This window comes from Xenopus laevis, chromosome 7L (genome assembly GCF_017654675.1).
Source record: "Xenopus laevis strain J_2021 chromosome 7L, Xenopus_laevis_v10.1, whole genome shotgun sequence".
Taxonomy (NCBI): domain Eukaryota; kingdom Metazoa; phylum Chordata; class Amphibia; order Anura; family Pipidae; genus Xenopus; species Xenopus laevis.
Window position 1 is genome coordinate 20,609,257 of NC_054383.1, and position 144,179 is coordinate 20,753,435.

The window sequence follows — 144,179 nt, forward strand, 5'->3', positions numbered from 1 at the left end:
CAAAAATGTAATGAACAATTGGGCAATAAAAAAAAATGAATGAAGCAAAAAAAAACAAAACATTCATTCTGAGCAGCATTTTCCTTGTTTTGATGGGTGTTCACGTGGTAATATTAGGAACGGTAACCTGTAACTGGGCTGTTCTGTAAATGCCCTTGGTTCTGCAATGTATTACATACGAGCTGGATAGGAAATTTTTGCACAAATTGTTCAATGTAAAAAAAATTTAAGAATAATTCTTTTACTAGTTTTTCAGATTTGGCTTTATGATACCGAAAAGTTAGGTTTTTATGGTTGAACTTAAGATCAGGTTACGTTAGGGGGCAGATTTATCGAGGGTCGAATTTCAAGGGTTGAAAAACCCTCGAATTCGACCCTGGAAGTAAAATCCTTCGAATTCAAATATCGAATTCGAAGGATTTTAGCGCAAAACGTTCGATCGAATAAAAATCGAACAATAAATTCCTTTGCATCGAACGATTTTATTTGATCGATCGAAAGATTTTTATTCAATAAAAAAAAAAAACGTAGAAAAAGTGCTCTGGAAAGTCCCCATAGGCTAACATTGTACTATCGAATGGTCGAATAGTCGAACGATTTTTACTTTGAATCGTTCGAATCATTCGATCGAATTTGACCAATTCAATGGTCAAAGTACCCAAAAAAATACTTCGAAATTCGAATTATTCACTTGAGCTTAATAAATCTGCCCCTAGATCTTCTGTAGAGTAGAAAAAAAATCTAGGAAATAGGTGAAGCCCCTTAAAGTGACGGTATACCCCCTTTTTCAACATGAACTCAATGAACAGGAATAGTGCTGAACATACTTTTTACCAATTGATTTATTATGAAATATCTGGGTTATTTTTTTTTTTTTGCTTTTTCTGGCACTAAACAAGAACGAGGAAGCACTTCCTGTCACTTCCTGTTCCACAGAGCAATGGAGGATTGAGGATCGCTGAGAAGTCTCTGATATTGAGCTGCTCAAAGGCTGTTCTTGATCTTTTTTTAAACAAACGCCTCCCATCTCTTTTAATAAGGGGTTAAGATGTTCAGATAAAAAAAAAATATTTTAAAATGGCAAAAAAAAAGGAAAATATGGATTTTTTTTTTTATAAAAAAATTTATTAAAAAAAAGCCTAGGCAGAATTGATTTTCAGCACGTCTTGTTTATGATGATGATATTTATCAAAGGTGTTTTGTGTATACTGTCCTTTTTAGAAGAGTTTTTATGACCGTGACTTGCCCAGGGTCTCCATAGAATTTTTTTTTTTTTTTGTATGACCATTTTAATCTGATAAAATGGCCACTGCATGAATAAAGTAAGACCCTGCTCTATCTATACACAGCGGACACAGTTTTCTCAGATCTTCCATTTCTCTGCGGGACAAAGTGAAACTGGCTTCCTCATTCTTATTTAGTGCCAGAAAACAGTTATTTAATAATATTTTCCCCAGGTCTAGTAACCCATGGCAACCAATCAGATGTCTGTTTTCAAGCAGCTGACTAGTATAATGCTGCTTTTTGATTCGTTGCTGTGGTTTATGATATATATATTGATTAAATATATGTGCCTTACGTCGATGGCTTCTTTTGTCACCCACCAATGCTCCAAAGGTGACCATGACAATGAAGACATGGACCAATGACTTACATCTTCTGTAAAATTTGCTCTAATGTAGATCAGATCCAAAATTCTGTCCATGTTCAGGTGTGAGAGATGGAGAGGAGACAAACTCTTAAAACTGACTGGATGAGAGACTTCCTACAAATGTCGGACTGGCCCAGGGGGATACCAGGAAAACTCCGGGTGGGCCCAGGTGTCAGTGGGCCTCTTGCTTCTAGCCATTTAGCCTATTTCATGGCCATTCTCTGTTTCTTTATGGGGGGAAATGCTTAATAATGGAAGAATATAGTAAGTAGAATATAAAAGACTAGGAGAATAAAGTGGTTGAGTGAGGAGAGGAGGAATAATAGTTGGAAAACTGGGCCTATGATCTAAAGGTTTTCTGGTGGGCGCCTGGCGTCCCAGTCTGACACTGCTTCCTATTAAACTCTGCAAAATTCCACCTGAGCCAGGTACAATCGTCTAAAGGTGGCCATACACGGGCCGATAAAAGCTGCTGACAGACCGTGTCAGCAGCTTATTGGCCTGTGTATGGGGCCCCCCGACGGGCTTCACCGATCGAGATCTGGCCGAAAGTTGGGCAGATCTCGATCAGATGGGACAAAAAATCCCGTTGGATCACGGCCGCATCTATTCGTTGATGCGGTCCCGTGATCCGACCGCACATTGGTATTCGTTAGGATCCGATCGTTGGGCCCTAGGGCTCACGATCGGATCAGCCCAATATTGCCCACCTCAAGGTAGGCATATTGGGGAGAGATCCGCTCGTTTGACAACATCGCCAAACGAGCGGATCTCTCAGTGTATGGCCACCATAATAGAAGAGGCCAATTGGAACAAACTCCCCTTTGGACCTTTGTACAAGATAACCTGTAATAAAGCCTCAATTAAAGAGGTTTGATCCGTTGCTGTTTAACATAATGTGACTGAAGGTCCATGTAGCTGCACAGCTAAGGGAAGTTTTAGGTGCGCTTGCCATTTATTTCAAATTCTAGGTGATATGGGCTGCTAGACCTGGGGCAAACTTTGAAGGTTATTTTACAATAATTGTGGATCAGAAGAAAATTCACTGGCACACAGTCATTACAAGGTGGGACGCCGATTCCACCATTGCTGTGCACCAGGGATTATCTTCAATTAAAGGCCAGGGTGTGCGAGTGCAACTCGCTATTTTACAATAATTCTCATATGGTTTTAACCAATAAACCGTAAAATCTACAACCTGTCTTGTGCTGAATGCATTTACCAACTTATCTTCACCGCAAGCAAGTTCTCAACACTTGCAAATTCCTACCACACCAGAAGACAAAATAAGCACTTTTCCAATTATAGTCCATTACCAAATATAAAATCTTTTCTTGATAATTAAATTTAAGGATTGTGCTTACCCAATGGCAGGGTGATCTGTCCGAAAATAGGTCACCAATCTCGAGTCTTCTGATATCTCTTTATGCAAAATCGAAATAAAACATTAGCCAAGTCATTCCTTTGGACCTGCCTTGTATAGAAGAACATTATACAGTTTCCTATGTGCCGTCAGTCTGTTTTTTCTCTCTCTTCTCACCACACATTTTGTATAAAGGTATTTGTCATGGGTAGACCTCAAGTCGGCAGCCATTCACTAGCGACCTGCCCGGCAACCCGAAATGTTTAGAAAATGCTATAAAATCACTTTTCTAAAACAATTTTAGAGTAAAACGGTTGTATTTTTTCCCAACATGCCTTTCCTATGCTCCTACTCCACTGTATCTCCTCCTTCCAGCTGGTATTTTCCATGTACTGTATGACATGCTCGATTTCTGCTCGCCCGCTCTCATACCAACATTTATTCTCTTCACTTGGACTAAATGTATGAAATTCCAGTACTGAGACTAAACCTGCTGATATTGCTCACAACTGCTTAAACTTTGTAGTCTGGACACGATTTATCTTTCTGTTATCAAACCACATTAAATCTAGTTGGATAAACCACTAACTTGTCTTCCTTTTGCCTGTACTGTGAGATCATGTGAGCTTGGGCACAGGCCCGGATTTACAAACTGGCCGCCCCTAGGCCAACTCTGCTCAAAGCCCCCCTCCCCCTGCCGGTGCGTCCCCTCACTTCCCCCGGTAGCCCCCCCCCTGCCACGTGCCGTCCCCTTCCTACTTGCCAAGAGCCGTCGCCCTCCTACTTGCTAGGAACCGCCCCCTTCCTTCTTAGCTGCGCGTTCCCTTCCTACTTGCCAGGCCCCGTCTGCTTCCTCTTCCTGTGCGTGTGTGCAGGCACATACGTGCAAGTTTTAACGGTCCAGAACAGCACTGGAGATTGACATGCATCTCCAGTGCTAGTAGCCTATTTTACTCTTTTTTGTAATTTATGGATTATTTGCCCCTAATGAAGACCACTCACGTGGTCGAAACGCGTTGGCCAATATTGGGCCAAATATGTAAGTGTCAATTGGGCCAAATATGTAAATTTTTGATGTAATAAACTTTTGTTTTTTTTAAAATTGGGTGTGCGATCCTTAAATTATATATGTGCATTCAGTTTTTGGAGGCTTCATTTGGGCGGTCTCCTTGGGATCTGCACCCCAGAAATAAAATTAATATAGGTTCTGCGCCTTCCAAATAATAATTTCCAGTGCTAGTCACGTTTCCTGATGCGGCTGGGCAACATGCCGCCCCTCAAATTCTGCCACCCTAGATCCGGGCTTTTGTGGCCTTGCCACAAATCTGGGCTGGTTGGGCAAATGTAAAGTGGCCTTTGATAAAGGAGAACAAAAAGTCGACCCATATCCTTCCCTAGCCCACCCCTTCACCACCTGCACCCAACCCTAACCCGGCACTCCTCAGTATTTATAAACCTGTGTGGCCCCGCCCCTTTTGTGACATCATAGCAGAGTGGGACAGAATCATTTTTAAAAAAATGTATTAGTTGGATATAAAGGAGTCTTTGGGAGATGGTCTTTCTTTTGAAATATTTTATTTTCATATTAAACAAATGAAATCAAAATGACAGCAAATATTATGCAGATAAAGCAAATATGTTGCATTTGACACAACAGCATGATATCAAAAATGTATACAAATCAATAAAGAAACATTGAAAACTTACAAGAACTAACTAAAATGAACTAAACGAGTGGATGCAATAAAAAGAAAGAAAAAGCCCATTCATCATCTGGAATGCCGGACTACCCCAATCTTTTTACAATGGAAGAAAGCAAATGATTTGATCACCAGTATTGGAGTTACAGATCTCAAAATAAGGAGACCAAATCAGCCTGAAATAATCTTTGGAAATACTTCCTTTAGTTTTACTTATTAAGACTTCTCGCCAGCTAAACTGGTTCATAGAAGAAATGATGTCCGATAACGAGGGGGGTTCTTTTTGTAACCAAAAATTAAATAAAGCTTTCCTAGAAGCAGCTAGAAATAAAGTAGTCAGTAACTTACTTTCATGGGAGATAAAATGTATCTTAGGAATTGAGGAAAGTTTATTAATATCTAGATGCAGTAAAGCAAAACATGGAGACAATCTCATTTTTATCTTCAGTCTAAGATTTAAAAAACGAGTGACCCCCCCCCCCCCCAAATAGAATAATCTTTGGACAAGTCCATAGATAATGGAAAAGTGACACATTCATCTCGTCACATTTAGGACAATATGATAGAGGAATATTAGAAGTACTTTTAGAAAAAAAAATGCCATAGCCAAGATGGATAAGCTTAAAATCTCAGCTAAAATGTATTTATTATAGTTATTAATAGATTTCACCAAATCTGAGGGGGACACTTGACATTGTAAAAACTCAGCCCATATGGTGAACGATTTTGATAACGGGTTTGAGTCTGACCCATGATCATTCCAAAATGTTTTAGATAAAGAGTTAATAGAAACCAAACAAGGGAGTTCCAAAAATTCTACCAAATCTTCAGCTAGGACCTGCTATTTTATATTTTTACAATTACTTATTTGCTTATCTAGATGCATTTGAATTGTTACAAATGTATCTTATCTTCTGTTGTGGCTGTTCTGGGCTCTTTTCTTATTCTGGCTGTTCAGTGCAGAGAAAAACGGGACTTTCCAGTACAATTGAGAGACTGCAGGTTTAGCTCTCAAAAGAGGGTGTCCCTGTAAAAATGGGACAGTTGGAGATATGAATTCAACCTGTAACTAAAAAAAACCCTATCCCCCTACCCTATGTAGACCCCCCCTCCCTCCTCCCCCCAGCCTAAGTGTTACCCCGGGCAAATGCCCCTCGATGCAGATTCAGGGATCACAGTTCACGGCAGTCTGCGCAACTGCGCATGCGTCGAAATGGACGGAATTTACTGAAGAGCCGGAAGAAGACGCGGAAGATAACTGCCATGAATTCCCATCCCTGAATCTGCACAGAGGGGTAAGTATAAAGTTAGCTGCCCCCCCCAGACATTTGTCTGGGGGGGGCAGCTAGGCTGGGGGGGGAGGGGGTCTATGTTGGGTAGGGGGTAGGGTTTTTTAGTTACCGGTTGAATTCTCCTTTAAAGGGATTGTAAAGGCAAAAAAATAAAATCCCATTTTTACTTTCTTTAATGAAAAAGAAACCTATCTCCAATACACTTTAATTTAAAAAATGTGTACAGTTTTTATAAGAAACCTGACTGTATGCAGTGAAATTCTCCCTTCATTTACTGCTGTGGATAGGAATTGTCAGACGGTCCCTAACTGCTGAGCAGGGAAACAATCATACTTATGAACAGCAGGGGGAGCCCCCGCCTTACTTCCCAGCCATGCAGAACTCAAGCAGCTTTGTTTATGATGATCCCTAAGCAGCCCAGACCACACTGAGCATGTGCACAGTCTTAGTCTTGCAAAGATGTTTAACAAAGTTACAAGATGGTGGCCCCCTGTAGCCAACTTTGAAAGCATAAATCATTTGTTTGATTAGGCTTGTGGGGCAGTAAGTTCATGCTTATGTTTGGTATACAAAATACAGCATTTCTAGCCTTATTCTATTTTAGACTTTACATGCCCTTTAAGCACTGCAACTGGATCATTAGAAAATACCCCCTGTAACACTGGGACGCACCTTGGACATGAATAAGAAACGACAGGTGAGATTTATTAATGTGCCACGTACTGTACCAAGTGTATTTTTGGTGTAAAGAATTGGATGCAGACGTATCATATGTCTCTGGGTCTTGGCAGGGCCCTGGTTTCCGTTTAGGACTGGGTAAGACTCACTGGTAACTGATGAACTAATCAGGATACAGTTGCATTAGTGAAGTGGTTGTCATGCTCTGCAGGTTCCCTCACGACCGCTGGTTGGATATTTGTGGTGAATATGCTTTGAGCGGAGGACATGTCTCCCTGGTTCAGCACTTACATTCCATATAGAAGATCCTGCAGTCTTTGCTCTGCCGCATGGTAGTTTTCCCTCTCCGGCAACTTCACATTACAAACATTACTAGCCATTCCCTTGTTTACTGTTGCCAGTGGTGTGGCAAAGGTCGCAGGGGGATTATGGGATATCAACCTGGCCCCCCTCCAAAAATAAATCTTCATTCCCTCAATCCCACTTGAAATTAAGATACTGCTTAGATTGAATGCAAATGATTTACAACCCCGGCACCACTTGCATGGCCACCAATGCAGCCACGAGAGAAGGGACTTCCTTGTAGGCAGATGGGACGCCAGTGGAGATTGGAAGCCCTCAGCTTATTATACAGGGCGGCGATTCTAGTCTGGCTCTCACTTTGCTGTAGTGAAAGAGCTGCAGTGCCAGTTCCCATGTCACAAACACTAAGGCCCTGTGCTCTCCAAACTTATCCTCAGGCTGCCCAGCTTGTTGGCATCCTGGAAGAGAATAAGGGACCACTGAAGGATCAACGTGTTCTTGATACTCTAACGCCAGTGGCCAAGAGCAACTAACACCCAAACCCCCGTAACAGTTAAAGGAGAATGATCATGGACATAAATATATGTGAATTCACGGCTAAAGTTATTTGCTTAAAGGAACAGTAAAACCAAAAAATAAAAGTGCCCGAGGCACCAAAATATCATTTCCTATTAAAGGAACAGTAACACCAAAAAATGTAAAGTGTTTTCAAGGAATGATAATATAATGCAGTGTTGCCCTCTACTGGTAAAACTGGTGTGTGTGCTTCAGAAACACTACTATAGTTTATATAAATAAGCTGCTGTGTAGCCATGGGGGCAGCCATTTATAGAAGAAAAGGCTCCGGTTACACAGCAGATAACAGATAATCTCTGTAGTATACAATGGGATTCTTCAGTACGTACTGTATCTGTTATCTACTGTGTATCCTCTGCTTGAATGGCTGCCCCCATGGGTACACAGTAGCTTGTTTATATAAACTATAGTAGTGTTTCTGAAGCAAACACACCAGTTTTACCAGTGCAGGGCAACACTGCATTATATTGTCATTCCTTGAAAACACTTTTTTTTGGTGCTACTGTTCCTTTAATTGGAAATGAGAATTTGGTGCCTCAGTCTTACAGACATTGGTTTAACTTTGCATTTTGAAGACAGCTGTCATGTGATTCTGGGATCCACCAACACAGCTAGTTTGTAGAACATCATATTTTTAATTCCGTTGTTTTGTCTTTATTTTTTTTAATTATACATCTTCCTCTTCTGACCATTGTTACTGTTGTTACTTTGTATTGCTTGTTCTTCTATTCAGACTCTCCTATTCATCTTCCAGCCTCTCGTTCACACTGCTGCCTGGTTGCTAGAGAAAACTGCTGGAAATTTGAAGTGTTTAATATACATACTTTCTTCCCCTTTCAGACTAGAAACTGTAATATTCAGCAGAAAATGGTTCTTTTGTGGGGGGCGCGGATTATTCTAGTTTGGGATTTGTTCAAATCTTTTCATGAAGGATTTGGCTAAATAAATGTGAGCCTGACAATTTGCATATGTAAATGAAGATCAGGAAACCCTAAAAAGGACTGCACAAAAAGTCACATGATCGGGACTCCTATTCAATACTGCCGATTCTGGAACCAAATCCTGGACTCATTATATCAGAGTCATTATATCAGGGCAGGGAGATGTGAATGAGGCTCTGGCCGGCGAATCCTTCACAAACCTCCATGGACACGTTTCCTACAAATGGGCTCAATGTTAGTGAAGATTCTCATTCATCCAGGTCATGGAATATCTATAGAAATAAGTCAAATCAACTGGATTTGCTGTTTTTTTTTCTTGAGAGCAGTCATCCAACTGGCTTTCTCAATTCAGAATAACTTATATAAAACATACACATATATATATATATATATATGGCACTATATCCTCTGGAATGTTGCTCCAATCAACATAATCTGTTTATCATAATCCACAAGGATGTTATGAAGTTAGGTGTTGATTATATTAGCAAGATTGGAGCTATGATGATTTATTAAACCTTCCAGGGAGAGGGGCTAAAACAGAATTGTATGTGGCAGACAGATGTCGCACCCCTCGCGTCTCTATTCAGACTTGATTTTTCAGATAATACATATATGGCTTCTTTCACACCTCTTTTTGAACCAGTCGCTTTCCCGGTCTAGAATCTGGACTTGGCAGTCTTCAGTCCTTTTTCTTTTAGATGTAGGTACTCGGCTGAGTTCTGACCAGAGGAGCTGACTCTTCTGTGCCATACGCTGGTGTAACTGTCGTTTGGTATCTCTCCCACATACAAATCAGAACACTCCTCACTGCACTCACAATGTTACTCTTCTTGTGCTTTGGAGTTGGGTCTTTTGGGTGAACCAGTTGCTGCCTCAGTGTGTTGCTGGGTTTAAAGCAGATAGGGATGTGGTGTTTATTAAAAATCCTTCTAAGTTTTTCCGACACCCCAGCTACATATGGGAGGACCAGACCATATACTGATAGGAGTAACATTCCAGAGGATAAATTGCAGAAGTAAGATCCTATTTACAAGTTATTCTGAATTGAGAAGGGTTCAATGTTCTTCCCCATTAAAGGACAAGGAAAGGCAAAATAATAAAATCCCATTTTTACTTTCTTTAATGAAAAAGAAACCTATCTCCAATATACTTTAATTAAAAAATGTGTAACGTTTTTATAAGAAACCTGACTGTATGCAGTGAAATTCTCCCTTCATTTACTGATGTGGATAGGAATTGTCAGATGGTCCCTAACTGCTGAGCAGGGAAACAATCATACTTATGAACAGCAGGGGGAGCCCCCGCCTTACTTCCCAGCCATGCAGAACTCAAGCAGCTTTGTTTAGGACAATCCCTAAGCAGCCCAGACCACACTGAGCATGTGCACAGTCTTAGTCTTGCAAAGATGTATAACAAAGTTACAAGATGACAGCCCCCTGTGGCCAACTTTGAAAGCATAAATCATTTGTTTGATTAGGCTTGTGGTGCAGTAAGTTCATGTTTATATTTAGTATACAAAATACAGCATTTCTAGCCGTATTCTATTTTAGACTTTCCTTGTCCTTTAAGAAGAGGAATTCAGAGCTGGAGAACGAAGCTGCAGCAGCAGACAGACATGGAATTCGTCGAGTCTTCTGTGTAGTGTTGCCACCTGTCTGGTTTTTACACCTGCTGTCCGGTTCAAAAATACCTGCCCGGTTTTCAGAAGACTGAAAGCCGGGCAAGCCTATTCCCTGCTTCCTCAGCGATTTGGCCTATCATGAGCTGCCATGTCACTGGCCCAACCCCTTTGCGTCACTGGACTGCCCTATCGCATCATCAGCCCTGCCTCTGACATCAGTGGTACCGCCCCTGCCCGGATTCCTAAGGAAGAAAAGATGGCACCTTTACTTCCGTGTGTTTTGTACATATGAGATATGGAATTGTCACTGTATTTATCCTTTAGTAGGGATGTACGGAATACACTATTTTGGATTCGGCCGAACCCCTGAATCCTTCATGAAAGATTCGGCCAAATACCGAACCAAATTTGAATCTTAATTTGCATATGCAAATTAGGGGTGGGAAGGGAAAAACATTTTTTACTTCCTTGTTTTGTGACAAAAAGTCACGTGATTTCCCTCCCTGCCCCTAATTTCCATATACAAATTAGGATTCAGTTCGGCCAGGCAGAAGGATTCGGCCGCATCCGAATCCTGCTGAAAAAGCCCGAATACCGAACCGAATTCTGTGCATCCCTATCCTTTAGGTTAAAAAACACAGATTTCCGTATTATTGCAATTGGGAGAATTAAACTTCCTGTAATTCCACCTCTGGGGTCACAAAGCAAATCCCTTGCCAGAGTGACGTCACTTCCAGGTTTGATGCACAGGGGAAGGGACAGGGTCAGACTAGATTTTTAACTGCCGTCAACCCTGATTTTGCTGCCCTAGGCCCGGGCCTTGGTGGCCTTTCCACAAATCCAGGCCTGGATGAGCGCAGTGGTGGATTAAGAACATGTGAGGGCCCCTTCTAGGGCAGGGCTTTATTTCAGTGGGGTAGGCGCCATGTTTTTTTTAAATACGCTAGTGGTTTAAAGCTTAGGCAATGGCACATGACGCTAGCATATTTATGTGGTGTTCAGCTTTTTCAGAAACCGTGGTGTGGACACTGCCAAAAACACGGCGAAGATCTGCAAATAACATTCGAATTATTCGGCATAGATCTGCAATTAACTTTCGAATTATTGGGGCACCCCCACCTCTGCTCTAGCTAGCTGCCTGCCCCGGACGGAGTCTGAGAGAAAACAGTGTGCAGGTGCTTAAATTGTGCAGTAAGCTGCAAGCTAATAAAACAGGCAACTCTTGGGCTTGGGTGGCAAGAGTGGTGACGACTGAGTAAGACGATGAAGAATTCAGACAGAGTCAGACTGCATGTCTGCGTCTGACCGCATGTGTGCGAGAGCACACCGCGCTCAACTCTTAAGCCTTTGGTGCACACCTGGGGGAGGGGGGGCTACAGACCAGACCCAGGACCTGTTAGAAAACTCATGGGCCCCTACCACTAATGGGCCCCTAGGCTATAGCCTAGGATCTAATCGGTTCCTGTATGTGCAGCTTGAGTCTGAGCAGAGTCCATGGGTGACTGAGAGGGAACCATGCCTTGGGCTTCCTCACATGTAGGCCAAACCTTTGGACTTCCCTAGGACACAATTTCTTGGTAAGTGAGTGCAAGCTCTTGTGTTTGTTCTTTGCCAGCCCTACTCTAAATATAATTGAAAGAATAATGGTAACAAACACTTTACTGATCGCACGGACATTTAGTAAACCAGTCATTCTACATAGAGAGAAAAGGGCAGGGGGAGCAAATGAGCCTCTTATACAACTCCATTGTTTATTATTATTATTTCTCCAGGCGCTGCAATAAATGCTCTCAGTTCCTACGGCATAGAGTTATCTTGTCAATTAAAAAAAAAAAAAAAAAATCGACATTTTTAAAAACAGGTTAGGGCTTTTTATTGCCACATTGTTAATGGAATGGTAGTTCATTACAGCACAAAGCAACGTTATGACAACGAGCGTCTTCTTCATGGTTGTAGCTGCAGCGTTGTTTCCTAATATCTCATGTAATACAGATGAAGCGATTCCTATGGAACTCCCACCCATGGGCGGCCACTTTCCTTGCCCCCCCGCAAGTCACTCGGAGAAACCAGGAAGGCTACAGTGGATGCACCAACCGAATAACCAAACAGTAAAACTATATACAGAGGGGCGGGACTTGTGTCTGTTACACAAAGTGACACTGGATGTGCAAGAATATGTATACGGCTTCTATATACCGAGCTGCTTCTAGAGGGGCTCATAGTTCCGCATATAGTATTCGTGCATAGATCTATAGGCAACTCTCTCCCCTCACAGAAGAAATTGGTGTTTAGTAAACTGGACAGGAGGTGCTTGGGAAGTTCTATACCGAGGCTGAGTCGATCCACAACTGAACATGGGAAAAAAAGCTAATTCATTAAAAAACAGATTCTAGTAAAGCAACACTTACAAGGTTTTTGGGACAGAGAATCTAAAAAACATCTTTTACTGCTAAATATGAATTTGCTTTCTGCAGCTTTAGGGGCGAGCTCTTCTCTCTGCCAGCGATTGGGAGTGACACAAGTCACCCTTAAAATGTGCTGTAGCATTTCTATTGGATAAGCACAGATTAAAGGGCTCCTTTCATGGCTATCCGTCATCGTTGCCAGTTAGAAGCAGCAAACAGAAGTCTGAGCCCTGGTCCAGTGATGTGCGGACATGATTGGCTACGGCAGCAACTTATTGAAGTCCATGAGCCGCTCATCACTGACTGGTCACAGACTCTGGAAGCTGCGAGTAGCAATGAATAACATTTAAGGTATGAGGAGAAAGAAAAACAATCGATAGATAACTGCATCTTTTACAGGTCAAATAAAAACATTTCATTCGAAGAATTTGCCTCTAAGAATGCCAGTAATGTGAATGGTTCGGAATTACAGCTGGCAGTGCATAAAACCCTGCTATTTTATTTATATATATATATTAGTTCCAGCTGCAACTAATGCACCAGGATCATTTCAGATTCCATATTTAAGACTGAATAAGTTCAGGGCTGCTAGACCTACCACATGCCAGACTGGAGGGACCCCGCAGGTAGGACTACACTTACACCCGCCCCCCCCCCTACCCCCAATTCCTGACACTTCCCCCCCCAATTCCTGACACTTTCTCCCGTTGGCAATCTCTCTCACCTCACTTTCCTAGCCGAGTCTGCTTGATGCCACAAGCTAAAAAAAAAAAAGGTTCACGTTGCTGAATATCAGCAGAAGTGGAAGTGAGCGAGTGCAGCGGTGCGAGTTTTATTTCAGAGAATGCATGAATTTGTCGAGGCTGAATTCCGCGTCGTACTGCTCCTGATTCCACAGCTCTCCCAGGCTGTCCAGAATGGACTTCATGGAGGTCTTGCCGCTACTGTTGGCAGCATCAGCCTTTTCGCTTTTTCCGTCCTAAGAAGCCGGGCAGGAAAGGGTAAGAGGAAATGTCAATATTATGGAAAACAAATGAACGTAGAATATCTTTAGAGCACCAAAAACCACTTTGGCAATACACGTTTTCCCCCCTAGTTTTAGACATTAGCAGTTTATGAACTGCTAATATTTGTGAGATTGAAGCCCTGCCACTGCCAGACTGGCTGAAAATTAAATTAGTGAGAAAAGTAACATCAGGCGCTGTCGCTCAACATTTAGTGAGCAGAGAAAAGTCACCTGAGGTTTCTCTGGTCAGTTTTAAGCAAAGCCGCATCACACGAGCCCTAATTTTAAAAGGGGTGGTTCTTTAAAGGGGACCTGCCACCTTAAGAAATAATTCCAAATCCTAATTTATCATGTTAGCCAAGCAAAATATACTTTACTTTTACTATATGTTTTATTTAAATTTTGTTTCCCTCAGTCTGGTAATTCATAATACTAACAAGCAGGCAGGAGCCATTTTGTGGACACTTATTATTAAGACAAGCCTTCATCTCAGAATCTTGTTTGTGCACCACAATGGGGGACCTGATGTCCATCCCCATGTCCTGGTTACACAATTAAATGGTGAAGAGAACGGGGGAATGAGTGGAGAGCAGTGACATCTAGGAAGTGCTGAATGGAAAGTGAAAGTAATGGCTAATTCGAAACAACTTTTTAATTGGCCTTCATTTTTTCTTTTTTTATATATATTTTTTGAAATATTTGCTTCTCTCTTTTGACTCTTTCCAGCTTTCAAATGGGGGTCACTGACCCCATATAGAAGTAAAGGCTCTGTAAGGCTACAGATTGGTCATTGACACTTTTTATTTCTCATCTTTCTATTCAGCCCTCTCCTATTCATATTCCAGTCTCTTATGCAAGTCAATGGTTGCTATGGTAATCTGGACCCTAGCAACTGGATAGCTGAAATCGCAAACTGGAGAAAGTTACATTTAAAGGTGAACAACCCTTTTAAGTCAATTAGAATAGAATTTTTAATTTCCAGATAATTATTGTATGCTATACATAGACATGCCATCTGTCCGGGGTAAAACCAAAATTCGGAAATGCAGACTGGACCCTGAAGAGAATGACGTGGTGATCAGACAATGGGCAATCCCACCCACTAAATGTCAACTCCCAACATCATGCAAACCACCAATGACTTTGCTCCATGCCAGGACTTTGCCAATGTAAAAAGTGCAACCCCAGGTATTCCCAATTTCATTTGTAGCTGTTTTCTTAAACAATCATAAAAGATCTAGTAAAAACTGAAACTGCAAGTCAGGACTAGACAGAGATTCAATATAGGCCCTGGCATTTAATATAAAGAGTCTCATATGGCTCCAATAAATAGTGACTGTTGCATTTACAGCAGGTCCACTGATATTTGCCAGAATCTACGTATTACTAGTCTGGTTCTACTGTAAATTAAGACAATATCTATCATTGTATAAACAAATCCCTGCTGTTAATATGTTGTTGGCCTTCCTGCTCAAAATGGCTTGTCCACAGATTCTACTGAAAATGTTACCTTATCGAGTGTAAATAAGTCCAGGAGCTGGTCGGTGCCCATACTCTGCAAGCTGGCATTTTCCTGGCTTATCACCGTGTTGGCAATACTCATCTTGAACTTCTGCAGTCCCATAATCTTTTCTTCCAGGGTTCCTCTTGTTATAAGTCTGTACACATTGACCACACGTTTCTAGGGGAAGAAGGGAGGAAAAAAAAAAAAAAGCGCCTTTTTTTTAGCTATGCCTGCTTTTACATATGGATGCACCGAATCCAGAATTCTGCCTTTTTCAGCCTAACCAAATCCTAATATGCAAATTAGGGGCAGGGAGGGAAATCGTGTGACTTGTCACAAAACAAGGAAGTTAAAAAAAAAAAAAGTTACCACCCCTAACACTTGCATATGCAAATTAGGATTTGGATTGGTATTCGACCAAATCTTTGAGAAGGATTCAGGGTCTGGCCGAATCGAAAATAGTGGATTTGGTGCATCCCTACTTTTACATCTTAAACCAATTGTAATTTACATATTAGTGCACCAAGGTCTGACCCTGACTGGATTTGATGTAAGGCACATCCAAAATCTCATCCAAGTCATAATGTTCAATGTCACCAAGCAAAAACAGTTCAATGCACGTCCATCTTCTGAGTTATCGGTTAGCTGACTGCGAGATCGGCAATTTCCGTGTAATTCCGCGCACAAACCGGCAAACTGCTCCAACTGCCCATGCGCAGAAATACCGATCTTGCAATCAGCGATGATGGACGCATGGAACTTCCCTGGAAGGATCTGCGGCAAGGGGGTAAGTATGTAGTATGGGGGTTGGGGGTTACGTTTTTTTCAGAACAGGTTGATTTCTCCTTTAAAGCCCCATCATCAGCAGGGATGTTTTCTGTGGTGTATTTTTTTTTTTTTTTTTTTTTCAAAACACAGTCAATCGCGCTGCTCCAGCAGAATTCTGCACTGAAATCCAATTATGAAAAGAACAAACCGATTTTTTTTTATATTCAGTTTTGAAAGTCACATGACTGGGGGCAGCTGGGAAACTGACAATATGTCTAGCCCCATTTCAAAATTGAATATTGAAAAAAAAAAAAATTGTTGAAATGGATTTCAGTGCAGAATTCTGCTGGAGCAGCACTATTGACTGATGCGTTTTGAAAAACCATGTTTTCCCATGACAGTATCCCTTTAAGCAAAAATTTCATCCACTGGCAGCCCCAGCACTCTGCATGAACAAATGCAATGAAAATACAGCCTTACACACACCCGTGATCTAATCCTTTTACCAAATTCCTTTGCATAAATAATCATTTCTATCTTCATCTCTCATGCTGGACAGCAACATCCAACACCATATTGTCTCACTGGTCACTACTGGTTACCAATGACCATGCCCAAAACTTTCTGCAAACAAACCATGAGACAGACTTCCCATTTGTTACATAATATCACAATAAATCCCCGTTGGCGCAAGCAGTATGTACCTGTCCAATACGGTGGGCTCGATCCATAGCTTGAAGATCCCTCATTGGATTCCAGTCATGTTCCACAAAGACCACAGTATCAGCCCCAGTTAAGTTGAGACCCAGCCCGCCAACATGTGTGGTAAGCAGAAGAACATCAATAGATGGATCATTATTGAACCTAAAAATTTAAAATATGAAATGAGCATCCTAATCATTTTGGGGATGAGAAAGCAAGTTCATTTAAAAACACAGGGAAAAAGCCAATCACTGACTGGTTGCTATGGGTTACTGCCCACAGGCAAATTTGCCTGCTGTTGATCTGGAAGTCCCAGCAAGTCTTAAAGGAGAAGGATAGGCTAAAATGAAGTAAGCTTTATCAGAAAAGGTCTATATAAATATACCAGTAAACCCTCAAAAGTAATGCTGCTCTGAGTCAAAAGAAACACAGCATTTCTTTCCTATAGTGCACACATGGGCTTCTGCATCTGTTTTCAGCTTAAACCTCCAGGGCTTGGGCATGCTCAGTTGGCTCCTCTCTCCCTTATCCCTCCTCCCCTCCCTGCTGTAATCTGAGCCCAGAGCTATGAGTGAACAGGGAGAGACTCAGGCAGGACGCGATATCATAGCAAGCGAATATGGCAGAAACAGAGAAAGCTTCTAGAGCGGTTTACTCAGATATGGTAAAACATTCTGCAGAATAAATATAGTGTTACAGCTTGCACTATTGCGGCTAATCTATTGGCAATAAACTGCATCAGTGGCTTTACTTCTCCTTTAAAACAGTGCAGTGAATCAATGAATGTACCAAAGACGACGGGAGCTCATGCAGTAACTAGAAGACACATTATCAGAATTTGAGCACCAAAATTAAAACCCCCACCTTGACACTATGGAGTGCCTTTGCCCTGCCGGTATTGTTCCATCGAGCCGTAAATACGTGACCGAAGGTAAATGAGGTTTGAGAAGATCATGTTCCACAATATCCAGCATGCTTTTCAGCTGGCAGAAGATCAGTATTCTGTGCTGTGCCACAACTGCTTCTGTGCCGCTCTCTGCGGTGCCCCCGTTGCCCAAGCCACAGTCCAGTAGCAGCTACAACAGGAGGAATAAATAGTTCAGAGCATGAGAAAAATTCAATTGAGCTGGCAACAGAAACAAAATCAGCACTTTTGGGCATTTTTTTTTTTTTTTTTTTTTTTTTTTAACACCCTCTGGGTTTAATACGTTTTGAAAAATGTGTTTTTTTTCCCCCCACTAAAAATTTGGATTTTATAGTAAAAAGATTTTTGGCATACAGAATTTAATAAATAACCCCAAAATGTATAGAATATATCAAATGTATATATAGTGTAAAGCTCACACACCTGTTTCAGAGCAGAGAGCTTAGGGGCATGCTGAATGTCCCGGAGGGAGGAGCTCTGCACACCAAGCTGCTCGGATATTTTCTTGTACTCTGGATGCTGAGTCGTCAGGACCAGCGCTGGATGATTGCACAGTTTGCGTAAATACTGCAGAGCCTAAAAGGAGAAGGAAAGGTTAAAATTAAGTAAGATTTATCAGAAAGGTCTATATCAATACACCAGTAAACCCTTAACGCTGCTCTGAAACAGCATTTCTTTCCTACTATTGAGTACACATGGGCTTCTGTATTAGATTTCCTGTTTTTAGCTTAAACCTCCAGGGCTACGGCTTGAGCATGCTCAGTTTGCTCCTCTCCCCCTCCCAGAGCTTTGAGTGAGAAGGGAGAGACTAAGGCAGGAAGTGATGTCAGAGCAAGCCAATATGGCAGCTGCTATCCTAAACAAACAGCTTCTAGAGCGGTTTACTCAGGAATGGTAAAGCATTCTACAGAATAAATATTGTGTTATAGGTTACACTATTGTGGCTAATCTATTGGTAAAACTGCTTCAGTAGCTTTCTCCTTTAAAAAGGTTGATGAAACAGAATTTAGAATTTAAGAAATGTAGGTTTTTTTTTTTAAATGCTATAAAAGCAATAACCGGTTCCCACGCCAATCACAAGAATGGCATTTCCCTGCAATCTGATACTAAAAGCAGCAAAAGAACAAACATAGGCCCAAAGAAGCTGCAAAGTATATGATGTGGTTAGGCAGAAACATGGTTGACATTGGTTTATCTTACCTGGAATACATGTCCTGTAGCCTTCACCTTTGGCTTTTCATTCTCCTCTATCAATGAAGTTGTGGATACAGATTCATCAACATCAGTCTTGGCACGAGATTTTGCAAAATCTTCATAGAGCTGCACCTGAGAAGGGAGAAGAAATGTGGAGTTGGAATGTAGCCTTAAATGCAAAGTACCAGAGAGGAAGTACATTCAGCTCATCGCTTGCTGATCAAGCCAAATCATAATGGTGGAAGCAACGGATTGCCAGGAAAAACAGAAATCAACATACCTGCAATGGACTCAGAGAGCAGTAATAATCTTGTATTATTTTGGGTGGGAGATCTTGCAATACATCTTCTTTCATTCTGCGCAATAAAAATGGCAAAACCTGGCGATGCAGAGCTTCCATAGCAAGAACGCCTTAAAAAAAAAAATTAAATCAATGAGGGTACTCCCCCAAATGTATGCATTTTACAGTTTCATTTTTGCATCCTCTCAAAATCCAGTGTGGCTGTGAGACAGCTGGTATAGTAGGGGAGATGTTTGTCATGTTTATTTCAACTGTGGGATGATAGTCTCTGGGAAGGGAGTGTGACTGTGGGATAGCAGGTATAGTAGGGAGAGATGGTGCCTATAGTAACAGTGGGATAATAGTCTCTGGGAAGGGAGTGTGACTGTGAGATAGCAGGTATAGTAGGGAGAGATGGTGCCTATAGTAACAGTGGGATAATAGTCTCTGGGAAGGGACTGTGACTGTGGGATAGCAGGTATAGTAGGGAGAGATGGTGTCTATAGTAACAGTGAATAATAGTCTCTGGGAAGGGAGTGTGACTGTGGGATAGCAGGTATAGTAGGGAGAGATGGTGACTATAGTAACAGTGGATAATAGTCTCTGGGAAGGGAGTGTGACTGTGGGATATCAGGTATAGTAGGGAGAGATGGTGCCTATAGTAACAGTGGGATAATAGTCTCTGGGAAGGGAGTGTGACTGTGAGATAGCAGGTATAGTAGGGAGAGATGGTGTCTATAGTAACAGTGGGATAATAGTCTCTGGGAAGGGAGTGTGACTGTGGGATAGCAGGTATAGTAGGGAGAGATGGTGCCTATATTAACAGAGGGATAATAGTCTCTGGGAAGGGAGTGTGACTGTGGGATAGCAGGTATAGTAGGGAGAGATGGTGCCTATATTAACAGAGGGATAATAGTCTCGGGGAAGGGACTTTGGCATAGCAGGTAGAGAGATGGTACACAGACATAATGGATTCCACAAATTAAAACAATTATGTTAGTCACAGCGTATATGACCCCTCTCTCACTTTGCTCCATTGTGATGGATTCACAATTATATTCATTTTTTGAAGATCAGTTTTATGTACCTTTTCTACATAAACCCAAATGAAGCTGATCCCAAATAGAGGGAATATATTTTCCCTTTAAAGGAGAAGGAAAGGCTTGCAACACTTGCGGGTGGCAAACGTTAGGCACCCCCAAGTGATTGTATTTACTTAACTGAAACCCCCGGGCCGGTGCTCCTATCTACAGAAAACTGCACCGGCCCAGGGTTATACCAGTGAGCATGACGGATCTATCCTCTCAGTCTTTAAAATCTCCCAGGGCAAACGCATGAGCAGTTGAACGAAATAGCCGACTTTTTAGTTAAAGTTTGGCATTTCGTTCCACTGCACATGCACAGCCGCATAAAGGAGGAAGACTATCGCTCTGTGGTGCGTTTCAGGTAAGTAACTACAATCACTTGCAAGTGCCTAACATTTGGCACCCCCCCCAAGTGCTGCAAGCCTTTCCTTCTCCTTTAAGTGTGCCTAGGGTCTTTGCAAAACGAGTTAAAGGGGGAGAATAAAAAAAACCTTACCAGCTTCCTGTTCACGTGAGGAACTGCGAGCGTCTCTACTTGCTAAAATAGGTTTCCCATATCTTGCTGCAAATTGCCGTTCTGTTCCCAAAAATCCAGGCATAAGGAAGTCAAACAATGACCACAATTCTAAAACATTGTTCTTTAATGAAAGGGGGGTGGGAGAAGAAAACAAATTAGCAACAATATTCACCAAACTCTGTTCCACCATTTCTTTTCACCCTATAGGCAGCAATCCTCTCACACAGCCCATAGTCTTATAGAAATGCTAACAGACATTTTGGAAAGGAGGAGTAAAAATGAGAGGGACAAACAAAAATGAGTGAAGGGGACAATTTAGGGCAGTATTGATGACTCAAATGTAAAATCTAGGGATGCACTGAATCCAGGATTCGGCCTTTCAGCAGGATTCAGATTCGGCGAATCCTTCTGCTTGCCAACCGAATCCTAATTTGCATATGCAAATTAGGGGTGGAGAGGGAAATTGCACGACTTTTTGTCACAAAACATTTAAAAATGTTTCCCCTTCCCACTCTTAATTTGCACATGCAAATTAGTATTCAGATTCGGTTCCGTATTTGGCCGAATGTTTTGCGTAGGATTCAGGGGTTCGGCCAAATCTAAAATAGTGGATTCGGTGCATCCCTAGTAAAATCTGAAAAGAACCCACATTTTTTTTAGATGAAATTAAAGTCCATTTTAGCACCTTAGGTCTCCAGAGCCCAATTCTCTACAAGCTCTTGGCTGCAACAAGGAGCAGCCGTTTTTGGAAACAAATAAAAGTTCCTGGTTGGTTTCTTTGACACAAACTTAACATTTGATAGCTCCATTAAAAAATAAAAGGCATTTAAAATGAGAAAGAAACCCTTAATAAAAGAAAAACCCTACCCTACATAGACCCCCCTCCCTCCTCGCCTAGCTGCTAACCCAGGCAAATGCCCCTCTCTACTTACCCCTCTGTGCAGATTCTGTCCAGCAGAGTTCACGGCAGCCATCATCATTTCTTCGGTAAACTTTAGATTGAGACCGGCGCAGGTGCAGTTGGAGCAATTTTCTGTTACTTGACAACTGCGCATGAGCTTGATAACTGCGCTTTCCAAAGCGCCGGTCTCATTCTGAAGATTACTGAAGCGGCTGAAGATGGCGCCACTGAACTCCGCTGGACAGAATCTGCACCGAGGGGCAAGTAAAGAGTTAAGGGCATTTGCCGGGGAGAGGAGGGAGGGGGGGGTCTATGTAGGGTAGGTGGGAAGATTTTTTTTTTTAAGGATTGTTTCTCCTTTAAATACTTTAATAGCATTCATTTGAGTGCACAATAAATTCACATATGAATTGAAGTGATTTCCCCCTTTACTTTTTTTTCACACAATGAATTTCACACTGATTAATGGATTGTGTGACACGAATAACTTCTGGCAGTTCCTTTCTTTTGGGTATTTAAGAAGTGTTAATTCTGGATAGGGATGCACTGAATCTACTATTTGTGATTCGGCCGAATTCTTCGTGAAAGATTCGGTCAAATACCGAACCGAATCCAAAATGCATCCAAATGCAAATTAGAGGAGGGAAAGGTAAAAGAGGAAAAACAATGTTTTAATTCATTGTTTTGAGACAAAAAATCACGGGATTTCCCACATCTAATTTACACATGCAAATTAGGATTCGGTTTGGCCACACACAAATCCGAATCCTGCTGAAAAAGGCCGAATCCCGACCGGAATCTTGGATTCGGTGCATCCCTAATTCTGGAGTTGTCAGCAAATCTATAATAATTTTTGGACTTCCAATTAGCAGTGGTGATGTGGTTTTTTTTTGTTTTTTTTTTTTTAAACACAAAGCAAAAAGTGGCCTCCATTCTTTGTTATTTGTATTTGTTCCTGGACTGGTTCTAGAGCGGAAGTGCAGAAAGAGTCTCTGCGTTTGGGAAAGAGTATTTGTACCAGGGTCCCAGGTTTTCCTGAATTTTTCATGTCTGTCTGAGTATGCTAGTCAATTTTTCATTTTATCTTTAAAGTGAGAGATAGGAATAAACGTTTTTTTCCCCAAAACTTTGCAATTGTAATTTTGGCTGCCAGGAAGATGAAGGTTATCAAGGTTCTCTTGTTATTGTTGACATAAATTACAGTGCAGGAGCCTTTCTCTACAGAAACAGTATGTTGTGCAAGAATTCTAAACCAGAAAGTGTTTCACCTGCTAACCACATTACTTACCTTTCCACCCACCTGGGAGATTTGAAAAAAAGGTTTATAATCCAAATAAAACCACAATAAAAATGCTACTGCGTGGCTTGTGCTGCGGATGTAAATTGCTGCACAACGGTGGCTCCACAGGCCAAAAGCACCTACCTGAATTGGTGTTCCAGACAGGATTATTCTGTAATTGGCTGCCAGTTGCTTTACAGCTTTAGATAACTTTGTTTTCCCATTTTTGATCACATGGCCTTCGTCAAGAATACAATAATTAAACTTGATATTTCTGAAAATAGATAAACACACAATACTCCGTTTAAAACAAGCAAAGGAAAGTTCGGGGGTTAGAAAACAAAAGAAGAAACGTATACCTGAAGAAGTCTATGTCGTTCCTCACAACGTCGTAGGAAGCTACAACCAGATTGTGCTTTTTAACTTGGTGCTGTAAACTGGAAAGTAAATGAATGCAGATTTCATGAGGAGAGTGCAACATGTAAATGCTTTACACCACCATCCCTTGGTGCGGTCATATTCTAAATCTTAACGGGGATCAATTGCCAAAATTAAATTTTAAAATATAAGCTTCATCATACTGAAATAAGAAACTTTCTAATACATCTGCCAGGAAAGGGAGCCCCACTTATAAGATATTAGATCATTAATCTGACACCCAACTGCTGCATGAAGAGAGAATGAAGAGAAACAGATGCTGAGAGAGGAATAGTGAAGAGAAACTTGATTTCAGAAGCGATGCAGAATATTTAATTGATTGTATTTAGAAAGACTTAGTTCAGTATGAGGAAGCTTATTAAATTTTTATTTTGCAATAGTTCTCCTTTAAAGGAACATCAAAAAAATGAAGTTGTTTTAAAGTTATACAAATATAATGCAGTGTTGCCCTGCACTGGTAAAACTGCTGTGTTTGCGTCAGAAACACTACTATAGTTTATATAAATAAGCTGCTGTGTAGCAATGGGGGCAGCCATTCAAAGGAGAAAATACTCCGCTTACACAGCAGATAACTCATTATGTTCTACATACGGTAGTTCATATGCAGTTATCAACTATTTATCCTGTGCCATATAGCCTTTTTTCAATTTCCACCATTGCTCCACAGCAGCTTGTTAAAATAAACTATCAGTTTTACCAGTGAAGGGTAATACTACATGATATTTTCATTACTTTAAAACTCTTTTTTTTGGGTTACTGTTCCTTTAAGGCCCCCATACACAAACAGATATAAGCTGCAGACAGAGGTGACCATAAACCATCCCAAACAAACGGCTCTTAACCTGATATAACCACCAAAGGCAGGCCGATATTGAGTTAATTAGTCAAATAGAATTAAGTCTAAAGGACTGTTATCGGCAGCTTTAATCCGCAGTGTAGGACTACCCTAAGTCTGCAGCTAATTGGGTAGTGTATGGGGCCCTCAGATGGGCTTAATTGATCGATATCTGGCCGAAAGTTGGGCAGATGTCGATTGGACGGGTTTGAAAATCAAACTACATCAAGGTCTGCATCGGCCCAGTTGACGCGATCCTCGATCAGACCGCCAATATTCTCCTGGTTGTGATCTAAAGGTTGGTCCCTGGGGCCCTTGATCAGATCAATATTCCCCACCTCAAGGGTGGCATATCAGGGAGAGATACGCTTGTTTAGCAACCTCAATAATGAGTGCATCTCCTTATGTATGGCCAGGGCCGCCATCAGGGGGGCACAGCGGGTACAGCTGTACCGGGCCCGGCGGTCTTAGAAGTGTGAAGGGGGGCCCGGCCGCTCTACACTACCTGGATTGCAGGGCCCTCCTTAAGCGAATATTCAAAAGCAGCATCCGGAAAAGAGTTAACAGGCCCGGCTCAGCTGCCATCTCTGCAGCACAGGTCTCACAGCATTTCTGCCTGCCTGTGTCAGACCACACACTGACCAATAGCATCGGAGGTGTGTCACAAACCCAGCCTCTTCCCACTTGCTTACTCAACCAGGCGCTTATTGGATAGTTTCTCCGTTTGATCCCGTGCCTCCTCGTGTCCAATGATGGTCGAATGCTAGTGAGGGAACGTCAAAGCTCTGCTAGCAGTCATCTGAAAACAGGTTTTTTTTTTTTTGGTTTGTTTTTTAACCCCTAACCACCAATGTTTTTTATGTTACTTTTATGAGGCACCCTGGACACCAATGTTTTGTTTTTTTTTTTTAAGGGGGGCCCTGACCAGCAATGTTTTTTTTTTTTAACTTATAGGGGCGTCCTAACCACAAATGGCTTTTTATAACTTATTTTTATAACTTGTTGGGGGGGGGGGGTGATTTAGCAGGGTGAATGTTTTTTTTTGTGATGTGGGGTGGGCGGGATCTGGGGTGGGGACAAGGGGGCCCAGAAAATTGTTGTACGGAGCCCCGTGAATTCTGATGGCAGCCCTGTGTATGGCCAGCTTATGTGTCGTTCAGCAAAACCCTGGACACTCTGCAGCTACACCTCAATGGAAACAAGTCTAAATCCCTGAATCTCACTTGCCACCATGCATAGAAGTCTCCAACGTATTATTATCTAAAGCAAGGGCAGGCACTGGGTAGAAGTCTATATGGGTCGATAACTTGTTCATTCCAGTTTATTGGCTTGGGACCTCGATAAGTCTTATTCTGATGTGTGCGTATAATAGTAGGAATTTATAGCCTGACCAACCCCCAAACTAAAGGATAAATGCCAATTTCCATACTTTAAAGGATCTCCAAGCAGACGCAGGCAAATAATTGGGTTGGAAGAGTTGCACTTACCGCACTCTTTCAGTGGGAGGTCCGGTATAGTGCAAGGGATTGAGATACTCTTTAGAGCAGAACTTTCCTACTTCATCCACCCAGTGACCAGTCAAAGTCGGTGGACACACAACAAGCGACGGAAGAGGCATGCAATCTGCAGACTTTTTTTTGGAATATTCTTTAGACCTTCAACATAAAGAAAAATACCTGTCAGTAAATACATTAGAAGCTCAACTAATTGTGAGAAGTAAAGTATAACAATTTGTACCTCTGGCAGTGGTCCCCTGCTAGAATGCATATGGACTGCAGAGTCTTGCCCAGACCCATATCATCACAGAGAATTCCATGTAATTTGTATTTGTTAAGGAATGCCAACCAATTCACACCATCCTGAGTTGGAGAGAAAACAAAACAAGGTTTTTACTTGGATAAGCACAATTGGATGGTTTAGTAGGCAACATCGTTATGGGATACTGACTGTGTTCAAACTCTGTTATATTGTCATGAAATTCATCCATTATGAAATACATATGTTGTAGAACATCTTAAGTTTGCCATGCACAGGCCAATAGAAGCTATATCCCTCGGATCTATATTGGACAGGTCTGAAAATCATGTCTGGAGAAAACTACATTGCAAACATAGTCCCCCTCCATTAATTTAATTGCTGTAGCCAATTTTATAGATTGCAGCAGAGTCAAGAAACACATTTTCTAAATGTATTTCAGTAGAGCGTTGGATTCTGTATTATATTTTGGTGTTACTGTCCCTTTAAATGTATGACCAAAGGTAACAGTAAAGGCTAATAATAATAATAATAATAAACAACCATAATAAAATAATGATTATAACAATAAAAATAATGATTATAACAATAATGATTATAACAATAAATAATGAAATAATAATAAATAATAATAATAGAAATAATAATAATAGAAATAATAATCATTATTATTATTATTATTATTATTAAGAATGACAACAATAATAATTATAACAACAACCATAACAATAATAACAATACCCATAACAACAATATTAGAAATATAGAAATCGATTTAAAATGTTTTTTAATGGAATAAGTTTTTTATGCATTTGATCGATTCTCACCTTTATAATTATTTATTTAATTGTGTATTAATTCTTTATTGTGATTTTTAACCTATTTATTGTTAACCTATTTAAGGCATATAAATTTAACTGTTTTTAACCATAAGGTATTGTTACCAATTAGCTAATTGCCAATTAGGCTAATGTGTTGAAACCACTATTTATTCTGTGACGTGAAAATACACGTGTGATGCCCCTGAGGAAGTATCAGGAGATATGAAACGCGTTGGGCTTATATTAACTAAATAAAATCTATTTGAAACTGATCCTTAAACTATTGGTGAAAAGTTTTTCCCTAACATACTGGACCGTTAGCAAGGCAGAGAAATTCAAGATCGGCACGAACGCCAGCACAAGAGGTGAGCTGTAATTACCAGGCCTAGCAGCTGCTTCAAGTGGATGACACCGTTCCCTGTCTGCCGACAAGGGAGCGCACCCTAAGGAATACACGCAAGACTACATGCTTTCATTGCACTACGATCTGGTAAGTGTAAAATATAGCGCAGGGTGAAACCGGCGGTTCCGACGATATAACACCATTTGAAGCCTCTGTATTGCAGGATTACATTGGAGACAATATACACGCATTTGTACTTCAAATTTGTGAGTAGTTCCATGAAAAGTCTGTAAGGATTTTCTTTTGAGCGTACTACTCTATATATTGTCTCTCCACACAGGTCCCTGGAAATATTTTTTCTGCAATTATTAGCGCACTCTACCCCACAATATCCAAATATGAACACAGTGGACAGGTGGATCCACAAAAATCAGCGGTGCAGCTTTAGTATAATTTTAAGTGTTCGCGCAAACCTCAACCCCACACAGTACACAAAAAATAATAATAATAGATCCACTTTTGCAGAGTGTGCTTTTAATAAATAGGTTTGGCAAGGTTTTGAAAATGACAAAGACTCTGAAGATAAATTCTGTGCCATTTGTAGTTGGCTGCAGCGAAGGAAATGAACAAAGATGTTCAGAATATTACCTGCTGGTATTTCCTCAGCTCTGCTTTTATTGGAACAGGGATTGTATAATTTTCCAACTTCTTCCCGTCTAGGAGTTGTTCCAAGAAGCTACGTTCTCTGGCTTTTAATTTGATTAACTCCTCGGACATATTGGGTGGATCGGAGATCCCAGCCTAAAAAGAAAAAAGTGGAAGCAAGGTAATTAGCATGTAAAGCATCGGAGGAACTTCTTGTTCGGATTAAAATATAAAAAAAAAAAAAGGCAAAGATCAATAAGACTGAGATGGCTTCCAGAACTAAGAAAAAAAAAATTAATGGATTAAATAAAAGTATAAAAATTACTCACCTCTAACGGCATCAGTCTGATTAATGTTGCAAAGCACTGAGTTGCCATGAAGCGGACACTGTCTGTTTGGTCACTCATTCTTCCCAATACTGGCACCACAAGGAGCACAATGTATGGAACAATGCCAACATCAAGCTGCTCCATAATACCTTTATATGCCAAATTAAAGAATTTGAATATAAATGTTGAAAAAGCATATGTATCCTTCAAATAAGTGTATTGACATTTAAAAGGAAAAGGAAAGCTACGGAGGCATTTTATTGCCAATAGATTATATGCAATAGTGCAAGCTAGAATGCTATATTTATTCTGTAGAATGCTTTACCATACCCGAGTAAACAGCTCTAGGATAGCAGCTGCCATATTAGCTTAAAAGGATAGCAGCTGCCATATTAGCTTAGTGTAACATCCTTCCTGCCCGAGTCTCTTCCTACTCATAGCTCTGGGCAGAGGGGGAAGGGGAGCAAACTGGGCATGCGTGGGACAAGGATACAGAAGCCCATGTGTACACAATAAAAGGAAAGAAATGCTGTGTTTCTTTTGACAGAGGAGGAGAAAGGTGGATCTTTCTCATAAGGCTTACTTAATTTTAACCTTTAATTCTCTCTCTCTCTCTGAAAGCAAACAGCCATTCTCACTAAATCTTTGGCTATTTGCCCTTTAGGCTGGGAACCTCCAGGATGGCAGTTTGAAACCACTGCCCCAGCGCTAAAGGAATGAACAAAATGGTCATGGTTTGTCTTAGTAGTTACCTTAAAGTGATACTGACACCAATTACTTGAAGTTCCTAAACCGGACTGTTTTGCCAACCTGACTGTCCCATCTCAGTCTGTCAGTTATAGTTTCTATTGCGAACGGACTCCAGCCAGGGCCGCTTCTGCCATGAGGCAAGGTGAAACCCTTGCCTCAGGCGGCACCGAGCGGCCAGTAACAAGGGGCGGCAAAAAGCCGCCTCTTGTAAGTTTAAGAGCCGAACTTCCGGGTTTTAACCCGGAAATTCGGCTCCGCTAGTGCAAAGACCGATATTGCGCTCGATGCACTAGCGAGCGCGGAGCGGGAGAGGAGGGGGGCGGCATCTGGGCTGCTGCCTCAGGCGGCAGCAGCCCCAGAATCGGCGCCGACTCCACAAATATGGCAACCGCTCATAGATGAACATGGGGGTAAGAAAGGTAATGTAAAAGCATCAGAAAAAATTATAAATAGCATTCAAAGATAGCCTTTTTTATACCCATCATAAGATTATTTTCTGGGGTCAGTATCTTTAATATGCAGACTTTAAAAAAAAAAAAAACCTGGATTGAAATAACCATTTCAAAACTTAATATAGGAATGCTAGTATTTTCCACAAGAGCTGGCATTCTAAGAGAATTTTTTAAAAAAAAGTTAGTTTGACACTGCACTTGAAATCGGCTCTGCAGCATCAGCTTCTGTGACTGAAAAATGTAATTTTCTGCGCAAATGTCTGAATTATGATGCAATGTGCACAGTTTCCGATGTATTGTAATTTTAAATGAATTCAAATCCGCTTTGTACAACACTTTTTTTTTACAGTAAATGATGGTAACAGACAGCACCTAAAGAGCATTAATGAGACTTGGCCTCGGAGCGTAAAGGATACAGGCCAGAGCTTCCATGGCTCCCTCTTGTTTGGTGTTATCATTAATTGCTCCAAGCCAGGGCAGAACTTTTTCCATAAACTTGCTCATCGTTTCCATTGTAGCGATCTTGCTGAAAACGCCTACACACCGAGAAGCCATGTGTCTCACTGCAGTGTAAGGATGTTGCAGGCACATGAAGAGATGGGACAGGTGTTGTAACAGCTAGAGAGAGAGACCACTCATTAGATGTAGGTAAGAGTCAGTGTTAAATTAAACAAAGGCTTGTATACAAGATGTCTTATGAGCATTTCATACATATAGCTCAGCTTAGAGACAACAGAGAAATATAACCAGTGAATGCAGCTTTTCTATCCAGATTCTTTAAAAGAATCCCATGATTTTCAGTATTTCTAATTACCTTAAATTCAAGCAATTCAACTTCTATACCAATGAGCAGAGTAGTGCTTTGCAAGTCGGCTTACACAGAACCATGAAACTCCGTGCATACACTTCACTTGACATGAAGAACAGTAACATTTGCAGGTGTCTGTACAACATTTAGGGGGTGAATAAAACTATTTTGTGCTAGGTTAGGAATGTTGGAACGCACCTCGCTTTACTTGATATAAGTAAATATATCAGACCAGCAACATTACTTTGCAGATGTCTGTACAACTATTTGGGAGGATGGAGGGAATCCCTTCCTCGGATACTGGTTGTCCCCACCGAAACGTTTAGCAGAAAAGCAGGGGGCAGATTTATCAAGGGTCAAAACTATCAAATTCGACTAGGGAGTTATTGAAATTCGACTCAATTTTTTTAAAAAGTTTGAATTTTCGAGATTTAGGGCTCTTACAGACTAGCGTTTTTAGCTGCGCTCCCCTGCATTTCGTTTTCATGCGTTCAGCCGCAGGGGAATAAAGGAGTAGATGGACTGAATTATTTTCAATGGGGCTGTACTCACACAGGCGCATGTAAGCGACTAACATAGGTTGGGATGCAGCATGTTGAGTTTTTCCTGCGTACAGCGCTTACACGAGTCTGTGTGAGCACAGCCCCACTGAAAACAATTCAGTGTGTCTACTCCCGCGCTCCCCTGCTGCTGAACGCATGAAACTGGAACGCTCATCTGCAAGAGCCCTTAAGAATTAGAATATTTGCCACCTAAAACCTGCCGAATTGCTGTTTAAGCAAATGGGAGAGGTCAGGCTTTTGCTGGCGTTTTGGAGAAAACAACCTGTACTTGAGGAAGGGGTCCCCTCCAGAAAAGTTTTACAGACACCTGCAAAAAATTGTTGGTGTTATAATCTTTATATCAAGTAAAGTGTGTGCATTGAGTTCCAGCATTCCAAAACTAGCACATAATTCTAAGTTTTAATTAAGTAAAAGGAGAGGGGAAAAAAAGGGGACAGGGTTAACCAATACCAGTGGGTAAAGCCCAGGATTCATAGAAGCTGCTGTGATATCAAAAACTTGAAGACTGTTCACCAGTTCCTGAGCTGCCTCATCTCCTTTATCAAGTAGGAGCTTTCCATCTAAAATGTAAATACACAATTAGGTTTAACATGTTACACTGTAAAGTGTTTTTATGCATTATAATATTTTATAAGGACACTTACCAAAACTGTCAGGGTTAATGTTGTTCCTCAGAGGGCCTAACATGGCCTCCCAGAGATGTGGCAAACCAGAAGCCAAGTCTGAGGCAAAATGTTTAGCAATCGTAGATAATGTAAATTCAGCTCCTCTTCTCTGTATGTGGTGCTGTTTTTGACTCTAAGAAGTACAGAAGAAATAAATAGCAAGAACCCAAAGAAACAAGCAGAGCTAAAGAAATATTGCACAGGTTTGCGATCAGTTATCCAGAAAAGCTCAGAATTATGGCAAGGCCGTCTCCCATAGACCATTTTATCCAAAAAAAATTTTTAAATAAAACTTTTTCTGTATTAATAAAACCGTACCTTGTACTTGATCAAAACTAAGATATAAATAATCCTTATTGGTTTATTTAATGTTTAAATGATGTTCTAGTAGACTTAAAGGAGAAGGAGAGGCTAAAATTAAGTAAGCTTTATCAGAAAGGTCTATATAAATACACCAGTAAACCCTCAAAGTAATGCTGCTCCGAGTCCTCTGTCAAAAGAAACACAGCATTTCTTTCCTTCTATTGTGTACACATGGGATTTTGTATTAGACTTCCTGTTTTCAGCATAAACCTCCAGGGCTAGGGCTTGAGCATGCTCAGTTTGCTCCGCTCTCCCTACCTTTTTGCCCCTCCCTCCTCCCTGTTGTAATCTGAGCCCAAAGCTATGCACAAGCAGGGAGAGACTCAAGCAGGAAGTGATGTCACACAAGCTAAAATGACAGCTGCTATCCTAAACAAACAGAGCTTCTAGAGCAGTTTACTGAGGTATGGTTAAGCATTCTGCAGAATAAATATAGTATTATAGCTTGCACTATTGTGGCTAATCTATATATATATCTATATCTAGCAGCCTCTGTAGCTTTCCCTCTTCTTTAAAGGAGAATTCAACCGTAAATTTAAAAAAAAAAAAAAAAAAAAAAAAAACACCCACCCCCCTACCCTACATAGACGCCCCTCCCTTCTTCCCCCAAGCCTAGCCACTACTCCGGGCAAATGCCCCAGAGTCTTTACTTACCCCTATGTGCAGATTCTGTCCAGTGGACTGCACGGGTGCCATCTTCTGGCTCTTCGGTAATCTTCAGAATGAGAGCGGTGTATTGGCAATTTCCGTGACTTTCGGCGCATGCGCAGTTATCAAAAACCGAAGACTGCTCCAACTGCGCATGCACCGATATGGCACTTCCCGAAGAGAAGAAGTTGACTGCCGTGAACTCTGCTGGACAGAATCTGCACGGAGGGGTAAGTAAACACTTAGGGGCATTTGCCCAGGGTAGAAGCTAGGCTGGGGCGGGGAGGAGGGAGGGGTCTATGTAGAGTAGGGTTTTTATTTACTTTAGGGTTGAATTCTCCTTTAAGGTCTGAAGATCCAAATTACAGAAGGATCCGTTATCCGGCAAACGCCAGGTCCCGACCATTCTGGATAACAGGTACCATACCTGTAGTAATGATACATCCATGTAGAAACGTGCAACTGTTTTATTGAAGACTATAATAATTAATTGGCTGCCCTGACCCAAAAATAAGGATAAAGCTTCTCTATTGGACCAAACTACAAAATCAGCAGTAAGAATGTCAGGGCAGCAATATTGCTGCATTGGTTGCTGCAAGACATTTTGTACAAAATTAAAAATGTATTCCAGTCTGTAAGGATTCAGATTTAATGCTCAGCAGCCACAAATCCCTGTACAATAAAAGCCTTAATGCTCTTTCACTGAACCACAGGACAGAAAAGTCAATGGCTATGACCTAAACGGGTGCAGAAGAGAGGCTAAACCAGTACACAGATGTCAGAAAACTAAAGAGATAACCAAAACAGAGTGTTCCCTGTAGCTGCACTATATCTGCAGGGCAGGACGAGAGACTGCTATAAAATGAGTTAGCATGGCTTATACCCAGGCTGCCAACGTGAAGGCTTTTATTCTGAAATGATTTTCATTTCAGAGAATAATTTATAGCAAAATGTCCTAGCCAAGAATGCACTCAGATGAGTGGAAAATCCTGTAGAAGATACTGGTGTGTCTATAAATATTAAAAAATAAAACCCTATGAGTCACACTGCAGAAAAATGCTGTTGACAGAGGAAATAAAGTGAGTTTAAGGGCATTATTACACTGGGCTGCTTATGTCGCATTATGTACCACATTACATCAGCCAAATAGCCTGAAACAACCCCCCACAGACCAACACTGCAAATGCCTCACAAGCCATTAAGTCACAGTTTATCAGCCAAAAGTTGCCTAAATTAGCCTTTACTAACATTCTGCAGTAATTTACATTAAGGGGCAGAATTATCAAAGGTCAAGGTGAATTTTCTAATTTAAAAAATTCGACTTTTGAGCTATTTTTTGTGTACTTCAACTAGGGAATAGTCCAAATTTGATTCGAATTTGAAAAAAAAAAAACCTAAAATTCGAATATCGAAATTTATCATGTACTGTCTCTTTTCGAATTGCTGTTTAAGCCTATGGGGGACCTCCAAGACCCTATTTGGAGTCAATTGGTGGACTTTGAAAAATTAATTTTTTTTGTGGAAAAACTTCAATTCAAATTCGATCGCATGCGCTATTACTTCGATTTGTACAATTCTAATTCGGCCAAATACAGATCTATTCGATCGAAAATTGACCTATTTGGCCGAATAAAACAAACCTAAAACCTTTGACTTAATTCCGGTTGGTCTTTTTGAATTCGAATTTCGATGTTTTTCAAATTCAAAATTCGTCCCTCGATAAATATGCCCCTAAGTGAGTGTATCCAGACAAAGCTTACAATTGAATGATCTGTATTTTATATTTATTTTGAACTACATATTTAAAGGAAAACTATGGCCAAAATTAAAATTTAATATAAGCTTCAGCATACGGAAATAAGAAACCTTATAAATACTATCAGTTAAAAATTCTGTACTGTTACTATTCCTCTCTCAGCATTGTTTTTTTTTTCCCATTCTATCTTCAAGCAGCATTTGGGTGTCAGATAATCATTGACAGTTAGAGCCAATATATCTTATGGGGGGCTCCTTTTGCCTAGAATGTATTAGAGCTCACTATTAAAATCACCAGACATCATATGTCTCTCTACATGCAGGATTTGTGCAAAATGCAGTTATTTTGTTTGTACTGGAATCAGTTATTTGAGTGCGCTCTAATTCATCTGCTAGGAAAGGGAGCCCCCTTATAAGATATATTGGGTCATTCATCTGACACCCAGCTGCTGCACAAAGACAGAATGAAGAGACACAGATGCTGAGAGAGGGATATTGACCAAACTTGATAAACTTGAATATTTAATTGATTGTATTTAGAACGTTTCTTATATCAGTATGATGAAGCTTATATTAAATTTTCATTTTTGGGATAGTTCTCCTTTAAAGGTATAAATGTATGTAGTTAGTAGGACTAACCAGCACCTAGATCTGCGTTGCCATTTGAAACATTCAATATAATATGGGGAGACAGGTGTGAGAGCACTCTTTATGTCTGGTCACCTGTAGAGACTGCAAGCAGCTTATTCCGCATATGATATAGGAGTGAAACACAAATGACCTTCAGCACCTACACAAGAGCTAGAATGCTGCTCAAATAGTGATCAAAAATAAATTACTCATCCCTGAAATGAAACAACAGGTGAGTATGAATGCTGCGGCTATATGGGGTCGATTTTTAACACTGCCCAGATATGCCTGTGTGAACAGGATCAAAGACAAATGGCAATAGCTTTAAAGGGGGTTGTTCGCATTTAAATTCACTTTTAGTATGCTGTAGAGGGAGATATTCTGAGACAATTTCAATTTATTATTTGTGGTTTGAGTTATTTGGCTTTTTTTTCAGCAGCTCTCCAGTTTGCAAATTCCAGGAAACTGGTTGCTAGGGTCCAAATTACCCTAGCAACAATGCATTGCTTTGAATAAAAGACTGGAATATGAATAGGAGAGGCCTGGATAGTAAGATGAAAAATAAAATTTAGCAGTAACAATTTGTAGCCTTACAGAGCATCTGTTTAGATAGGGGTCACTGACCCCCCATATGAAATCTGCAAAGAGTCAGAAGAAGGCGGCAAATAATTCAAAAACTGTAAAAAATGAATGCCAGTTTAAAAGTTGCTTAGAAATAGCCATTCTAGAACATACTAAACGTTACTTTAAAGGTGAACCACCCGTTTAATAAATACTCCAGAGTATATGTGGAGTCTCTGATCACCTGCCACCTTCAAATGAAAGGAGAAAGCGTGTACAAGTTATTTTCTGTAAGCATCTGTGCATTAAAAGAGAAGTATGTATGTGTTGTAGAGACCTGTAATCATTACCAATACAGTTGGAAAATCCCTTACCAACTACGTAGAGGCTGCAGACTAACCATTTGGGATTGACAAGCTCATGTCAAACTCATTTAACAACATAGAGCAAGACATTTTTGTTGCATATTATGCATAGTAAAATGATTATTATCACCCTGTCAAATCAATAGGATAAAGCAACATCAGGCTTTCCAAGGCATACAGAAGGGGTAACCTACTTGCAAGCACTCCAGCTGCTCCAGTCTTTCAAATATGCGGCTAGCTGGAGGGAAGCAGTTGGATATCCCTTGCCTATGAGATAAATGATTTGGCTTACAAACCTCATCTGAATCTGCAACTGATCCACAGCTTCCACTTCCTGGTGGCAGGTCTCCCACGTGGGATTTGCTCGCTTTAGGAGCTGGCCCCCGTCTGCTGGTGATTGCAAAAGCAGCCTGCTGATGTCTGTACAAGGTAATAATTCCTCGGTGCCTGGTGTATACGTGATACATTCCATCTTTTTCAGAACTTGGTCCTAGCAGATACACAAAAATGTTATAGCCTTAAAACCAGAAAAATAGATCTTGCGTAATGATCACCGCTTAGTCAGCCAACTGCATGGCAAGGCTAAAAGGGATAACGACAGAATTAAAACAAGTGCATTTACACTTAGGGGATTATTTATCAAAGTCCGAATTTATTAGGGATGCACCGAATCCAGGATTTGGTTCGGGATTCGGCCAGGATACGGCTTTTTTCAGCCGGATTCCTTCTGCCCGGCCGAACCGAATTCTATTTTGCATATGCAAATTATGGGCGGGGAGGGAAATCGCGCGACTGTCACAAAACCAGAATTGTTTCGGCCGAATCTTTCACGAAGGAATTCGGGGGTTCGGCCGAATCCAAAATAGTGGATTCGGTGCATCCCTAGAATTTATCTAAATATTTTCTGCTACAAACGCCGATCAAATCCGCTCTGGTTTTTTACGCTTATTTATCATTACATTTTCCCGAAAATTTTCACCTGAAAACTTCAGGGTATTGCAAGAAAGACGCTGCAAAAGGCGATTTAGTATAAGTGTGGCACCTTATTTATTTGATTTGACTTCAGGGTATTGCAAGAAACCCAGCACACATCAAAAAATCATTGGGACTTCTCCCATTGACTTATATGCAACTTCGACAGGTCTGAAATGCTGGATTTTCAGATTGACTTTTCCATCCTCTGGGTTTAATAAATTCCAAACAAAAACAAAAAAAAAAAAAAAAAACTTTATTAAAAGTACAATTTAAATCACCTTTTTTTGTGATTTTTGCATTCAGAGTTTAGTAAATAACCCCCTTAAAGTGATAGACGCTAAAAAACTACGAATGTATATTAAAAGTTACCTATAGGTCATGTTGATTGTTTTTTTCCAGAGAGGTCTGTTTTTGTAAATCATTTTTAGTTGATGTTCCTAAACCTGACTGTTTTGCCAACCTGACTGTCCCATCTGAGCCTGTCAGAGTTTCTAATGCCAACGGACTCCTGCTGCACAAATATGGCAGCCCCCTCATAGAAGGGGAGTCAGATGGGTAATGTAAAAGCTTTGAGCAAATACTTTATGGCAAAATAATAAGTAGCAAACAAAGCCAATACTATGATAGATGTAAAAATGATCTAATTTCTGGTGTCAGTATCTCTTTAAACCAGTGGCCGAATTAACTGTGGAAGAGACTAAAAAGAGCAACGCAAATAAAACCAGCAAGCCTAAGGGTAGAGCTTCACGAGCGTTTTTTACCTGCTATAGCATCCGTTCCGACACACTGAGATGAATCGCAGGTCGGAAGCACCAAATCTAAGGTAATAGGAATGTTGGACGCTGTTGCTGCGTGCACCGACACGTTGGCTGAAGACGCAACATGTGGGGTTCGCATTAGACAGTCGTCTAATGCGGTCCCACCAATTTATAATGCATTTCAATGGGTGCATTTCCCTGATTTTAAGTAATGTTTTCCCAGATTTTACATCAAAATTGTGTCATGATGTTGCCAAAAATTGCGGTTTGTCCTCTGTAAATATTAATATTGGTGAAATAGAGGTTTAACATACTAACCAGATGTATATCTTGCCATGGTTCTGTCTGTAAATGGTCAATTCCAATTAGTCTGCCCCTTATACAGTCCTGCACCAATCACTAATTGCTTTAGGTTGTGTATGTGACCGATAGAAACATTGCACATGCCCCCCATAGTGTAACATTAAACCCTAAAAATGGCTAAAAATTCCATATTTTACATGCTGAACTTATTGCACCAGCCTAAAGTTTCAGCTTGTCAATAGCAGCAATGATCCAGGACTTCAAACTTCTCACCATCTTGGAAAGTGTCTGACACTCACATGCTCAGTGGGCTCTGAGCAGCTGTTGAGAAGCTAAGCTTAGGGGTCGTCACTAATTATCCAGCAGAAAACGAGGTTGGCCTGTAATATAAGCTGATGCTACAGGACTCATTATTAAATTCTAGTGCCAATTGCACTGGTTTCTATGCTGCCATTTAGTAATAATCTGTATTAATTACTAATCAGCCTTATATTGTGACATTTCTATTCTAGATGTACTGTATATTGTGAGTGGGTCCCTAAGCTCAGTAACGGACAGCTGCACTAAGCATGTGCAGTGAATCAGCTATAAGAACATGGGGAGCTACTGGGGCATCTTTGGAGACAAAGATCTTTACTGCTAAAGGGCTGTGGTTGCCTTGGGCTGGTGCAGAAATCCAAAACATAATGTACAACATTTCTAGCTACTTCTAGTTAGGCTTTAGTTCTCCTTTAACACTGCAATGTTTAACCCTTGTTATTAACACAGTAAATATTGTATCTCAAAGTACTCCTGTGCTTATATCCTTTCAGTACTTGAATAAACAGTTACTTTAACATTTCCCTGATTTTACATTTTTTCGGATTTTAAATAATTTTTTCCTGGATCCCTGAAAAACGTAAAGTGGGAGTTCTACTGTATTTACGGTTACAGTTTGAGGGCTATGGATTTGATGAATGTACCTTTGGAATTCTCCACGTTGTTCAAGGCAGGGGCTGGGCACACTACAGTGGGGGTGATGTTTGGGTCAATGCACAAGGAAGAGCAGAGATTCTTAATGATTTTGGGGTTGGGGCAAGGCGTCCTTGATGTGCATTGCTGGAGGAGCTTTGCTATGCACGTGGCTGCACAGTTCTGAACGACTGTGTTCTCCTCCCTTTTCACAGCCTCCATGAGAGGTTTGATGACGGGATTTAGTTTGTCGGGAAGCTGCTGGAGGTTCACAATAGCGCAGGCACCAAACGTGTGGACTCTCTGTTGCAGGACTTGCCATTCCTGACTAGTTTCCATGACAGTCATTTGAACCTGCTGTCGTTTGGCATCTAGCTGCTGAAATTGCTTGGAATTAACCAAAATGCCCGATGTAGCTTCACTGAAGACTGTGGTGACCTTTGTAATGGAAAGATTACAACAATCAAATGTTTTAAGACGCAAATTAATCTTACAGCATTATCCCATTACAAAGCTTAAATGGGTTGTTCACCTTTGAGATCTTTTAGTATGATGTAGAGAGTGATATTCGGAGTCAATTTGCAATTGGTTTTAATTTTTTATTATTTAAGGTTTTTGAGTTATTCAGTACCTCTCTAGTATGCAGTTTTCAGAAATCTGGTTGCTAGGGTCCAAATTACCCTAGCAACCATGCACTGATTTGAATAAGAGACTGGACTATGAATTGGACAGGGTCTAAATAGAAGGATCAGTAATAAAAAGTAACAATATATTTGTAGTCTTACAGAGCATTTGCTTTTTGGAAGGGGTCAGAGAGGCCCATTTGAAAACTGCAAAGAGTCAGAAGAAAAAGGCAAATAACGATAAAACCATAAAAAAATAATAAACCAATGAAAAGTTGCTTAGAACTGGCCATTCTATTACATACTAAAAGTTACCTTAAAGGTGAACAACCCCGTTAAGGCAATAAAACCCAAAATAGAACAGGCTCTATATTATAGGTGCCTGAGAGCAGAGTTTTCAGTAAACCAATTGGCTGTACTATGTATTTTCTATGAACTACATACTCTACAACTGGAAACATTGTTTGACATCAGGATAAAAGTGCACAGAGGAAACTCAATTCATATTAAAGGAACAGTAACACCGAAAAAAAGTAAGTGTTTTGAAGTAATAAAAATATAATGTACTGTTGCCCTGCACTGGTAAAACTGATGTGTTTGCTTCAGAAACACTACTATTGTTTATATAAACAAGCTGCTGTGTAGCAATGGCGGAAATTGAAAAAAGGCTATATGGCCCAGGTTAAATAGTGGATAACAGATAACACCATTATGTTCTATAGAGCTTACCTGCTGTGTAACCTGAGCCTTTTCTCCTTTGAATGGCTGCCCCCACTGCGACACAGCAGCTTATTTATATAAACAATTAGGGATGCACTGAATGCAGGATTCAGTCTTTCAGCAGGATTCGGACAAATCCTTCTGGCCGGCCGAACCCTAATCCTAATGTGCATATGCAAATTAGGGGCAGGGAGGGAAAAATGTCTTCGCCTTCCCACCCCTAATTCGCATATGCAAATTAGGATTAGGTTCGGTATTCATCTGAATCTTTCGCAAAGAATTCGGCCGAATCCAAAATAGTGGATTCGGTGCATCCCTATAAACAATAGTAGCGTTTCTGAAGCAAACAGCAGTTTTACCAGGGCAGGGCAACACTGCATCATATATTTATTACTTTAAAACAATTTCATTTTTTGATGTTACCGTTTCTTTGTTACTTTGTCAAGAAGTAATACAATGCAAGAAGGAAAGTCCTTATTTACAGTTCAATGAAATTAAACTCACCAGATCATTGGCTTGGTCTATCGTGAACACACTGCAGTTCACTTTATTTCTGATGTCAATTTGCGACTCAGCCAGTGTGGAAATGAGCTGTTTACACTCATTTTGCATCCGGGTAAAAGGAATCGCTATTTCATCATAATAGAGGTGCTCAGAAAGGACAGCAAGCAGCCGAGGCTGAACAGCAAGGGCCACAGTCCGGCATTCCTGGGGAAAAAAAAAGTAAAACAAACATTGGCATAAGAAATAGGTACAGAGCGAAATGTATAGGTGACAATTGTACTATTTAACCTTTGGACTCCTGGGTTCTACTTTTGGATGTTCCGGATCGGTGCCTGCCTACAACAAGCTCTTTCCAAGAGCTTTACAACACTGAATATTATTGCCACTATGGTGTTAGCATTCAATAACTGCCATCTCTGCTAACGTCCCTATAAAGGGACTGATGTACGGTGTTCACAGACAACAGGTTAAAAGACCAGTAACTTTTTTTTAAAAATTTGTTTCTACATAAGGAAAAAAAAAACCCACCAAGACATAATTTTAAATTTCGCAAAGTCTTCATTAAGAAATAACTTACCGATTCTCCATTGCGCTCCTCTGCAGAAAGGCGGCGATCAATTGTGATGCTCAATTTCTGCTCCCTGCCTTTTATATGAGATAGCCAGGGAAGAGAAATCGAGCGCCGCGCAATGGATCGCCGCCCTGTCGCCGTTTCTGAAGAGGAGCACAAGTGGAGAATCGGCAAGTTTTTTCTTAATAAAGACTTTAAATTTAAAGTTAAGTGTCTTGGTGTTTTTTTCTCGTTAAATAAAAACATTTTTTTTTTGGTTACTGGTCCTTTAATTAATAATGCTGGATCACTACAAACAAGAGAAGAGAAAATAATATATTTACCTTTTGTATTGCAGCCCACTCACTTATAACTAGGGCAACACTGATCCGCTGCAGGGCAGACTTGGAGTTCAAATGGAAAAGCAGAAGCTGTGCCAATGATTCCGCAGGTTTTATTTCTTGGGAGGCATTGTTTATACTTGGATCACAAATGCAGCAACATAATGAACCCAGTAACCTGAATGACAAAGAGTTGTGAAACGAATATGTGAAACATTTAAATAAATGTGGTGCAATAAAACAATATTACACTCTGAATCTAAAGATTTCGGTAAACAACTACAGATGACAAATAGGACAGACTGGATTGCCAATACCCATTACCATTTCCTTGGGCTAAAAACAGTGATTTAGAACTCCCTCTTGGCCTCACTGCTTTGCGATACAGAAAAGCTTATTACTGAACTTAAAGCCAAGTAAGAGCTTTCCTTAAAGGAATACTGTCATGATTTTTAGGATGTTGTTTCTAAATGACACGGTTTACACTTCAAATAATTCACTAACAATTCAATAAAACTTAATTCCTCAACCAGAAAGTGTATTTTTTTTTTAGTTATATTGGTGTGTAGGCAGCCATTTTAGGTCATTTTTCCTGGTCATGTGCTTTCAGAAAGAGCCAGCACTTTAGGATGGAACTGATTTCTGGCAGACTATGGTTTCTCCTACTCAATGTAACTGAAGAAGTCGCAGTGGGACCTGGATTTTACTATTGAGTGTTGTTCTTAGATCTACCAGGCAGCTGTTATCTTGGGTTAGGGAGCTGCTATCTGGTTACCTTCCCATCATTTTGTTAGGTTGCTGGGGGGAAAAGGGAGCAGGGATATCACTCCAACTTGCAGTACAGCAGTAAAAAGTGATTGAAGTTACATGATTAGGGGCAGCTGGGAAACTGACAATATGTCTAGCCCCATGTCTGATTTCAAAATTTAATATAAAGAAATCTGTTTGCTCTTGAGAAAATGAGAAATGGATTTCAGTGGAGCAGGACTATTAACTAATGCATTTGGGAAAAAAAAAAAAAAAACACATCCGTGGAGTTCTACTCTAACTAAGACTTGCTTTTTCTCCCTGCACATTGGCTTGAAAGGACCAAGGATAAGGAGAACTACAACCATCACAATTAATTCTAAAGTGCACAAGTATGTTTAGAAAAATTACACTAATTTTTTCTATAATTTACTTCTTCCCTACGGCCTGCATTTAGATTATTATACAGCTGAGACTTAAAAGATCGGTAGAGGGACATACTGACATTTCTCATACATTTCTATATTTTTTGTGCAGACAGACACCTTTGGTTTAAGCTGCCCTTTTGATTTACTTCAGAAGCAGTATATCATTAATAAAAAAAATGATACTAACTTTGCAGCTGCAACACGGGCTCTTATAACGACGTAGTCCCTTGTAGATGAATCCTCATTCACACTGTCAGATCCAGCAATATATTCCTGGGTAATCTCCTTTGTCTGACTTTGACACTGACGCAGTTTCCCACCTCCCTTTTCCTAAACAACAAAAACAGCAAGAGACGTGATCAATAATACATTAATAAGTGTTTGGTTGCAAGGGTAAATATGTAAATGTGACCAGTCTCTAACTTTCAGAAAAAATCCACAAGAAGAAATTTTGGAAAATGGGGCTAATGCAAAGCTTTTTTCTTACCATGAGCCAGCACAATAAATACAAGAAAAAATCCTACGACCAGTTTGTTAAACGCAACAATTGAAAAGACCAGCTGCCCCACTGACGTTAGTCAGAGGGTTGGGAGGGACAATAAATGATGGCAGCCTTTTTCCTTGGTGTGCAGGAGACCCACAGAGAGGAATTTCCCTAAAAAAGATGTAGCAGAATAATAGTGCAGTGGGGAAGAACTCCTGCAATGTGAGAATTGTGGTACCATGTCTTATCAATTGCTGATGTTGAGTCTGCTGTAAGATACAGATTTTTCCAAAAAGAGGCCTTGATTTCCAGCAGGAATTGTTAAAGGGGTTGTTCACCTTTAAATGAACTTTTAGTATGATATAGCGAGTGATATTCTGAGAGATTATTATTAGTGTTTGAGTTATTTAGCTTTTTATAAAGCAGCTCTCCGGTTTGTAATTTCGGCTGTCTGGTTGCTAGGGTCCATATGTCCATAGCAACCATGCCGGATTTGAATAAGAGACTAGACTATGAATAGGAGAGGCCAAAATAGAAAGAAGAGCAACAACAATAAACGTGTAGCCTTACAGAGCAAGGAAGCTGGAAAGAGTCAGAAGAAAAAGGCAAATTATTTAAAAACTATAAATTAAATAATGAAAACCAATTGAAAGGATGATTAGAATCTGCCGTTCTATAACATACTAAACTTTAACTTAAAGGTGAACAGCCCCTTTAAGAAGTCAAAGGATATTGTAAATCAGACAATTGTTTAACTCATGACATATCCCACACTGCGCCAACAACCTCTAGCAGAGCAATGACTTCTCAGCTTGGAGGTCAGGGTGATTTGGGAAACATAGTTCTTGAAGCGATGTTTCAAAGTCAGTTTAGGGCAAAGACACAAGGGAAGATTTAGGTGCCCAGCGGCTAATCGGCTCTTCTTCGTGCTTCCCGCTGGCTAAAATCCAAATAGCCAGCGGGATGGCACTCTGAGCGCTTTGTTTTCCAAAGTTGCCCGAAGTTTCCTTGTGAGGCAACTTACGAATCGCTCAGAGTGCCATCCCACCAGCGATTTGGATTCTAGCTGGCGGGAAGGCTTTTCCAGGAGATTAGTCGCCTGAAGAAGAGGCGATTTGTCACCGGGTGACAATCTCCCCGAATCTTAGCGTGTGCTCTTACCCTTAGGAGAGATTTGTGATGATCACTTACGTACACATCTAGAAAGTTCTGGATCTATGACTGAATGCAGCAGATAGAGCAAATTTAATATATTTGTACCCTTGCTATATACAAGGGAACAAAGTCCAAAAAAAACAGTTAAGGTAACTTCAGCTCAGTTCTGGAATGCAACACTTTTCTTTTAAGATGATTAAAAGGAAAACTCTCTGCTCAGAATTCATGCCTACCTTTGATTTTGCTTTCACCTCCAGCAGCATGTTTAAATCAATAGGTATATGGGAAGGCTGCATCATTAAACACAACCAGGCTCCCATCCAGGGACAAGCAGCTGCAACCACATACTGTACAGAGGCCTTGTTTAGCAATTCCTGCCATACCTGCAGAGAAAAACAAGACGTGAAAGAACAAACAAAAGTTTGAGAACGGGTGCAGTGTTTCAGTCAGCAGAAGAATGTACCTTGAGGATGAGGTCAATGATTTCTTGATTGCTTTCCAAAATACAGATTTGAAATATATGCCGCATCATATCTTGTAAGATGGGTGTCAGCCAGCCGGAACAGTTCTACATAACAAAAAAAATATGGCAGGGATTACAGGAGTATACAAACAAGAGCACAATTATTAAACATGATGCAAGATACAGAAGTGAACAAAAAAAGGATATAAGAAGTGCAAAAATTGGGTGCGGTCGGGTTAAGGATTGTATCTACATGAAGGGCACAATAGAAGTGGCCATCCATTGCAGTCAGCAGCTTATTGTACCCATGGGCCTCAAAATAATGCCTGGGGATTTGCATGATATTTGTACATGGGGACATTTTCAGAGTATGTAGCTAGGTTGCATAATGCGGACCTTAGCAACCAGATTGCTGAAACTGCAAATCTGCTGAATAAAGCTCTAAACTCAAAAAACACAAATAAAGAATGAACAAAAGAATTGCAAATTATCTCAGAATATCCCTCCCTACATCATACTAAAAGTTAATCTCAAAGGTGAACAATCCCTTAGCATCGTGATTCCAGAACAGAAAAAACCTCATCGTTTGTGCTTATTAACTTGCACTATTTTAAAGGGGACCCGTCAACCTGGCTACACAATTAAATGGTAAAGATTACAGGGGAATGTGGGGAGAGCAGTGACATCTAGGAAGTGCTGAATGGAAAGTAAAAGTAATTTCTGCCCCACCTCTATGACTAAGGCATAGAGGAGGGGCAGACAATATTTGATTAACAGCTGAGATTTTAAAATGATCTTACAACAACTATGAATGTTTTAATAAAAATAGAAATCTGATTTCAGGTTTAATTTAAAAAGGGCTTATACAGATTTGTGTGTCTGGATGACAGGTCCACTTTAATGACAACTCGACAAAAGCAACATACTGTTTCTGCAACTGTAGTTGCAAGTCCACTCATATAAGTTAAGATACCCAAGGAATGGAATCTATTAAAGAATGTTTGTGACTTGCAGTTTTCTAGATAAGAGAACTTTCTGGAACATGAAGTGCCATGCCTTGCTTCACCAAGAACAAGGTACAGCATTACAGAGAAAAAAAAAAACCCCACAATCGATCAAAAAAAAAACAAAAAAAAAAAACCTATTTGTTAACTTCTAACCCGACCCGCGACACCGGAAGCGTGGTCAGCATTCACTGGAAGTGACATCACTCCAGAGACTGATTGACCTGGGTACCCAGACAATCAAGTTATCAGGAATGTTCTGCCGAAAATCTGACTGCTTTGCAGGTATTCCAGACAGCAGACTATGCATACACTCAATTTTAATCAAATATTCCGATTTCTGATTTTTTTTTTAATTCTTTTTTTTTTTTTTTTAAAGATTTTATTTTGCATGTTTTAAAATTTACAAACCGTTGAGATAGTACTAAAGGAGAGAGAAAGGAAAGGAAGGAAAGAGGGATGCAATACAAAATGAGGCAAAGGCACCAAATTAGAAAATTCAAACAGACATTTTGCAGTTCAAGCCAAGTACCTCATAAACCCTTATATTTCTCAGGACAACCTCTTGCTAAGTAAGTCAATTTTTGACTTGTAAGGGAATCATTTAACTTTTGCCAAAATCGTAGGGGAGGAGGGTCAAGAGATTTCCAGTGTATTAGGATAGCCTTTTTGGCTTAATATAGCAACTGTAGTAAGACCGAAGTTGTAAGTCGCCTATTGAACATTTTATCTGTATATATCTCTCTCTCTGAGATTGATAAGTCAGGAAGCAATTTAAGGGTGTCCCTCCACATTTCATCATCTAGCAAGGGAATATCTCTGTCATTTAATTTTGTTTTTTTCCCCAGAGGAGAGAGACCTGCCGAAGATCATATAATGTAGAACCAAAACAGGGATTTCTGAGTTTTAAACATAATATCCTTTTATTCGGTAAAGAAACAGTATCTTGTACTTCATAACAGCACAAATCCTTTTAGTAAGCAAAACAATTCTATTGGTTTTAATTAATATTTACATGATTTTTTCTAGAAGACTTTGAATTTGAGAGCCAAATTAAGGGAAATTCTGGTTATTGTCATAATTAAGGGGATGCTAGGCTCTGGATAATAGATCCTATACCTGTAACTTTAACACAGATACTTAGGGGTACATCATAATGTGAGATTAGCCGTTACCACAGAAAAACTCACTCACTTTCTATTTATTTCTATGGGATGTTAAGAAATGTATTTATCAATGGGAGAAAGTTAGAGCTCACCATTTGATTAATCCGTTTCTAAAAATCCCATAGGAATGATTGAAAAGTGATCAAGTTTTTCGGTGGTAACCTCTAATCTAACATTTTGATGAATCTGTCCTAAGCGACCTTAACCTTACAAAAAAGAATTAAAAAAAATAAACCAAAGAAGAAAATACACAAAGTTTGTCTACAAAAGTGTCTGCATTTTATATAATGAAGTTACTGCATCAGCCTTGATGTTCAGCATCCTTGCAATATTAACAGTCAGGGCCTTCAGACTGCACCTCATAAAGTGAAGAGTGGAAAATACCTTATACACTTGAGAGCTTTTACAGATGTTTCACTACAATAATATGTACAATTGCTCCAGAATTCACTTTACTTAATGATGGACATGAAAGGAAGGATAGCAAAGGACCGGAATAATTTACCTGATCCTGCGTTGATAATAAAGTGCATAACGTTTCCAATGCTGCCTTTCGAACAGAAGATATTGTGTGGCGTAAAAAAGGCCATACTCTTGGAACCAAGACTGTAAGTGACTGCTGAACACTAAAAGGAAAATGAATAAAGATAACAAGTTTACATTCAAGGTCCCTCACTTTTAATCATCATTATGCAGTGCTTTCAGCTTATATGTCTTACAACCAAGTAGCTGCTAGCAAACACCAGTTGGATTATTTATATTAGGCATTTAGTTTTACGCCTTAAATTTTGAGTTAAATTAACCCATTGCAAGTTTGACCAGTTTAAAATCATTTCTAGTTGCCGCTCGTACATACATAACCTGTTATCCAGAATGCTTGCGACCTGGAGTTTTCCGGAATAATTTATTAAACCCAATACAATTGTTTTACCTCCAATAAGGATGTATCTATCTTAACCCATATCTTAGTTGGGTTCAAGTACAAGGTACTGTCATTATTATAGAGAAAAAGGGAATCATTTTTAAAAATGGTAAAGGATTAAAATGGTGCCTATGGGAGGCTACCTTCTTATACTTTGAAAATTTCTGGATAATGGATCCTATACCTGTAGGGATGCTTCCATTATCCACTCTCGTGCCAGCACTCTCAAAAAGAATAGTGTGCCTGGGTGCAGAATCAAGTAAATGTAACAAAAACTTTAGAGTCCGCACGCTCAGGACTTAAAAAGAAAAACTTTTTTTTTTTTCCAATACAAGCTACTGAATGATGTTTCGGCCGCCCTGAGGCCTTTCTCAAAGTTATATGTGCTTTAACCATGCAGTCTCTGTAGGAAGAAATAATTGATAGCAATACTCACTTGCATTGCTGAACCTGAGGATACATTAAAAGTGAGGAGAGTAGAGTCATGATGCTATTGGTAGATGCTGTCAGATCATCCAACTCCAGCAGAGCATCCCACAGTGTGCTTATTATGAATGGTACCTAAAAAAAAGACAAAAAAACAAAAAACTATAGTAGCCAAGTAACATCTTCTTGTTACAGAAGATGCTAAACTGGTTAAAATTGTAGCTTGAGTGTTTATACTAATTCACATTCCAGACCATTAAGAAGGACCGGTGAAAATGCCTCTTCCATTATTAGGCAATAGTCATTACCTGCTTAAACTGCAGTTTGACAAGGCTGTCCACGACAGGCACTAGGGATGCAGCAGCAACAGCACGTACATCATCATCAAGGTCCTGCAGACCTTCAACTATTGCTGGCAGCGCTTTAGGTAATAAAGTATTAATTAAATCCTGCAAGACAGTCATAAAGTAATAGTTCAGTACGGACATGACACTAGATATGCTGCAGTTATTAACTTATGTCATTAACTAAAAATAAAAAAAAAAAAAGTATTAAGCAATCTATATAATAGAAATTTTACAAAATTGAATAAAGTAAAAATTTTCTGGGAAACAAGTTTAAAGAATTAAGCTGTATTACTATTTACAAAGCACAGCAACAAAAAGTGACCAATACAAAGGGTAAAGAAGGCCCTGCTTGTTAGAACACAGTCTAAAGTACACATGCATTCCACTGAACCCTAGTACAGGTATGGGATCAGTTATCCGGAAACCAGTTATCCAGAGAGCTCTAAATTACGGAAATGCCATCTCCCATAGACCCCATTTTTTCCAAATCCAAATGTAAAAAAAAAAAAAAGGGATTCTTTTTCTCAGTAATAAGACAGTAGCTTGTACTTGTTCCAAACTAAGATATAATTATCTTTATTGGAGGCAAAACCAGCCTATTGGGTTTATTTAATGTTTAAATGGTTTCCTAATAGAATTAAGGATAAAGATCCAAATTACAGAAAGATCCATTATCTGAAAACCCCAGGTCCCAAACATTCTGGATAACGGGTCCCATACCTGTAATTCAGAGCAAGACATTATAGTCTATTCGCTTTCCTGAATAGCAAATCTGAGATTTGCTCTACAGCCCATTAACTGAAAATGAAAGTTATCTGAACTGCAGAAAGGCAAAACGGTTACTCACCTGCCGAATAGCTAAAGCATACTTAATTCCTAGCAATCCTCCGTGTCTCACTTCCCATTGCTCCTGATTTAGTAGCTTCAGCAGAATCTTAACAGTGTTGTGCACACCATTTTCATTCATGTGTTTAAGAACAACGCCCAGTGTCTGAGCACAAGTTTCCCGCACAGGGGCAACAACCTAAAGAAAGTAACAAACTTTAAGCAAAACAAACTTGGGGTTCTTTATTAGGCCAGCTGGAGAACGCAGAACTTTCTGGCAGAAAGGATTTCTACATTTGTTCCAGTGTGGAGAATGCATTTTAAATCTAAAAGCACAATTACATTAAAGGAGAAGGAAAGCTACCAAAGCAGTTTATTGCCAATAGCTTAGCCACAATAGTACACTATTTATTCTGTAGAATTCTGTACCATACCCATAAACTCTAGAAGCTTTTTGTTTGTTTAGGATAGCAGCTGCCATATTAGCTTGGTTTGACATCACTTCCTGCCAGAGTCTCTCCCTGCTCACTCATAGCTCTGGGCTCCGATTACAGCAGGGAGGGGAGAGGAACTGAGGAGCAAACTGAGCATGCTCAAGCCCTGGAGGTTCATGCTGAAACAGGAAGTCTGATACAGAAGCCCATGTGTACACAATAGAATGAAAGAAATGCTGACAGAGGACTCAGAGCAGCATTACTTTGAGGGTTTACTGGTGTATTTATATTGACCTTTCTGATAAAGCTTAGTTTTAAACTTTCGTTCTGCTTTAAGCAGTAAAACATTACCAGTGCAATGGTGAATTGGCTTCTGTATTGTACAAATGGGTAGTTCACTTTTAAGTCAACTTTTAGTACGTTATAGAAAGGCAAATTCTCTGCAACTTATAAATGGGTCTTCATTTGTTATAGATTATGAATTTACCCAAAACTATTGCTCTGCAAGGATACCATTTTATGAATTCTTTCTATTCAGGCCCTCTCCTATCCATATTCCAGTCTTATTCAACCACTACCTGGTTACCATGTTGAACTGAACCTTAGCAACCAGATAGCTTTCTGTTCCACGGCTCTTTATTTTTGGAAGTAATGGGAAAAAAAAAAAAAAAATCAAAGAAATGAAGACCAATTGCAATTTGCCTCAGAATCTCTCTACAGCATACTAAGTTAATTTAAAGGTAAACAACCTTTTTTAAACTGTATTTTCAAAATAAGAAGACTTAATAGCAGATGTTCTTGCAATTCCAGAGGAACTAAGGCACTTCTTCCTTTTAGAAATACAGTGGAATGTATAGAACGAAATCAAAACTCAATTTTTATTGACATAAACCGTGTTTTTCTGAGCACTTTAATATAGCAAGTTTTCTATTTTCAGCAATTTCTGAAAGATGTGCATTATTAGACTGCTAATACTCTGGTCTGGTATTAATCCTACGTCTAACTGAATACAGGAAAAGCATAGATAGGTTAAAGGGATACCGTCATGGGGAAAAAAAATGTTTTCAAAATCAATCATTTAATAGTCCTGCTCCAGCAGAATTCTGCACTGAAATCCATTTCTCAAAAGAACAAACAGATTTTTTTATATTCAATTTTAAAATCTGACATGGTGCTAGACATTTTGTCAATTTCCCAGCTGCCCCAGTCATGTGACTTGTGCCTGCACTTTAGGAGAGTAATGCTTTCTGGCAGGCTGCTGTTTTTCCTTCTCAATGTAACTGAATGTGTCTCAGTGGAACATGGGATTTTACTATTGAGTGCTGTTCTTAGATCTACCAGGGAGCCGTTATCTTGTGTTATGGAGCTGCTATCTGGTTACCTTCCCATTGTTCTTTTGTTTGGCTGCTGGGGGGAAAAAGGGAGGGGGTGATATCACTCTAACTTACGGTACAGCAGTAAAGAGTGATTTTAGTTTATCAGAGCACAAGTCACATGACTTGGGGCAGCTGGGAAATTGACAATATGTCTAGCCCCATGTCAGATTTCAAATTTGAATATAAAAAAAATCTGTTTGCTCTTTTGAGAAATGGATTTCAGTGCAGAATTCTGCTGGAGCAGCACTATTAACGGATTCATTTTGAAAAATTTTTTTTTTCCCATGACAGTATCCCTTTAAGGTCATTTACATTCTTTGCCCTTGGAGAGCTGCTGAGACATGCCTGCCTAACAGTAGAAAAGTGTCTAAAGTTAAAAATATCTCTGAAACCGCTTTTAAAAAAAAATAAATAAAGAGGACCATACAATTACAACTGTATAGGGGGCTAACGAAAATGATAAACTTTCTATGCTTAAGGGTTGAATCAGAACAACATTTTTGGCAAGTATACAAAGGCGAGAAAACCTGGTTAGTGCTTACTTCATCCGAGACAAAATCCCCAAATCGGTCTAATGCAAAGACACACAGGAGACGAATAGCTAAGTCCTCAAGCCAATCCTGATGTTGCTGCTCCATCTGTTGAGAAAGAGAAAGTAAAACTACATAATCTTTTTTTCCTGTCAAAACCAAACAGGAGACCCATTGCCTTTTTAAATTACATCTAAATTAAGTCTAAGATCTGAGGTCTACTAGCTCCAAAGTTCCATATAAATACAGACAAAATAATGTTTTGTTTATCAGAAAGTTGCAATTAACATTTAGAGCGCCAACATATTGCTACATACATAATACTGTACACGCCAGGGCAGATATGTATTAAGAGTCAACACTACCTTTTACATTTTTTAAGCCCAGTGGTATATATTTGATGGCAAGTAGTGATGGCACTGGAAACATCACCAAATTGGCCAATGGTTATCACCTATATTACCAGCATAATACTTTGAATCCCATTCATTTTGCCACAGGTCACTAGATACAGCAAAGCTAGAAAACTGCATTTAAAATCGCTATATCTGGGAACGTATAATAAATGTTCATTTTTGTTAACACGCTAGAAGTCCGTACAAGATATTTTTATATTTTTTTTATTTTAGAGCATTAAAAGTAGGAATGCACCAAATCCACTTTTTGGAATTCGGCCAAATCCATAGTGAAAAATCCTGCTGAATACCGAAGCGGAATCCTAATTTGCATATGCAAATTAGTGGTGGGAAAGGAAAAGGTGGGGAAAAATGTTTTTACTTCTTTTTGTGACATAGTCACGCAATTTCCCTTCCCACACCTAATTTACATATGCAAATTTGGATTTGGTTCGGCCATGCACAAGAATTTGGCCGAATCCTGCTGGAAAAGGCACAATCCTGGATTTGGTGCATCCCTAATTAAAAGAACTACCTCCATGAATTTAAAAGCCCCCCATTGATTGCACACTATGAACACAAGTTGTCATAACAGATAAGACCTTAAATTAAAGTCTATGGTGCACCTGGACAGATTGGGAGGCAAATATAACCAACGAAAGGCCACCAACAGTCCTGACAAATTAAAATATTCGGATTGGCAATTTACCTCTTCAAGTGTGCAATCTGAAATTTTACCTCCGCTTCTGCCATGAGCTTTGAGGATTTCCCTGACACCTGTGCCAGCACCATGGCGTACCTAAATAAAAACAAGCATATAGAAATAAATTAAATTTGTTAAAATTTTACTGCACTCCAAAGCCAGTGAACCAGTTCACCGATTCACAGTTCCGATCTGGTTCACTCGCTTTGGATTGCGGGCCCTTTTAAACTTTATACAAATGCTTTGACCCAGCACCCTCATCCACGTAAGACTGCTCAAAATTAACAAACAATCCTTAAAGGAACTGTAAAAACTGGTTAAATAGATAGGCTGTGCAAAATCAAAAATGTTTGTAATATAGTTAGTTGTAACTAATGTAATGTATAAAGGCTGGGGTGACTGGATGTCTAACAATAGAACACTACTTCCTGCTTGGCAACTCTTGTTTTCCACTGATTGGTTACCAGACAGTATTTAAATTTTTCATCCTATCAGCAATTACTGTGCCCCAGTACTCTTGGCAGCTCTATGAGACAAGACAAATATTATATTCTAACAAAGTCTTTAATAATACTGTAAATCCAGCACAAATCTCATGTACTTTAAATCCAGCCTTGCATTTAAGGAAAAGGCCACATGTGCGAGAGGAGCCAGAGAATATCGAATGTATAACCTAGTACAGGTATAGGACCAGTTATCCAGAATGCTTGGTTTTCCGGGTAACAGATCTTTCCGTAGTTTGGATCTTTGTGCCTTAAGTCTACTAGAAAATCATGTAAACATTAAATAAACCCAATAGGCTGTTTTTTCTTGCAATAAGGATTAATTATATCTTAGTTGGGATCAAGTACAAGATACTGTTTTATTACTACAGAGAAAAGGGAAATCATTTTTAAATACCGGTATTTGGATTATTTGGATAAAATAGAGTCTATGTGAGATGGCCTTTCTGTAATTCAGAGTTTTTTGAATAATGGGTTTCCAGATAACGGATCCTATACCTGTACTGCCCAGCAGCTAAGCAGGCCATTCCCTTAAAAAAAAAAAAAGCCCAACACGGTTTAGGTCACATTAAATTAAGCCCAAGCCAGCCACAGCCATTGACTGCATTTGTAACCAGAGGCTAAAATAGTATCCCCCCCAAGAGCAATAAAATAAATAATTTACTTACAAAAAAAAAAAAAAAAATGATAATATATATCTATTGCTTTAGAAGGCAAACTTACCTCCCAAGAAGGATTAAATAGATCATTACAAAGTTCTTCACAAAAACTTTCAAGGGGCCACTCATTTATCTAAACAAAGTAAAAAATGAAAGAAGCCGTCAGCCCATGGTTAATAATGCATCAATTTGCTTTTCTCCAGTAACGATCTTGTAACACAAGCAGCTTTTTAACAATGTCACGCTTATAACTTCTTGCGAGTCAAAGTTGAAGACAAGCTGTAAACCATTGAACAGGCAATACAAGTCCTATGTCCAAAGTTGATAATGCCATTTTTTTTTTGTATTCAATTTGCCATTGCTAAAATAAGAAGAGCAAGGCAGAAGGGATGAAATTGCATACATAGTTATTACAAAAGGAGCATCTTGAGGTATGCAAAATTGCTTTATCAAATTTGTCCAATCACGCTGAAGTGGAGAGTTAGGCAACTTTGGAAAACAAAGCACTCAGAGTGCCATTCCGTCTGCGATTTACATTTTAGCCGGCGGTAGGCAGTTTGGGGAGATTAGTCGCCCGAAGAAGAGGAGATTTGTCGCTAGGTGACTTATCTCCCCAAATCTGAGCGTGTGCCCCGATCCTTAGCAGGCACTTCCCAACATGCAAGGGTAGGTGGGACTGGGTAACTGAAGCAAACCCTGCCACCTTACAAATAGAAAAAGTAGCAGTTTTAAAAAGGATTAATTTGCTACACAGAATTAAATCCTTAAAGGGATACTGTCACGGGAAAACATGTTTTTTTCAAAATGCATCCAGCAAAATTCTGCACTGAAATCCATTTTTCAAAAGATCAGATTTTTTTCAATTTTGAAAAATTTTGAAATCTGACATGGGGCTAGACATATTGTCAATTTCCCAGCAGCCCCAAGTCATGTGACTTGAGCTCTGATAAACTTCAATCACTCTTTACTGCAAGTTGGAGTGATATCACCCCCTCCCTTCGCCCCCCCCCCCAGCAGCCAAACAGAACAGTGGGAAAGTAATGAGATAACAGCTGCCTAACACAAGATAACAGCTCCCTGGTAGATCTAAAAACAACACTCAATAGTAAAAGCCAAGTCCCACTGATTCAGTTACATTTAGTAGGAGAAATAACAGCCTGCCAGAAAGTAGTTCCATCTTAAAGTGCAGGCACAAGTCATATGACCGGGGCAGCTGGGAAACTGACAATATGTCTAGCCCCATGTCAGATTTCAAAATCGAGTATTGCTCTTTTGAGAATTGAATTTCAGCGCAGAAGTCTGCTGGAGCAGCATTAACTGATGTGTTTTGGAGAAAAAAAAAAAAAAATAATCATGTTTTCCCATGACAGTATTCCTTTAAAGACAAGTCAAGGTGGGGGGGGTGGAATTTAACATTTGCTATAAACAAACTTTCTTCCATAAAGTTTTCTACCTCTGCCCAAAATGTATCCATAATGGGACAAGCATTGAATACAAAGGTATTTCCCTGGGGCTGTCCAATATTTGAATTAAAGGTTATCTGGGATAATGACCATAGAGTGGAGATCTGATGTAGGCTTTCCATAGATTCCATGGATCATGAGATATTGTATGAGGGTGCAATTGCTGCTGATCACAGACAACTATAGACAAGTATGAATGAGCAAAACAATTCCAGTACTATGTATATCTGAGCCCAGCCCAAATCGAAGGAGGATGTGGAAATGGACTAGTAAGAAAATGTTTAAACAGCATATATCAAAACAAAAAAATAAATAAATAAAAAATAGTTCTTGGGTAGCTATATTGTGCTCACAGGATTTAAATATCGGGTTCTTGTATAACTGACACACAGCACCACACACACAGAAATAATCCACACCAACACTGTACCTCATCATAAGGTGAAGAATTGTCAGGTACGTTATCAATCAACACTTTGGAGTCGGTTGCTGGCTGGTTGATTACGACATTTGTTACTTTTCGCCGTTTTTCTTCTGGCTCCCCATCTGTACTGTCACTGCTATAAATTAAAAATTCAAAGATAACGAGGGGGAGAACAGTGATGATGGTGGGGATAGTACATTAATTTCAAATAATGTTAGTGTATTTATAACAGTCAACCATAAAATGTATAGTGTCCCCACTCCACCAAAGCTATATTCTCTCCAGTCTATTCTTAAGTTCTTTTTCTTGCTCTTTTCTTTATTCTCTCATTCCACCCCTTTGACCTTTCATGTGCTCCTCTAACCTCCCATTGCACCTTGTTTCAGGGTCTCCACTAAACCAGAAGTTAAAGGGATCCTGTCATCGGAAAACATGTTTTTTTCAAAACACTATCAGTTAATAGTGCTACTGCAGCAGAATTCTGCACTGAAATCCATTTCTCAAAAGAGCAAACAGATTTATTTTTTTTTAATTCAGTTTTGAAATCTGAGATGGGGCTGGACATTTTGTCAATTTCCCAGCTGCCCCAGTCATGTGACTTGTGCCTGCACTTTAGGAGAGAAATGCTTTCTGGCAGGCTGCTGTTTTTCCTTCTCAATGTAACTGAATGTGTCTCAGTGGGACATGGGTTTTTACTATTGAGTATTGTTCTTAGATCTACCAGGCAGCTGTTATCTTGTGTTAGGGAGCTGCTATCTGGTTACCTTCCCACTGTTCTTTTGTTTGGCTGCTGGGGGAAAAAGGGGAGGGGTGGTATCACTAACTTGCAGTACAGCAGTAAAGAGTGATTGGAGTTTATCAGAGCACAAGTCACATGACTTGGGGCAGCTGGGAAATTGACAATATGTCTAGCCCCATGTCAGATTTCAAAATTTAATATAAAAACATCTGTTTGCTCTTTTGAGAAATGGATTTCAGTGCAGAATTTTGCTGGAGCAGCACTATTAACTGATTCATTTTGAAAAAAAATATTTTTTCCGCATGACATTATCCCTTTAAGCAGGGGAATTTTGAAACCGGAACATAAAGCCTTAAGTTACAGATCCCCAGTCTGGATGCAGGTAAAGGAAAATGACTGCTGCCCAGGCTGCGATAATAAACTCACACAAAGCAGTAGGAACATAGATATTGCACAATGACAACAATAGAAGTAGGATGCCTTTTGTATAGACATTTTTACCTGTGGCTTGTGCACGTGGATCCCAAGTTTACTACAGTGTGCTGAATACCATAATGTTACTACAAAGCTTTAAATAGTTTTGTTTGGATGATTAATATAAAAAAACAATAAAAAAACCCCAAAAAACAAAAAAACAAAAAACAAACTTGCCTTTTTTCGTTGGTCTCAATGGTATCTCTAGATCTTTGCTTTGCAATCAATTTTGCCATTCGTTTAGCCTTATTTTTTTGCCGGTTACTCATTCCCGGAAGAAATTCTGAATCTATGAACTCTGCTGCCTGTATTAAAAATAAAACAAACACAATTAATGTATTTATACAGCCTGTTTTACAAGCATTGTGAATGCATTGGTTGACAGTTGTACAAGTATATGATCAGTTATCCTATAACCTCTGTATTACAGGAAGGCCATATCCCATAGATTCTATTTTGAGCAAAAAAACTTGAACTTGATCCTGAGGTAGAGTCCAATAGAATTTGATTATAGGAGGCAATCAATAATTCGGTTTGAAGTTAAAAGGATTCATTGGAAGACTTAAATTAAGAAGATCCAAATTTCATAAAAATCCCTTATCTGGAAAACTCCAGGTCCTGAGCATTGTAGAGAACACGCCCCAATATCTGTATATAGCTAGAGTGAATTATTTTATGTGTAAGTGTAATTTAGAAAAAAAAAACAGCACACTTCCCCCCCCCCCCCCCCCCCCCCAAATTCCTTGTTGATGATTTTGGAGAGAATACTACTGTAGACAAAAAAAAATGCAACCATCTAACATGATAAACCATTTATAAATGCAACTGGCTCATAAAAATAAATTCTTTAACACATTATTTATTAAGCTATAGATCAGGACTAAATAATGTATCCCTCTCATCTGCTTAGGACGGGTCTCCATGATCTTGCATACAGTGAAGTCTATTTCTAACATAGACAACACCACTTAACATGAGGGGGGAGATGTAACGGGTCGAATAGTAAATTAGAATTTTCCAGTGTCAAAATACACACAAGAAATTTAATTCTCTTACTCAAATGTAAATTCAAATGCACATTTATCACATCTCGACCATGGAAACAGTCCTAATTTGAATATTTGCCACCTAACACCTGCCAAGTTCCTGTACAAGTCAATGGCAGAGGTCAGTTGAGGAATTTGGAGAGGTTTATAGCCTTCCTGACATTCAAGTTTCTTTTTGGGAGAAAAAAAAAGGATTCGTACGAATTGAATATGGTTCGGAACCATTCGATCGAATATTAGCCGTTCAAATTTTTTCGAATTGTGAGTATATCCGAATTTAAAAAAAGACACATGAATTTGAAATTAGACCTCTGATAAATGGGCCTCGAAGTGTGTAACCGACCACAAGGTAGTTCTTGGGTTGCAAAACTAGTTGCCAGACTAATTCCCAAAAAAGTTAAGAAGCCCTCCTTTAATAGTAGGTTTAGTTGTTGAAAAAGTCTTTAGATTAGAGAAAAATTATAAATATTATGAAAGTACTGATGACAGTCTCCGCTTTAATATTTTATTTCTATCATGTATTTGCTACCCAAGGTCTTTCTATGCAAGTTGTGATTTAAGCAAATTTAAATTTTACTAGAGCATCTGACTGGCTATGTTATAGTCTGTAACCACAACAGGACTGTTTACATTTCTAATTAAAGTACACAAAAACAAGGAAATAGAACTCTAGTACTAAAGCTCATGTCAATACAACTCCACATAAATAAATATTTTTTCATGCACAAACTAGCGTCTCTTTTTGCATCTATAATGCTTGCAGGGCTTACTTACAGGTTTACTTAGAAGTGCAGTAGTTGGCATATAATCCAAGTCTTCGTCATTAAAAAGTTCTTCAGTACTCATGCCTATTGCAGCTCCCATATCAAGGCCAAGTTTTCTCTGTAACAGCTTTCTTTGTCGAGCTATCCTTTCTTTAGGATCAACCTCCCCTTTAAAAGAGAAAAAAAATTGTATTACGCTTTGTAAAAAAATAAACAAAACAAAGTGCTGGATACCACAGCCAATTATCAATGTGTGCAGCCAGCAAGTTAGGTACAGGTATGGGACCGGTTATCTAGAATGCTCGGGACCTGGGGTTTTCTGCATAACAAAGCTTTCCATAATTTGGATCTTCATACCTTAAATGTACTAGAAAATCATGTAAACATTAAAGGGGTTGCCCACCTTTGAGCAATATTTTGAGACAGTTTGCAATTAGTTTTCATTTTTTTTATTTAAAGGGGTTGTTCTATACCTTCAAACAACTAGTTGTTTTCCCAATAGATTACCAGAAATAGCTTTTTCCAATTACTTTTTATTTTCTATGTGTCACCGTTTATCGAATATTAAACTGTAAAGTGCCTTTTTACCTTCAGCTCTGGGAGGGGGGGGTCGCCGACCCTTTAAACCAGGGGTGTCCAAACTTTTTGCAATGAGGGTCAGATTTGGCGAGGTGAAAATGTGTGGGGGCCAACCATTCTTTGAACCATTAACATTATTTAACTCGTTTAAATATTTGGGCACATTAGTGAAATGATCTGCCACTTGGTCTATACTGCTGCCTGTGTGCTGAAGCACACATACTGGCACGTAGTGATGCACTGCTATCTTTAGTTCACTGTACAGTCACGTCAGTATGTCTATTGACACCTTCAGCCATAAAGTAGTATGCGAGAGCGGTGCGTCCCTACATTCCAGTACGTGTCGATTGCTCACACCTTCAGCACACAGGCAGCAGCATAGACCAAGTGGCAGCTCAAACACCAGAGACAGGAACATTCAAAATTAAACAGATTTTGCAAAAACAGTAAAAAATAAATAATGGAAAGTATTTGAAAAAAGTCTATTTCTGGGGAACAATCTGAAAACATTTTTGGAAGGTGAACAACCCCTTTAAAGGTTTGAGTTATTTGGCTTTTTATTCAGCAGCTGTTCAATTTACATTTTCAGCAATCTGGTAGTTAGGGTCCAAATTACCCTAGCAATCATGCACCGATTTGAATAAGAAACTGGGATATGAATAGGAGGAGGCCCTGAATAGAAAGATGAATAAAGAGTAGCAATAACAATACATTTGTAGCCTTACAGAGCATTTGTTTTTTAGAAGGGGTCAGTGACGCCCATTTGAAAGCAGCAAAAAGTTAGCAATTCTGTAAATTGGAGCATTCTGGTTAATGGGTTTCCGGATAACGGATCCCATACCTGTATTAGTATTGCGCATATGCTGTCAATATACATACAAAATAATTGCCTGCATTCCTTTTTGCTTCCAAGAATTTTTTTTTAGATAGTCTCCGCAATTAGATGAATCTCACTGCAAGCAAGATTAATCTGTAGTCATGTTTTCTTCAAGAAGCAGGAATATATGGAAACAGAGGGCTCAACTAAAATGTATTTCAAGCTAAGTTGTCTAGAGTATAAAATAGGAAATACATATTCTTCTCAAATGCTTCTTAATGGCCTTTAAACTGCACTTTCCCAAACCCATAGCAAAAGCTTTGGGCCCTTTATCGTGCCCCCAAAGTTTCACCACTGATAGACAATCCACCTTGTATTATTAAAATTCTAAAAAAAAAAAAGTTGCCAAACTAAAATCCTGTGCACACCTCTCACAAAGAGCTGTAGCTTCACTTCAGAAGTCTATACCAACTGGAAGGGCAATTGTTTATATATGGTTTAAAAGCAGATCTCAGTGCAGTTGCACTCAATTGTTCATATTTTCCTACAAGGATAAAATGACAAGGATAGATATATGCAAAAATATAAATAAATAAAAAACCCTACAGACTTAAAGGAAGACTGTCTAAGAAAGTGAAAATGCAATACCTGTTTTGTCATCTTGGACTTCAAACTCAGCACCAGCTGAGCCCAGAAGAGAAGCCCCATGTTTTAATAACCTGGAAATATCAAACCGATCAAAACTAAGGCGATCAAAAGGAGAAGATTCCTCATTCGAACATTCCACACCCGGTTCTACAAAATGGAAAAATTGATTACATACAAAATCCAAATAATTGTACTCAACGTATACATTAGAGTTACAGGGGAACTGCAGGAAAAACAAATGTTTTGGTATACTGACATTTGTAAATGTAGTTGCTATTGAAATCAGGGTCTGTGTTCATAAAAGTCTGTGCACTACTGTAAACAATGCAGCAGCAACATTTAACCATATTATTTTAAGAATGATAACCACCAAACAGGAAAATAGATACTGCTTTCAGTTGCAATTAAAAAAACATCAATAGTTTTTAACCTTGCTTGTAAATTGTATGCATTTTAAGATTCTTAAATTAAATTTTACTGCCGATACTATAAAGAGTAGTTTATTATTTTAAAGGGGAGAAAAAGGAAAAGGTAGGAGCATAATAGAAGACATTACCTTTCTTTAACCTTGTGGCTGGATTCCACTCAGGAATATTTTTCACAATTGCTTCCACGGCTTGCCCTGCAGCAATGCGCGTATCCCAATTTGGACTCCTCAGGTAAACTAAAACCTTAATACAGTATATCTCCAAGTTACAATAGTGATAGACAGGCTCACAGACACATTTGCACTTGCCAAAATAGATGCCAGAAATGAAGAAAGAAGAAACTGCTGCTATCTTGTGTGCCTAGGGATGACAGTCTCCGCAGAATATCAACAGCACCATCAGTTGTGATGCCTTCTCAAATATCCTCCTTGGAGAAAGCTTTCAATGACAGCTCCCACTCATGAAAGGGCAAATATGCTGAGGAGGGATGTTATTGAAAATATTGCATTTCAGTGAAATTACTGCAGAACACTGAAAAGTCAGCAGCCTTCTGGGAAGTAGAATAACCTCAATTAAAGAACCAGTAACACCAAGTTGTTTTAATAATTATTTCCCCCCAAAATAGCTTTAATGATAGGTAAGGCTTACTTCCCCTTGGCTTTTTTGTTTCAAGTCTTCAGCTTGAATTTGACTTTCAAAGTTCGCCGTAGGAGAAAGGTTGAAAAGGTGATAGAACAATGGGAAGGTAATCAGATAGCAGCTCCCTACCACACCACATTCCTTGTTAGGCTGCTGGGGGTGAAGGGGAGGGGGTGATATCACTTCATCTTGCAGTACAGCAGCAAAGAGTGACTGAAGTTTATCAAAGCACAAGTCACATGGATCGGGCAGCTGTGAAACTGACAATATGTCTATAGCCCCATTTCAGATTTCAAAATGAAATATAAAATCTGCCAGGCAGCACAACTGTATTTTCTCCCCCAGCATAAACACCATGTGTGACACTAGCCTTAGTAGTAGTATTTCACTGTATTGTGCACCATCTATACTTTCTATTTTAACCAGATGTCCAAGTCCTTGGGATAAACAGCCACAAAACATATTTCACAACAATAACAATGGCCCAGTCAAAGTCCTAATCTCAATGCAACTGGGCATCTGTGACACTGCTTGGAAACAGAGGCCGTCATGCAATATCTGGCCAACCTGAAGACAAACCTACCTGGGAGAATCAGTATGTTTCTTCTTAAAGGGGAACTATGGCGAAAATGAAAATTTAATATTAAGCTTCATCATACTGAAAGAAACTTTCTAAATACAATCAATTAAAAATTCTGTATAGTTTTTTAAATAATCCAGTTTATATTCACTATTCTTGTCAGCATCTTTTTCTCCTCATTCAGGAGTTGGGTGTCAGATATGAATTGACAGTTAGATCCAATATATCTTATAGGGGGGCTTCTTTTGCCTAGAAGATGTATTAGAGCTCACTATTAAAACCACCAGACATCACGTCTCTCTACATGCAGAATTTGTGCCAACGGCACTGGAATCAGCTCTAATTCATCTGCTAGGAAAGGAAGCCCCCCTCTAAGATATATTGGATCCAACTGTCAATTAATATCTGACAACAACTCCTGAATGAAGACAGAATGTGGAGAAACAGATGCTGAGAGAGGAATAGTGAACATTAACTTTATTATTTCATAAACAGTACAGTATATTTGATTGTATTTAGAAAACTTCTTATTCCACTATGATGCTTATATTAAATTCTCATTTTCACAATAGTTGCCCTTTAAAGATATATCACCTCTGGTCTGGTTGACAGGTTTGCAATCAGTACATGTAATATTGTGCACCCTAAAGTGTAACATTTCCAAGAGGTCATCAAGAATCGATGGCTTGTGATTTGGAGCAACGGCCGTTTATTTGCATAGATGCCCCAGACTTACTTTAGATAATAAATTGTTGAGTTCATGGGGATGGAGTTTGACAACTTCTCCAAGCTGCTGGGCCGCTGCTTTCCTTGTCACAGGGGTTGTTCCAGTGTCGAGCAAAATGAACAGCCGGTCCAACCTGAAAATGATAAGCAAAGAACCTTTATAAAGTATAGAGTGGCCATATATACCAGCCCAACCCTCTACAATGCAAAATATACTATAAAAAGGGGTTTTGCAAGGGACTGTCTATAGACAATTGTTACTATACTCATTTGACACTGTAAATAAAAATTAGTGTGCAAAGTTGCTTCCCCCCCCCCCCCCAATAACTGTTCGAGCTTCATCACAGACAAAGTGCTTAAAGGGAAACTTGTCAAAATGCAAATGTAATAGAAGCTTTATTGTGCTAAAATTAGAAGTTTTCTAAATATATCAATTACAAATTTTTAGCCATTTCTGAAATCAAGTTAATCTTCTCTCCCCATTTCAGCATCTGCCTCACTTCATTCTCTCTTCTTGCAGGAGTTGGGAGTCTGATTTTGAACGATAGTTCCAATGCAGCCTTTGGGGGGGGGGGCTCCTTTTGCCTAGAGCTTCCCATTTTAAAATGACCAGAAATTCAGTCTCTCTACATGCAGAATTGCTGGCAAAGTCAGTTATTTGTTAGATTGTTAGATTTTGTTTGTACTGGAATCAGTTATTTGAGTGAGCGCTAACACATCTGCTAGGAAAGGAAGCCCCCTATTGGATATTGAATCTGTCAATCGGACACCCAACTCCTGCAAGAAGACAGAATGAAAAGAAACCAACACGGAGAGCAAGGATGTGAAGATAAACTTGATTATTTCAGAAACTATTTAATTGATTATATTTAGAAAGTTTCTTATTTTAGCGTGACAAAGCTTATATTAAATTCTCATTTTTGCGATAGTTCTTATAGTTTTTTTTTTTTTCAAGGTTAAGAGACACGATCATTTTTCCCTTGCTTTATATTTATCTTCCTTCAGCATTAGTAGATCAGCTTGAATCCTCATTAATGCCCAAATTATAATGCTTGCCACACACCTTCCTTATCTCCTCTCACATCCCTCCTGTTCAGTTAAATCCCCTTTCAAAGAAAAGGTCCGATTTAAGGGGCACAGACAGCCACTATGACTGGACTTATTATTTATGTAATTTAGGGGAAAGGCAAATGATCCTCACATTGGTAGACACAGGAGGAAAAACTAGCCCCCTTCAGTATTTCATCCTCCTTCCGCAGAGGAATACAGCAACAGAAGGTGAATAGTGCTCAAGACTGATTAAAAATGTCTGATAAAAGCATTTCCCCACCACCCTGGGATATTTACACAGTCTTGCGAATTTCACTCCCACAGTAGAAGTGGTCACAAACATTTGACTCACTTAAAAAATAAAAAAATGTACAAAACAGGGAGGGGAACTTGGGGAGGAAGTAGAATGACAATAACAAATTTAGAAAATCAAACATAAGCAGATGCTTATCACTCAGGTTAAAGCAATGATTTATCAGTTATATCAAAATGTGCCAGTGAAGCTAATGGGGTTAATGTCGAGTTTTAGAGGTCTGTGAGGTTTTTTTTTATACCTCGAATGAACTCAATCAAATGGTTTCTAATTTAAGAAAAATCTTGAATGTAAAAAACTCGAATCAGTGTAGATGGGGGTGAAAAAAAAATACTCTAATTGATTGAGTTTTGGGGGGGGGGGGAATCACTCGGATTGTTTGGGTTTTAGGGCAAAACTCAAACATGAAGGCTATTAACATCTTCAAATGGTTCAAGGGACCTCTGCCATTGACTCCTACATGACCTCAACAGGCTTTAAATGGTATATTGTTGGCTTCAAGCTATTTCCAGGGTAGGTGTATAATAAATCTCAAAATATTTAAGTTTTTTTAAGCCCAAAAATAACCTTGAAAATTCAATATTTTCATGAGAAAACACAACTAACCCTTTGATAAATAACCACTGAAGTGTATAGAAGGAAATTTCTAAGTAATGGCATGCTATTCATGTCCCTACAGCTTGTTAATGTATTTTTTTTAACCTGCGCTGTGGTCAGGGCCAGAACTAAGGGTAGGCAGAAGATGCATGTTGCTTTGGTGAAGTTGGGGGGCACTATCAGTGGGGGAGTGGACCATGTTGAGGGATCATGGGAAATTGCAGTGGTAAGCAGTGGGGGTAGCCTAAAGGTCAAGTACAGGAGGAAGGCAGGGATTTAAAGGAGAAGCAAACCCAAAAGTTAAACCCCTAACCCTACATAGACCCCCTCCCTCGTTCCGCCAGCCTAAGTGTTACCCCAGGCAAATGCCCCAAACTTTCTACTTACTCCTCGGTGCAGATTCAGGCATCGGAGTTCACAGGTGCCATCTTCTTCTCTTCGGTAATCCTCGAAATGAGAGGCGCTTTGGAAAGTTTTGTGAGTTTAGGAGGCACGTGCAGTTGTATCGCGAAACAGAAAATTGCTCCAACTGCGCAAGTGCCACTCCGCTTGTCTCATTCAGAAGATCACCAATGAGAAGATGGTGCCTGTGAACTCCACTGGACCAAATCTGCACCGAGTGGTAAGTAAAGGGCATTTGCCCAGGGTAACACTGGGGGGAGGAGGTGGGTCTATGTAGGGTAGGGTTTTTTTTTACATTTTAGGTTTGCTCCTGCTTTAAGCAGTTGCTGCAACTGGGGAGTGTAGGTTGTGTGCACCTTGAGTGCAGGTAGGACTTGGCCTGACTGATTAGGGGGACCAAAAATATATATATTATCTCTACCGGTTTCGCAATTTTGTCACGTTCTGCGTAACAATTCAGATAGAGAGATGTGAATTACAGATTAAGGATATGTGGGACAAATTTAAAGCTTGTGGTTACGAGGCTAGAGTATTACAGAGAGCTCTGGACCGGGCACAAACACCACAGAACAAGGCAGGGGGGTGCTAGAATGACGTTTGTTACTAGGTTCAACGCGGATTCATGTCAGATTAGCCAATTGGTGAGAGATAGGTGGTTGATCATTAAGGGAGATAAGAATTTGGCAAAAGTTTGCTCGGAACCTCCGGTGATGGCATACACCAGGGGGCAGAACTTACGTGACATGCTAGTTATAACTGATCCGTGAATGGTTACCAGCGACAACAATCCACTTGGTAAACCAGGGTGTTTCAGAGTTGCATTTCTTGTAGGTACATGTCACCTGGTGAGGTATTTTTCCATCCCCAAAAAGGACAAAAAATTTAAACCAAACACCGTATACCACCACACGTCATTTATATGGTCACTTGCCAATGTGGTTTGGCATACATTGGAAAGACAGATTTGACATCTGTATGGATGGGCATGGGTCAGCAATTAGCACGGCGTTTAGGGATGATAAATCAGTGAAACCAGTGGCCAAGCATTTTTTTTTTGAGAAGGGCCACAGATGGCCTACTTTTAAATATATAGGCATAGACCATGTACCTGAACCTAGAAGGGGTGGCAACAGATCCCAAATGTTATTGCAACGAGAAACGTACTGGATCAAAAGATTGAATTCAATGGCACCAAAAGGCCTTAGTGAACAATGCTTTAATTGTTTCCTTAACACACGATAAAATGTATCGAAAATCCATCAGGTATCTGTTACATTTAGATCCGTTGTTGTACTGTTGAGTATTAAATAGTTACACATATTCTGATATGTATTTATAAAATTATTGTATATTTATTTATTGTGAAGTGAGAAGTCCTATGGGGGATGGGTTTTGCACAAGGGGAGGGGATACACCTGTGGGGGTTATTTATGTGTTTGTAACCAATGGCTTTTTATCTTGAGAAAGGCTCTAGAGGGGAGCCGAAACGTCGATCATTATGCCATTAATAATAAAAAGTTTTTCAATTATATATAAGTCCCTGGAGTGTGCTACCAACGTTTTTTTTGTATTGTTAATCCCAGGAGCAGCAACCGGGCAGATGATCTTAGGGTTAATTGGGTTAATTGAAGGAGTGTGGATCTGTTTGGTTGATATATATATCTATCTATATATCTTTATATCCTTATAAACGGTCAGTTCTGATGTCATCAGTTATAAACCGAGTTCTGATGTAATTTCTGTCACATGACTCACTGAAATTTGTGTATTATAATAAAGTACCCTCGGTTGCAAAATGAGGATATTAGAAGTTACCTCGGAGTTCCATGACCTTCGGCCTCGTGTTTTTATATGGTCCTGAAACTCCTGGGTAACTTATAATATCCTTATAATTTACAAAAGGGGGTACTTTATTCACTATATAATCTACCACCCAACATATAGAATTCTGATTGGCTAAAGCTCAACTGTGCCAGGCTAAAGCAGATTTTGCAGTTACCAAGTGCTAAAAATTGCCCAGTTCCACCTCCCATTGACTGGAATGGAAAGCTCCTGATGGCTCCAGTTAGCATTTACAAGGTGAAGGTGCCACTCCTAGTGCTGTCAAAACTTCTCTATTCGTGTCAATGGGAGGCAGCTGGGGGAGTGTGCCTCTTTAAATAATTCCCTATTTGTAGCAATATTATATATTATATAATATTAGCCATCCAAAAGCAAACTGTACACAACATATATATTTATTTAAGGAGATTAACTCTAATAAAGACCTAATGCAACAAAACAGGAAAAATTAGCTTTGCCTCATGATCACAACTGAAATTATAAGAAATAACCCACCCCCCACATATTGGTCCCCTACTACAGAAAAGGCCTATCTATATGTTGCAATAATGGATACAGAACTCCCTGTGTAGTCAATAAAACCCTCACAAGTCACAGCAGGGTTACATTATCCTATCAATATTATTCACTGTATAACAGAAGGGTGTATACATGTTACATACAAAAACAGACCCCATACAGGAGGCACAGGTGACCCTGCTCTTAATAGCTTATAATCTATTCTAAAACATAGAATTTCCCAGGGTGATCAAATCATTACACACACTGAACGGAATTAAGGCTTTGCTCAATTTAAAGGTATAATGCTAAGCTTTAATTTCATTGTCCAGCTTTTGTGTGTAATGATTTTGTCACCCTGGGTATGCAGAGACACACACAGATACCCCACAATAATTTACAGTAATGCTGACCATAGGTGTAGCAAAGCTTTTGATTATCTACCCTATGTATATGAATGAATGAATGAGGGCCTTACCTGACATCCTAACAGCAGCCCACCAATTTAACTACAACTCCCAGCATTCTCTATGAACAAACAGTCAAAGCATCTCTCCATCTCGTACCTAGCACTAATCTGCAGCCATCCTTCTTCTCAGGGATGTTTTAAAGTCAATAACTAGGACAAACGACCCTGTGGCATTTAATTATAACACCCAGCATGGCCCGACAGATGGAAAGAGCTGTAGTCTAGCAACAGCTGAAGCCTGCAAGCTGGACAGCTCTGATATACAGCATTACTGGTGTGACGGCCATCCCTTACACATTATCACCCAGTTACAGCTAAAATAAATATCAGATATTAAAGAGCAAGCACAGCGTCTGCCTAAGAAAGGAGGGTGTGCAAAGTAGCTACAATGAAATAATAGCAATTAAAGTTATATTGTTAAAGGTCTACCAAATGATTTGCACCATTCAATTATACTACGAAGTATTACAGAACCGTGCAATTCATTTGGTAGACCTTTTATTGGAGGCAGCAGAGAATTCAATTTCTATGAAAAACCAATAGCTGTAGGGCACAACATACTTTCTGCAATGTAACCAAACTATTGTATAGCATTGATCCTCTTCAGCTTACAGTCCCTTTATAGTAATCTCAGCTTCTTTCCACCAAGGCAGAGGGAAAACGTTTCAAAAGGGAAGATCTTCGCTAATTTAATGTTTGCATAATGAAACTTATAAAGAGATCATTTATTGAAAGCTGCTTTGGTCTGTCTTTTATACTTCCCTTCTGACTTCTGAAGCAATGTAGCGGATTAAAAGAACTGCCTCCTGCCACATTGTTTCAGGAGAGAAATAAGAAAGAAACAAGGAGTTACACTTAAGATAATGAAGGAGGACTGAAACATTGCAATTTAGGTCTATTGGAAAGGGGCCTGGAATTCCATCTTTGACAGCTCCAATATACAGCACTACTGGTATGGCAGCCATCCCTTACATTATCAGACAGTTGCAGCACCTTCCCAGAATGGAATTAAACACAAGTGCAACGTCTACCTAAGGAAGTAGGGTGTGTTAAGTAGCCACAATTAAATAGCAATTCAAGTTATACATATATTTAAAAGGTCTACTTAATGAATTGCACCTTCTCATTATATGACACAAGTCCATCAAGTTCAACTTTTTTTTTTAACCTGCCCAACTGCCAGTTGATCCAGAGGAAGGCAAAAAAAACCCATCTGAAGCCTCTTCAATTTGCCTCAGAGGGGATAAAAATTCCTTCCCGACTCAAAGATGGCAATCGGACCAGTTCCTGGATCAACTTGTACTATGACTTATTTTCCATAACCCTGTATTCCCTCACTTGCTAAAAAGCCATCCAACCCCTTCTTAGAGCAGGGGCACACAGGCAGATTCAGGGAGATTTAGTCACCTGGCAAATAATTGCCTCCTCTGCGGGGCCACAATCTCCCCGAACTGCCTTCCCCCTGCTATAATGAGAAAACGCCAGCCCAATGGCACTCGCGTCATTTCGTTTTACGAAATCGCCTAACAAGGAAACTTCAGGCGACTTCGGAAATCGAAACTCCGCGAGTGCATTGGCTCAGGCAATTTTTCATTTTAGCAGGCGGAAGGCAGAGTTCGGGGAGATTGTCGCCCCGAAGAAGAGGCGATTAGTCGCCAGGCGACTAAAGCTCCCCAAATCTGCCCGTGTGCCCCTGCCCTTAAAGCGATCGAATGTATCAGCCTGTACAACTGATTCAAGGAGAGAATTCCACATTTTGACAGCTCTCACTGTAAAGAACCTCTTCCTAAAATTTTGACTTATTGGGGGGGTGGGGTGGCAGAGAAATCATTTAATTTCATTGCCTTAATTTGTATGAAAACAAAAACCAATAGCTATAAGAGACAACATCATTTCTACACTGTACCCCCACCCTGATGTAAAGCTTTAACCCTCTTCAGCTTGTAGTAATCCCCAGCTTTTCAATATTCCAAAAAGGAGGATCTTTACTTGTTTTGTTGTTGTCATTATGATAGAGAATGGTTATCCTCTGTCTGTTCTCTATCCCCTGCCACTTCTGACTCCTGAAACATTGTAGCAGGAAAACTGCCAATTAAAAAGAACTGCCACATTGTTTCTGGAGTCAGAAGAAGAGACAACGGGTTACATTAAAGTAGAAGGAATAGCACTGGAACATTGTAATATCGCTTTCCTTGTTTAATGAGAAGTGCAGGGATATAGGGACAGAGGGTAGAATTATAGGGCTGGGACTCATGGGCATCTATGAGCTGCCAGGGTGTAGGAAAGCCATGAAGAAGGCGGCCTGCTCCCCACACTGCTGCTGCTGCTGCCGGATTGATACCAACCTGGACACGGCCATGGTAATCTCACAAAGCTTCTCCCTGTCACACAAAGCGCCAGATACACAAAACCTCCGTCACAAGGTGAATGGCTTAGCCGAGAACCGAAGGCCGATTGGAAGCCTGGGCCTAGATTCCTTCTCACGACCCGCCTCAGTCTCCAAGACACCGGGTGCAGCTAATGCATGGCCGCTTCTTTAGCAGCCCGAGAGTTACACGTCGTCTTGAAGCCTTTACTACTAGACCGGAGCCACCGTCACCCTTCCGGGCTACAGCGGCATCCGACGAGCCGCTGAAACCGAAATAATCGGTATATTTTATCGCGGCCGCAGAGAAGCCAGATGCCTGGCTTTATATGAGGAGCCATCTTGTATTTATTCCTTCCACCATGGTAGCCGCGGCCTGATTGGTTACATGGGCTGCTGGCGTCCAATGGGAAGCTGCGTTAGAAAGGCGCCCGGGGTCTGGATTGACAGGGATTCAACGATTAGGCTGGCGAGCTGGAAGGGGCGGGGAGAAGCGGCGAAAGGGAGGCGGATGTGTTGTGGGGGTGGGGGAAGGAGACAGGGTAGGTAGGAAGTGTGAAAGAAAGAGGAAGGGCGAGGGGAAGCTGCACAGGCGGAGATGGACGTGAAGTGGCTTCTCTGGTAGCTGCGTGTTCTCTTTATTTGTGTATCCGGGACTCAGTGTAGGTGTTTAGCAGTGAGTGCTGCTTGTACAACTGTTTCACTGCAACTTCCCAATACATATCTCTCTTCAATATTTCCCACGCTGATTATAAATACATGTTCTAACCAATATACCAGCCATTCAAAGCTTTTGCCCTGTTTGTGGTAAATACCAGCGTTGCTATATTTTTAGTTTTTTAAGTAGTTTTAATTTAAATCCAAGTTCACCTTTGAGAGCACTTGTAGTGTGAGGCGGAGAGTGATATTCTGAGGTGATTCACAATTGGTTTTGATTATTTGTGGTTTTCGAGTTATTTATGTTCAGCGGATCTCCAGTTTGCGATTTCAGCAATCTGGTTGCTAGGGATCGAATGAGCCTAGCAACCATGCACTGATTTGAATAATAGACCTGTATAGAGGGTTATTTACTAAACCTCAAATTTATCTGGTCGGCCTTTTTTGGGCAAAACTTGAATTTTTCTCTTTTTTTTCTTAAATACTTGAATTTTTCGAGATTCATTAAGGCCCATGCTGCAAAAAACCCAAATCTGAAAACCCGCCATCTCAGACTTTCCAAGGTTGTATATAAGTCAATGGCAGAGGTAGAGACCTGCACGGGTCTGTTCTTAAAAGACCCGCGCCCAACCCTGACCCGCTTAGCCTAAGCTGAACCAGATCTCGCATACCTTCCTTCTGATGCCCAACGATTTTTGACCGACCCACTCCCCACAGCAATCACCACGCCAACCGGAAGTGACATCACACCGATCGCTTTTTACATCGGGAAGCATAGGATTTTCTTAGTTGACACCGGGAATGGCCGTCTGTAGTCGACCCCACTGCAGCGGATCAGGTACCCGCGGGCCACCCGCACAGTAGGCACAAAAACTCGATCACATTTTGCGGTTATTCCACGGGTACCTGACCCGATGCAGGACTCTAGTAAGAAGTCCTTATCCTATTTGGAAGTGTCTGTGGTCTGCACTGGAATTAGCCCAAAAATCAAACCTTTTCGGGTGAAAACCCAAATAATCCTGGCTTTTTGGGAAAAAGCCAGAAAAAAATCAAGCGATTTGGGAAATAAACCCAAAAAATCATACAATTCGCTTGATTTTATCAGGTTTTAACCGATAACGATAAAAACAAGCTTTTTTTTCACTATAAATAAGTTATAAATCGGGAATGGGAGTTGGTCGTGGTTTTTTTAATTCAGTTATGAGATAAAATCGGATTTTATTAAATAACCCCCTAATTGTGTAGCCATACAGAGCATTTGTTTATAATATGGGGTCAGTGATACCCCCATTTGAAAGCTGGAAAGTCAGACCAAGAAGCAAATAATTCCAAAACTACAAAAAAGAAAAATGAAGACCAATTGAAATTTTATTTAGAATTAATCATTCTTTAACATACTAAAATGACGTCCCTTGAAGTTTGCTGCATCCATTGATTATTGTGGTTCCTGCAGGATCTCTGCTGCATGTGCTACTCTCAGCTCTTTTTTATTGCTGTAATGTGATAAAATAAATAACGCATTAAATGTATAGCAAGACTAAGACTGCACATGCTCAGTGTGGTCTGGGCTGCTTAGGGATCGTCATAAACAAAGCTGCTTGAGTTCTGCATGGCTGGGAAGTAAGGCGGGGGCTCCCCCTGCTGTTCATAAGTATGATTGTTTCCCTGCTCAGCAGTTAGGGACCGTCTGACAATTCCTATCCACAGCAGTAAACAAAGGGAGAATTTCACTGCATACAGTATATTGGAGATGGGGTTCTTTTTCATTAAAGAAAGTAAAAATGAGATTTTATTTTTTGCCTTTACATGCCCTTTAAGTGGACCTTTTCTAGACGCCTTGTTCCATACCGTCTCTATTTGCAGGGTGTTGTTATGCTTTATAGGACAAGAAAAGATAGCACCACTGACACATACTATTTTGTTAGGTACACCCTAGTAATTATAAAGGTAGGACTACATGGACGTTTTGGGGTGATCCGACGCGCTGCGACAAGTCGCATGCGACAGAAATAAGGTAAGAGATAGAAATGTCGGATGAAGTCGCAGCATTGATTCAGCGCAACACGACTGTTGGATGCAGATGCTGCGTCTGCATCCGACAGTCGCATCGGATCAACAATGCGACACCGTGCGACAATGCATTAATTTACCTTATTTTTGTCGCAGGTGTTTTGTCGCAGCGCGTCGGATTGAGCCGAAACCGTCCATGTAGTCCTACCCTAAGGGGTAGATTTATCAAAATGTGAGATTAGAGCTCACCACAGAAAAACTCACTCACTTTCTTTTCATTCCTATGGGACTTTTAAAAGTATATTTATCAATAGGTGAACTCCTTTGATAAATATTATTCTAAAAATCCCATAGGAATGAATAGAAAGTGAGTGAGTTTTTCTGGGGTGATGGAATGCCCATGGTCCTATTCTGCTGAGTGCCATACTGCCATGTTGATTTATTGCTGCCCTGGGTGGTGCATAAGAACAGCAGAATAGCATCAGAACTTTTTTTTTTTTTACTCTATAGCACAGGCTCACCAGCCAGGGATACTGCAAGGGATCCATGGGATAAATGAGAAGATAGTGGCAAACAATAGAATAGCACCCTGAGAGAGAGGGAGGAATGCTGGCCCAGAGTCTCTGAGGCTAGTGATTACAATCACTTGGGGGAGGGGTGGCTAAACATTGGGCCACATATTCTGGGAATGCCCACTTCTGCAACATTTGTGGACTGAAATAGCCACGTTGTTAAGCCACCTCTTAGGGCAGGGACACAAACTGACTTCCCGGCAATCGGTGCGCTTTGTTTTCCGAAGTTGCCTCACAAGGAAACTTCGGGCGTCTTCGGAAAAGGTAGCGCTCAGAGTGCTATCCCACCAGTGATTTTCATTCAAGCCTGCGGGAAGTATGGGAGGCAGTTTGGGGAGATTAATTTCCCCGTAGAAGAGGAGGTTTATTGCTGGGCGACTCAGCATCTGGTCAATATGGGAGCTAAGAAGCCTCACCCCTTGATTAGATTAGCTTCTTCCCATGATGAGGCCTCACCAGGCCCGGACTGGCAATCTGTGGGTTCTGGCAAATGCCAGAGGGGCTGCTATAAGGTGCCATAGAAAGTCAGTTTTAAGTGGGCTGGTGGGGTCTGTTTGGGCATCTTTGTTGGCTGATTGGGCCTCTGTGTACCTGAAATGGCAAGGCCTATTTTAATTCTCAGTCCGGACCTGGGCCTCACCTATTGATTAGCTTCAACCCCTTGATTAGACCTCAACACACAACCCCACCAGACTCCTTCCTTATCGTACGAGAATCCTGAGAATTCCTTGTAACCTTGTCTTGCTTCTAACCATACTGAGCGTTTCTCCCAAAATAACATACATAATACTACAATGTATATGTAATCTGCTTTCTTTTTTTGCTTGTTTTTCTTTTCTGGTAAACAGTATTCTTTTCTCTTTGTCCATACTTACCTTGAAAAATAATAAAAATCGTAAGTTTGGCATTTATGCCAATAAAAGCAGGCTGATTTATTTGATATAAACTTTCCCCACATCAATACAGACATCGAGGGGCTCGAATTGTAAATTCAAATTCTAAATTTCGAGTTGTATTTTTGGTCAACACTCACAAATTCACAGTTACCCATAACAACCAATCAGATTGTTGCATTCATTGCCCAGTGTTGATAATGAGCCCCACAGATCTTTACTGCTAAAGGGCTGTGGTTGCCTTGGGCTGGTAAAGAAGCCCAAAACATAATGTACAACATGTCTAGCTACTTCTTTAGTTAAACTTTAGTTCTCTTTTAAGGAGTGGTAATATCTATATAGTAATGTAACTTAGAAATTTTGCACCCAGTCAGAGTAATGTTACTTGGTGCAAAATTTTCCATGGATTCTTCCTCCTTGCACTAGTTTATATCATACCACATCAATGATACCAAGTCAAATAAGTTACCCCGGTTGTCCATCACTTTTATCATGTTTATGTAGAAGCACCTCTTCTGTAATTGAAATAGATTAAATTTTTCAGGCCATTCTTGCATAGGTCACAGTTTAAAACAGAACAATGGGAAGGTAACCAGATAGCAGCTCCCTAACACAAGATAACAGCTGCCTGGTAGATCTAAGAACATCACTCAATAGTAAAATCCAGGTCCCGCTGAGACACATTCAGTTACATTGAGCGTGAGAAACAACAGCCTGCCGGAAAGCAGTTCTAAAGTGCTGGCTCTTTCTGAAAGCACATGACCAGGTAAAATGACCTGAGATGGCGCCTACACACCAATATTACAACTAAAAAAAATACACTTGCTGGTTCATGAATTAAATTTTATATTGTTGATTGAATTATTTGCAGTTTAATTTAGGAATAAAAACGACATCATAAAAATCATGACAGAATCCCGTTAAGGGCATGTTCATAGCTAACAGCACAAATCTGACACCTCAAGATCCACCAAGTAACTGGGTACAGGATTAAATAATGGGGTTAAGGGTTCATTCTCCACAGCTGCTCCTAACCCTCCCCTGCTGCGTACCCTAGGTAGCTGTGATTCAGACCCCCAAGCTGTATGTATAGTATGTATATATCTTATAATCCTCCTACCTCTGTAAGTGTTTGGTTTTACTGCCAGTTCTTTCAGCCCCAATTATGTTTCCTCATCATTGTCCCTTTTCTCTTTTACCCCACCCTATGTTGGTTTTTGTGTTCTTTTTTGCTCTCAAATTTTCTCCCCGTTTCGCTTCTCTTCTACTCACAGAAGTGATTCACTAATCAGAAAAATGTAAACTCACCATATGGTTCCATAGTGTTTATCCAAAAGAGTGAAGAGTTTTATTATGATGGAAAAACAGTGAATCAGCAACATGGCTTAACTGCTCTTACGCTCTCAAAAGCATGATTTGCTTGGTTTTCCAAACAAGTGCCTAATGTGAGGTATAGGGGAATTTAAATATGATCATCATACTGAAATAAGAAACGTTCTAAATACAATCAATTAGATATTCTGCATGGTTTGTGAAATAATCAAGTTTATCTTCACTATCCCTTTCTTCTGTTTCTCTTCATTCTGTCTTCATGCAGCAGTTGGGGGTCAGATATTCATTGACAGTTAGATCCAATATATCTTATAGGGGGGGCTTTATTTCCTAGCAGATGTATTAGAGCTCACTCAAATAACGGATTCCAGTGCAAACAAAATATTGTGCGCAAATTCTGCATGTAGAGAGACATGATGTCTGGTCAGAGTCGGACTGGGGGGCCCTGGGCCCACCGGGACTGCTGGTCCAGGGCCCCCCAGCCCCCTACTGCGACATGCCGAACTGTGCATATGTGCCGCTCGAACGCCGCCATGCGCGTGCGGCGCTTCTCGGTGCGCATGCGCAAACGGCGTTGCGATGAGCATCGCCGGAAACTGGTAGAGGGGGTCTGGCCCGGTCCGACACTGTGTCTGGTGATTTTAATAGAGTGAGCTCTAATACATCTTCTAGGCAGAAGGAGCCACCCTATAAGATATATTGGATCATTCATCTGACACCCAACTCCTGAATGAAGACAGAATGAGGAGAAACAGATGCTGAGAGAGGGATAGTGAAGATAAACTTGATTATTTCATAAACGGTACAGAATTTTTAATTGATTGCATTTAGGAAGTTTCTTATTTCAGTATGCGGAAGTTTATATTAAATTCTCATTTTCGCGATAGTTCCCTTTTAAATTTCCACTGAACCTGCATGGGAGAGTTGCTGGCAGTGCATGGGTTAAGGTTGTAGGGACACTAGGGGGCAAATTCACTAAGATTCGTAGTTGCGCCAGCTTCCACTTCGCCAGGCGTATTTTCGCCAGCGATACGCAAATTCACTAAAATCCGAAGTTGCGCTCAGGGGAAGCGTAAGGTTGCGAAGTTGCGCTAGCGTTAATTCGCCAAGCAAAGCAAAGTTACGCTAGCGATGGTTAATTTGCATACGGCACCAAATACAAGTTACAATGGAGGTATATGTAGCAGCACTACACAAGCCTGGGAAACCGTCAAAACAGCAAATAAAATTTTTATTTTGCCTACACATGTGCCCACTGTATAGTTAAGGTGCCATGAGTTAGGAAATGTAGGGGGGAAGGAGGGTAGCCCCAAAACATTTTTCAATCTTTTTCAGCCTATCCTATCACCCATAAAAAAAGAAAAAACGCCAGCGTTTTTTTAACTTTTTTTGAAGCAATCCCTATCTACTCTATTGCACTTCGCTTGGTCTGAGGTGGCGAAGGAAGTCTGGCGTAAAAGGTAGCGTTCAGAATAATTCGCGCGTCAGTGAATTTGCGTAGTTACGTCCGTTGCGCAAATTCGCCAGGCGTAAGGGTGCGAAGCAAATTTACGCTAGTGTCCGTTAGTGAATCAACGAATTAACAAAAATGCGCTACGCTAGCGCTTTCACGCTAGCGTTAGGAGCTTTGTCGTTTAGTGAATTTGCCCCTAGGAGAGCAGCCAGCTTTCCTTACCATAGAAAACCTCAAATCATCCTGCAGATTGGCCCTTAGCAGAGAGGGATCTATATTATCTCTATCCATTAGGGTAGGATTCCACAAACGATTTTGTCGCGATCCGACGTTCTGCGACAAAACGCATGCGACAAATATAAGGCAAGAGATAGAAATGTCGAATGGTGTCGCAGCGTTGATCCAACACGATCCGACTGTCGGATGCAGACGTTGCTCGCAGCGCGTCGGATCGCGACAAAATCGCTCGTGGAGTCCTACCCTAAGACACAAAAAAACGACTGCACATACAAAAGATGTGACAAAAGAATTGTTTAATAGCGAATATACAGTAAGTGAAGTATAAAGTTGCAATTTTGTACAGCTCCAGCATGTAATAAAACAAAAACTTATGTCTTATCTGTACTTTCAATACAGTTACAGCTTGCTAAATATTTATACAATAATTTTAATTACCAATCATTATTATTTACCACAATAGATTCCCCAAACCCACTCGTATAGGTGACTGCCAAGTCTGGATTTGAATATTTGTAGCAGATCGCAGCAGTAAGTTCAGATGCGGAGGGTTCTGGGGTGGGAGCATTAGTAGAAGCAGGGAGCACTTGTTTTGCAGCTGAATCTGAATGTTTTTGGAAGCTTTTTTTTTCTTTTACTTAGACGGAAACAATCTTGCAATCAATCAAAAAGAATGAATCAGTAGCTGGATGCCACATTAAGGCCACCACTGTGAAGCAAAAATGATTTTTAAGTGTATGGCAACTGTTGCTTAGTTGCCTCGGTCATTGTCCCCACAGCAGTCACAAGCTGCTGCACTAAGTGCTGTGAATAGCCGCTATTTCATATCCACATTTAGCAACCAGCTAGCTGAGGAAAAGATTAAGTATGCGAGTAAATGTCATTTCAGGTAAACTTATTGAAACTTGGTACAGGTATGGGACCTGTTATCCAGAACGCTTCAGACCCAGGGCTTTCTGGATAAGAGATCTTCTGTTGTTTAGATCTTCACACCTGGGGGCACATTTAATTTGCTCAAGTGAAGGAATAGAATAAAAAAAACTTAGAATTTCGAATGTTTTTTTGGCTACTTCGACCATCGAATTGGCTACTACGACTTCGAATCGAACGATTCCAACTAAAAATCATTCAACTATTCGACCATTCGATAGTCGAAGTACTGTCTCTTAAAAAAAAACTTCGACCCCCTACTTCGCCACCTAAAACCTACCGAGGTGCAATGTTAGCCTATGGGGAAGGTCCCCATAGGCTTGCCTATGTTTTTTTGGTCGCAGAAAAATCGTTTGATGGATGGATTAAAATCCTTCAAACGATTTTTTGTTTGATCGAACTAATTGCGGTAAATGACTAATTGTGGTGATATCACCCCCTCGCTTTCTCCCCCCAGCAGCCTAACAACAGAACAATGGGAAGGTAACCAGATAGCAGCTTCCTAACACAAGATAACAGCTCCCTGGTAGATATAAAAACAAGTAAAAGCCAAGTCCCACTGAGACTGATTCAGTAACATTAAGTAGGAGAAATAACAACCTGCCAGAAAGTAGTTCCATCCTATAGTGCAGGCACAAGTCACATGACTGGGGGCAGCTGGGAAACTTACAATATGTCTAGTCCCATGTCAGATTTCAAAATTGAATATATAAAAAAAATGTTTGCTCTTTTGAAAATTGGATTTCAGTGCAGAATTCTGCTGGAGCAGCACTATTAACTGATGTGTTTTGAAAAAAACATGTTTTCCCATGACAGTATCCATTTAAGGGGCATATTTATCAAGGGTTGAATTTCAAATTTTTTTCGAAATTTGAATTCAAAAGACTGACCAAAATTAAGTCAAAGTTTGTTTTTGTTTTTTTTTTTGGCCAAATAGGTCTGTTTTCGGTCGAATAGGTCCATATTCGCCCGAATTTGAATCGTACAAATCAAAGTAATATCACATTCGATCAAATTCGAATCAAAGTTTTTCCCAAAAAAAAAACTTAGATTTTTCAAAGTCCACCAATTGACTCCAAATAGGTTCTAGGAGGTCCCCCATAGGCTAAAACTGCAATTCAGCAGGTTTTAGATGGCAAATAGTCGTTTGAATTTTTAGAGACAGTACAAATACATTTTTCCAAATTCGAATCGAATTCGGACTATTCACTAGTCGAAGTACACAAAAAATAGCCCGAAATTCAAATTTTTTTGAATTTGAAAATTCACCTCGACCTTTGATAAATCTGCCCCTAAATAAACCCAATAGGCTGGTTTCACTTCCAATAAGGGTTTGTTCCGCTTTGAGTTAACTTTTCGTATATACTGAGACAACTTGCAATTGTCTCAGAATATTTTTTATTATTTGTGGTTTTTTAGCTTTTTATTTAGGAGCTCTCCAGTTTGCAATCTCAACAATCTGGTTGTTAGGGTCCAAATTACCCAAGCAACCATGCATTGCTTGGGATTGGGATTATGAATAGGAAAGGCTCCGACTAGATAGATTAATAATAAAAAGTAGCAATAACAATAAATGTGTAGCCTTACAGAGCATTGTGTTTAGATGGGGTCAGTGACCCCCATTTGAAAGCTGGAAAGAATCAGAAGAAAAGGGCAAATAATTAAAAAAGTGTACAAAATAAATAATGAAGACCAATTTAAAAGATGATTGAATGTTCAATTCCAATTGTTCATTCTATAACATAAAGGTGAACCACCCCAAGTACAAGCTACTGTTTTATTATTACAGAGAAAAAGGAAATCATTTTTAAACCTTTTGATTATTTGGATATAATGGAGTCGATATAATATGCGGCCATTCCATAATTCGAGCTTTCCGGATAACGGGTTTCTGGATGACGGATCCCATACCTGTACTGTATTTCAATTATGGTATAGTTAACCACTGCTGTATGAGAGAACAACATAGAAACAAACAGTCACATCTAACACATGAGACACAACTATGAAAACAGAGTCGGAGCACCCGACAACTTCAAAAGAAATCAATTAAGATGTAATCTGTTTCTAGTCGCAGCATCCTGGAGCAAATATCTGTCCATAGTCTGACCGCCTCTCTGCATATTATAATAAGAGTCATATGCCAGGGAACCATGCTGGTCTCTGTTCTCATGTAATGGAGGTCCTGGCTCCCGGTACCTTAAGAAATCATTACTTTGCTGTGCTCTCATAGGCGGCTGATATGGAGAAAATCTGTTGGTCATACGGAAATCTGTATCTTGAATAGGATTTATTTCGTGAAACGACCTAGGAGAGAGAGAGAGAAATTGGATCAGATAAGTTACAAGATCAGAGGAGATTGTTGCAATAAAGGACATTTATACATACAGTGGAACCTCAATTTTACATCCCCTGATTTTACATTTTCCCTCATTTTACATTGTTGTTTTGTGGTCCCACCTATATATTATGCATAATAAATGTCCCTCCTTTTACACCATTTTTTTTTCTGGTCCCCTGAAAAATGTAAAATAGGGGTTCTACTGTAATTTATTTCCATATGAAGAAATGCATGCTGTTAATGGAACACTATATATATATATTATCAAATTAAGTGGCATATTAAAGAATCTTACCAAACTGGAATATATATTTAAGTAAATATTGCCCTTTTATTTCTCTTGCCTTGAACCACCATTTCATGATAGTCTGTGTGCTGCCTCAGAGATCACCTGACCAGAAATACTGCAACTCTAACTGTAACAGGAAGAAGTGTGGAAGCAAAAGACACAACTCTGTCTGTTAATTGGCTCATGTGACCTAACGTGTATGGTTTGTTTGTGTCCTGGGGGCGACCCTTATTTTTTAAAATGGCAATTTTCTATTTATGATTACCCAATGGCACATACTACTAAAAAAGTATATTATTATGAAAATGGTTTATTTACATGAAGCAGGGTTTTACATATGAACTGTTTAATGCAATATCTTTTTTATAGAGACCTACATTTTTTGAGGGGTATAGTTTTCCTTTAAGTCTGTCCAGAATTTGAAATAGATTTTAATGTACACGTATGGGATACGTTATCCGGAAACCTGTTATCCAGAAAGCTCCAAATTACAGAAAAGCCATCTCCAATAGACTCTATTTTATCCAAATAATTAAAATTGTCAAAAACTATTCCCCTTTTCTCTTTAATACTAAAACAGTAGCTTGTACTTGATCCCAACTAATATATAATTAATCCTTATTGGAAGCAAAACCAGCCTATTGGGTTTATTTAATGTTTACAAGATTTTCTAATAGACTTTAGGGGGCCGATTCACTAACTTCGAGTGAAGGATTCGAAGTAAAAAAACTTCGAATTTTTGTGCTCCTCGACTATCGAATTGGCGTAAATTCGCCTGAGTAGAATGATTCGAATAGATCGAGCGCAAAAACGCTGCGACTATTCGCCATTCGATAGTCGAAGTACTGTCTCTTTTAAAAATACTTCGACTGCCTACTTCGCCACCTAAAACCTACCGAATTGCTTTAAAAGCCTATGGGAAAGTCCCATAGGCTTGTTTTCCAAGTTTTTGATCGAATAAAAAGGCATTCGATCGAATGAAAATCCTTCGAGCGAATATTCGATCGAGCGCCTATTCGCCTGGCGAATATTCGCCAATTCGACTATTCGCCAGCGCGTAAATTCGCCCGAATTGTCTATTCGATTCTATGCGATTCTATTCCCCAGTCGAATTTCGAGGGATTTAACCCCTCGAAATTCGACCCTTGATGAATTTGCCCCTAGGTATCAAGATCCAAATTACGGAACAATCCATTATCCAGAAACCCCAGGTCCCGAGCATTCTGGTTAACAGGTCCCATACCTGTACAAAAAATAGCCCAATATTACAGCGTCAAAGACAACATGAATGGATAATCCATATAACTGCTTAAGACCACAAGTAAAAACACTTATATGAATAATTATCTGCACTTTCATGAGGTCAAAAAAAAAAACACTGACAAGAAAAAAAAAAGAAAGAGGGCTTCATGTATAGAACATTCTCTTTTTTAGATTGGCATTAAAGGAGAAGGAAAGCTACTGAAGCAGTTTATTGCCAATAGATTAGCCACAAAAGTGCAAGCTATAACACTTTATTTATTCTGCAGAATGCTTTACCATACCTGAGTAAACAGCTCTAGAAGCTCTCTCGGTTTGTTTAGGATAGTAGCTGCCATATTAGCTTGGTGTGACATCACTTCCTGTCTGAGTCTCTCCCTGCTCACTCATAGCTCTGGGCTCAGATTACAGCAGGGAGGGAGAGAGGAGCAAACTGAGCATGCTCAAGCCCTAGACCTGGAGATTTATGCTGAAAACAGGAAGTCTGATACAAAAGCCCATGTGTAAATAATAGGAGGAAATACTGGTGTATTTATATAGACCTTTTTGATAATTTAAGCCTTGCTTTCTCCTTTTTGTATGGATACTGATGTAAACATCTCCTCTGCAACTGCACTATCCACCATAAGTAATAAAAGGTACCAAGTTTGCCCAGGAACCCATAGCAACCAAGAAGATATTTGCTTTTAAACAGATGACCAGTAAATGCTACCTGCTGATTGGTTGCTATTAGCTACTGCTCCTGGCCAAACGTAGTGCCCTTTTTTTTTTTTTACATAATCCCCATATATTTTTACCTTCCTTGTAGTATAAAACATGGCAGGTTTGGGTGGCTGTACTGTCAATACTGTAAATTTGGGGGGGGGAGGGTTATATGCCATAATTATTTTAATAATGTTAATATCCCTTTTAAATGACTTGATAACGGATAGTTTTCTTTCCTTACCTTGGATCATAATTATTGTGCCTGCAGCTCTCTCAGTGTTCATCAGAAGTCTGGCTTTGTTGATTAGAAACTGTCTTTCCTCTGGGTGCAGTCCATCCATGCGCTGGCCATGCAAAGGTCCCATAGTTATTTCTCTCTCTCTCAGATACAATCCAGGGATTTCCTGGTGACTCCGGTACTGCATTTCAAGAACCTGCTGGTGGCTCATTGTTGCCTCCTTTTGTACAAATTCGTTTCGTGAAGTTGGAATGTTCGAGTTTAGAGTTTGTCTTTCTTCAAACCGTAACTCATTTCTATCCAGGGGTGCCATGTTATTGCCAACGTCTAAAGGATGTTGGTACTGGAATCGGCTGTAAGCTTCTAGCTTTCCACTATCAGCCTCACATACGTCAGTTTTAAAATTCTGCACAGACATTGGACGAGAAGAATATGGTGCTGGTCCAGGAGTTGCATCAGAATAATCAGGTCTACCCACCATTCCTTGTGAAAACTCCAGAGACTGAGAGCTACTGCCAGGCATTATTCTATCCATTGTTCTCTTGCCATAATAATCTGAACGTTCCGGTTTCCCATCTAATGTCGCCTCTTCTCTTGGGTCAGATCTAGAACGGCTCTGACTCTCCGCAAGACGCCCAGACTCAAGCTCCATGGAACGATTGCGGAGTATCTCTTGTGTAACTTCGGCGACACTGTTGTAAACCCGTTGTTTAGGTTGAGCTGAAGATAAAGAATTATTCACGTAGTCCTTTTGCTGATGCAGCTCAGGAGCATTCCTTTCACGTGCAGCAAGTAGACTATCTTGAATAGATCTCGCTCTGATTGCCTCTAGTCTCTGACGCTCTAATGTTTGCCGTGCAATGCGAACTCTTTCTACGTATTCTGGCATAGTGGTTAAAAAGTCCTTGTCATCTTCAAAAAGTTTAGTTGGCCTCGGTTTCTCCTTTGGCAAAGGAGGTGGCAGTGGCAATTTACGTGCATCAAAATCGCCGTAGTCATCTGCAATAAAATCCCGCTGTGTGCCCTGAAGAGCAGGTTGCTTCTCTGGCCTGTCAACAAAATTGGGTTAAAAAGAAAGAAAAAAGTTCTATAAAAAAATTATAGGAATAGAAGATAGGTTTATATTTAACATTTACAGTGAACAAATGGGGCCCATAGATCTATTTGTTACAGGAAGTAAATTACAGGAAAAGTAACACAAAAATGTTTTAAGTAAAAAAATCTATTCTACCCTGCACTAATACTAGCACTGTCCTGCACAATGTTTAAAGGGATTCTATCATGATTTTTATGGTGTAGTTTTTATTTATAAATTACACTGTTTGTAAAATATAAATACAATATAAAATTAAATTCTACAATGTAAAATTAAATTCCTGATCCAGCAAGTGTATTTTTCTTTAAGTTGTAATACTGGTGTGTAGGCAGCTAATTTTGCCTGGTCATGTGCTTTCAGAAAGAGCCAGCACTTTGATGGAACTGCTTTCTGGCGGCAGGCTGTTGTTTCTCCTACTTAATGTAACTGAATGTGTCTCAGTGGGACCTGGATTTTACTATTGAGTGTTGTTCTTAGATCTACCAGGGAGCTGTTATCTTGTGTTAGGGAGCTGCTATCTGGTTACCTTTCCATTGTTCTGTTGTTAGGCTGCTGGGGGGAAAGGGAGGGTGGTGATATCACTCCAACTTGCAGTAAAGCAGCAAAGAGTGACTGAAGTTTATCAGAGCACAAGTCACACAACCGGGGCAGCTGGGAAACAGACAATATGTCTAGCCACATGTCAGATTTCAAAATTAAATATTAAAAATAAATCTGTTTGCTCTTTTGAGAAATGGATTTCAGTGCAGAATTCTGCTGGAGCAGCACTATTAACTGATTTTTTTTCCTATGACAGTATCTCTTTAATATTTTAAATGCTTTATTAAAAATACCTTGCTAAAACTCTGCTTCCGGTCTACTCAGAAAAGCAAAAGGGAGACATTCACTGTGCAGGATCCAACATGCGCTGCTCAACTTCTCCTCCTAGCCAGAGCAAGTAAAGAAAAACCAGAAGCCAAAGTTTGTAGCTGTACAGAGGATTTTTCATCCTGTCAGACTAATTTATCTCTGTTAGAGCTGTGAGCAGTAAAGGCAGCATGCAGGTCAGCTATAAATTTAAGGATTACAGAAGACTCCATAAAGTCAGCACACTCTTTACTGCTCAAGGCTCTTACACAGCCACAACTGATGACTTCCGGTTTTTCTGTACTTACTCAGGCTAAGAGCACTGCATGTTGGATCCTGCACAGTGAATGTCGCCTTTTCGCCGTTTCTCAGTAGACCGAAAGCAGAGGTATTTTAAAGGGGTTGTTCACCTTCCAAACACTTTTTCAGTTGAGTTGTTTTCAGATTGTTCTCCAGAAATTAGACCTTTTTTCACTTATTCTCATTTTTTTTTTTTTTTTTTTACAGTTTTTCCAAAATCGAAGTTTAAAGTTGAATGTTCCTGTTGAATTAGGCAATTTAGTAATTCAGGCCCAGATTTTGAGCGGTTACAATTTTGCAACATTTAGTTGATACATTTTTCAGCAGCATCTCTGGAGTATTAGGAATGGAAGGGAAATCCTTTATCCTTAGGATCATATTATAAGCCATCTTTAAAAAGTGGTGGTTTATATATCCATTGACAACATAAAATGCTACTTCATAGCAGGTGGGCAACTGACTGGCTGCTCTTCAGTTTACAGGACTCTGGTTTTTAAAGTAGAAGCAAACCCTAAAGTTAAAAAAAAATTGACAATATGTCTAGCCCTATGTCAGATTTCAAAAATGAATATAAAAAAATCTGTTTGCTATTTTGAGAAATGGATTTCAGTGCAGAATTCTGCTGGAGCAGCACTATTAACTGATTCATTTTGAAAAAAATGTTTTTCCCCATGACAGTATCCCTTTAATAATTAGGATTTAGATCCCCTTCAAAATCACTGTAAAAAAGCTGGACAATGAATTGGATGATCCTGATAAGATTCCCATAATCTAAGAGCAAAATAGGTAAAATGTTTACCTTCCATTTTCCGGTTGATTATTAAGTTCACCATGTGTCTCTTCTACTGATGGAGGCTGGTCTATACCCAGATTACTAGTACATTATTAAAAAAAAAAAAAAAGGTAATTTCATTTTTGCATTTAATACACAACATATTTGATACAAACTCTTGCAACATGACATAGTACAAACTTATATATACACTAGTAATGTTAATATAGTTATAATATAGGATTAAATCTAATAAATATTAGGGATGCACCAGGATTCAGTTCGGGATTCGGCCGAATCCTTCTGCCTGGCCGAACTGAATCCGAATTTGCATATGCAAATTAGGGACGGGGAGGGAAATCGCGTGACTTTTTGTCACAAAACAAGGAAGTGAAAAATGTTTTCCCCTTCACACCCCATAATTTGCATATGCAAATTAGGATTAGGTTCGGTCTTCGTCTGAATCTTTCACAAAGTATTCAGGGTTTCGGCCAAATCCAAAATAGTGGATTCGGTGCATCCCTAATAAATATATCAACTCCTGGCAACATTATAATCAATGCTCTCCAAAGTTAGAGGTATAGTGTTGATTTTATTTGTATGGCCAGTGCATTCTAACCAATAAATACTAAATTAATTGCCAGTCGGTGTTTCCACAAAGCTTTAAAGGGAATATATTTAAAGCTGGTCCTATCTGCTAGTGCTAGATACCATCCAAGTATAAGAGAGAATGCCACCCACACCCCACCATTAAACTGCTCTTGTTCCTTGCGCCTCTGAGGTCACAAATTGGCCCCTTTTATCTAATTTGCAGAGAGACATACGTATATGTGAAACCAAGTCGATATAGGTATTTTCATTGGACGTTTTCAGGGTGCGTGGCACTTTAACAAGACAGTCCATTCATGTTGCTTACATTTAAGTCAGAAATGTGTTTACCTTCTTGTTGGTCCATTTAAAAGATCATCTGTGTATACTGCTCCCTCTATAGGATGACCTCGGGCCTGTGCAAATACTATGGAGTTCAGAAGGGAGATTTGATTTTATTGCAGGTAAACTCCTGGGTAAGTGCAGTCACTTGTAGCTGTAATGATGAGCTAGCTTCTGTACTACTTTTAAAGGGGTGGTTCACCTTTAAAGTAGGATTCAACCCTAACGTTAAAAAAAAAACCTAGCCCCCTACCCTACATAGAAGTGTTACCCTGGGCAAATGCCCCTAACGTTTTACTTACCCCTCGGTGCAGATTAAGGCATCGGAGTTCACAGGCTCCATCTTCTTCTCTTCCGTAATATTCGGAATGAGACAGACGTGGCGTTGCATGCGCAGTGGGAACAATTTTCTGTTTCGCGACAACTGTGCATGCAACGGAACTCACGAAAATTGTCGGTCACATTGCAAAGATTACCGAAGCAGCTGAAGATGCCGCCCGTGTACTCCAATGCCTGAATCTGCACCGAGGGGGGGGGGGTCTATGTAGGGTAGGGTTTTTTTTACTTTAGGATTTAGTTCTCCTTTAAGTTAACTTTTTGTATGTTATAGAATGACTAAATCTAAGGACCTTTTCAATTGGTCTTAATTATTTTTTTATAGTAGTTCTGACTTTTTCCAGCTAAAGGTGGCCATACATGGAGAGATCCGCTCGTTTGGTGATGTCGCCAAACGAGCGGATCTCTCTCTGATATGCCCACCTTGAGGTGGGCAATATCGGGCTGATCCGATCGTGGGCCCTAGGGCCCAACGATCGGATCCTAACGAATGGGAACGGGCGGTCGGATCACGGGACCGCATCAACTAACAGATGCAGCCGCAATCCGACGGGATTTTTTGTCCCATCCAATCGAGATCTGGCAGACTTTCGGCCAGATCTCGATCGGGGGGCCCCATACACGGGCCAATAAGCTGCCGACTCGGTCTGTCGGCAGCTTTTATCGGCCCATGTATGGCCAACTTAAAAAAACAAATGCTCTGTAAGGCTACAAATGTATTACAATTGCTACTATTTACTGCTTATCTTTCTTTTCGGGCCCTCTCCTCTATTCGGGGGCCACTATTCCAGTCTCTTATTCATATCAATGCATGATTGCTGAAATTGCTGAGAGCTGCTGAATAAAAGTCTAAATAACTCAAAAACCAGAAATAATAATAAATGAAAACCAATAGCAAATTATCTCCGAATATCACTCTCTACATCATACTAAAAGTTATCTCAAAGGTGAACAACCCCTTCGAGCCCAGAAAGGTGAATTTGCTTAGCGAGGAATTTCTTCCACTACGATGGCTCTGATAGGATACACTAAACAAGTAAGGGACTTGGCAATTGACCTGGCTCCTCACAATGCTTAATGGCATTAGACCCCTATTGGGTCCTTCTTCGTCTCAAAGTTAATATTAACAAAATGTAAATACTAAAATTAAGTAACCTCCAAAAACATATATACATACCACTTACTGCAGTATCTGGATCCCATCCATCCACATCAATCAAGTACCTAAAATTCAAATGAAAACTTTTTCAAATCTGGCATTTGCCATCAGGGCTTCCTCCCTCTGTGTCTACAAGTGGTTTTGTCACCCCCTCCCATGGCAACCATCAGGGAGGTTCAGCCGTACCAGGCCGGGCCTAAAGTGCTCCAATGTTCCTGCAGCACCAAAGACTTGAAGCCGCGACGAAAAGACCTGAAGTTTTTAGTCCTGAAGCCGCGAAAATACCTGAAGCTACGAAAGGAGCCGAAGAAGCTAAAGAAGAACCTAAGGTAAGTTCCACTGAACAACAATTTTTTTTATTCTCATTAAACCCCTGGCCACCAATGATTTTTTTTTTAAAGTATTTTATGGGGCCCCTGACGACCAATGTTTTTGAAAACTTTTTTTGGGGGGACCTTGGCACAATTTTTTATTTATAGGGGGGGGGCTGACGACCAATGATTTTTTATAACTTATAGGGGGGCCCTGACCACGATTACTTTTTTTTTAACCTGTAGGGGGGCCCCTGACCACCAATGTTTTTTTAGAAAACTTTTATGAGGGCCCTGGCACCAATAGTTTTTTTTTTATTAACTTATCGGGGGGGCCCTGACAACCAATGATTTTTTTTAAATTATAAGGGGGCCCTGACAACCAATGGCTTTTTATAACTTGTGAGTGAGGGGTTTACCATTTTTAGCGCTGGTATCGGTGTGGACTTCTTACTGTGGGGTGGGGCTTGGGGGCGGGGTCTGGGGTGGGCAGGGACCAGGGGCCCCAGAAAATCTTGCTGTTCAGGGCCCTGTGATTTCTGCTTTCAATAGCAATACATGTACAGGCAGGACTGCCATTAGAAATCACGGGCCCCGCCGCCCCCGTACAAATATTTTTTTTTGCACCACCCCAGATTCCGCCCACTCCCCTGGCCACACCCCTGATCCACCCCAGCCAAGGCCAAATTTGTCAAAACCGCACCTACTCCCTGGCAATCCCCGCCCCCCTGTAACCCACAAATTGTGCGTTTCCATCTCGCTCTGCCAGTCTCTTGTCTGCAGTTCCCCCTGTGCCAGTCTGTATGTGGCTATTAGCGAATACCAGCGGCAGATACTGGGACTGTGTGCAAAACAAACAAATATAAACTCCCAACCCCGGATTGATTCCCTTTTTATTTTCCATTTGCCGCCACTTCCAGGCCCCATCCACTGCACCCAAGCTCTTTTTTCCCTCCCTATCCAGAATGCAGTGTGGACTGTTCCCACCAGGGTCGGACTGGGGGTCCAGGGCCCACTGGGACTGCTGTCCAGGGCCCCCCTCAGGCCCCCTAGCCCCCCTTGCTGCAGCACCCGCGCTGCACACTCCCTTGCTGCGCGCTCCCTTGCTGCTGCCCCACGCCGGCGTGCATGCACAGACGGCGCAGCACGCAGGCTAAGTTTTTTTTTATATATATCTCACGATGGGGTCTAGAGGAAGGGGCGAGACTGCCGGCTGGGGTATAGGGACGGCTCCCAGGTGAACGGCGGGTGGTGCAGCCAATTAGTGGTAGGTGGGCAGTGCGGAGGCATAGCCAATAGAGCTGGATGTAGCGTTGAGGGAGGTAGTGCGCGCCATTGGGGACAGGCCTGATTGGAGCACTCCGGGGCCCGGGATTATCACTCTCGGGGGCCCGGCTCTTTTGAAAAGTGCAGCACTGCCGGGCCTCCCTTCAGGCCTGGGCCCGGTACACTTGTACCCCCTGTGCCCCCCTGATGGCGGCCCTGTGTACTGGTATGGGATCTATTATCCAGAAAGCTCCGCATTACAGAAAGGCCGTCTCCCATAGACTCCATTTTATCCAAATAATCCAATTTTTAAAAAATAATTTGCTTTTTTAATAAAACAGTAGCTTATACTCGATCCCAACTAAGATATAATTAATCCTTATTGGAGGCAAAACCAGTCTTTTGGGCCCATACCTGTACAAATAACTTGTAAAAGCTGCATAAATATTGCAAAGTTGCTGAGAATTCTGTTTTCTTTTATTTGGCAAAATAAAAAAAAAAACACTCATTGGGTTGATGTTCCCTTTAATGCTTTGTTGCTGGTTTGCTCATTCATAGGCAGCACCACAGTGAACAGTGATAACGAGAATACTTACCTGCATATTAGGTAACCAGTCCTGTTTATACCAGTTGTGCAATGAACTCCAATAAGTTTGTCTAGAATAAAGTATAAAAACCTGTTACAACAGGTAGTACTAACAAAAGTGAAGTTCTACACTCCAATTAGATACCGTTTACATGGCAGTTTTTATCAGAAAATGAAATATTTACCAAAAATCATTTAAAAAAAACAAACTAGGTTTTATTTTTGTTTGAAAACAATACAGAGCGACCAAGAAACAACTTTTTTTTTAGAACAGAGGCATTGCTTTAATCAGATGGCAGTCAGCAGCTTACTAGAGGAGCTGTATTATTAACATATGGAATAAATATATATATTCCAACTTCCAACCCCCGTGAAAATTCTTACCATTGTCTGTATTTTGCCAAATAAACCTTCTAACAATTCTTTTAAACTGATGAATTGTAGTATCTTCTGGTATTTGCAGACCAGCCGTGTTCAACTTTATATATTGTACACTTCTTGGTATTTCCTAAAAAAAATACAACGGTTATAAAATAGTTCCGATTGTTCTACTGACGTGTTACACAAACGAACACTAAATGGGCTGATCCCTCGCCCTACCTTGTCTGTATAGTACCGCTCTGTGTTCGTCAAATCTATGATTAACCCAAGATCTTCGTTTCTTGCTCGGATTTCACTCAGCAAATCTTTTGGAGTGAATTTCTGGGTTGGGCTAACGCGTTGATTTGCTTGCTGTAACGTGAAAAGAAATGGATTAAGATATCTATACTTGCCAATATACCTAATAGCAAAAATAAACGTAAGACGAACACTGGAATATTTCCTATAACTTATAGGATCTCTTGTATAGAGATTTTTTTGATTTTTGGGGTGCTCCACCTAGACTCCTGTTTGAAATCATCAAGATCTTGTCAGTCTTTATTTGTCAGGAAACGTCTACTGATGGTATGAGGGAGGGATTGGGCTTTTGGTGCCATGTTTTTGGGCTAATTAAAAATGTGACCATGTGCCACTGCCATTAAAGGGGTTGTTCGCCTATAAATGAACTTTTAGTATGATGTAGAGAGGGATATTCTGAGACAATTTGCAGTTGGTTTTCATTTTTTAGTATTTGTGTTTTTTTCTAGTTATTTAGCTTTTTATTCAGCAGCTCTCCCGTTTGTAATTTCAGCAATCTGGTTGCTAGGGTCCAAATTACTTCAACCACCATGTATTAATATAAATAAGAGACTAGAATAGGAGTAGGAGAGGCCCTCAATAGAAAGCCTTGCATAGCATTTGATTTTAGATGGGGTCTGCGACTCCCATTTGAAAGCCAGAAAGAGTCAGATGAAGAAGGCAAATAATTCAAAAAACTATAAAAAATGAAGACCATTTGAAAAACCACCATGTATTAATATGAATAAGAGACTGGAATAGGAGTAGGAGAGGCCCTCAATAGAAAGCCTTGCATAGCATTTGATTTTAGATGGGGTTAGCGACTCCCATTTGAATGCCAGAAAGAGTCAGATGAAGAAGGCAATTAATTAAAAAAACTATAAAAAATGAAGACCATTTGAAAAGTAACTGGCCATTCTATAACATACTAAAAATTAACTTAAATTTGATCCACCCCTTTAAAAGTAAGCTACTAACAATTCTCACTTTAAACCATTAGGGTTTGTGGGTTAATAACCATTGCTATTTTTCGTCTTTAGCCATGGTTAATTTCCCATTCATTTCAATGGGAAGGGACATCATACATGAACCTCTTATCACCTACAACTGTGCAGCAGCCAATTTCCAGGCAAAACTGAGGCTTTGAGTCTCAGCACTACCTTTTGTGCCCATGAGCCACATTCAAATGAAGAGTGTCTTGGGGAGTCACACCAATTTAAATGTTCCTGGAGTTGATAAATAATTGCTATGACTGCCTCATAGCTCCTTGATGACTTCCATACTGAATCATTCTGTGTTTGGCAGTTATAGTGGTTTTTCTCCAGGTGTTGCCCACAAGCCACTGGATGGGGCTTTTGTCACCTATCAATTCTTCCATTTGCCACTGCTGCCCTTTTGGGAACAAAGACTCAAACATGTCTCAGAAGCTGAACTCTGGGGCTGAAGAACTGTTTTTTAACCCTATCATGGAAGAAAACTGTTGCTGAAAGATATACTGTCAGGGGAATTTTTTTTTTTTTTCAAAATCCATCAGTCCATCAGTTATTAGTGCTGCTCCAGCAGAATTCTGCACTGAAATCCGTTTCTCAAAAGAGCAAACATATTTTTATATTTAATCTTGAAATCTGACATGGGGCTAAATATATTGTCAGTTTCCCAGCTGCCCCAGTCATATGACTTGTGCTCTGATAAACTTCAGTCACTCTTTACTGCTGTACTGCAAGTTGGAGTGATATCACCCCCCTCCCTTTCCCCCAGCAGCCTAACAACAGAACAATGGGAAGGTAACCACATAGCAGCTCACTAACACAAGATAACAGTTGCCTGGTAGATCTAAGAACAACACTCAATAGTAAAATCCAGGTCCCACTGAGGCACATTCAGTTACATTGAGTAGGAGAAACAACAGCCTGCCAGAAAGCAGTTCCATCCTAAAGCGCTGGCTCTTCCTGAAAGCAGATGACCAGGCAAAATGACCTGAGATGGTGCCTACACACCAATATAACAACGAAAAAAAAATACACTTGCTGGTTCAGGAATGAAATTTTATATTTGCAGTGTAAACAGTGTAATTTAGAAAAAAAATACATCATAAAAATGACAAAATCCCTTTAAGAAGCTAGCTTTTAATGTTGCATGTTTACCTTTAAATTAACTTTTCGCATATTACAGATGGAGCGACTTTTTAAATGATATTCATGTTTCAGGGTTTTAAAATTAGTAACCTTTCTATCACACCTTTTTTTTTTCCTGTCGGCAACTAAAAATACTAGTTTGTATTATAAACGAGGTTTATAGACTAATAAAGGACACATTCCAGTAACGCATAACAAAATCAGGTAAACAAGTTTATTCTTTACACATACCCATTTCAAAGGTACTTTAAATGCAATAAATCGAGATCCTGGAATCCGCTGACCCACTGCTGTCAAAGACCTCCATCTGTTATTTTAAAAAAAAAACACAAATATTTGTTAAACACATAATTGTATAAGTCTACATTGAATGCATAGACATTCATCAAAATAGTGACAATAATATTGGTCGTGACCTAAAAATATTAGCAGGAGGATAAGAGTGCCACCGTTTCTCTTTATTTATTCGTTTAGCTTCAGACAAGAAAGAATGTATATATATATATACTATATATATATCTATATATATATATATATCTATATATCTATATATCTATCTATATATATGTAGTCCCGCAGTACCAGCACTCTTTAAACTGGTTCGTGGTGCACGATCAAATTCAGGATAAATAGAATAAGAAGGATCAGCACTATATTCATGTGAAGAAAAATTTGCTTTTTATTATTACATCATAATCCGACGTTTCGGTCCCACCTGGGGACCTTTTTCAAGGATATATATATATACACATATATAATATATATGTATCCGTATCATTATGTTCTTGAACACATAAATGGCCACATACTTACATACTATACTAGTATACATATTTTAAGAGAAATGGTCCCCCATCTTGGAAAACAGGATTATCAAGATGCCTTGAACTTTGTTCTAATCACATTGAAATAATTGATGCAATATTACGTTATTCTACCCTTTAGAGTTGACATATTACACAGACATTCTGCTTTCTTTCTGAAACAATCATAATGTCTATTGTAACCCTGTCCGTATATATTGTGACTGTGTATTGCATTTAAATATTGTGCTGGTTCCTCTGCGACAATGAAGACACTGCGAAATGGCACAGCACCAATAAGAAAGCACTCTCACTTTGTTCCCAGTTTGATCTAAAAAAAAAGCACAAATGATCAGAGTCTGAACTATTCCACCCTCCCCAAACACCTGCATATCCAGAAATTCATCCTAGTTGCAGGAAGCTCTGATACATGGCTAATTTGCCAGTGATACAGGTACGGGACCCGTTATCCAGAATTCTCGGGACCTAGGGTATTTCGGGTCAGGGTCTTTCTGTAATTTGGCTCTCGATACCTTTAGTCTGCTAAAAAGTCACGAAAACATTAAGGGGCAGATTTATCAAGGGTCGAAGTGAATTCGAGGGAATTTTCGAAGTAAAAAAATTCAAAATCCAAAGTAATTTTTTGGATACTACCACTTTGAATTTACTTCGAATTCGATTTGAAGTAAAAATACTTCGAATATTCGAACATTCGATAATCTAAGTACTGTCTCTTTAAAAAAACTTCAATACAATACTTCGCCAAATTAAACCTGCAGAAGTGCTATGTTAGCCTATTTTCTAAGTCTTTACACATCGAAGTAAAATCATTCGATCGTACACTAAAATCGTTCGATCGAACGTTTTTACTTCAATCATTCGATGGCCAAATTCGGTGAAAAATACTTTGACTTCGATATTCAAAGTATTTTAATTCGATGGTCGAATCTCGAACTATTTTACACTTCGAAATTCGACCCTTGATAAATCTGCCCCTAATTAAACCCAATAGAATTGTTCTGTTTCCAATAAGCACTTGGGTTCAAGTACAAACCATGTTTGTTTTTTGTTTTTTTATTATTACAGCGAAAAAGGAAATCATTTTAAATGAATGTGATTGTTAAAGTCTACAGGAGACTGATTTCCTGTAATTTAGAGCTTTCTGGATAACAGGTATCTCTTGATAATGGATACCAAACAAGTACTGAAGATTAAGTGATTCAGCCAATATACTAAAAACAGAAGCATACAGAGCCCACAGAAAAATGTTAAAACGAACGTGCTGTGAGAGACTGATTAGGGATTTTCACTCTGGCCACAACAAATTCTCAAATTATATTGATTTTTTTTTATATTCGTGCGGCACTAACCTAAGGGACTGTCTTTTTGCGTTAGAGTTGGCGCAGATTAGCAGTTACCCTAACCTCTAAAGCAGTTGTACCTGAAATGTTTAGTAAGGCACTGTTGGTAGTTTTTATAGTTACATATTTGCAACTTTCTTTATTTCTTTAACGGTCAGCAAAGTGTATACTATGTTGCTGCCCTTTAAATGATTAAGGCCCTATGTCCCATGCTTATGTGTGGCCAATTAATACAAAAGGTATCGTCTTTAAAAAGTTACATATTTTAAGCGTGGAAACCTTTCATATAAATTGGTCACACAAACATGGGAAATAGGACCTTAAAGGGGACAGGTCACCCTAAAACATAATTCCAAATCCTGTTTTATGATGTTATTCAAGCAAAAAAAAACTTCACTTATACCATATACATGAATTCAATTTTATTTCTTTGTCTTGTAAATCACATTAAGCAGGAAGCAGGCAGCAGCCATTTTGTAGACACTGTTATTAAGGCAAGCTAAAATCTTGCCAAAATCTTGTTTATACAGCAAAATGGGGCACCTGTGCCGATGCCTGTGCACTGGCTACAAAATTAAATGTTGGAGACGGAGGGGGAATGTAAGGAGAGAGGTGACATCTAGAAACTGTAGAAAGGAAAGTGAAAGTAATTGCCTGCCCCGCCTCTATGTCTAAGGCATAGAGGCGGGGCAGACAATATATGATTGACAGCTGAAAGTTTTAAATGAGTTTGTAACCAGTGTGGTTGTTTTAATAAAAAAATTAATTTGGGTTTCATGATTAATTTTAAAAGGACTTTTATTATACAGATTTTCACGAGTGGGTGACAGGTCCCCTTTAATGGGTAGGAACACCGATTATATGTTGCTGGCAATTAAAGAATTAATTAAAAACTATTGTTCTAGAGATCCTGCATTTTTTCCATTACCTTCCAGTGACTGGAATACCTGTTGCTAGGCAACGCAGGGATATCAGTTGCCAATAAAAATACCATTTGATGAGGATTTTCTCTTTAATAATTAAGTTGTCAATTAGTTTGTCCATTTCATGGATAACCAGGCATTGCTACAGATCTGAATGTCTGAAAGTAGAGCAAATTAATGGATGAACAGGAATGATTTTATCAAGTTGCCCCTGTAATGCTAAGCCTTATGACAATCACCTCTACAAATGCATATGGATACTTAAAAACAACCATAATTTCGACCAATCTAAATTTATTAAAAAAAATATATATATATTTTTTTTTAAATTCGTATCAATGGAATCCACCCGAAAAATCGAATTTGAATTTTAAAAAGTCAATTCAAGTTTTTTCTCCGAAAAAACTCTAATGTCAGGAATGCTGCAAACAACTCAGAACTGATCCCTGGAAGTATCCCACTGACTCAAACAGCTATTCGGCAGGTTTAAGTGACGAATAGTCGAATTCCAGTTCTTAAAGGGCCAGAGTATGATAAATCTTGAAAATCAAATTATATTTTTTTTTTTTTAAAAAAAAACTTGAATCCAACTTGAAAAACTCCATAGTCAAATTTGTCAGTTTTGACCATAAAAAAAACTTGAAAATTAAAATTTTCAATTGGACCCTTGATAAATCTGCTCCTTAGATGCATATTTGGAGAAAGACATCACTGATGTCGCCCATAGCAACTGATCAGATCTTTACTTGTTTTCAAAAGTGGTCACATCTAATTGCGGATTAGTTGCTACGGCAACATCACTGGTGACGTTTACCTTCAATGTTAATAAATATAGCCATAACGTTCAAGTTAGTGAACTGGCCCAAATAAGCTACATGCGTAGATTTGTGGTGAAAAAGTCATACCAATGTTTTCAAATCTGCAAGCATATATGTCTCTTTGTTGTGGTGTAGTGCCGGGATGTAAAAATAAAAACTGAATGACAGTTGCCTGCTGTAATGTTCTCTCCGTACTAGTTGCTATAGCAACCAGGAGAAAGTCAACATGTTCCATAAATAGAGGATTAAAAAAAGTACAAGAATTGAACTTGCTACATGGTGCAAGAACAGTCCCAGGTACTTGAAATAATGTAAAGTTAGGCAAGAAAAAAAATCTGAACGTTTGGCCCTGGGATAGTACAAAAAAATCAAACTTGACCGATCGATATCTGGCCGATTTTTGGCCTATCGAATGGCCAAGTTCGATGTTGGGCAGATAAGCTGCTGAATTGGTCTAAAGGACCGATATCGGCAACTTTAATCTGCCCATGTATTTAATCTGCTTTAACACTGCTGATTTGGGCTGGATTTATCTGGCCAAACACCTAAAAATCTCCTTGTGTGAGGAGGTCATAAAATGAGTGCGTCAGGTATTTTTAAACCAGCCAGATATATGGCATTAAGGACCCATACAGGGGCAAATAAAGGCTGCTGACTTGGTTCTTACATCAGACATTGGTTGTGTTGGTTAGCTGTCCCCATGCACATCGGGAAGGCTTGATTTTCCCCCTTGGGGTGAGGAAAATATTGGGGTGTTGATGTGGTCCTCTTCCCGACAGCCTGCATTGGTGGCAATGATATGATCTTTGGCCCGAGGGCCAAACTATCAGATCAGCTCAGTATCGCCCACCATCCGCTCATTTGGTGACCTTGCCAAATGAGTGGACCTTTAGGTGTATGGCCAGCTTCAGTCTTAAAGGTGAACTAAACCCTAAAGTCAAAAAACCCTACCTTACTTGGACCCCCCCACTATCCTCTCCCCCCCAGTCTAGCTGCTACCCAGGGCAAATGCCCCTAAGTCTTCACTTACCCCTTTGTGCAGATTCTGTCCAGCGGAGTTCACGGCAGCCATCTTCTTCTCTTCGGTAGTCTTCAGAATGAGACCAGCGTATCGGCGCATGCGCAATCGGAGCAATTTTCAGTTTCAAAACAGTTGCGCATGCGCCGAAACTCGCGAAATTGCTGACGTGCCAGTCTCGTTCCGAAGAATAACGGATCGGCTGAAGATGGTGCCCGTTAACTCTGAAATTCGAATTTTGGAGTTAAAAAAAAATCTAATTTTTTTCATTCGAAAATTCACCTCGACCTTTGATAAATCTGCCCCTAAGTGGCATGTGATAAGAGAAGGAACATAGCTGTCACCTAAAATTTACAATGTAAGGAATATCTGGGTCTGTTACAGCCAACGTCATCATTAATGAATGGGAGGATTTTATGGTCAATTGGGTGTTTATGAGCAGGAGTCAGCCTGTCAATTACATGGTTGCTTTAGATCTCTATGGGAAAGGCACATAGGGGGTTTTCTTTCTAACCCCTTACTAAAGCAGTAGCCTAAATGGCCCATAAATACAGCCCGAAAAGGATAGACTTACGGTCAACCTCTTTCCCCTTTGATATTTTAAAATAAAAACAAGTAATTTTAAGACAATTCTTGCTACAATTTGGCCTCTGAATCTAATGGTTTTCACTACCAGACAGTAGATGATAGCTTTTAGGCTAAAAACAAACAAAAAAACAAAACAAAGGGAAACCAGAAACGGCTTTAGTAAATGGCAACAGAACCCAACCTTGGACCAAAAAAAGTATATCGATATATCAAGTGGCTTGTTTTCCAGCCTTTGACAGCCCACCTTGGCTCTACTTGTTTAAGCCTACCTCTGCTTTCTCACCCCTCCCCCCAACTCACTTCTTTTTCCTTTCCCGAGATGCGAAAACAGCTACAATAACAAATATGTTTTAGAGCTTCTATATTTAAAGGAACAGTAACATTGAAAAAATTAAAGTTTTTTAAAGGAATGACTATTTAACGTAGTGTTGCCCTGAACTGGTAAAACTGTTGAGTTTCCTTCAGAAAGACTACTATAGTTTATATAAACAAGCTGCTGTGTAGTGATGGGGGCAGCCATTGAAGCACAGAATACATAATAGATAAGTTCTGAAGAACCCCATTGTATACTACAGGGCTTATCTGCTGTGTATCCGGTGCCTTTTCCAGCTTCCAATGGCTGCCCCCATGGCTACACATCAGCTTATTTATATAAACTGTTTTATTTCTAAAGCAAACTCATCAGTTTTGCCAGTGCAGCACAACAGTACATTCGATTTTCATAACTTTAGGACACTTTAATTTTTTAGGTGTTACTGTTAATTTAAATAAAAAATAAGAGTCTGTTGTAGATTAAGAAGTTCAAAATGTAAACATTTTCTATGTGATACAGATCAGAAATTCTGTGATAAGTGAATTTAGGGTGCATCAGAGGCATTCTCATAATAATTAATGTAACCAGCCATAAAATGACAACATTGCAGTGACAATCAAGTTGCAGGCAGACGGGTATCCTTTCACAATCATGACAATTACAGTTTTGAAACTGGAGAGCAGTCGTATCTCAACAGATTCATTTTATATGTATGAAAAGTAAACAAGATACACAGGTTTAGCAAAATAGTTTAATATGTTTCTAACAATTTGCAGCTGTGCAAATATATCTAAAAGTTTGCTTACATACACTTTAGCATTTAAGTAAATTTTATGTACTTTGTGGACAATAATCCATTCAGATTTTTCTGCCAAGTCCTAAAAAATGACAAAGGCGAGAGAGAGAGAAATCCACAGCTAGCACACACTAGTCTGCCTATAAATTAAAAACCACACCCTTGCCTAAGCAGCAGCCTATGAGTAGTTCATTATTAGGGGGCTTCTCATTAGACTGGTAATTAGTTTTATCAGCTCCTTTAAAGTTCTGTGGGACCGGAATTGAAAGGGAGTATTAAAGTGAAACTGGCATCATTTTAGTGCCAGAAATAACAAAAAACATCAATATGTCTTAATTACAACACAAGGCAAAACGTATGCTCTGCACAAGCCCTATCTATTTAGCTCATGTTAAAAGGGGGTGTATATTATGGCCCTACAGACCCTTATTGCAACAGTGCCTTCTTGATGAAAATCAACAATTGTTCTAATCAGAACAAATCCCTTATAGGGGATCTATTCCAAAAATGAAATTTAATATAAGCTTCATCTTGCTGAAGAAACTTTCTACATATAATCAATGAAAAATTTCGTACCATTTATGAAATAATCAACTTACTCTTCCCTTCTAAGCAACCTGTCTCTCTTCATTCTGTCTTCATGCAGTAGGCGGAGCCAGTTTTTGATTGACAGGTCTAATACATCCTTTGGGGGGGTTGCACCCCTAACTTAGGTGCTCGCTCTTTAAAAATAACTGGCTCTGATGGAAATCCGGTTTCTCTGTGTACAGGGTGTTTGCCAGATTCTGTTATTTTGTTACCTTTGGTTTGTGCTGGAGTTGGTTGTTCGAGCTAAGAAAGGGAGTCCCCTAAAAGACATATTAGACCTACCAGTCAATAAAAATCTGATCCAGACATCAACAAGAAGAGAGCATGAAGAGTGACAGAATTTTTAATGGATAGTGTTTAGAAAGTGTCCTATTTCAGTTAGATGAAGCTCTTAAATTTTTACTGAAAATAATCAAATCAGATTTAAAAGCTTCAATGAAGGAGGATATGGCAGAAGCAATGCCGTTTCTAAAAACAATACTTCCGTTAGTTTTGGATTATTGGAATATACAGTGAGCATAGGGCAGACAGAACAGAGCAGGAGACAGGGAAAACTATCAGGACTCGAAGATGTGCTACATACAGTGATACAGTGCTGGTGCCCCATTAGCATTTTGAATAAAGTGTGAACAGGAGAACAATGTGGGCAGTTTCAGTCTGGATCTCAGGTGTGAACAGTACAGGCCTTTAGGGTGTGAACAATAGAGGCGTCACAAGTGTGAACAATACAGGGGGGATTACAGTCTGAATTTGAGGCTAAACAATGCAGGGGCCAGATAATCTCTGTAGTGATGCCTTTTAAGATTACATATGGTAACCAGCCAGACTTTCATGTGGGGGGGCCAGACAAAGGTGGGTCGGGGACACCAGTTAGGCAGCCGTGGTTTATATAAACAAACTGCTGTGTAGCCATGGGGGCAGCCATTCAAAAAGGCACAGGTTACACAGCACATAACAGATACTCCATGTACAATACAATGGTGTTTTATCTGTTATGTGCTATGTAACATGTGCCTTTTCTCCAGTTTGAATGGCTGCCCCCATGGCTCCACAGCAGCTTGTTTATATAAACTATAGTAGTGTTTCTGAAGCAAACATGCAAGTTTTACCAGTGCAGAGCACCAGTTCATTAGATTTGAATTACTCTGATACACTGAGTTTTTGGTGTTACTGTTCCCATCCGTTCCAGTCAGTCGGGGTCACCATAAACGGAGGAGTCGGTTCAGACATCTTGGTTTGCATTGGCCTGTTCCACTGTAGATTTGTTTCTGTCTGACACACCGTTTGTCTTCTTTATCGCTCCATTGCACAGTGCTGAGGAATGCGCGTGAGGTGCTTTATAAATATCGCTAGAACAATTCGCAGCCACAAAAAGCTAAATGCAGTTTTGTTTATTAGGTGAAAATACTGTCGCAAACAAAAAAAGATGGCTTTAATTTTCAGTTCAGATTAGGTTCTGAAACAGTACATATTTATGAATAACTGTAGATACACCTAAATGTAATGCAATATGTAAGATGTATAAATTATACCCTACGAAAAAAAAAATATGTATGGTTGATACAGCAACTTTCAGGCATGTTGTAATATACACTATAGTAAGACTAATTACAAGAATATTGTAAATTGTTATTCTTGCTTCACAAAGCAATAGCTACTGTGACGTGTATGTATTGTGTATGGCTTAAATGGGCAGTAGTCCCTGTTAAACATGATTGCAACGAATAGGGCACGGGATGAACATACTTTCTGACATTGAAGCTACTATGTCTTTGATCCTTGGTAGATAATTCGATTACCAGTAGAAAACCCTTGCTGTGACTGTTCTGTTAGAAGGGACACTTCAACTTCACAAGCAAACATTAAGTTTTCAATTTTCATATTTAGCCAACAAAAACTATAATTTTGATATGCAAAAGTATGTTCAACATAAGCCCTATTCATTGCACTCATGTCCCTTTAAATTGGTGATAAAAGGCACCCAGCAGATGAGGAAGGGAAGAGAATTCGGTCATCCTGCAGCCCGAACATTTTACGTTGTCTGTTCATTCCCCAGAATAACATACCTTTGTCCCTGTACTGAGACTTACGTATTTAATTTCTAAATTACAAGCACCAAAGCTTCAGCTACTTCTTGCCTAGCATGAAGCCTCACTACGCATTTGACGGTCATTTAACAAATGTGCCTCATTAAGGAACTGTCCCATAAGAACTTTATACAACTCATTTTTAACATTTGAACTTAAAGGAGAAGTAAACTTAACTAAAGAAGTAGCTAGAAATGTTGTACTTTATGCTTCTGTACCATTCCAAAGCAACCACAACCATTTAGCAGTAAAGATCTGTGTCTCCAAAGATGCCCCAGTAGCTCCCCATCTTCTTTTCTGCTGATTCACTGCACATGCTCTGTGCTACTGTCACTTACTGAGCTTAGGGTCCCACTCACAATATACAGTACACATAGAATAGAAATGTCACAATATAAGGCTGATTAGTAATTAATGCAGATAATTACTACATGGCAGCACAGAAACCAGTGCAATTAGCATCAGAATTTAATAATCAACCCTGTAGCTTCAGCTTATATTACAGACCAACCTCATTTTTGCTTGATAATTTGTGACAACCCCTACGTTTAGCTTCTCAGAGCCCACTGAGCATGTGAGCATCACAGACACTTTCCAAGATCCCCTGTGACAAGTTTGAAGTCCTGGATCATTGCTGCTACTGAGAAGCTGAAACTTTAGGTTGGAGCAATAAGTTCAGTACATAAAATATGGCATTTTTAGCCATATACATTTTAAGGGTTTAGCTCTCCTTTAAAAACAGTTTCATATTTGCAGACACTTTAGGCCAATTCATGAATGTGTATTATCTGCAGCTTAGCCAATAACAATGGATTTGAGATGGAATATGTATGTATAGAAGTGTTTTTTCTATAGATATCTATAGATATGTCTCTTTCCGTCACCTAAGAGCTTCAACTGAAATTTTTTGGTGCAGTTTTGATCTTTTATACATCAGTTGAGCTAACACACGCAGCTATTTTCATGTAGGAAGTGTGTGCAGAAGATGCTATGAGTGTACCGGTCTATGAACATTGAACAATAAAACAGCTCTGCACCATATTAGTGTGTTTTGTTCCATTAAAGTATTTGACTGCTTTGCACAACTTGAAACCAATGGACAAGCTAACGGAATATAAAAGTGATTACACACACTGTTGCATATAAACGGTAATAATGACAAATTAAAAAACAAAAAAAAAAACTTTTATTTAGGACTGAAATGAAAAGGTATGTTTTAAAAAGTAGCACACTGCCATCATAAACAAAATGTGACTATAGTATGTGCTTCTCTGCATAGGTACCATATAAAAACAATAAATCTCTCCTATGATATAGTAGAGTAGATAAAAATTTGGAATAAAAGCCACAATGTTCCTTTCTCTGAAATACACAGGACCCCACTGCTAAAATGTATTCCACTGCAATCTAGGAAGGCATTAAAACAGCCATTAGTGGTTCACACCACAACAGTCATTGGTTCCCTATTACTAATATGGACGGAGTTCCAAAATGGAGCACTTTGAAAGCATAATGAAGTTATTCTAAGATGGAAACCGGTCCATATTGATGACCCCACCTAAAGCACATGCATATTATTTAGCACTTACTAAGCCCCACTCTCCTCACAGAAGGTTTCTTTAAATACTGAGTACATAACCTTTAAGAAATAAGTTGGGATACTGATCAAATCAACTGCGCATTCTCAGTGTGCTGTGCTCTTCTGGACCACAGTTACATTGGTCATGGCCTGCATCATTCTTTTATGGACTTCAACACACCTTAAAGGGATACTGTCATATCATATATAAACATATTTTTTTTTCAAAACACGAGTTAATAGTGCTGCTCCAGCAGAATTCTGCACTGAATCCGTTTCTCAAAAGAGCAAACAGATTTTCTTTTTATATTCAATTATGAAATCTGACATGGGGCTAGACATATTGTCTGTTTTCCAGCTGCCTCAGTCATGTGACTTGTGCCAGCACTTTAGGATGGAACTACTTTCTGGCAGGCTTAATAAACTGCAAGTGTTCATTTATTAGCAGTGTGCAACACTACATGTTTCGGGTACAAACCCTTTTTTGAAAAAGGGTTTGTACCCGAAACATGTAGTGTTGCACACTGCTAATAAATGAACACTTGCAGTTTATTAAGTACTGCCTGAAGCTGTTTATTCCTTTCTTCTCTATGATATATGTACTTCGGGAGTGTGACACAGACTCCAGGGAATCTACAGCAGTACCATTTAATGACCAGGACACACTGGAGCCAGCAATCCTCCTTTTCTGGCAGGCTGTTATTTCTCCTACTTAAAGGGATACTGTCAATGGAAATTGACAATATGTCTAGCCCCATGTCAGATTTCAAAACAGTAAAATGGAGGGAGGGGGTGATATCACTCCAACTTGCAGTACAGCAGTAAAGAGTGATTGAAGTTTATCACAGCACAAGTCACATGACTTGGGGCAGCTGGGAAATTGACAATATGTCTAGCCCCATGTCAGATTTCAAAACTGAATATAAAACAATCTGTTTGCTCTTTTGAGAAATGGATTTCAGTGCAGAATTCTGTTGGAGCATCACTATTAACTGATGCGTTTGGAAAAAACATGTTTTCCCATGACAGTATCCCTTTAATGTACATGTATATCCCCCTTAGGAAGGCAAATAGTAACAACTTCTATTTTTCCTTACAAAGCATGTTATCAATGGGACCATGCCAGATAAGACCCAACATGAATTGGTATAAGCACAATAAAGAAGAATAGGGTCTTTTTTAGAATGACTAAAAAAAGGAACTATGGATACAACTGACCTACAATTTTCACATTCAGCCAAAAACCAAATCCACGTCGTCAAAATTCCGAACCAAATTCAAAAAGTAAGTTCATATTGGGAAAAAAATAAAAACGTACAGTATAAAGTCATGTGATAACAAAAGGCCACATGCTAATTAGGTGTTGGATTTGGCCCAATTTTAATATAAATTCAAAAAGGCTCAAATTTGGCCAAATGCTGAATAGGATCCAGGATCTGGTGCATCTCTAGAGGGATGCATCTCCTCATTCAGTAAATGTAAGGAGTTGGGAAAAACCAATATGGATCAAGGTCAGAGACGCTAAGCTGGATACAGGTTCACCCCCTGCCACCCACAGTCTTTCCTACTCTTTGGACAGATATCAGAGGACTACATGTGACAATTCTATCCATTTCAATCAAGCAGGCAAGTGTTGGGTGTAATCGAGGGACCTGTTATTGCAAGCGACCCAGTAAGGGGGAGTCACCTTGATTACATCAGGATGACTGCTACAGGTGAATCTACATGTCTGCAAAGGCAGCTGCCTGAACATATGCCCCTTTCCCATTAGCAGCTGTTCTGCGCAATCCACAGAGCGCAATACACTATTCTTGGGCTCCGCGCTTTCCCCATACTTAAAATCATTAAAACAAGAATTGTAGCAATAAAACATTTGCAGAACTAGACCAAACAAACAAAATCACTGAAACAATAAAAAGAAACAAACAAAAGAACAAAAAACAGAATTTATGTAACAAAAACACTGTGTATGTGCATAAAAATGTAATCAATAAAATGTAAAAAAAAAACAAAAACAAAAAAAAAAAACCATAAAAGAAAAGATTCCTGCATCCTTTCAATGGAAGGTAAGCCCCAACAATAAACTGGGCATGCTTCCTTTAAGGATCCATGTACAGTTGTTTTACACCTATTATCCCAGGGCTGGAGTTAGAGCTCAAGTGCATCCAGTCAACCTTTGTTACACAGGCAGTTCATCTTTGAATTAATTTTCAATATTAGTGTAGACAGTGGTATTCTGAAACAATCTGCAGTTGGTCTTTTTTTTGTGCGTTTTATTTTACTTTTTATTAACCAATCAGAGTGTTATCTCAGCCATCACCTGCTGCTAGGCCATAATTTACCTTAAAGGTGACCCGTCACCCAAATTTTTCAAAATCCTATTTTATCATATTAGTCAAGAAAAATTAACTTTAATTACACTGTATGAATTATTTGAATTTTGTTTCCATCAGTCTGGGAACTTATATTTATAGCAAGCAGGCAGGAGCCATTTTATGGACAGTGTTATTAAAGGGGAAGGAAACCTAGTCGGCGCAAACCCCCCAGCCCCCCTCCCGTTTGTTGCCCACCCTCCCTCCTCCCCCCTGGCCTATCCGTCCCGCTGTTCAAATGCCCCTAACTTGTTACTTACCCTTCTGCGCAGGTCCAGTCCAGGGAGTTCACAGGCGACATCTTCTTCCTGCTGTGAACGGCGCATGCGCAGTAGGATCATTTCGCCGGTACGATCTACTGCGCATGCGCGTGACTTTTGGCGCATGCGCAGTAGATCCGTACCGGCGAAATGATCCTACTGCGTATGCGCCAAAACGGCGTTCAAAGCAGGAAGAAGAACGCGTGGAAGATGTCGTCTGTGAACTCCCTGGACTGGACCTGCGCAGAAAGGTAAGTAACAAGTTAGGGGCATTTGCCCAGCGGGACGGGTAGGCCAGGGGGGAGGGTGGGCAACAAACAGGAGGGGGGCTGGGGGGTTGCGCCGACTAGGTTTCCTTCCCCTTTAAAGAAAGTTTTGCATCATCTCAGAATCTTGTTTGTGCACCACAATGGGGGACCTGATGTCCATCCCCATGCCCTGGCTACACAAATAAATGGTTAAGAGAACTGGGGAATTGTGGGGAGAGCAGTGACATCTAGGAAGTGCTGAATGGAAAGTGAAAGTAATTGTCTGCCCTAAGGCATAGAGGAGGGGCAGACAATATTTGATTGACAACTAATATTTTAAAATGAGCTTACAACAGCTATGAATGTTTTAATAAAAAATAGAAAATGGATTTCATGTTTAATTCTAAAAGGACTTTTATTATACAGATTTTTGTGTCTGGGTGACAGGTCCACTTTAATTACCAAAGAGTGGTCTGAATGACTGGGGGACAAATAGGAAAATAATTGATAAAAAGTTACAATGCTGTAACCTCAATAAGCAACAGTTTTCAGCTACCTGGTAGTTGGAAATCGCTGATGATGACATTAAGGGTGGTGACACGCGCAAAGACTCGCCCTTCTTCAGGGCAACTAAATTTACCCGAAAAGCCTTCCAGCCATCTAGAATCGAAATCGCCAGCGGGATGGCACACGGCGTGCTTCGTTTTACAAAGTCGCCTCACGAGGAAACTTTGGGCGACTTCAGAAAACGATCCGAATGCCATCCAGACAGAGATTTAGATTCTAGCCAGAGTGAAGGCTTTTTTAGGAGATTAACGAGATAAACGTTAACGTTTAGTAAGGTTACTTCTAAGCAACTTTTCAATTGGCCTTTTTGAATAGTTTTTGGATTATTTTTCTTCTTCAAACTTTTTCCAGCTTTCAAAAAGGGGTCACCGACTCCATCTAAAATCAAATGCTCTACAAGTGCATGGTTGCTGAGGTAAACTGGACCCTAGCAACCAGATTGCTAAAATTGCTGCGGCTGAATATAAAGCTAAATAACTCAAAAAAAACACAATTATTACAAATATGACCAACTGCAAATTGTCTTGCGTTGTCACTCCCTAGATCATACCAAAAAAAGGTATCCTGTCATCGGAAAACTTTTTTGAAAAGTTTTTTTCAAAACACATTTAGTAGTGCTACTCCATCAGAATTCTGCACTGAAATCCATTTCTCAAAAGAGCAAACAAATTTTTGTATATTCAATTTTGAAATCTGACATGGGGCTAGACATTTTGTCAATTTCCCAGCTGCCCCTGGTCATGTGACTTGTGCCGGCACTTTAGGAGAGAAATACTTTCTGGCAGGCTGCTGTTTTTCCTTCTCAATGTAACTGAATGTGTCTCAGTGAGACATGGGTTTTTGCTATTGAGTGTTTTTCTTAGATCTACCAGGCAGCTGTTATCTTGTGTTAGGGAGCTGCTATCTGGTTACCTTCCCATTGTTCTTTTGTTTGGCTGCTGGGGGGAAAAAAAGGGAGGGGGTGATATCACTCCAACTTGCAGTATAGCAGTAAAGAGTGATTGAAGTTTATCAGAGCACAAGTCACATGACATGGGGCAGCTGGGAAATTGACAATATGTCTAGCCCCATGTCAGATTTCAAAACTGAATATAAAACACTCTCTTTGCTCTTTTGAGAAATGGATTTCAGTGCAGAATTCTGCTGGAGCAGCACTATTAACTGATTCATTTTGAAAAAATTTTTTTTTCCCATGTCAGTATCCCTTTAAGAGGTGAATTTTTACACATCTGCACCTTCTTTTTCAAAACGACCCCCCTGAGATTCGAGGGGTCCGAGGCAAATGGCTGCAAAGCTTTACCCTAAGGCCAGCCCTGTAATAACAACCCGCCCCTGTGTCAAAAACAGGATCCTCAGCCTGAGGGCCCCCATAAATAACAATAGGGAGAGCAGAGGCCTAAACACCACTGCGCCAATCATCAACCCGTATACTCACCTTCCGGGGATGCTGTTCTTCTTCACCATGGCAACAAACCGAGGCGGATGTCAGACTCCACCGCCAAACTGCACGGGGTTAAACAAAACAAAATTACCCGCAGCCAATCAATTTCAAGAACGCCCAAGCGAGGAGCAGCGGCTGCGGATAAAGCTCCCAATCAACGTGAATCGACTTAACGCTGAATTTAATCAAAAGGTCACGTAGCCCAGCCAAAAGGCACAAACTTTGCGTTCTTTTACGGAACTAACGGAGCAGGTACCTACGGCGACAGTCAAACCGGAAGTCGCAACACTTCCTTTTACGCAGCAAGTGTGCGCAGTTCCGTGGTGCGCAGGCTTGGTCACGTCGGAAATGCCTGGGATTGCTTATGTAGGCGCTCGCATGATACTCTCCGGCAGTGCCCAGGGTTTTCTGCTTGTGACCTTCCATCCGATCCGCTCTCCTGTCAGCAGGGGGCAGTGGCACAGACATGCTAGGAGCTAAAGTTTCATAGTGTCAGGTGATTCTGGGAATAGTGGTTTAATAGATGGGAGTTGGAGTGAAAGACCTGTTACATTTTGCTCTGTCCCTGCTGGATAAGCAGGATAATTTGATCCACATCTGGAAGGGGCTGTACTACTGCATGTGGATGCAGGATAAACCATTACTGCGGGTACAGAGGGTGGGCAAGCTAGCCCAAGTATGACTATGTCATAGCCAGGGGCGTAACTACAGAGGAAGCCGACCCTGCGGCTGCTGGGGGTATAGGGGCCCCATGAATCCCTGAAAGGGGCCTGAAAAATAATTTGCTGTGGGGCCCAGTAATGACATCAACATTCACTGTGACAGTGAAAATAAAAATATAAAAATAAAATATGCTCATATCACTGAAGAGTGGATGAGCCATGGCAAGATGAAGAGGCTTCCTGCACATTGCATATCCAAGCTTGTCCACCCACAGCAATGATGTATGTTTAACCCCCTTCTAAATAGAACCCCTGGGACTCCAGTGGAGCTTGCTCTAGTGTTTAGCTGCACCTAAGTGTTTGCTGTTTACGTGGGTGCTTTGTAAGTGGAGTTACAAACACAGGAGTTTCAAACTAAAGAATGTTCAAACTAGGTCAAAAGTTTGCTCTAAACCCTAAGTACGGCAGGGGTGGGGCCCTAAAACAATAATCCCGATGGGCCCTGGACCCTCAGCCAGACCCTGACAACAAGGGTCCAAGAAGACACTGGCACACAAAGGCTAGTAACAGCAGGGTTATACCCTTGCGTGTTTATTCTGCAAACGTGCACGTTTGCAGAATAAACAGGCAAGGGTATAACCCTGCTGTTACTAGCCTTTGTGTGCCAGTGTCTTCTTGGACAATTTGCTGAGGGGGGTGCCGATCCCTCCAAAACCGTGCACCAGGCGCTGAACTGCTGAAGGCCAGGGTTGTGCGAGCGGGCTACACTACACTTCCTGACAACAAGGGCACAGCCTGCCGCTAGACACGTAAAGTCAAATGTGGTAATAACTAAGCTGGTATGCAAAAATATGATAGAAAAAATGTTATTTCAGATACTGGGGTATACGACTACCAGCATCCTCCCTGCTAGAGCCACATCAGGATCAAACTTTTTCTTACACTTCCTATGCTGAATGCAGAACCCCCTCAGTGGTGGCCCCATTACTGCCTCTGAGATATCTGTATGTCTACCCAGCAGTCCCTGTGATAACTAGTAGCTGAGCTGTAGTTCAGTTACAGACAGAGATCTAAGCAGGGCCATCATTAAATGGGGACAGGGGGAGTCCAGTCAGGGGTCCCAGGAGATCTGATGGGGGCCCTGGTTCTAATGCTGCTTATGTTTATAGTTTATTAGTGTTGATTTAGAATATGCAAGTTTGATATGTACCTGAGTATGTTATTGGCTGTCAGTTACTGGGATATCATGCCTTATTTCAGTGACATCACTCCCAGCTCAGCTCTGATTGGCTGAAAGCTGCAAGGAAGGTGATCTAATGGCTCAGGTACAGATGACCGTTATTTCATTTCTGGATTCAGAGGTAAGTGCAGCAGATCCATACACTGGGAACAGGGGGGCATATTTAGATGATACAAAGGGCAATTTCGGGTATTTTGGCACGCATCATTTATAGTAGCTTGGGTAGTGGGACCATCGCTCCCAAAATTGCCCCATTGCCTACCACTCTAATTGCTTTGGGAGCTGCTTTCCATGAAACTGTTCCAAATTACATCTGTGTGACAAGCAGGAAAGGTGGTGGTGGAGGGGGGGGGGTGGTGGAGTAATTTAATGCAATTTGGCATGACTTTCCTGCAATAAATACACTATGATGGTATAAGATACATTGTGCTCTCTGGGTATTACATTCTACACATTTGAAATTTCTGCAATTGTACATGGGGACTGCAGCCTGTTATGAGGCACTGAACATATATTCAAATAAAAACACAACTCAGTATTAATGGGATACAGATACCTAGATATTACACTTATACAGGGTATCACTTGAAAATGGGTTTCTGATAGCAGCCCTGCCCCCCCAATCTACTAACACATGTGGGTGTCAAAGTGCCTAAAATCTCCCCATATGCCATCTCTAATGGGAGTGAGACCATAACAACTTATAGTTCTAAGGCAATGTGTGCTTGGTGTTTGGTTTACTTGTTGTTGCATTTGAACCATTTGACAATTTTCTCTGCCTCTGCTGTAAATGCCAACGGTCATTTGCCAACGGTCATTTTCCAACGGTCGCTCTCATCCTAGCAACAGTCAGTGGCCTCAGCACTAGAGTGGGTGACAGTTTAGAGAGGCTTAAGTAGAAAGACAAGTAGCACAAATCAGAAGAATAAATGCCTGCCCTTAGGATTCCTGGCATTATGGGTGCAGGGGCACTGATCAGAGCAGAGCTGGTTATGGGAAGCAGGCATACTGGATACATGCAGGGGGAAAGGGAAACCAATAGGAATATGGAATAACATAATTTAAAAAGCCTTTATTTGCACATGGCTTCAGGATCTACAACAGACATGACGTTTCGGGCCCGAAACGTCATGTCTGTTGTAGATCCTGAAGCCATGTGCAAATAAAGGCTTTTTAAATTATTATCTTGACTGGAGCTGTGTCATATATTGGAACATTTCAAGGAATTAGGATTGATCAAATGGCTTGAAAATGCAGAGAAACCTGCGATTTGCAACTTGTCCCATAATCACACAAATTCGAGGGAAATGGTACAACCACTTTTAGTAATGTTAATTTGCTTAACTGTCAAATTCCTGATTAAAATGCCCCAAAATGTTTTAGAATTTCTACAGAGATATCGCTTGCTAAGGTAAAAACCGTTAGTTTAATGTTATTTTGTTTGGTTTTGCAGAGAGCCCACCGGCCACCAGCACCACCTGAGTGTACTCCTTACCAAGTACCGATGCACCTCTGTGTAGGTGACAGTCATGACACAGAGGTGAGTGAGCCATTCACAATTCCACCAACAGTGCCTCCACTCCAATACACTACGATTCCACCAGTGGTGCTCCCCCTTACACCTAAAATATGGTTCCATAGACAGGAGCACCCTTAGGCCACTCGGTAAACCCTGTATTCCTCTTCAATCCATCCCTCAGACTGCAGAAGCCGGGTCTGCAAGCTGCCTGGGTCCAATGGAATGGAGAGGAATGCAGTGTTCACCTAGCAGCTTAAAGGTGCTCATGTGTATGTAGCCATATTCCCCTATGTTTCAATTCCCTCCACCATAATTCCACCAGTGGTGCCCCCCTTACACCTAAAATATGGTTCCATAGACAGGAGTACCCTTAAGCCACTTGGTAGACCCTACATTCCTTTTCACTCCATCCCACAGACTGCAAAAGCCGGGCCTGTAGGATGTCTTGGGTTCAATAGAATAAAAAGGAATGCAGTGTACACCTTGTAGCTTGAAATCGCTCATGTGTATGCTGCCATATTTCCCTCTGTTTTAATACCCTCCACTGTAATTCCACCAGTGGTGCTCCCCCTTGCAACTAAAATATGGTTCCATAGACAGGAGCACCCTTAAGCTGCTTGTTAGACCCTGCATTTCTTTTCACTCCATCCCTCAATACTGCTGAGGCCGGGTTCTGCAGGCTGCCTGGGGTCCAATGGAATGGAGAGGTATGCAGTGTTTACCCTGTAGCTTAAAGGCGCTCGTGTGTATGCTGCCATATTGCCTTCTATTTTTATTCCCTCCACCTCAATTTCAACCAGTGTCCCTTCTTTCCCCCTAAATATGGTTCCATAGACAGGACCACCTTTAAGCCACCCGGTAGACCCTGCATTCCTTTCCACTCCATCCCTCAATCTGCAGTAGCGGGGTCTACAGGCTGCCTAGGGTCCAATGGAATGGAATGTAGTGTTCACCTTGAGGCTTAAAGGCGCTCATGTGTATGCTGCCATATTCCCTTCTGCCTCCCTCACCCTGCTAACCTTGATTTTATTTGGCACATTGATCCTGGGAGCAAATCTGATTGCCGTTAAGGGGTCAGGAAGGAATTTTTCCCTCTAGTAAGCAGATTGGCCCAAGCTTGCCAGGGTTTTTGCCTTCCTCTGGATCAAATAGTGCAGTATATCTAATTATTATCAATAAAACTGTGACTTACACAGATTTAACATCAATCTGCTTTGTGTGCGTATTTATTCTGGGTATTGGTCACATTTTGGAGGGGTAATATATAGATGGGGTGGGGTGTGCGAGAATGGAACAAATAAGAAGAGAAGAAACACTGAAAAGTTAAAGAAGAATGAAAGAGAAATTATGTTCTTGTTTTATAAGAAACCCAATCAGTGGAAACCAAGAGAGCTGCAAAGCAGGAAGTAGTGTTCTGTTAAACATCCAGTCACTCTAGTCTTTATACATTATATTTTTGGCTAACTAACTATTAGAAACATGTTTTTTTGCACAGCCTATCTATTTACCCAGTAAATAATCTCAGCATACAGAGGAATTCAAGCTGCCATCACCTTTCTGCTATGGAGCACTTTGGAAGTCAGATTCAAGATCAAGATTTAAAAAGTTAGAGTATACCTGACCTAGTACTATAGCAATTTGAAGGGGAATTAAGTGTTACATTTTTTTGGTGTTACTGTTCCTTTAAAGATAAAGTTCTGTCATCCCAGTGTCATTACTATAGAGACTTGACAGGGCTGGTAACTTGTAGGCTGCAGCTACATTAATATGCAAAATGGATTTGAATAATTGGGGCCAAGTAGTTGTGGAAAGGGGCTAATACACAGGACAGGATATGGTTAACACTTAGCTGAAAACTGAAGGGAAAAGATAAAGTGAATGTATGTGTGTGGTCAAATAGCACTTTGTGGGGAACGTGAAATAACATGATATATTTTCCCTCCCATAAGTGTAATGAAACACCAAAGGTTTTGTCAATTCATTCTTATGGGAACAGCTTCCGAGTGCTGGCTAATGCAATAATGTAATCACAGGCACAAGCAATTTCAACAGAAATGAATTGGGTGGGGGTGGCAATCTGGAGTGGTTTGGTGTATGTCCACAGCACTGAAAACACTCAAGCGGCAAAATGCTGGGTCCATAAAGAGGGTACACATTAATGACTGTTCCTTTAAAAGAGGCTAGTATGTGTATAGGATATTTTTCATTCTTTAGGCTAGACAAAATGCATGCATGGCTTCATTTCAATGACAGGAGGTACAGGAGATAGGCTTACTAGAAGCTTTGCCAAACCAACTGACATTTATGGTACTATAGAGCACCCTCTACAGGACTGTTGTCCTGTACCAACAAAAGCCAAGGTTGATATTGAGGCTATTGTGAGCTTGCCATTCTCTTACTCCTCAGTTGTGATAAGGGTTGTCCAGTCAACCTATTCATCGGCAATGTTCTCCATATAGGTTACTGTGCTAATTTTCTCCAGACAAATAAAATAATGTGCTGTGGTCTGCTGGCTTCTACATTATGGTCAGGGCTAAGTCTGCTGTTGCTTTGCTATGCTAAGTCCATGCTCAGGCTGGTAGAGATAAGCCTCTGAAACCTCGTCTCAGCGTGAATGTGATTGTCACTTGCCTACATTGACCCCGAAGCTCCAAAACTAGGACACTGAGTTCATTTATCAACCCTGGGCAAATTTGCCTGTGGGCAGTAACCAATAGCAACCAATCAGTGCTTGGATATTTTTGGAGGTAGAACAATGAATGCAGCGATTTGACTGGTTGCCATGACTAACTGCCCATAGGCTAATTTTTCCGGTGTTTCTAAAAGACCCCCTGACATTCTTTCTTATCACAACAATAATGGGTAACCATTTGCACAGCATTCTAGTAACATTTAGGGCCCAAGATGTGGTTTGAGATCAGGAAGAATGAAATATTCGGAATCAAGTCACATGTATCTCACACAAACTCCCTTGATTTATAGCAAGTCATTGTCACCCTATTTGAAATAAACGTCCAATTAATAATTCCATTTTTCTAAAGAAAAGTAACAGAGAGTTAATGGGCCTGGTGAGCCTGTTCCTACCGAGATCACAAACCAAACATCATCCATCACGATATGTAATGTATACCAGAGACAAAATGCATACATGCATCATGTATCCCTCACTTTCCCCAAGGGACCTTCAGAAATCACTTTAGCTCCAACACAATAACTGGAGGAAAGAAAAACACCAAACTTTAAACTTTATGTATGCCAATCGCCTAACAGGAATTCTCTGACACATATAATAATACAGGTATGGGACCTGTTATCCAGAATGCTAGGGACCTGGGGTTTTCTGAATAATGGATCTCTCATATGTTTTACTAGAAAATCATGTAAACATTAAATAACTGGTTCTGTAGGCTGGTTCTGTATTAGTATTAGTAGTAATTATATCTTAGTTGGGATCAAGTACAAGTTACTGTTATATTACACAGAAAAAGGAAATCATTTTTAAAAATCTGGATTATTTGGATAAAATGGGAGTCTATGGGAGACAGGCATTCTGTAATTCGGACCATTCTGGATAACGGGTTTACGAATAACGGATCAATACAAAATCCTGTGTTGTGCTGAATAAAAGGCAAGGCTGACATCCTAGAAATGGCTGTAAGTCACCAATAATCTCATATATATAGGAATATATTTCCCATGGTACCCGTATATTCGCTCTGAAGCGTTACTACTGAAAGGGACAGCGGCAAGCTGGGGAGGCGTTCAGGTTGTGATACAGATGGGAAGAGGTGATTTATATATTGAGGAACGGAGCCTTCTAAACCTCGGGTGAGATATATACATAGCGAGCGCAATACATCTACATGTATACGGATCTCAGAACAGTACAATAGGGGATAGAGGCTAGGATCTACGTGAGGCCGGCACTCATGTTTGACAAGTGAATAATTAAAACAGCTGTATCTCTGATAAGGCCAAAATTGAGGATTCCCACGAGGGGATAAAACATCCTTGATCATAAACCCACAAGAATAGTTTCATTTAAACCCAGGACATAGAAAGAATGATTTAAAGATAAAAGTGCTAAAGGGCCAGTGACACATAACAATAAACTGCACAGGTTCATTAAATCAGGATTAAAATTAAAAGGGGCTCTAAGACCACTAGAGAACCAGGTTGATTTTTTTTTTTTGCTTTACAAGTTTAGAGCTGCAGAACACGAGGTATTCAGATGGCCACTGTTTGTACATGTGCACTGGGAGGCCTGTGTTAAACCTGTTCTTCCTTGCTGCAGGGACAGACGGCAGCCAAACAGATTTACAGTCAATATTTCAAACTCGGTGCATTAAAATCTATTTAAGTATTCTCTAGATGTCTGAATGTTCTCCACTGTGGCCCCAGGAGCAGCTGCATGTGTCTGAGGTTACATGTATTCATTGCTTCCTCTCTGTGCAAACACAATGGATACATATACATAGCCTGTATATGCCTTAATCAAAACATGCATATGTGCAGACCAGTCTTTAGAAGGTTCCCAGCTGCTTTCAGTTATTTTATAAGGCAGTCCTTAGTTTTAATGCCAAGGTATTTTTTTACCTACAATGTCTCAACCATACTATACCCAGAAATCAACTATCAGTATTTGTTCTCCTTCTATTCTAAATATCTAAAGATATTACTTGCGCAAAAATGGAAGCAAGAAAAAATGCCTACAGAACAGTATTGTAGGATAGCATGTTTAGAATAGAGAGATGGTGCCTATAGTAACAGTGGCAGAATAGTCTCTTGGAAGGGAGTGCGGCTGTGGGATAGCAGGTATAGTAGGGAGAGATGGTGTCTATAGTAACAGTGGATAATAGTCTCTGGGAAGGGACTGTGACTGTGGGATAGCAGGTATAGTAGGGAGAGATGGTGCCTATAGTAACAGTGGGATAATAGTCTCTGGGAAGGGAGTGTGACTGTGGGATAGCAGGTATAGTAGGGAGAGATGGTGCCTATAGTAACAGTGGGATAATAGTCTCTGGGAAGGGAGTGTGACTGTGGGATAGCAGGTATAGTAGGGAGAGGTGGTGCACTTAGTAATAGTGGGATAATAGTGTCTGTGAAAAGGGAGTGTGACTGTGGGATAGCAGGTATAGTAGAGAGAGAGAGATGGTGCCTATAGTAAAAGTGGGATAATAGTCTCTGGGAAGGTACAGAAGAAGAACAGAAGTCACCTGTGCCCAATCATGTGCATGAACAGACAGACAATAGTGATTGTATCACTTCCCATTGTATTTCTCTGCACAGATTGAAAGCTCTGTTTTCTGTTACATGCGGGGTCAGCTTTCTTTACATTCTAGAGGAATGCTTCTTCTGCCTCTGCATCATAACGTGATACTCATATGTTCCTATAACATAGCAACACTGATTTTTCAATTATTTTTTCTTATCTGCCTTCTCCTTCTCTTTTCCATGCCCAAGGGGGCACTCTTCAGACCTCCTGCTTGCGCCAATTCTGTTCACAACACTAAAGTTTGCCATACATGCCAATATTCGTTAGTCACACTATACAAATCTGATACACTATAAACATCAGTCCCTGTCTCAGTCAGTTTACAGTCTAACGTCCCTTAGGTCCGATACACACTAGGGTCAGTTATATGAGAAGCCTGCCTTTATGTATCTGGGGTGTGGTAGGAAACTGGAGTATCCAGAGGATATCTACGCAGGCAAGGGGAGAACGTACAAACTTCTTGCAGACAGTGCCCCGGCTGGAACCGAACCTAGGACTAGCACTGCAAGGGGGCAGTTGATCTCTCCAAATTGAGAATAAATAAGAATAAATTTGCAGATACACTGGTGTAGAATACATTGACAGATAAGTTAAGCAGCTCTTCAGTTCCCTCATTCTATCAGCCTTATGGCATTTGGCCATCCCTTTGGTAAGGTATCCATCCATTCGGCCCACAGGCCAATAGTAAATACCCTGAGGAGTCAGTAGTATGGCTGCCTTTACATTGGGCTTGAGTGGCTAAAGACCACCCCAGCCCATCACAAGACTAAATGCAAATCTTGAACCCTAATGACATGATTCCTGTACTGTCATATTCACTTTTCATTCTATTAATGCCATACCATGCTGCCGGTGGTGTAAACAGCAGAAACCCTTAGCCTTCTGCAAAGAGAACCAGTGACTCTTCAAATCTATTTTCTAAACACATTTAAAATCAAAAAGCAAAACATACTTTCTCTTTGAAAGCGAAACCAACATACACTAACATAATTAGTATTTAGGGGTCCATTTACTCGAGCTCTTTAAACAGTCTATAACTCATAAACGCTGCAATGAAATGCGCCCAATGGTGGCAAATTCACTATGCGCCGAAGCGCCTAATGCTAGCGTCAATTCGCTAGCGTTGGTCATTTTCGTTACTTCGCAAATTCACTAACGAACGCTGGCGTAAATTCGCTAGTGTTACTTCGCACCCTTACGCCTGGCGAATTTGCGCAACGGACGTAAATACGCAAATTCACTAACGCGCGCATTGTACTGAACGCTACCTTTTACGCTAGACTTCCTTCGCCACCTCAGACCAGGCGAAGCGCAATAGAGTAGATAGGGATTGCTTCAAAAAAAGTCCGCTGGCGTTTTTTCTATATCATAGGTGATAGGCTGAAAAAGATCGAAATTTTTTTTGGGGCTCCCCTCCTTCCCCCCTACATTTCCTGACTCATGGCAACTTACCTATACAGTGGGCACATGTGTAGGGGAAAAAAAAAATGATTTGATGTTTTGAAGGTTTCTCAGGCATTTGTAGTGATTGTTCGTATTCCTCCATTGAAATTTGAATTTGGCGCCGTATGCAAATTAACCATCGCTAGCGTAACTTCGAATATGCCCCAATGTGTTAACTGCCTTTGTTTACGCAAACGGTGAGTTTCTCATTTTTGGATGCATTTAGGCCAATAATCTGCTATATTTATTAGGGATGCACCAAATTCCTGAATCCTTCATAAAATATTTAGCCGAATACCGAACCAAATCCTAATTTGCATATGCAAATTAGGGTCAGAAAGGGAAAAAATTGAAAAAAATGTTGTTTTTTTTTGTTTTGTGACAAAAAAGTACATGCTTTCCTTTCCTGCCCCTAATTTCCATATGCAAATTAGGATTCGGATTCAGCCAGGCACAAGGATTTGACCGAATTCGAATCCTGCTGAAAAAGGCTGAATCTTGACCGAATCCCAAACCTGTTTTTTTAAAATGCATTATATAAAATTGAACTTTTTTTAACTATTTGAAAAATGCTCCTGGTGTGCACCTCATTTTTTTGTTTTTTGCATACTGCTATTGAGAGTAGCACCTGGGTCATTCTCTACTTAATGGTGTGCTGAACGCTCATGGAGTGTGTGTGTGTGTGTGTGTGTGTGTATAATCCTCCAATGAAGTCGCCGCACTCACAGGACTTATCCAGAAATATAAATATTTTATTGAGAAACTATTGTTCAGCTGCAACTCAGCCTTTGTCAAAGTTACAAAATGTTATACAAAACACTCTTAAATACCCTGTCAATGATGCGAAAACTCCACTCCCTCCCTCTATGACGTGTTCAGGGTCGGACTGGGGGCCTGGGGCCCACCGGGACTGCTGGTCCAGGGCCCCCCGCCCCTCTACTGCACCGCGCCGAACTGTGTGTATGCGCCGCTCGAACGCCGCCATGCGCGAGCGGCGCTTCTCGGTGCACAAGCGGCGATGCGCATCGCCGGAAACTTTTTTCTAAATTTTTATACTGGTAGAGGGGGTCTGGCCCGGCGGGGGCCCACGAGGGTCGGCCCCACCAGGTTTTTTCCCGGGGGCCGAAACTGAAAGTGTTTTAAAGTAATGAAAATATCATGAAGTGTTGCCCTGCACTGGTAAAACTGCTGTGTTTGCTTCAGAAACACTACTATAGTTCATATAAACAAGCTGCTGAGTAGCAATGGCGGCAATTGAAAAACGGCTATATGGCACAGGTTAAATAATGGATAACAGATAGCATTATGTTCTACAGATCTTATCTGCTATCTGCTGCGTAACTTGAGTCTTTTCTCCTTTGAATAGCTGCCCCCATGGCTACACAGCAACTTATTTATATAAACAATAGTAGTGTTTCTGAAGCAAACAGCAGTTTTACTAGTGCAGGACAACACTGCATTATATTTTTTACTTTAAAACAATTAAATTTTTTGATGTTACTGGTCCTTTAACCCTTCAGTTAACCTCGGTGCCAGATGAAAACCGTGCCCCCACCGTGACTCCAACAGATATATCATCTGAAATACAAATTAATGTCATTAATAAAGCACTTCAATACCCCTGTGAGTATCATATATCGGACCTATCTGGCAAATCTGATCTGACCCATTGAGTAATTCATTGTTCTCTTTGCCACTATAATCAATTATTTCTAGTTATTAAAATCACTCTCTCCACATCTCAATATATATATAGCCTCCTTGCAAGTCCGCAAACGTCAATTGTCTGTTACTTCGGGTGTAGTGTGTAGAATGTAGTATACAGCGTTCCAAGTTAACACGCACACCGTGTGAGAAATCAATAATTTATTTATTAGCATATGTTATACAATGCATCCGCATCGACGTTTTGGTTCATGGTCTTGAACCTTTCTCAAGATGCTTTACCACTTTACATGGTAAAGTATCTTGAGAAAGGTTCAAGACCATAAACCGAAACGGTGTGCGTGTAACCTTGGAACGCTATATATACATACAGTAGTAAATGGACCAGCACTCCAATATTCTAGTGAAGAAAAGTAATGTGCTTTATTCACAGATGCATATCCAACGTTTCGGTCCACACTGGGAGAAAAAGGTCCCAGTGTGTATGCAAAAACTTGACCAACACACCCACCATTTAAGAAATCCGGTAAGAGTGCGCTCACCAAATTGACTTTATATATATATATAATACACAAAAGCCATGAATATCCTGTAAATTATATCCTTATAAACGGTGAGTTCTGATGTCATCAGTTATAAACGGTGAGTTCTGATGTCATTTCTGTCACATGACTCACTAAAATTTGTGTATTATAATAAATAAAGTACCCCCAGTTGTAAAATATGAAGATATTAGAAGTTACCTCGGAGTTCCATGACCTGTATAAAAACACTCGGCCTTCGGCCTCGTGTTTTTATATGGTCATGAAACTCCTCGGTAACTTATAATATCCTTATATTTTACAAGAGGGGGTACTTTATTCACTATATAATACACAAAAGCCATGAATATCTTGTAAATTATATCCTTATAAACGGTGAGTTCTGATGTCATCAGTTATAAACGGTGAGTTCTGATGTCATTTCTGTCACATGACTCCCTAAAACTTGTGTATTATAATAAATAAAGTACCCCCAGTTTTAAAATATGAAGATATTAGAAGTTACCTCGGAGTTCCATGACCTTATAAAAACACTCGGCCTTCGGCCTCGTGTTTTTATATGGTCATGAAACTCCTCGGTAACTTATAATATCCTTATATTTTACAAGAGGGGGTACTTTATTCACTATATATATATACACACATACATACATATAAATAATCTAGGGGTATTAATCATTGACTCGATATCTTTCTCTAAGGCAGTGATCCCCAACCAGTAGCTCGTGAGCAACATGTTGCTCTTCGACCCCTTGTATGTTGCTCTCAAGGTCCTCAAAGAAGGGGCTTATTTTTGAATTTCAAGCTTGAAATGAAGTTTTAATTGCATAAAAACTAATTACAGTCCCAAATAGAGCTTCTTGTAGGCTGCCAGTCCACATAGGGGCTACCAAATAGCCAATCACAGCCCTTGTTTGGCACCCCAAGGGACTTTTTTCATGCTTTTGTTGCTCCCCAACTCTTTTTACATTTGAATGAGGCTCACGGGTTAAAAAGGTTGGGGACCCCTGCTCTAAGGGAACCCGTCACTCCCACCCCAAATTTACTACATACCCTTATTCCTCATCGACCATCGAACCCCTTAACCCCCAATCTAGCGTTATCTCCCCTAAAGATAAAACTGATAATCAGATTCTAAATTTGACAATAAACAAGGCATCCCGAAATCTCATATTCACTACCCTGTATCCACCCGTACCATTACATATCTCGACATGACTATATAAAACTCAGAATTGGTTTTTCCCAGTACTTCATGGGAAGGAGCAAACTCCTAAGGCTCCTATACTGTTGCACTGTCTGCTACCAATCTAGTAGAAAGGTGTGTACGGCACAATTTCATTCAGTCCGTATGGACTAATGGTGTTGAGTCTATGAATCCATCTCAATTCAGCTTGCAGGAGCAATTTCTCACGGTCTCCGCCTATCGTTGGTGTTGGTATGTGATCAATGATCATGTAGCGAAAGCTAGCCGGGGAGTGTTTGTTCCTCAGGAAATGTGATGCCACCGGGGTGTCAGCCTTGCCCGTCTCAAGTGCCAGACGAACAGAGCTCCTTTGGTTGGCCATCCGATCTCTTAAGTTAGTAATGTACACGTTAACCTGTGTTTAATCTCCATTGTCGTAAGATTTCAGTCCTATAATCACTATAATCACTGATCACAATATTTGGATTCTTAGATAGGGATTGAATTGCTGCTTGTTCAGCTCTCGTCAAATTCGGTCGTACACCCAGTCCTGGTTTGGTTCTGTAAGTCTCGTCTACCAACAGGCGCGTAAATGCCTCAATGGAGTGTTGCTGGGTTCAAAGTTACTTTTTGCTTTAAAAATATCAATAGCAGTATCAGGTGTTCGGAAGTATTCCTTCAATTTCAAAGACTGTTGAAATCTGTGGATATCTGTCATCATTTCTAACAGTTTACTATGAAAAGAAGGGAGAAAGGACAGACCCTTAGATAACAGTTTTATTTCATCACTATTCAGTACCTGAGAGCTAAGGTTGAATATCACTTTCTTGGTGGTCTCATCCCTCTTATAGCGGATCGCGTGCTTAAGCCTGCCCCTTCTTTTGTGCGGCCGTCCCTGTCTCCGATATGTGAACCGCGGTCTAAAAAAGAAGTCGCACCGCTAGTAGAAGTAGAAGGTGTCACAGGTGTCATTCTATCTCGTTCACTATTGGTCGGATTATATCGACCACCTCTGCCTCTCGGGTACCACCTCCTCCTATTGCTCTCAGGTGTCTCCGCCTCAGACGAGTTAGTTGTATAAGCGGAGGAATCCAAATGGAAGGGATGTCCAGAGGGCTGTGTTCTCTGTGCTCTGCCTGGCTTTCCCATTTCTCCACCTGTCAGCCACCGATAAACCTGTCGGTTTTGATAGTCATCATTCACAGTCGTGACCTTCTGTTTCTTAAATTTATGGAGTTCCATAGTATAGCGGGAGAGCTGTTGTTGTAATTTCTCTAGCCACTTGGTGTCCCTGTCCTCAGCGAGGCAGGATAAATGTGCCCCTTTGAAAGCTGCCAGCTGACTGCGAATAGAAGTCAGATTTTTTGACACCGCTTCAATGACTAATAACATTAAGTCCATTGAACATTTATTCAAGATTTGGCACCAGCGTTTGCAAAACTCCACATTGCTCCGACCAATCGTTGGTATATATCCTGAATCCTCGAGGGATATGATGCTTCTTATAAAAATCGGATAAATAAATCCCATGGTGTTTCAGGTCAGAGAGGGAGGGAGTGGAGTTTTTGCGCCATTGACAGGATATTTAAGGGTGTTTTGTATAACATTTTGTAACTTTGACAAAGGCGGAGTTGCAGCCGAAACCTTTGTTTCTAAATAAAATATTTATATTTCTGGATAAGTTCTGTGAGTGCGGCGACTTCATTGGAGTATTGTATGCAGTACTTTGTGGCTTGCACCCAGGCAAATATATAAACAATGCTTGGTCAGTGCACCCAGAGCACAAAAATGAAGCCTAGGTGCTGGAACTGTAACATCAATATCGATAAAGCAACAAAGAGAGTCCGCACACACAGGTCTTATGTGAAGAAAAAAAGTGGTCGTTTATTCAACGTTTCGGCTCAGCTACATGAGCCGTCTTCAGGAAGTGAAGGAGTGCCAATGAACATACAGGTATATATACACACAGAGAGCCAAAAAAGGCGCCAAATTCAAAACATCATGTTGGTGAGGGGCATGTGTAGGAACGCTCGTGAAGATGACATCATCATCATCTCGTCAAACCAACCCGGTTGGCTGTGTGTGCCCACCCCTAGTGAGATTATAAACCATAATAAAACTACTGTACCATGTGTACATATTAGGGTAGTATAGAGTGCAATATATATAGTGAAAATAAAAACTGAAATAAACATAAAAACATGAGGGAGAACCCCTCAAAGAATAGTCACTACCTGCAGCGTGACAAACACCGTGAGCCCATTAGTCAATATAGCTTCCACTGACAGGTACGAGTCAAGACGTATGGATTTGAGCAGCTCCTGTATATGCGCACCAACAGCCTGTCGTAGCCTATAAGTCCCTTAATACCAAGCGTGATAGCCCAGTTCAATCTGGAAAGCGCAGCGATGACTCAGTTCATAACATATATGTAAGTGTCCAACACAGCCGTCAAGCACTGACTCCGCATTACGGAGTTAAACGCCAGGGTATCTCTTAAACCGCAAAGTGCGGTACTTGTGCTGGTGGGGCCTTATTCAGAACTAGTGGTGGAGAACCATATCGACTGTGCGTCAAATATCTAAACGAGGCATAATCGATTATCAAAGGTAATAGTTTTAACCCCATGCAGTTGCCAACTCAGTCATGAGTGGCTGTAGTTAAAATCCAATGTCAGCTCCTCTTTGGCCATTCAGTAATGGCAGCCAGGTGAAGATACACTCAACCATTAAAAGTGGAAAGCCATCAAGGTGAATAATAACTATGCACTGTGCCATAACTTTGGACAATCGGGCCACCTCCCCCCAGCACCAGAGGGAAAACCAGGGAGCAGTTGCACAACGGGCTCATAGCTGCACAGGCCATCTCCTCCTAAAACTATGCCTAGAACGTCAGAAAATGAAATTCAAAGCAACTTTCCAGTATACATTAAGTCAACATTTCAAACGTTTTAACATTTTTTTGTAACTATAATATTGAATAAAAGCAGTATCTGATTGTTTAAATTCTCGGCCTTACTGGCTCAGACTGAAATGATGTCGCAGTAACCAACAAACAACCATAGAGGACAACTAAATTCAGCTACATGACATGGTTTCAGCAGTCAGACTCATGTTTTTCATTCAAATATTTATTACGTTGTGGTTACATAAGAAATAGTTGTTTGTTAAATATAGCAATATACATTTTCTCATATTTTCCATGGAACAGAATTCTAACAATGCTTTTATGGCATTAGATCATAAAGAGACAACATCACTAAAAGTAGACCTCACATTATAACAAAGAAGGATAACCTTCCCAGAGAGGTGGAGCTGTAAATTACTTAAAGGGATACTGTCATGGGAAAACGTGTTTTTTTCAAAATGCATCAGTTAATAGTGCTACTCCAGCAGACTGCTGCACTGAATTCCAATCCTCAAAAGAGCAAACAGATTTTTTTATATCCAATTTTGAAATCTGACATGGGGCTAGACATATTGTCAGTTTCCCAGCTGCCCCTGTCATGTGACTTGTACCTGCACTTTAGAATGGAACTACTTTCTGGCAGGCTGTTATTTCTCCTACTAAGGGTCTGGCCACACGAGCAGATTAGGGGAGATTAGACAATCTCCCCGAAATGCCTTCCCCCTGCCCCCCGCCGGTTTAAATGAAAATCTCCTCACAAGGAAACTTCGGGCAACTTCGGAAAACCAATTGCCGCATGTGCATTCCCCCAGGCGATTTTAATTTCAGCCGGCGGAGGGCAGGGAGAAGGCAGTGCGGGGAGATTGTCGACCCGAAGAAGAGGAGATTTGTCGCTGGGGTGACTAATCTCCCCGAATCTGCTCGTGTGGCCTGATCCTTGTAACTCTCTCAGTGGGACTTGGCTTTTACTATTGAGTGTTGTTTTTAGATATACCAGGGAGCTGTTATCTGGTTACCTTCACATTGTTCTGTTGTTAGGCTGCCGGGGGGGGGTGATATCACTCCAACTTGCAGTACAGCAGTAAAGAGTGACTGAAGTTTATCAGAGTCACATGAGTGGGCCAGTTAGGAAACTGACAATATGTCTAGCACCATGTCAGATTTAAAAATTGAATATAAAAAAATCAGTTTGTTCTTTTGAGTGGATTTCATTTTTGAAATGGATTCCAGTGCAGAATTCGGCTGGAGTAGCACTATTAACTGATGCATTTTGAAAAAACATGTTTTCCCATGACAGTATCCCTTTTATTGAGATTATTGGGAAATTAGAGGAAAGATAGTAACCCCCCACTCTCCAACACCATCCAATGCTTATTTGCTTGTCAATGACAAAGTACTATGTGCCATAAATATCAAGATAAATAAATAAATTACTAAGTTGATTGTGTCCTTATTTATATAATTCATTGTTTGTAATTAAAGTAGTCCCACAATGGAAAGTTAGAGTGCCAGTGCTGATTTATTTACGTTGTGTTACTATTGCGGATATCACCTACACAGTTAATTACATGTCATTTATATATAAATTCATTAATTAAAAGGTTATTATACGAAAACATATCACACATCAAACAATTTATAATTAATTGAAAGTGCCAGTGCTATATAATATGCAACCTCAGGCTGCCAGTGATTCAATAAATTAATTGCCTTATGGGGCCCCTATACCTCCTGGGCCCCTTCTGTATTTATGCCCCTGGTGACGGGCAAATCTGTCCCATTTGGCTTCATGGAATAATATGCAAAACAGTGAAAATTTGAAAATGGTGAATATTCACATACTGTACATTAATTTATGAATTTTTTTCACTGCACATATTGTGATATTTTTTGGCTACTTTTGAATTGCCTCTCGGCTAGTTTTGGGCTGGTTTTGTAGCTGACTTGGGCTGGTTTTGAAAATTAGACCTGGCAACCCTGGTCACGTGACGCTTGTATCCTGACCATGAAAGTAGCGGCGTTGGAAATTTTGAGTTTGTTTACATTAAAAAGATTTAGTAGATCCATGACGTAACCCAAAGCGTTTCCACTCCTTAAGGAAGTGTTCAGCAGGGATTTGTTCCTCACAGAACAACTCACTGGGCACAACCAAAGACTTATCATGCATAACAACTACCAAAGAATCAAATATTTTACTACACAATTAGGGGGAATGTGCATTGCAACCACTTCTGTCATTTACATTCCATCCTGAAACTGCAGTTCAGTTTTACACCTCTAGGTTTGCCCAAAAAATCCCGGCCTTCCTATATATTTATCTTTTTTCCCTATTAATAACATTGGGATCAAACATCATTTTTACTGGCCAGGCCTGTAAAATACCGGCCAGATGGCAACCCTAACCATGGCAACACCCCCTAATTACCATGTCCTTGACAAAATTTGGCAGGTTGTGGAAAGTTTGAACACAGTTCTGGGGGTTTCAGGGCCAGGTTTTATGTGTTATTTCAGTTTTGCTAATGAAGGTGAATTGCCCTTTAGGGTTGTGACACACGGGCAGACTCGAGGAGATTTAGTCGCCTGGCAACTAATCGTCTCTTCTTCTGAGCGACCATCTCCCTGATAGGGTTGCCACCTTTATGTCTGGCTGAGACCGGGCGGGGGTCCGTGACGTCAGTAAGTGGGCTATGACGTTAGTGGGCGGACCCGTGATGTCAGTGGGCGAGGCTGTGATGCGGCGATCAGCGATTGGCCGATCACCGTGTCAATCAAGGGAATCCCGCCCGGTTTTCCGGGCAGGAAGTATAGACCCGGGCAGCCCCTCAAAATACCGGGCTGTCCGGGTCAAAACCGGACAGGTGGCAACCCTAATCCCTGAACTGCCTTCGTGTGTCTTCCCGTCCGCTATAATGAAAAGTCACCTGCGCACAGTGCTGGGCCAAGTCGGGCAGGCGCGCCAGGCAACCTGGCCGACTACGTTGCCCCCTGCTGTAGGGAAGAGCGCATACTCTGATGACACGCGAATGTGCATGGACGGAAGACAACGTGCACAGAGGACGCGCGAGTGCGCATGCGTAGAGGACCCGCACACTCGCAAGAGGAGAAAAACTGCTGTCACAGCTTCTGGTTCTAGGGGTAGGCGTCGGAAGAGGTACCTGCCTGGCGCCCCTCCACCTTTGCGCCCTAGGCATGTGCCTCTTCTGCCTACCCCTAGTTCGGCCTTGCCTGCGCTAAAGCACAAGCGGCGCTTAGTTTTCCGATGTCGCCCGAAGTTTTCCTGATGAGGCAACTAAATCTCCCCGAATCTAACTACTGAGGAGGACACAAGCAACTGCATACCTCCCAACATTTTGGAAATAGAAAGAGGGGAAAAAAGATTTGCCAGAAAATTGACCATGCACATTTTTGTGGCCACACCCCCTAAATACCATGCTCGTTTAACAAAATTTGGCAGGTTATAAAAGTTTGAACACATTTCTGTGGTTTTTATGTGTTATTACAGTTTTGCTAATGGAGGTGATTTGCCATTAAAGATGCACGTCACAGTTTCCCCAAGAGACCTGCTTATCTAAAATAGTTACAAAAATGATAATAAATGTATCTAAGTGCAGTCGCCACATATTCTGGGCTCTGAAAAAAGCCAATTAAAGGGATTCTGTCATGATTTTTATGATGTCGTTTTTATTAAATCACACTGTTTACACTGCAAATAATTCACTCTACAATATAAAATTTAATTCCTGAACCAGCAAGTGCATTTTTTTTAGTTGTAATTTTGGTGTGCAGGCAGCCATCTCAGGTCATTTTGCCTGGTCATGTGCTTTTAGAAAGAGCCAGCACTTTAGAATGGAACTGCTTTCTGGCAGGCTGTTGTTTCTCCTACTCAATGTAACTGAATGTGTCTCAGTAGGACCTGGATTTTACTATTGAGTGATGATCTGAGATCTACCAGGCAGCTGTTATCTTGTGTTAGGGAGCTGCTATCTGGTTACCTTCCCATTATTCTGTTGTTAGGCTGCTGAGGGGGAAGGGGAGGGGGTGATATCACTCCAACTTGCAGTACAGCAGTAAAGAGTGACTGAATTTTATCAGAGCACAAGTCACATGACTGGGGCACCTGGGAAAGTGACAATATGTCTAGCCCCATGTCAGATTTCAAAATGAAATATTAAAAAATGTGTTTGCTCTTTTGAGAAACAGTTTTCAGTGCAGAATTCTGCTGCAGCATTATTAACTGATGTGTTTTGAAAATTTTTTTTTCCCATGATAGTATCTGTTTAAGGTTTACAAACTTTGTATCTTTTTCTGGCTGTTCAGTGCAGTAGATCAAATAGAAAGTTGGGACATTCAGTAACAATCCTGGACTGCGGGTTGAGCAGTCAAAATCGTGACTGTCCCGTGAAAAACGGGACAGTTGGGAGGGTTGCTATCTGTGCCCAAGCTGTACATACCAACAACAACTCGTAAAACAACTTTTCAGGCTTAGACAATTTACCATGCCCAGTAACGGAATTACGAGGCACAGGACCTAGGTGCAGACTATGGACCCCACCCCCCCCTCCGGAAATGGAGATTGCGGCGGATTCACAATCGCACAAACCACTGGTGGGCACCGAGGGGGTGCAGGCCCTAATATAGTCACACCCCCTGAACCCCGGTAGTTCAGCCACTGACCAAGCCTTATATCAACATTAGGCGCATAGGGGGCAATTTAATAAACGTTGCAAAGAGAAAAGCAATTTGCACAAATAAGAATAAAAAAATCGCAAATAATATTCTTTGTTAGACTGTTGTTGCATTGTGAATTGTAATTGCACAATTGCGTTTTGGGGAGATTTGGTCGCCTGGCGACTAATCGCCTCATTTTTGCGGGGACCAATCTCCCCAAACGCCTTCCCTGACTCTGCGCTGGCTAAAATGAAAAAACGCCGGCGCTAATCATTCGTTTTCCGAAAGCGTTTGGGGACCAAATCTCCCCAAAACGCCCTGTGTGGACTTACCCTTAAGAAGTGCTTGAAGGTGTTGTAATCTTTTGCAGCAAACACAACTTTTTCGGTAAGAAGTTTTATTATGTAATCTTTGCACTGGCGGAAACGATAACATTTGCAATCTTTCTTCCAGCCTCAGAAGTGGTAGCTAAACAATTTCCGAGTTCGCAAAGGCAATATTAATTCACACAGAGAAAACTTTGATCTTGCAATTTCATGTTGTGAATAGTTATTCCATTACTGACTTTTATTACATTCTAAATAAGTTTATTTAATAATACACAACCACTATTTAGTTGGTGCTGTAAGGTTTATCCATCATTTTAAACGATACAGGTTAACATATTATATCTGATTAAAAATCTCTGATAAAAGCGTTAGTCTTCTGGCCTGAGGGAGGATTGGCTTGCCTTGACAGCAGTCTGTAAGCACAGTAGCTATGTTTTGTTCCATCACCATAAACTCCTCTAGGTGACTAAAGGTGGCCAAAAAAAGCCCAATCTTGTATGGTATCCGACAATTGGCCTGAAGGCCTAATGGACATATACTGTAAAAGGGTGCATGGACCATAGTAGATTCATTGTAGGTTGGGATCCATCCTGTTTTGTTTTGCATGTTTTTATTATTAAATGCATCAATTTAAGACTTGAAGAATTCTACTTTTTGGTTAAAAACACATTACCAGTCATTTACCTAGTGTGAGGCAGGGTGTAAAGTGCAAAAAAAAGCAGGCACTTGAAATAGATATTCAATGTATTTTTAAGAAACATTTTTCAAGCTAGATCATCACATCTTTTCTCCTCTTACATCCACAGTATTCTGTTTAAAGCACAGCTTCCTTCTCTAGCACCCCTGTAATGGATCAGCATGACTTCTCCATCCCCCGAAAATGTATTAGCACCGTTTCTTTCTCCTATTACTCCTGTACTCAGGGGTGATTCCTAAGGTGGCCTTCCTGATGCTCTCTCCAATGTTCCCACTAAGGTTTGCGCTTGTGCATGCTCACACAAATTTTGAGGCCAAGACACACAATAAATTGTGGTGCGCCCAAAGAATTTTGTGTCTATCTCAAAAATTTGTATCAATTCTGACCTAAGCACCCAGTCTTTAAAAATGGCTTGTCCAGCAGGACTGGACTTTGAAGTGAATGAAACTGTGATCAACCAATCATTGATCACCGTGTCCCTGATGGCGATGAACTGCCCACAAAACATCACCCACCCCACCACTGACATCATCCGCCACTCACCACTCAGACTATGCACCCCCATCACCCCACCTACCTTATGAGCATTGGAGCGGGACAAACCATAATTTTGTCTTTTTACATGGAGTCTGCCGCCTTAAATGTATTGCTAATGAGGTATGGACTTTGCAGAGCCTACTTTAAAAATCATTTATGTGCCTCGGTTTACTTAGGAAGAGGGCAGTAATTTGTATATAAAATATTAAATAACTATTAAATATTCATCTCTCTCTGTCTCTTTATCTGTATATATATATATAAATATATATAATGCATATGAATTGCAAATGCTGCTGAATTAGAATGAGTTTTTTTTTTAATAAAACAGTAAATGCCAGATTGAGCAAAATCTTGAACCTTTTTCTTGAAGCTGGTGCTTCAATAAAAAAATAAACAACCCCAGGCCAGGGTACTTTGTTGGGTAGCAATACCATTTTTTCTTCTTTCAGGGGTTCTTTGTGCAGATTTTTGTATGTGCAGTACAGTGATTCTTGGAAGTTCAGCAAAAGAACACCTGGAGGAATGCAATGAACGTCCCCTGTCCTGATTTATACAATGTAACTATAACATCAAATGAATCACTGCTCAACATAGTTCTATTATTTCCTAGGGCAAGATTTAGCATAGATTTCACAAGTGATATCAACTCTGACAGTCTGTCTGAAAGCACAACATTGTTTATAACTGGGATTATTGAAACCATTCTCTTATTTGCAGTCATAATTAGTGTGAACTGAAATATCTCTACAACTGCCAGTATTGAACAAATTTTAAATGCAAGCTGCTGCAGTTTTAGTCAATTTATGACCTACACTGAAACAGATGTTGAATAGATAGCCATCTACTGACAGATACTGGCATAGCAAACAACAGTGAGAATAGCAAAACAGTGTAGGATTTATTTACGTCTGAAAGTGCAATGGGCAACATACACTTTTCTCCGCAGCAATTTGCACCTAAAACCACTTTCATTAATTGTGTCAAAATGCACTCCTTGCACTTCCATAGAGTTGGGTTGAGAGCTGCTCAGTCCTTTCTGCCTTCTGTTCTGAATTTTAACAAATGATTTCCTTTTTCTCTGTAATAATAAAACATTAGCTTGTACTTGATCCCAACTAAGATATAATTAATCCTTATTGGAAGCAAAACCAGCCTATTCGGTTTACTTAATATTTAAATGATTTTTAGTAGACTATAGTAAGGAGATCCAAATTACAGAAAGATCCATTATCCGAAAAATAACCCCAGGTCCAGAGCAATCTGGATAACAGGTGCCATATCTGTATAAATATTATTTATAAATATTAGTTATACATAATAATATAAATTGTTGCTAGGAGCTTCATCCAGGTCCCCAGGACAATGGGGCAAACTTTCCTCTTTTCTGAACACATTTTTGTGTGTTGTACCATTAAATCCCCCTGCCCCAAAAAATGTTCTTACTACATGAAAAGTGACTAACTACTATGGATAATTCTTTCAATACCACCTCATGTAATCTGTGCTATCCGGTGACATTTTGGGAACTGTTTCCTGAACTACATGCTTAATTGGATTTACAGAAAATGGTCCAATTATGGTGTCCTATAGAATGTGCTGAATGCTGTGGGTTTATAAAATATATTTATCAGACTATTAGGTGCAGACAATGCAAAAAGTATCACCTCCTGGATTAAGTCTTTGCTGGATGAGTATTCTGAATGCTGAGTATAATCGCACAGTATACAGTATACACAAGTGCTTCTTGTGTGTAGTTACACTTCGTCCATGAGGCAAGAGGAGATCTTGGGAAGCTCATCTCATCCAAAAGGGCACAGGCCCCTTCCCTGCTGAAGTCCTTATCATGGCTTAATGACAACTGATAATTAACAAAGACTATTTTTACTGGTTTAATTAGTAGAAAGTCCTGCAGAAATATTGACATTAAAAAGAGAGGAACTGGTATGGGACCTATTATTCAGAATGCTCAGGACCTGAGGATTTCTGAATAAAGCATCTTTCTGTAATTTGGCCCTCCATACCTTAAGGCAACTAAAAGATCATTTAAATATGTATTAAACCCAATGGAATTATTTTGCCTCCAATAAGGATTATTAATATCTTTATTTCATTAAAATAAAATCTATATGAGATGGGCCTCCTGTAACTTTCGGTATGTATGTTTATATATTTTATTTGTGTAGCGCTCCTTGAGGGCAAAGCACTGTACAGCAAAACAATAAATTAGTAACAAACAGGGGTTGTTGCAATAATAATAACAATTACGTACAAAAATACAGTACACATAAATATACGTATATAAGTACTGTACAGTTTCAATACAGATTAAGTGCTTAGTGTCAAGGATGAAGATCCCTGCCCCATAGAGCTTACAGTCTAAATGGAAGAGTAACTTACACACACAAATCTTGGGATATTAAGTGCTGTAGGTCACAGTGGATGACGCTGCTGTATAAATTCCCAGTTCAGGTATTATACAAGTGCTCCAATAGGTGGTCTTTGAGTTTAGTTCTGAAGACATTGAGGGAGGATTCTCTTCGGAGAAATTCAGGAATGGCATTCCAAATATAAGGAGCAGCAAGACAGAAGGATTTGATGTGCAAAACAGCATTAGTAGTGGGGTGCAACCAAGCGGTTGCTCTGAGAGGAGAATTTGGCCAGGAACATATAGAAAAACAAGAGATGAGATGTATTTAAGTGCCAAGGAATGAAAGGCTTTAAAGGTTATAAGGTGTAGTTTGTGAGTTATTCTTTGTTTTATGGGAAGCCATGATAATGACTTCAGTAGGGAAGGGGCCTGTACCCTTTTGGATGAGAGGAGGATCATTCTGGCACTAGTATTTATTACAGACTGTAGAAGGGAGAGATGGGCGTTAGGGAGTCCAATTAGTAGAAGGTTACAGTAATCTAGTCTGGATAGAATGAGAGCGTGCATGAGCATTTTATGTGTAGCAGTTAAAAGAAAGGGATGGATTTTGGCAATATTGCATAAGAAAAAGGCAGGTCTCGACAGTGGTGTAATATAATCAGAGAAAGAAAGAGAGGAGTCAAAGATTACCCCCAGACAGCGAGCTCAGTTGACAGGCTTCATGAGCATGCCATCAATAGAGAGAGTTAAGGTGGCCATACACGGATAGATCCGCTCGTTTGGCGATGTCGCCAAACGAGCGGATCTCCCTCCGATATGCCCACCTTGAGGTGGGCAATATCGGGCTGATCCGATCGTGGGCCCTAGGGCCCAACGATCGGATCCTAGCGTTCGCCAAACGGGCGGTCGGATCGCGGGACCGCATCAACGAACAGATGCGGCCGCGATCCGACGGGATTTTTAATCCCATCCGATCGAGATCTGGCCGACTTTCGGCCAGATCTCGATCGGGGAAGCCCGTCGGGGGCCCCCATACACGGGCCAATAAGCTGCCGACACGGTCTGTCGGCAGCTTTTATCGGCCCGTGTATGGCCACCTTAAGTAGGACCAGGCTTAGGTGGAAAGATGATTAGTTCAGTTTTTGTTAGGTTGAGTATGAGGATGCGCTGGGTTCATGGATAATGCATTTCCGGGATAATGGATCCCATACCTGCATTTGGCAGTTCCATTTGGTTTGTTAAATGAAATAGTTCAGTCAGTTGGGACAGAGTTCATAGTACTTACTATAGCTGTTGCACAGTGTCCCAGCTTGTCTGAGCACAAAACAAAAACTGTGGTACCATGTTAGCCAGTAGCAAAAATAACAAATAAAAAAAACAAACAAATACAAAAAGTATTGTAGAAATTATACCTATATTGGCTAACAATAAAAAAAATACATTGCAAGCTTTCGGAGCACCGAGGCCCCTTTGTTTTGCCTGACAAAAGGGCCTTGGTGCTCCAAAAGCTTGCAATGTATTTTTTTTTTATTGTTAGCCAATATAGGTATCACTTCTACAATACTTTTTGTATTTGTTTGTTTTTCTATTTGTTATTCCAGCTTGTCTGAGAAACGGGAATAGATTTTATGAAGGCATCAACCTATGCAATTCATCCTGGCTGCAGATAGAGGGGGCTAAACACCAAAGCTCAAAATTCAGGGCTTTGTGATTGAATAATAATGTTGGCTGATATGGGCTTGTTCTCTTTGTTAGAAAAAAACCCCAAAACATTTGGCCTGGTAGGCTTTACCTTTAGTTAGGGTGGTGGCACACTGGGAGATTTAATTGCCTGCGGTAAAACTTTGCTACTGTGGGTTGACTAATCTCCCTGAAATGCCTTCCCACTAGAAAGAATGTGAATCACCGACGGAATGACACAAGTGTCGCTTCGGTTTTTCTAAGTTGCTCGAAGTTGCCTCACAAGGAAATGACAAGCCGAAGCGACAAGTATGCCATTCAGCCGGCATTTGCATTCTTGCCGGTGGGAAGGCACTTTGGGGATATTAGTGCGGAGGCAAAGATTTATCACAGGCGACTAATCTATTATCTCCCCATGTGCCACCACCCTTAGAGGCACATTTATCAAAGGTCGAATTTCGAATTCATGTGAGTTTTTTTAAAACTCCCATTAACTCTCATAAACTCAAAATTCGACTTATCGAAATTTATTAATAAAATCTAATTTTTAAAACTCGAATAAATAGAATTGACCCAAAAACTTTATTTGAATTCGAATCAAATTCGATTTTAATTAAAAAAACTCAAAATTGACCCCTGGACCTCTCCCATTGACTTAAACAGCAATTTGGCAGGTTTTAGGCGGCCAATAGTCGAATTTGAGTTCTTAAAGGGCCAGAGTATGATAAATCGCAAACATCGAATTCTAATTTTTTTTAAAAAAACTCAGATTAAATTTGACTTACACCCTAGTCGATTTGACAGTTTTGACCATAAAAAACTCGAAAATTCGAATTTCGAATTTTCAATTCGACTTTTGATAAATCTGCCCCTTAAGGTATGGTGATCCAAATTGCAGAAAACACCTTATCTAAGAAACCCCAGCTCCCAAGTATTCTGGATAATCGAATCTCACACCCATATATATATATTACAGCTTTTCATTGACAACAATCCTGGCTTGTGCTTGTAACTGTTGTATCATGTTCTTACCATTCAAAAATGGAAATAGCATAAATAAGAATGGGAGCATTACCTCATTATTTTTGCCAAGACAGTATTTGGGGTTATAGAAAAACAAAGCCTGGCACACAGCAAAAGCAGCCTGGGGCAACATTAAGGGGGTTATTTATCAAAATCCAAATTTATTTCATTATTTTCTGAAATATAATCCGATCAAATCCGCACAGGTTATTTCCTCCTATTATCAATACATTTTCCTGAAAAATTCCAGTGCAGGAAAAAACTCATAAAAATCGCGAATATCGTACGAAAATTTGAATCGTACTAAATTTTCTGATTTTACGCCCGAAAAACACAGAATTTTCGGATTATTGCATGAAAACCAGCGCAGATCAGGATATCTTCGGGAATCGTCCCAGCAGGTTTGAGGTGCCGAATTTTCGGATTCAGACTTTTTCCATCCTTGGCATATAATAAATCCTGAAAAAAAAAAAAGTTTTTTTTAAACTAAAAAATTGTATTTTAAAGGAGAAACAAATCCTTAATAAAAAAAACCCCCTACCCGCTACCCTACATAGATCCCCTCCCTCCTCCCCCCCAACCAGTGTCGGACTTGCCCACCTGGATATCAGGAAAACTCCTGGTGGGCCCAGGTGGGTCCTCTTGTTTCAAAACATTTGGCCTATTTCATGGTTATTCCCTATTTCTTAATGGGGAAAAATGCTTAATAATGGGAGATTATTGTAAGTATATAATAAAAGACTAGGAGAATAAAGAGGTTGAGTGAGTAGAGGAGGTATAATAGTTTGGAAAGGTCCACTGTCTAAGGTTATCTGGTGGGCTCATGGTTTTAGGTTTTCTGGTGGGCCCAAGTTCTAAGGGTTTCTGGTGGTCCCCTGGCATCCCAGTCCGACACTGCCCCCAACCTAGATGCTACATCAGGCAAATGGCCCTAAGACATTACTTACCCCTCCATGCAGATTCTGTCCAGTGGAGTTCATAGCAGCCATCTTCTTCTCTTCGGTAATTTTCAGAATGAGACTGGCGAAGCGGCGCATGTGCAGTTGGAGCAATTTTCTGTTTCGCAAACAACTGCGCATGCCCCGAAACTCACGAAAATTTACCAAACGTCATTCCGAAGTTTACTGAAGCTGTTAAAGATGGCGCCCATAAACTCCGCTGGACAGAATCTGCACCGAGGGGTAAGTAAAGAGTTAGGGGCATTTGCCTGGGGTAGCAGCTAGGCTGGGGGGAGGAGAGACTGGGTCTATGTAGGGTAAGGGGTAGGGTTTTTTTTTACTAAGGGTTTATTTGTCCTTTAAAGTAAAAAAACTTGAATTTTTGGAGTTCTTGGCATTCAGACTTTAATCTATAAGTGGCTCACGTGTTAATGTGTTTAACACAGTGATGTAGTTAATTCCTTTCTTGCAACAAAAGTCTTTCCTTTTGTGTATCTCTCCATGTTTCAGTTAATCAAAGGCCTAGATTGTATTTCAAATGCAAAATGTCAATGAGATCAACGCATACTTCCCTCCGCATTTCATCTCAGCCACTATTGATGTAAGAACGTGACAGAATGCTCTTGAATATCATTAATAAAACAAAAGAGGACTTCAGGTATCTGAGTAACAGGATATGCCCTCCCTTGTTCAAGTACCAAAAGGACTATAAAAAAAAAACATTTTCAGAATTTAAACAAATGAATCACCTTTTTCCACACTTATCTGCTTTTCTATCCATTACACACATTCATTCAAAAACAAACGCAACAATTATACATCAGCAATAATGTCGCTTTGATGGAGCTATAGTTCCTAAAAATATTTAGCATGATTTTACTAAATGCAAAAAAATAACTACGTGCAGATGATATTTCTGACTGTTGAATTCAAAGGCAATTTGCAAATGTTTTCTTGTTTTATTTTATGAGGTTTTTTTTAAAAAAAAACAAACAACTTTTTGTTTGCAGCTGTCCAGTTTTACATTTCTATAGCTCTCTGGGGCCCCAGTTACCGTAGCAACCAGGCAGTGGTTTGGAAGTCAGAATGAAAGATGAATAGGAAAGGGGCCTCTATGAAAAGAAAATGTAACAAGAATAAAAATAAATATGAAGCTTTGCTGTGAATAATTTTTCTTATATTGTAAGCTCGGCCTCTACTTGTATTGGTGATTGGTTGTGCCTTATATGAAAATATGAATGCTCAATGATTTATTGTACAGTGCATAGGAATATGTTGTTTTTTTTTTAAATATGTGACTTAATTCAATTGAGAAAAATAAACAAATTCCCCATTTGACTAAAAACTTTGCAGAAGCAAAGCCCACAGTTATGGGACCGATATGGGACCTTTTATCCAGAATGCTCTGGTTTTCCGGATAGCAGATCTTTCCGTAATTTGGATATTCATATCATAAGTCTACTAGAATATCATGTAAACATTAAATAAACCCAATAGGTGGGGTTTTCTTCCAATAAGGATTTACTATATCTTAGCTGGGATCAAGTACAAGCTACTATGTTATTAATATGGAGAAAAAGGAAACAATTTAATTTTTTTTAAATTATTTGGATAAAACGGAGTCTATGGGAGGCGGCCTTTCCGTAATTCAGAGCTTTCTGGATAACAGGTTTCCGGACAACGGATCACATACCTGTATATAATATTTATCATGCAGAACATCATAAATAGAAAGTCATAAGTCTAGGAAATTTTGCTCCATGGTTCTTCATCTTGACCCCCTGGACCCAATTGTTACTATTTTCATAAACTCACTTCCTCTATCCATCGGTACTCCTTAAAGGGATACTCTCATGGGAAAACGTGTTTTTTTCAAAACGCATCAGTTAATAGTGCTGCTCTTGCAGAATTCTCCACTGAAATACATTTTTCAAAAGAGCAAACAGATTTTGTTATATTCAATTTTGAAATCTGATATGGTGCTAGACATATTGTCAATTTCCCAGCTGCCTCCAGTCATGTGACTTGTGCTCTGATAAACTTCAATCACTCTTTACTGCTGTACTGCAAGTTGGAGTGATATCACCCCCCCAGCAGCCGAACAACAGAACAATAGGAAGGTAATCAGATAGCAGCTCCCTAACACAAGATAACAGCTCCCTGGAAGATCTAAGAGCAGCACTTGATAGTAAAAGCCAAGTCCCACTGAGACTGATGCAGTTACATTAAGGGTAAGGCCAGACGAGGAGATTCGGGGAGATTTTTTTTTTTATCGCCACGTCTTTTGCGTGACTATCTCCCCGAACTGCCTCAGCATCTTTTCCCCATAGGCTAAAGCGCAAAATCGCCTGCGCTAATGCACACACGGCGATGCATTTTCAATAGTCGCCCAAAGTTGCCTCGGGCGACTATTGAAAACGCATCGGCGCGTGTGCATTAGCGCAGGCGATTTTGCGCTGTAGCCTATGGGGAAAAGACGCTGAGGCAGTTCGGGGAGATAGTCGCGCAAAAGACGTGGCGATACACTGGAGAGCTTCTGAACAACAAGCTAACTAATTCAAGAACCACATACATTAAAAAATGAAGACCAATTGCAAATTGTCTCAGAATATCACTGTCTACATCAGTCTAAGGGGAAGATTTATCAAGGGTTGAATTTCTAATTTTCTAAAAACTCCCATAAACCCGAGATTCTAAAAAAAAAAAAAAGACCAATCAAAATGTATTAAAAAATTTGAATTTTTTAAATTTGGGTGACATCGACATCGACCTGCAAACTCGAATTGAATCGAATTCGAAGTCCACCAAACGACTCCTGATTGATTGTAGGAGGCCCCCCATAGGCTAAAACTTCAATTTGGCAGGTTTTAGATGGCAAATAGTCAAATTTGAATTTCGATGATAAATTTCGAAAATCGAATTTCTATTTTTTTATAAGCTCAAATTGAATTTGGACTACTGCCTAGTCGAATTACACTAAAATAAAAATGTATTTGTCTTGGTGATTTTTTTTTCCAATATATCCTAATGAATTCTTTTTTTTTTTTTTATGTTTCTGGTCCTTTAAAGGTGAACAACCCCTTTAAAGGTGAACTACTCCTTTAACATGCCAGACATAGAGAAAGAAGGATACCCTTTTCACATAATCACCCCCTTTATTTATAATACCGTTTTTTACACAAATTGTGAAAATATCCTGTTATTTTTTTTGTCACATTACAGATTCAGATGTCCTGTATTTATAGAGATTTAGGGTTATATTTATCAAGGGTCAAAACTTCAAAATCCGAATTTAAAAAGACCAACCGAAATTTAGTCAAAGTTTTTTTTTGGTCGATTAGATCCGTTTTTGATTCCCAAAAAAAACTTTTATTTTTCAGAGTCCACCAATTGACTCCAAATAGATTCTAGGAGGTCCCCCATAGGCTAAAATTCAGCAGGTTTTAAATGGTAAATGGTCGAAGTAGAATTTATAAAGAAACAGTACATGATAAATTTAGATATTCAAATTTTTAATTTTTTTCAAATTTGAATTGAATTTGGACTATTCCCTAGTCGAAGTACACAAAAAATAGCTCGGAATTCAAATATTTTTCATTCGAAAATTCACCCCGACCTTTGATAAATCTGCCCCTTAAAGTACAATGCATCTGTTTGCATTGCCTAAAATTAGCCCTTCCTTATCTTTTTTTCTCTCTTGCATTCCAAGCAGCAGTGTAGTAAATGTTTATACACCATTCAGATAAAGAGTAATTGATACTATTTTGTCTAGTGGGACTTTGGCTCTGATTCTGGGAGCCTAAAATCCCTGCTATAAAGCAAGATAGGATTTTGTTGTTTACCAGAAAGGAAACAGAAATTGCCTACTTCCTGTAACCAGGAAATCCATTTACACATACACGAATAAATAGTAAAATCTTTTAAAACAGTAAAGTAAATCATGTGTTTCCAAAATAACACCACTATGTTCAGGTAAAATATTCTGAAAAATAGTATGTCTTTAATATAATTAGCCAAATTGCACATAGTACCATGTTGAAAGTTATCAATATCATTGGTGCAACTATTTTGCTAAAATAGCATTTATATGGAACTGTTAGGGGCAGATTTATTAAGGAGTTGGGTTCCAAGAAAATTCAAGGTTAAAAAAAAAACAACTTTTCAGGTTTTTTGAAAAAACTCAAATTTTATTAAGATTCAAGGGCAGATTTATCAAAGGTCGAGGTGAAGTTTTAAATGAAATAAATTCGAATTTCGAGCTATTTTTTGTGTACTTCGACTAGGGAATAGTCCAAATTCAAAAATTGAAAATTCAAATATTTAAATTTATCATGTACTGTCTCTTTAAAAAATTGACGTCGACCATTCGCCATCTAAAACCTGCTGAATTGCTGTTTTAGCCCATGGGGGACCTCCTAGAACCAATTTGAAGTCAATTGGGGGACTTTGAAAAATCTAAGTTTTTTTGGGGGAAAACGTTGAATCGAATTTGATCGAATACGATATTCCTTTGAATTCGGCCGAATACGGACCTATTAGATCGAAAACGGACCTATTCAACCAAAAAAAAACTTTGACTTAATTTCGGTTGGTCTTTTTAAATTCAAATTTCAAAGTTTTTTCTATTCAAAATTCGACCCCTGATAAATTATGCGCCTCATTATACCCCGACCCTGGAAATAGCTCAAATCCAAAAATAAACCAGCTATAACCTGTCTAGGTCATGTAGGAGTCAATTATATATTGCATTAGTGTTTGTAATTTAGCTCTGTGGAAGAGAAAACCACCTTGCTCATTAGAGCTTGCAATCAAGAATCACTTACAACCCCTGTATTCTCTGAATTGATGATTAATGGAAATTTTTTCTTTTGCTCGACATAATATTTTAATATGATAAAGAAAAATAAGGGGCACATTTACTATGGGTCGAATACCGAGGGTTAATTAACCCTCGATATTCGACCGTCGAAGTTAAATCCTTCGACCTCGAATATCAAAGTCGAAGGATTTACTGCAATTCGTTCTATCGAATGATTAAATCCTTCGAATCGAACGATTCGAAGGATTTTAATCGATCGATCGAACGATTTTCCTTCGATGAGAAATTGCTAGGAAAGCCTATGGGGACCTTCCCCATAGGCTAACATTGGTGCTCGGTAGGTTTTAGGTGGCGAAGTAGGTGGTCGAAGTTTTTTTTAAAGAGACAGTACTTCGACTATCAAATGGTCGAATAGTCGAACGATTTTTAGTTCGAATCGTTCGATTCAAAGTCGTAGTCGAAGGTCAAAGTAGCCAATTAGATGGTCGAAGTAGCCAAAAAAATACTTCGAAATTCGAAATATTTTTTATTCTAATCCTTCACTCGAGCTAAGTAAATGTGCCCCTAAGTGTCTTTGCTAGATTTTCTAATTGTCCACACAATGCTGCAAAAAATGAGGCATATTGTGCAGTTGTATTTACTTGGCATAATAAATATATAATACACAAAAGCTATGAATATCTTGTAAATGATATCCTTATAAACGGTGAGTTCTGATGTCATCAGTTATAAACGGTGAGTTCTGATGTCATTTCTGTCACATGACTCACTAAAACTCGTGTATTATAATAAATAAAGTACCCGCAGTTGCAAAATATGAGGATATTAGAAGTTACCTGGGATTTCCATGACCTGTATAAAAACACTCGGCCTTCGGCCTCGTCTTTTTATATGGTCATGAAACTCCTCGGTGACTTATAATATCCTTATATTTTACAAGAGGGGGTACTTTATTCACTATATTCTTTTAGTTCCTATTCTCAGAAACGATATTAGTTTAAGGTTGTCATGAGATTTTCAAAACAGTCTG

At 40.0% G+C, this 144,179-nt stretch overlaps 2 protein-coding genes and 1 long non-coding RNA gene across 4 annotated transcripts; 1 reads left to right on the forward strand and 2 right to left on the reverse strand.

Annotated features, from left to right (window-relative positions):
• Positions 1-11,976: 11,976 nt before the first annotated feature.
• On the reverse strand, positions 11,977-70,925 carry btaf1.L (B-TFIID TATA-box binding protein associated factor 1 L homeolog). The gene is made up of 38 exons (XM_018225191.2): positions 70,556-70,925; positions 63,050-63,173; positions 61,223-61,337; positions 60,667-60,813; positions 58,633-58,790; positions 56,990-57,117; positions 55,606-55,735; positions 53,777-53,845; positions 52,557-52,646; positions 51,465-51,560; positions 49,135-49,311; positions 48,249-48,389; positions 47,951-48,075; positions 47,098-47,218; positions 44,423-44,527; positions 44,193-44,342; positions 42,508-42,650; positions 41,149-41,323; positions 40,255-40,458; positions 38,419-38,845; positions 35,717-35,910; positions 31,078-31,231; positions 30,884-30,993; positions 29,479-29,680; positions 27,861-28,009; positions 27,535-27,687; positions 25,705-25,826; positions 25,455-25,622; positions 23,054-23,131; positions 22,839-22,968; positions 20,494-20,635; positions 18,913-19,043; positions 18,639-18,764; positions 17,862-18,014; positions 17,378-17,589; positions 16,516-16,675; positions 15,050-15,220; positions 11,977-13,512 (listed from the first exon to the last, which is right to left on the reverse strand). Exons 1-38 carry the CDS (start codon positions 70,567-70,569, stop codon positions 13,366-13,368), a joined length of 5,541 nt encoding a protein of 1,846 aa, XP_018080680.1. The 5' UTR covers positions 70,570-70,925; the 3' UTR covers positions 11,977-13,365.
• Positions 70,926-80,240: 9,315 nt separating this feature from the next.
• On the reverse strand, positions 80,241-109,777 carry LOC108696129. 2 transcript variants are annotated; one of them, XM_018225193.2, is made up of 11 exons: positions 109,643-109,777; positions 94,118-94,193; positions 91,695-91,826; positions 91,479-91,602; positions 91,105-91,165; positions 88,950-88,996; positions 87,446-87,521; positions 86,534-86,608; positions 83,585-84,541; positions 83,147-83,153; positions 80,241-80,966 (listed from the first exon to the last, which is right to left on the reverse strand). In XM_018225193.2, the coding sequence occupies exons 1-11, from the start codon at positions 109,669-109,671 to the stop codon at positions 80,871-80,873; spliced, it is 1,680 nt and encodes a 559-aa protein (XP_018080682.1). In that variant the 5' UTR covers positions 109,672-109,777; the 3' UTR covers positions 80,241-80,870. The 2 variants fall into 2 exon arrangements, with proteins under 2 accessions (XP_018080682.1, XP_018080681.1); XM_018225192.2 differs by lacking the exon at positions 83,147-83,153 and having other exon boundaries at positions 83,496-84,541.
• A 281-nt stretch (positions 109,778-110,058) lies between these two features.
• LOC121395342 lies at positions 110,059-114,277 on the forward strand. The gene is made up of 2 exons (XR_005962414.1): positions 110,059-110,144; positions 111,571-114,277. It is a non-coding gene; the product is annotated as an uncharacterized LOC121395342 (long non-coding RNA).
• Positions 114,278-144,179: the final 29,902 nt, after the last annotated feature.

What these genes read in the sequence shown, in the direction of transcription:
- btaf1.L (XM_018225191.2), bottom strand. An exon ending in ATTCTTCACCTTATGATGAG is followed by an intron (nt 53,846 to 55,605) that starts GTACAGTGTTGG and finishes TACTTTGTTTAG; the next exon opens with ATAAATGAGTGGCCCCTTGA. An exon ending in CCTCAGGTTCAGCAATGCAA is followed by an intron (nt 47,219 to 47,950) that starts GTGAGTATTGCT and finishes TTTTCCTTTTAG; the next exon opens with TGTTCAGCAGTCACTTACAG.
- LOC108696129 (XM_018225192.2), bottom strand. Translation starts at nt 109,671, where the DNA reads ATGGTGAAGAAGAACAGCATCCCCGGAAG. An exon ending in AGCGGTACTATACAGACAAG is followed by an intron (nt 91,603 to 91,694) that starts GTAGGGCGAGGG and finishes TATTTTTTTTAG; the next exon opens with GAAATACCAAGAAGTGTACA. An exon ending in TTAAATGGACCAACAAGAAG is followed by an intron (nt 86,609 to 87,445) that starts GTAAACACATTT and finishes ATAATGTACTAG; the next exon opens with TAATCTGGGTATAGACCAGC.